The sequence below is a fragment of the Tursiops truncatus genome, chromosome 17 (genome assembly GCF_011762595.2).
Source record: "Tursiops truncatus isolate mTurTru1 chromosome 17, mTurTru1.mat.Y, whole genome shotgun sequence".
Taxonomy (NCBI): domain Eukaryota; kingdom Metazoa; phylum Chordata; class Mammalia; order Artiodactyla; family Delphinidae; genus Tursiops; species Tursiops truncatus.
This window is the reverse complement of record NC_047050.1, coordinates 34,396,564-34,518,459: the sequence shown is the minus strand read 5'-3', so window position 1 is coordinate 34,518,459 and position 121,896 is coordinate 34,396,564. Positions and strand designations below refer to the sequence as shown.

Here is a 121,896-nt window from a genome sequence, read left to right as displayed (position 1 = left end):
TCCTTTGCTGTGCAGAAGCTTATACGATTAGGTCCCATGTGTTTATTTTTGCTTTTATTTCCTTTGCTTTAGGAGACAGATGCAAAAAAATATTGCTATAATTTACATCAGAGAACCAAAAATTTTTGGTTCTCTGACATAAATTGTCTAGAACCAAAAATATCTCCAAGGTATGCCTATATGTATACCAGTTGAAGAGAAATTAAACTAAGTTAAATATGAAAATGAATTTCAGATTCACAGCAAAATTAAATCCATTCTTTTCATTGTCCCAGTCTTCTATATCTGCCATCTAATCTATTTGGAATAAGCAGATGTTTCTGAAAACTCAGATTTAGAATATCATCCTTAAGGGTGTTGGAGAAGAAAAGAGATAAAGGACAGAGTAAAGGAGGGTCACAGGGCTAAAAGGCAATAACTGCACTTAAGTGTTTAAAGAACAGCATTTGTGTAGCAGCAAGGAAATTAAAGAGATATGTTGTAGAAATTCTGGTTTTCTGGAAGACTCTATGGGCAAGTTACAGGCATAGTTGAAATAAAACACATTGAACTAAGCTAAGAGTTTAGGCTTTTCCACTGACACACTGTATGATTTTGAACAAGTTACTTTACCTTTTCAGGCTTCAGAAACATATTTGTTTGAAAAGCAAGATGTCAGGTTATATGCCCCTCTCCCATGTTTTCTGAGGGGAAAGCTGCCTACTGTTTTTCCACACTGTCTCTTCAGTGATCAACTTCTTTATTCCTTTTTCTCTTCACATTTCCTCTTCTTTCCTTCTGGGGCTCACTCTGCTTTACGGTGCTTCACAGTCCTCTTAATGAAAGGGTCAATCTGATGAGTCTTAACTAGGCTAAAATAAATTATTCTTTGTTTCAGGTTTGCTTCTTCATCAGGCTCTCAAAAGCATACTAAAAAAGCAAAATTTAAATACAATCAGTCATGAAAGCATCTTGCAAATCCAGGGTATTCTCCAGCAACTTGGGAATATTCCCAATATACTTCAGCTCTCCCAATGAGCACTGAGCAGCATTCTTGGCTAGAGTTTTCACACCTTAATTTGTCAGTAATCACCAGGTTTAGAAATACATAGCCCTTCTTGGAACCACAGGACCAAAAATAATTTCAGGAGATCGCCTCGTTCAATCATCTGTATTGTCTAAACGTTTTTCCCACTAGACAAATCAACATTTTGTATACATTGAAGCTACACAGAGTTGTATCATAAGCCTGCTAGGCATAGGCTGTGCCTGATATTTTATATAATACTTAGAGTCCTGTGAGTGTTAATTCAACAAGCACTAGCACCACAAAATAAACAAATTTAGCATGCCTGGCAACATCTTCACTACTTTCCCCCCTCCTTGTCACCTACTCAAGCATTCTGGCACTATGGTTTCCCCATGCCAAGCCACTGTGATTTCCTTAGATGCTTCTGAAATTCAGCAAGACATGCTCAACTAGAACTGATCATGGGACATACACCCTGGAAAATATATCAGTACTAAGCAAATAGGAATCCCCTTAGCATTGTAAGAAAAATAGTACAGTGGAAAAATATTTTTCTAACAAATAATTCCTTTCATGAAATGAGAAGTTTGGAATTAGTGGTAAGATAACTGGTATCTGTTACATGAAAGATTCTCTCACTTTCTCTAAATACCTCTCTAAAAATATAATGTATCAGAATTCTAGTTCATAACACAGATCCTCATATGAACAAAAATACAAATAACATATTACGAACAGATTCACTTGGTTAGATAACCTCTGAAAGTGCTTAAATTGAAAGAATTTAATTCCATGAATATTTCTATCAGGTAGGTACTCACATATACTTTTAAAATACATCCAGGACAGTTAAGATGGTGGAGTAGGAGGATGTGGAATTCATCTCTTTCCATGGATGCATCAGGAATACACCTATAGATGCAACAATACCCACAGAACACTGGCTGAACACTAGCAGAAGACCTTGGACATGGGAAAGGACTATAAATATCCCTGCATAACTGGGCAGGACAAGAAAAAGAAAGGAGAAGGAGGAGGAGAGGAATCGGGATGGGACCTGCACCCTGGCACAGGGGAACTGAAGCAGAGGAGAGATTCCCGAATTTGAGGAAACCTCTTTCTGATAGGGAAATCGATTGAGAGAGAAGGGAGGCATTTGAGGCTGCTGGAAGAGGGTGAAGCAGCCAATCTGTGGCAGACGTGACAGAGTGAGAACTACACAGATGGTCTGTACCACAGCCCTATGTACCCTGGACTGGGATGTGTGTTCACAGGTGTGCAAGGGGGCTGGGAGCTGGAGAGTTGGGATTGGAGAACAGGCCCACGGTGAGAACTGCTGTTGGCTGTGGGGAGACAGACTGAGGGGATGGGAGGGAGGAAATCCATAGCAAGAAATGCCTATGGAGGCAGACTGGACTGCCATGGAAGCAGGCGCTACTGCCGAGTCCCACGCAGGGAGAGGAACCACTATTGTAGCCTCTCTCTCCCCACATGCCAGAGCCTGCATGGACAATAAAAGCAGCCCTCTCAGGGCTGGCCCTCACACGCCGGCTTCAGGGCAATAAAAACAGCCCCCTCAGGGCTGGTCCTCATGCACTTATGCCAGGAGCTAGAAAAGACCCTCACTAGGGCCATATCTCTTGTGCCTGTGGCCACCAGCTTCCCTGAATATTTGGTGCATCCCAGGGCTTCTGTGATCCAAGCAGTCATACCACCTCTGCACCCTGTTCTCACTGGGGTAGACCCAAGATCTCCAAGGCAGCCTCAGGACCAGACTCCTCTGGGTGGACCACACACTGAGGCGGGGATAAAACCAAAGCTGAACCCCAGGGATGGGGCGACTAAAGAAGGGGATCAAAAATCTTTCCATGAGCTTCACAAGCTGCAGATTAAATCCCCACAATCAACTAGGTAGACCCTGTGTCTACGTAATATCTGAGTAGACAGTGAGTGTTCCCACAAAAGAAAACAGTCTAGCTCTGGCAGCTGAGGACTTTGGAGGCAAGTACACGCAGGAATTGGGCCGGATCAGAGTCTGAATGGTCCCCACAGGGCCCACAGCAGGTCCAGAGACGAGCCTGGAGGCAGAGGAGGGCCTCTTGGGGAGGCAGAAGTGGGCTGTGGCTCACAGTGTATGCAAGGACACTTACAGCTGAGACTCAGGGAAACATAATTATTACTATTCTTTTTAATATGTGTTGACTCATTCTGCTGTTGGTTATGGCTTTTTTTGTTTGTTGTTTTACTTTTTTTATTTAGTCTTTTGGGATCTTTGTGTTTTGTAACATCGTTTTTATTTTTTTAATACATATTTCTATTTTTACTTTGCTTTTCTGTTCTGTGTTCTTTTCCCTTATTTTTTTCTTCTTCTTTTTCTTTAACTTATTTTTTATACTTCCATTTCTACTTTGCTTTTGTGTTGTTCTGCGTTTCTTCCCTTTTTTAAAATTTTAATCATTTTTATCAGTTTCTTCTGTTTCTGTGTTTTATTCTTCAGTGGGCACACTGCTTTGGTTCTGTTTTTAGGTTTTGTGTTTTTGATATTTTTTATTGCAATTGTTTGATTTCACTCTTGGGTTCTTCTGCTTGTCTGGTTGTTCTCTTGCTTTTTGTTTTATTTGGTCCTGTTTTTGTTTCTTTTGTATGTGTGTGTGTTTCCTTGTTTCTGTTTTTGTTTATTTGATTTTGTTTTTACCATTTGTCTGGGGATTGGTTTGTCATTTTTTTTTCTTTAATATTATACTTTTTAAATTTCTATTTCTACATTGCTTTTCTGTTGTTCGGTCTTCTTTCCCCTTTTTCTTTTTCTTTCTTTTCTTTAATCATTTTTCTCAGTTTGTTTTGTTTCTTTGCTTCATTCTTTAGTTGGCACTCTGCTTTGGTTTTGTTTTGTGGTTTTGTGTTTTCGTTAGTTTTCTTTTTAATTGTTTGATTTCATTCTTGGGTTCTTTTGTTTGTCTGTTGTTCTCTTGCTTTTTGTTTTATTTGATTCTCTTTTATTTCTTTTTTGTGTGTGCGTGTTTCCTCGTTTCTGTTTTTGTTTGTTCGATTTTACTTTTTACCATTTTTCTGGAGTTCTGTTAGTCTTTAAAAAAAAATTTTCTTTAATCCCCTTTATTGCCAGGACAAGCAAAATGTGAGGTCTTGGTTCCCCAACCAGAAGTCGGGCCCGAGGCTCTGGGGTGGGAGAACCAAGTCCAGGACATTGGACCACTAGAGAATTCCCAGCCCCAGGGAAAGAGCTCACATGGAGGCCACTATCTGACCCCAAGACCCAGCTCCACTGAACTGCCTGCAGCTCCCAGTGCTGGGCGCCTCACACCAAACAGCAAACAGGACAGGAACACAAACCCACCCATCAGCACACAGACGACCTAAAGTCACACTAAGCTCACAGACATCCCAAAACACAACCTGACAGGGCCCTGCTTATCAGAGGTAAAAGACTCAGTTCTACCCACCAGAATACAGGCACCAGTCCCTCCCATCGGGTAGCTTACACAAGCCACTGGACCAACCTCACCACCAGGGGCAGAGAACAGAAGCAAGAGGAATTACAACCCTGCAGCCTAGGGAAAGGAGACCTCAAATACTATAAGTTAGACAAAATGAGAAGAGAGAGAAATATCTTGCAGGCAAAGAAAAAAGATAAAAACCCATAACACCAAATAAATGAAGAGGAAGTAGGCAAACTACCTGAAAAAGAATTCAGAGTAATGATAGTAAACATGATCTAATCTTGAAAATAGAATAGAGAAAATACAAGAAACATTTAAGAAGGACGTAAAGAAACTAAAGAGCAAACAAACAGTAATGAACAACACAATAACTTAAATTAAAAATAGTCTAGAAGGAATCAATAGCAGAATAACTGAGGAAAAAGACCGAATAAGTGAACTGGAAGACAGTATGGTGGAAATAACTGCCGCAGAGCGGAATAAAGAACAAAGAATGAAAAGAATGCAGCACAGACTCAGAAACCTCTGGGACATTAAGCACACCAGCATTCAAATTATAGGTGTCCCAGAAGAAGAAGATAAAAAGAAAGCGTCTGAGAAAATATTTGAAGAGATTATAGTCAAAAACTTCCCCAACATGGGAAAGGAAATAGTCAAGTCCAGAAAGTGCAGAGTCCCGTAAAGGATAAACCCAAGAGAAACATGCAGAGACACCCATTAATCAAACTAACAAACATTAAACACAGAAAAAATACTAAAAGCAGTAAGGGAAAAGCAACAAATAACATATAAGGGAATCCCTCTAAGGTTAACAGCTGATCTTTCAGCAGAAACTCTGTAGGCCAGAAGAGGGTGACAGGATATATTTAAAGTGATGAAAGGGAAAAACCTATAACCAAGATTACCCAGCAAGAATCTCATTCATATTTGATGAAAAAATCAAAAGCTTTATAGACAAGCAAAAGTTAAGAGAATTCAACACCACCAAACCAGCATTACAACAAATGCTACAGGAACTTCTCTAGGAAGGAAACACAAGAGAAGGAAAACACCTACAAAAACAAACCCAAGACAATTAAGAAAATGATAATACAAAAATACATATCAATAATGACCTTAAATGTAAAAGGACTAAATGCTCCAACCAAAAGATACAGACTGGCTGAATGGACAAAAAAAGATCCATATACATGCTGTCTACAAGAGACCCACATTGGACCTAGGGACATATACAGCCTGAAAGTGAGGGGATGGAAAAAGATATTCCAGGCAAATAGAAATCAAAAGAAAGCTGGAGCAGTAATTCTCATATCAGACAAAATACACTTTAAAATAAAGACTATTACAAGAGACAAGGAAGGACACTACCTAATGATCAAGGGATCAATCCAAGAAGAAGACATAACAATTGTAAATATTTATGCACCCAACATAGGAGAACCTCAATACATAAGGCAAATGATGACAGCCATAAAAAGGGAAATTGACTCTAACACAATAATAGTAGGGGACTTTAACACCCCTCTTACCCCAATGGACAGATCATCCAAAATGAAAATAACTAAGTAAACACAAGCTTTAAATGACACATTAGACCATATGGACTTAACAGATATTTATAGGACATACATCCAAAAACAATAGAATATACATTCTTCTCAAGTGCACATGAACATTCTCCACGATAGATTACATCTTGGGTCACAAATCAACCCTCGTTAAATTTTTAAAAATTGAAATCATATCAAACATCTTTTCTGACCACAATGCTATGAGCCTAGATATCAGTTACAGGAAAAAAGAAACTGTAAAAAGTACAAACACACAAAGGCCAAACAATACTAAAATAACCAAGAGATCAATGAAGAAATCAAAGAAGAAATCAAAAAATACCAAGAAACAAATGATAATGAAAATGTAATGACACAAAACCTATGGGATGCAGCAAAAGCTAAGAGGGAAGTTTATAGCAATACAATACTACCTCAAGAAAAAAGAAAAATCTCAAATAAACAATCTAACCTTACACCTAAAGCAATTAGAGAAACAAGAACAAAAAAACCTTGAAGTTAGCAGAAGGAAAGAAATCATAAATATCAGATCAGAAATGAATGAAAAAGAAATGGATAAGATCAGAAATAAATGAAGGAAACAATAGCAAAGATCAATAAAACTAAAAGCTGGTTCTTTGAGAAGATAAACAAAATTGATAAACCATTAGCCAGACTCATCAGGAAAAAAAGGGAAAAGACTCAAATCAACAGAATTAGAAATGAAAAAGGAGAAGTAAAAACTGACACCACAGAAATACAAAGGATCATGAGAGACTACTACAAGGAACTATATGTCAATAAAATGGACAACTTGGAAGAAATGGACAAATTCTTAGAAAAGTACAACCTTCCAAGACTGAACCAGGAGAATTAGAAAATATGAACAGGGCAATCACAAGCACTGAAACTGAAACTGTGATTTAAAATCTTCCAACAAAGAAAAGCCCAGGACGAGATGGCTTCACATGTGAATTACATCAAACATTTAAAGAAGAGCTAACACCTATCCTCTCAATATCTTCCAAAACATAGCAGAGGGAGGAACACTCCAAATGCATTCTGAGGCCACCATCGCCCTGATAACAAAACCAGATACAGATGTCACAAAAAAAAGAAAACTACAGACCAATATCACTGATGAACATAGATGCAAAAATCCCCAACAAAATACTAGCAAACAGAATCCAGCAGCACATTAAAACTATCATACACCATGATCAAGTGAGGATTATTCCAGGAATGCATGGATTCTTCAATACATGCAAATCAATCAATGTGATACACCAAATTAACAAATTGAAGGATAAAACCATATGATAATTTCAATAGATGCAGAAAAAGCTTTCAACAAAATTCAACACCAATTTATGATAAAAACTCTCCAGAAAGTGGGCAAAGAGGGAATGTACTTCAACATAATAAAGGCCATATATGAAAAACCCACAGCAAATATCATTCTCAATGGTGAAAAACTAAAAGCATTTCCTCTAAGATCAGGAACAAGTCAAGGGTGCCCACTCTTGCCACTTTTATTGAACAGAGTTTTGGAAGTCCTGGCCACAGCAATCAGAGAAGAAAAAGAAATAAAAGGAATCCAAACTGGAAAAGAAGTAAAGCTGTATTGTTTGCAAATGACATGACACTATACATAGAAAATCCAAAAGATACCACCAGAAAACTACTAGAGCTAATCAATGAATTTGATAAGGTAGCAGGATACAAAATTACTGCACAGAAATCTCATGCATTCCTATACACTAACAATGAAAAATCAGAAAGAAATTAAGGAAACACTCCCATTTACCATTGCAACAAAAAGAATGAAATACCTAGGAATAAAGTTACATAAGGAGGAAAAGAACTGTATGCAGAAAACTGTAAGACACTGATGAAAGAAATCAAAGGCAATACAAACAGATGGAGAGACATACCATATTCTTGGATTGGAAGAATCAATATTGTGAAAATGACTATACTACCCAAAGCAATCTACAGATTCAATGCAAGCCCTATAAAATTACCAATGGCACTTTTCACAGAACTAGAACAAAAAATTTCGCAATTTGTATGGAAACACAAAAGACCCCAAATAGCCAAAGCAATCCTGAGAAAAAAAACAGAGCTGGAGGAATCAGGCTCCCTGACTTCAGACTATACTACAAATTACAGTAATCAAGACAGTATGGTGCTGGCACAAAAACAGACATATATATCAATGGAAAAGGATGGAACTCCCAGAGATGAACCCACACACATATGGTCACCTTATCTTTGATAAAGGAGACAAGAATATAGAATGGAAAAAAGCCTCTTCAATAGTGGTGCTGGGAAAACTGGACAGCTATATGTAAAAGAATGAAATTAGAACACTTCCTAACACCATACACAAAAATAAACTCAAAATGGATTAAAGACCTAAATCTAAGGCCAGACCTTATAAAATATAAAACTTTTAGAGGAAAACATAGGCAGAACACTCTATGACATAAATCACAGCAAGATCCTTTCTGACCCACTTCCTAGAGTAATGGAAATTTTAAAAAATGTAAACAAATGGGACTTAATGAAACTTAAAATCTTTTGTGCAGCTTAGGAAACCATAAACAAGATGAAAAGACAACCCTCAGAATGAGAGAAAATATTTGCAAAGGAATCAATGGACAAATGATTAATTGTTCAAATATACAAACAGCTCATGCAGCTCAATATCAAAAAAAACAAATAACCCAATCCAAAAATTGGCAGAAGACCTAAATAGACATTTCTCTAAAGAAGATACAGATTGCCAGCAAACACATGAAAAGATGCTTGGCATCACTAATCATTAGAGAAACACAAATCAAAACCACAATGAGGTATCACCTCACACCAGTCAGAATGGCCATCATCAAAAAATGATGAGGGTGTGGAGAAAATCGAACCCTCTTGCATTGTTGGTGGGAATGTAAATTGATACAGCCACTATGGAGAACAGTATGGATGTTCCTTAAAAAACTAAAATTAGAACTATCATATGACCCAGCAATCCCACTACTGAGCATATACCCTGAGATACCATAATTCAAAAAATATACATGTACCACAATGTTCATTGTAGCACTATTTACAATAGCCAGGACATGGAAGCACCTAAATGTCCATCGACAGATGAATGGATAAAGAAGATGTGGCACATTTATACAACAGAATATTACTCAGCCATAAAAAGGAATGAAATTGAGTTATTTGTAGTGAGGTGGATGGGTCTAGAGACTGGCATACAGAGTGAAGTGTCAGAAAGAGAAAAACAAATACCGTATGCTAACACATATATATGTAATCTAAAAAAATGGTACTGTTGAACCTAGTGGCAAGGCATGAATAAAGACACAGAATCTAAAATCCTGCTTTCTGAAGCAGCTTTGCTCTTTTAGCTTTTGTAGCTCACTGATCCACCACCAACCCCCATGTTTACTTATAGTGTTGCCATCTTCACTCACTCCAATGCTGTACCTAGAAACCGGGCACATGTCCTGGACTCCCTTCCACCATAGGGGACTTCTCTGGACCCTCAGGACACCCACTGAGTGGGATGAGAATTATTTAAAAGTCTCCTCGTTAATCCTGGTGTGCCAGGTCTGGTCTAGGTCTCAAGGGCCCTCTTGAACTCCAATAGCTTCAATAACCTTCATGAGATATGGAGCCCTGTGGCCTACAGAAGGCTCCCAAAGTTCCAGCAGCAAGTGTGCAGAAAATCTGTACAAGGACTTTCTCTGTGCCAAGAAGCAAAACAATTCTTTAGCAAGTGCAGGAGACTTCCAGCCATTTATTATCTCACAGCTGCAGTCTAGAAAATAACCTACACAACAAGGATCATGCAAAGAGCTATTTTATGAAAAAATGCCAATGAAGGTTCCAAGTGTTTATTTTAGAGATTTTAGAAGACTTATTCAGCAAAAAAATTAAATCTACCTTCATTTAAAACTTTCTCAATAATCTCCATTAACAAATATGATAGTATAAAAGAAAACAATGTTTTTCAACATAAATTTCAAAAAGAGCAAATATCCTTAATGGCTTATTGCTTTGATTATAGAAAAACAATTATCAGTGCTTTAGCTAGATCTATTGATTTTTTTAAATTAATTAATTAATTAATTTAATTTTGGCTGCATTGGGTCTTCATTGCTGCATGGGCTTTCTCTAGTTGTGGTGAGCAGGCACCACTCTTCATTTTGGTGCACATGCTTCTCATTGCAGTGGCATCTCTTGCTGTGGAGCATGGGCTCTAGGCTCCCCAGCTCTAGATTGCAGGCTCAGTAGTTGTGGCTCAGAGGCTTAGTTGCTCCATGGCATGTGGGATCTTCCTGGACCAGGGATCAAATCCATGTGCCCTGCACTGGCAGGTGGATTCTTAACCACTGTGCCACCAGGGAAGTCCCAAGATCTACTGATTCTTTACCCACTGGATTCAACTAACATCATTCTGAAAACTTGTTAGAGCTCTTCAGTAATTACATAGAGAAAATCTATCTTGGATTATGTAAACAAAGGAAACACAGAAATGTTAATAATCAGAAATTATTCTTGAATTACTACTAATCCTAATTTTTTTTTCTCTTTGAAACTACTTCCTCACAACACAGATAATAACAATGTATAACAGTAAAAGAGACTTGAGTTTCTCTTTTTTACTTTTTTTTTTAACAACTGATTATCAATTTATTTAAAATGTTGATTTAAGCATCTGCAGTGGTGACTTCAACCTCGACTCCTGGCTCAATACTGATGGACGTGATCTGCTTGAAGATCTCAGAAGGGCTGTGCAGGTCAATGAGTCACTCGTGGATCCTCAACTGCAAACGATCTCAAGTCTTAGAACCTTCACCACAAGGAGTTTTCCTTGTAGTTATTCTCAGAGTCTTGGTAGGCATCCGAACGATTCTTCTCCTTAGCGTCTCTGATCAGTTCAGCACATACCTTCTCCAAAGACTTCAACGTTGCGGTTAGTGAGGGTGATTCTAATCCAGTGTATCGCCACCTCTGGCTCCACGGCAGTCCGGTATCTGTAAAGCCATGGCTGTGGCATGGCTTCCTGACCAACTTGTTCCTCAGCGAGGGCAAACAGCGGTGAGTCAGGAGCATGAGTGGGTGGCCTGAGGCTCTGCTGCAGCAACGACCGCATCTTCCTCCAAGAGCTCTCCTGTGTCTTTATGAGGCAAATGTGAGTGAACCAAAAAACTTCCAGAGAAGAGAAAAAATGAAAAATATTAAATCCAAAAAATTCACGAAAAGTTAATGCTCCAATTGCTTCAATTTTACTTGAATAAATAAAGCTTGGTTGTAATTGTTAGAAAATAAAAATACTTTGCAGTGTTTCAGATTCCAACATTTTGGAAGGATTATAGATTGGCAAGAAGAGACCACAAACTCACATGCATACAGACACCCACATTTATGCAGAGTAAGATTAATTTCTGATTTAATTAAATAATGATTCAGAACACAGGGTTGTCCCACAGGGCAGAAGCAGATGCATCCTCCCCAGTCTAGTTCTCATGGTGACACTTGATGCATGACCATGCATCCAGCAACACTAAATCTCTTGATCTCAGAGTCATGCTTTCTCTTTAGCACACATTCAGTTATTTGATGCTTTCCAGCATCATCCTGAACTTTATGCCTTTCAAACACTCAATTGATTCCTATTCATTATACCCACAGGACTCATTCCCTCACTTGTTTCTGATTATTTATCAAATATTACTTTATCAGACACAGACTACTCTGTATAAAAAGTATTCTCATAATTTCTCTATCTCTCGAATCTTATTTTACTTCTCTTCAAAGTACATATCACCATATTATTTTCCTGGTTTTATGGTTTGCCTCCCCCACCCCATCAGAACATAAGCTTTCTGAAATCAGAGACCCTGTCAGTTTTGTTCATTGCTATGTCTTTAGAACAGAAAACAGTGCCTGGTAGACAGTAACCCCTCAATAAATATTTGCCTAATACATGAATAAATAATTTGTGAAGAAGAGAATCAACTCTATTTTGGATATGTTGAAATTGAAGAGCTTGGAAACATGGGTTAAAAATGAAGAAAGATTTAGCAGCTACCCACCTAGGTGTGATAAATGAAGCTAAATGAAACTGATAAGAGTAGGTGAGTTCCTTCAGGTAAAGAAAAAGTACTAAGAGAGAATAAAATGGGACTAAGTAGAGAAATCTCATAGAACCCTTGTTTTTGAATGAAGGTATAGAAGAGAATTCAGTTAAAAGTATGGGGAAAAGGCCATCAGAGAAATAAAGAACGATCCTAAGGCATACAGTTCCAAGAGGCAGAAGATGGTCAATCAAGCCCAAACCTACAGAGAAGAACAGCCAGATAAGGAGCAGCTGGATTGGTAGGAAGTCACTGATGACCTCTGAAAGACCAGTTTTGGAATAGGGCAGAAACTAAGTCTCAGTGCCTTGAGATATGAAGAGGATGGGGTGAAAATGTGGAGGCAGAGAGTCAAGAGTCTCTTCATCTCCCCTGAGCTTCAAGAGTACCTGATATATTTGTTGAATAAATGAGTACATAGATAAATGAATACAGTTTTCTCCCCAGAATGAAGACAGCACATAAATTGCCGCTGAAGTCATGAGATTAAAATGGTAAACAAAACACTCTTTTCAACAACATAGGTTGTATAAAAATATTTCCCTAATCAAAATCAATTTTCTCAGTAGTTTTCCCTCAATAAACATACAGTTTATTCCTGTAACTCATTTTTAAGTGAGCTCCTATGACTTTCATTTGTACCTTGTTTTTTATTTTTGTTTAAAATGTATTCTTGGTTAATGGAGCCTTTAGAAATTTACCTCGAGGTCCCGACTCTGTCTCAGTGGGGACTGACCCTTGCTTTCTTTGGAATTGATAGCCTCTCAGCTGTGCTCCATTGATTTAGCTTCCCAGGTATGCCAGAGGCCACCCTGATGCATGAAGGAGTATGTCCTGAAGTGAACTAATAAAGGGCCTAGTTAGGAAGGTAACATGGTAATAAAATACATGTAAGAAGAGAAATCACTCAGCTTTCCACAAGAAGAACCACCAAATAGGTACATGAAGAAACATATTTCTAGTGGGGTTTAAACATAAATTATAATTAAATTTCTTGCTTTTCTGAACCCACAGCAAACTTATCTTAATCTGTCCCTGGGGTTGTCAAATAAGAGTGTGCATCAAAATCACCTGGAGGAGCTGTTCAACCACAGACTGTTGGGCCATACTCCCCCAGTTTCTGATTCAGTGGTCTGGGGTGGGGACAAATAATCTGCACTTCTAACAAGTTCTCAAGTGATGTGGATTATGCTGGACAGAACCACACTTCCAAAAACTACTGGTCTATGCAAACTGTATATATATTTTCATAAGAATTTTTCCCCTACTTTCCTGTTGTCCTTCAGAGAAAAAGAGTCTAATTCTCACCCCAGCACTACTTCCCTGGTTTCTGTCAGTTTCTCTTGTGGAAAAAAAATTTTAAAGCTTTAAAAGCAAGAACAAAGTGATGTTAGGAGTAACCAAGCCTGGGTTTTCAGCTTCTACTCATTTTTAAGTGGAATGAAGGTTTTATCTTAGTCAATAAGACGTTAGTGTCCCTTAGGAAAAAGAAGTGGTGGTATGACACTCCTGATTTCATATTACACTACAAAGCAAAAATAATTAAAACCTCATGGTATTGACAGAAAAACATACACAGAGATCAGTGGAACAGAATTGAGAGTTCAGAAATAAACTCACACATAAATGGACAGTTAATTTACAACAAAGGAGCAAAGAACATACAATGGAGAAAGGATAGTTTTTCAATAAATGGTGTTGGGAAAATTGGACAGCCATATACAAAAAATGAAACTAGACCACTATCTTGCATCATACACAAAAATAAACATCAAGACTTGAATGTGAAACCTGAAACCATGAAACTCCTAGAAGAACACATAGGCAGCACACTCTTTGACACTGGTCTTAGCAACATCTTTCTGGATATGTCTCATCAGGCAAAGGAAAAAAAAGCAAAAATAAAAAGGACTACATCACACTCAAAACTTTTGCACAGCAAAGGAAACCATCAACACAATGAAAAGACAACCTCCAAATGGGAGAAGATATTTGCAAATCATATATCAAATAAGGCGTTAATATCCAAAATATATAAAGAACTCATAAAACAACAAAAACCCTGATTTAAAAATGGACAGAGGATCTGAATAGACATTTGTCCAAAGAAGACGTACAGATGACCAACAGGCACATGAAAAGATGTTCAATGTCACTAATTATTAGGGAAATGAAAATCAAAACCACAATGAGATACCACCTCCCACCCATTAGAATGGATATTATCAAAAAGGCAAGAAACAAGTGTTGGCAAGGGTGTGGACAAAAGGGAACCTCCATGCACCGTTGGTGAGAATGTAAATTGGTGCATCTGCTATGGAAAACAGTATGGAGGTTCCTCAACAAATTAAAAATATGTATGTGTCACACCCAATCTTCCAATTTATCCCTCCCCATGCCTCTTACTCCCCAGTAACCATAAGTTTATTTTCTACATCTGTAACTCTACTTTGGTTTTGTAGATAAGTTCATTTGTAGCCTTTTTTGAGATTCCACATATAAGTAATATCATATGATATTCGTCTTTCACTGTCTGACTTACTTCACTCAGTATGAGAATCTCTAGGTCCATCCATGTTGCTGCAAATGGCATATATATACAGTAGATAACTAATAAGGACCTGCTGTATAGCACAGGGAACTCTACTCAGTACTCTGTAATGGCTTATGGGGAAAAGAATCTAAAAAAGAGTGGATATATGTCTATGTATAACAAATTCACTTTTCTGTATACCTGAAAATAACAGAACATTGTAAATCAATTATACCCCAATAAATTTTTTTTAAAAAATTACAAATAGAACTATTACATGATCCAGCTCTTCTACTTCTGGGTATTCACCTGAAGAATATAAAAACACTGGTTTGAAAAGATATATACCCCCTATGCTCACTGCAGAATTATTTACAATAGCATATATATATATATATATATATATATATATATATATATATATATATACTACTCAGTCATAAAATATAAGATGCAATCTTTCCATTTGCTACAACAATGATAGACCTTGAGCATATTATGCTAAGTGAAATAAGTCAGAGAAAGACAAATACCATATGATTTCACTCACATGTGGAATATAAAACAAGCAATAATAAAATAAAACAAGCAAAACAAAAACAAACACACAGATACAGAGAACATATTAGTGATTACCAGAAGGGAAGTGGGGTGGAAGAGGGTGAAATGGGTAAAGCGGGTTAACTGTATGGCAATGGATGGAAACTAAACTTTTGGTGGTGAGCACACAGCAGTGTATACAGAAGCTGAAATATAATGTTGTATACATGAAACTTAATGTTACAAACTGTTACCTTAATAAAAGAAAGAAAAAAAAGATGTTAGTGACACTTAGAAAATAAGAACTCAAATGAAATCATACAAATATAGTTGAACTATCTAGCACTAAAAAGTGATTCCTTTTCATTTGCAAAACATGCATAAAATAAACACTTGTCCCCATCAAAGTCCTTAATACTATTTAGAAATGGAGGGCGGTATTCATAAAATGACAGAAGAAAATAATACTCATTTTCCACATTGATCTTTATTTTTCCTTTTTTATTTTGTTTTTAAGTCAAAGAAGAAACAGCACACTTAGAGTCTAAACAATCTAAAGGTAGACTGTAATGCTTAAATTGGGACCTTCACAATTAAATTATTTTTCTTCCTTTACTCAAGGTACTGACAAAGAGAAGAGCATGGTATCCTAAGTAGGGCATAATCTGACTGTGCAGAGCTGATGCGGCAAGTCATGTGAGGCTCTAAATGAGCTTCTTACCTGCTCTACACTTGAGCAATTCCAAAGACATTAGGGTCACGTTGATTAAAACATTTGTAAGAACAAATTAATATTTGAAGTGGTACCAGCTGTAGATTTCTGCTTATTTTCCAGTTCTAAAAAGTAAAGATTAAAAATAAAATTAAGGCAGTACTCAATAAATATTTTTGAATAAAATAAATATTAACTATCTCAGAGATTTCAGAACATTGGTTTCTAAAGAACACACTAAAGTATTTATGCTTGATTTGCTCTTTTCCCACACACAAATAAACTTAACTAGCTAAGAAGGGCATACACAACACTAAACAAAATTCAATGATAAAAGATTATCTATGCTTTCATCCAAAGATATTATTACATTGCCTAGCTGTAAAGTGTTTGGGATGAAGGTGAAAAAATATACAGAATCCACACAAACCTGATTCTGATCTACAGGGATGTTAAGTTGATCAATCAGCAGAGACTAATTGAACACTCAGTAGACATCTCAGTTTTACCTGTCTAGCATCCATTTCTCATGGAAATTAATCTTGCTAATACTCTGTTCATTGTCTGCAATGTTCATTAAGATCTTCACTGGCTGGGTTTCAGGCAAGTTGACCAATATATGACTTAAGTTTTTGTACTTAAAATATCTCTGATCTTAACTTCTCAATGTACAAAAAAAAGACAGTCAAAAACCCTGTCAGCCAACTTAGTATACATGTCCTGACCACTATTTTGAAATAATGGCAACCTCAAAGCTTACTATTTATATGTTTTATAAACAACTTTTGAAGTTGTTTATAAACAACATAGCTCTCAGAGAGAGAATCCAAAACAGAGTCACAGTTTAATTTGTTGATAATGCTACTTAGTTTTATCATAACCCACTGAGCTATCATCATCACAATCCACAGTGAGAGATTTCATTATTGTTCTGTTCACTCTTCCATAAAAGAACTTTGAGGGCCTATTCAAAGGTTCAAGCACCTAAGCATAGTTATTAATCCATCCTTGAGAGAGTAATAACCTTTCAGCTCTGGTGATAAATCAATGGGGAGCCAAAGTCATACATCATATCACATTTACGCCCACCTCCAAAAGTGACTAGGAAGGGCTCAGAGAATACACGGCACTATTCTAACAAGTATTTTGGATGAAGGTGAAAAAATGGAATCTCTACAAATCTGACTTCTTTCCTAGAAGTTTATGTGATCAACCAGGAAACATTTACTGAAATTCCCAATGGGCATCTTGTTTTTGCCTGTCAGCATCCATTTCCCATCTGTCAGCACAAAAGCCCACCTTTTCCTTTAAGGAACTACCCATTCTCCAATTTCAGTGCAAATGTCATGAAAGAGAGAGGGCAACTGATCCCACCCCCCATCTCAAGACATAACCATGTAACTCAGGCCGAGCACATGACCCCAAACCAATAATCATCAGCCCCAAAGCTTTCCCTGAATCTACTGAGAGAAGGAAGCTCTTCCTCTACTACTAGAAGGCATACTTTAGGGAGCTCTCACCTGAGAGCAAAGCCAAGACAAAGGAAAGCAGGAGGACAAATTCTTGATGAAAAATTTGGATACCTGATCCAGCATGACTAAATATTTAGCCAGACCCATCCCTGGACCTTCTTCATTACTTGAATTAGTCTTCCATTTCTTTAACTTGCAACCAAGAGTTCTGAAAAATTACAAGCAACCAAAAACCTGCACCCTGTTAGACAAAGTGGCAAAGATACAAAGATATATAACAAACAATTCCTGCCTCTTAGAATCTTTCAGCATCTAGTTGGAAAGATAAGACATAAACACAAAAAATAACTAGAGGGCTTCCTTGGTAGCACAGTGGTTGAGAGTCTGCCTGCCGATGCAGGGGACACGGGTTCGTGCCCCAGTCCAGGAAGATCCCACATGCCACGGAGTGGCTGTTCCCGTGAGCCATGGCCGCTGGGCCTGCACGTCCGGAGCCTGTGCTCCTCAACAGGAGAGGCCACAACAGTGAGAGGCCCACATACCACAAAAAACAAACAAACAAAACAAACAAAAAAATAACTAGAAACATAAGGCTCAATACAATGATAGGTTCTATATGAGTACAGAGAAAGGAGACACCACCACAAGCTGCATATTAAGCAAGACTTTACAGTATAACAAAATGGTGAACTAGATGTTGAGGGATGTCCAGGATGTGGCTACCTGGAAAAGGTACGAAAGGACATTTAGAAAAGGTGAACTATGAGAGCAGTAATTCAAGAATGTGCTTTGGTAACTGGGGAAAAAATACAGTATAAACAATAAATGGATCATAAAATGTTGAGTCATGGGATATCAACAATAAACATATTAGTCCAGGGACAAAAAGAATTCATAAGTAGTTGTTCAATGATAGACACATTATGTATAATATTTCAGATCTACTTTATATGAGATCATATTGATTAATTAGATTATAATGGCTTAATGTTAAAATTGTGCTTGAAGAACTAGTGACAAAAGCCAAAACCTAAATGTGGCCTTTTCCTTTTCTGTATACATAGTAGATAACCCTCTCATCCAACAAGCTATTCTTGTCCACTACTGTAACCCATCTCATCTAGAACTAAAGGGCTATTAAAATAAACCATGCTACATGAACTTCACTCAACTTCTGTTTAAGAAACTAGGACAGAGGAGGTAAAAGACAAACATATACCAAGGAATTAAACGTGGCCATACAACTATCAGATTTGCTTTGTCCAGTTTCTCCATGAGGTGAAAAGTTTATAATAGAAATTACTAAAGGCATTTTCTATTTCCACTGTGGTTTTAGCTATTTTCCCTTGGGTCATTAAGAAATTGTATGGGCAGTTTCCTTTGGCTCTTGTTGCAAGCAGAAACACAAAATGTCTGTGTCCCTCATTCTCCTACTTGAGGGTATTATTGTTTAGTTAATTAGAATACAATGTTTTATTAAACTTTTTTTAAATTTGTGGTACCAATCTGTATTTATAGTTGTCACATTCATGGTAATCTTTGTATAGGTTCAAACATTTTGACTGCTTCAAGCAGTCATTCACCAGTTACATTAATATTTTTTGAAACATCTTTATTGGAGTATAATTGCTTTACAACGTTGTGTTTCTGCTGTACAACAAATGAATCAGCTACATGTATACATATATCCCCATATCTCCTCCCTCTTGCATCTCCCTCCCACCTTCCCTATCCCACCCCTCTAGGTGGTCACAAAGTACCGAGCTGAATTCCCTGTGCTATGTGGTTGCTTCCCACCAGCTATCTATTTTACATTTGGTAGTGTATATATGTCAATGCTACTCTCTCACTTCGTCCCAGCTTACCCTTCCCCTTCTCTGTGTCCTCAAGTCCATTCTCTACAACTGTGTCTTTATTCTTGTCCTGTCACTAGTTCTTCAGAACCATTTTTTTTTTAAGATTCCATATATATGTGTTAGCATACGGTACTTGTTTTTCTCTTTCTGACTTACTTCACTCTGTAGGACAGACTCTAGGTCCATCCACCTCACTACAAATAACTCAATTTCGTTTCTTTTTATGGCTGAGTATTACTCCATTGTATATATGTGCTCAATTTCTTTATCCATTCATCTGTCGATAGACACTTAGGTTGCTTCCATATCCTGGCGATTGTAAATAGTGCTGCAATGAACATTGTGGTACATGACTCTTTGAATTATGGTTTTCTCAGGGTATATGTCAAGTAGTGGGAGTGCTGGGTCATATAGTAGTTCTATTTTTAGTTTTTTAAGGAACCTTCATACTGTTTGCCTTAGTGGCTTTATCAATTTACATTCTCACCAACAGTGCAAGAGGGTTCCCTTTTCTCCACACCCTCTACAGCATTTATTGTTTGTAGAGTTTTTTCATGATGGCCATTCTGACAGGTGTGAGATGATACCTCACTGTACTTTTGATTTGCATTTCTCTAATGATTAGTGATGCTGAGCATCCTTTCATGTGTTTGTTGGCAATCTGTATATCTTCTTTGGAGAAATGTCTATTTAGGTCTTCTGCCCATTTTTGGATTGGGTTGTTTGTTTTTCTGATATTGAGCTACATGGGCTGCTTGTAAATTTTAGAGATCAATCCTTTGTCAGTTGCTTCATTTGCAAATATTTTCTCCCATTCTGAGGGTTGTCTTTTCGTCTTGTTTAAGGTTTCCTTTGCTGTGCAAAAGCTTTTAAGTTTCATTAGGTCCCATTTATTTATTTTTGTTTTTATTTCCATTTCTCTACGAGGTGGGTCAAAAAGGTTCCTGCTGTGATTTATGTCATAGAGTGTTCTTCCTATGTTTTCCTCTATGAGTTTTGTAGTGTCTGGCCTTACATTTAGGTCTTTAATCCATTTTGAGTTTATTTTTGTGTATGGTGTTAGGGAATGTTCTAATTTCATTCTTTCACATGTAGCAGTCCAGTTTTCCCAGCATCACTTATTGAAGAGGCTGTCTTCTCTCCATTGAATATTCTTGTTTCCTTTATCAAAGATAAGGTGACCATATGTGTGTGGGTTATCTCTGGGCTTTCTATCCTGTTCCATTGATCTATATTTCTGTTTTTGTGCCAATACCATACTGTCTTGATTACTGTAGCTTTGCAGTATAGTCTTAAGTCCATGAGCCTGTTCCTCCAGCTTTGTTTTTCTTTCTCAAGATTGCTTTGGCTATTCAGGGTCATTTTTTTTTTTAAGAAGATGTTGGGAATAGGAATATATTTATTTATTTATTTATGCTGTGCTGGGTCTTCATTTCTGTGCGAGGGCTTTCTCTAGTTGTGGCAAGAGGGGGCCACTCTTCATCATGGTGCACGGGCCTCTCACTATTGCGGCCTTTCTTGTTGCAGAGCACAGGCTCCAGACGCACAGGCTCAGTAGTTGTATCTCACGGGCCTAGTTGTTGTGTGGCATGTGGGATCCTCCCAGACCAGGGCTCAAACCTGTGTCCCCTGCATTAGCAGGCAGATTCTCAACCACTGTGCCACCAGGGAAGTCCTCAGGGTCTTTTGTGTTTCCATAAAAATTGTGAAATTTTTTGATCTAGTTCTATGAGAAATGCCATTGGTAGTTTGATAGGGATTGCACTAAATCTGTAGAATGCTTTGGGTAGTGTAGTCATTTTCACAATGTCGATTCTTCCAATCCAAGAACATGGTATATCTCTCCATCTGTTTGTGTAATCTTTAATTTCTTTCATCAGTGTCTTATAGTTTTCTGCACACAGGTCTTTTGCCTCCTTAGGTAGGTTTATTCCCAGATATTTTATTCTTTTTGTTGCAATGGTAAATGGGAGTGTTTCCTTAATTTCTCTTTCATATTTTTCGTCATTAGTGCATAGGAATGCATGAAATTTCTCTGCAGTGATTTTGTATTCTGCTTCTTTATCAAATTCATTGATCAGTCCTAGTAGTTTATGGTAGCATCTTTAGGAATCTCTGCATATAGTATCATGTCATCTGCAAACAGTGACAGTTTTACTTCTTTTTTTCTGATTTGGATTCCTTTTATTTCTTTTTCTTCTCTTATTGCCATAACTAAAACTTCCAAAGCTATGTTGAATAATAGTGGTGAGAGTGGGCAACCTTGTCTTGCTCCTGATCTTAGAGGAGATGGTTACCGTTTTTCACCATGGAGAATGATGTTGGCTGGGAACATATTTTACCAAAGGCCATTATCAGCTTTGTATTGAATAGGAAACTTTGCATGTGATTATTCTCTAACTTAATAATTACTATTTCTGTATAATATCTCTCATGGCTAGTAATTGTTTCCTGGAAATTTTACTGAGAAAAATGGACTCATCATAATTCCTTGGTAACATAGTTTTCCATCTAGAGTCATCGAACTCAATAATGTTATATGAGAAAATAACGTCTCTAATACCTTGTCTCTTGATACCCATTTAAGTTTCTATTTTCATTTGTGGCATCATCTCCAGTATGACATATATTTCTACCAGTATAAAATATGTCCATTTGAAATAAGCTTTTACAAAGGAATTACAACACACATTCTTATAGTAGACATGTCTTCACAAACCTCAATTAACAAAACCTCACAACTCTGTCAAAGATAATTACTGCTTTGGTCATTGTTTACAGTTATAAACTGAAACACTAAAAGATCCTTTCTGTCAAGCGGAAGTCAGAGAAGAGGCAAAGGAGTTGGTCTATGATTAGACATACTTTTATATCTTTTTACCCAAAGCTTTAAAATGTGAAATGCTATATAAAGTCTAATTTTCATTCTTTACTCTTTACAGTGAAATGCATTATTTCCTGAAACAAATAAACATATGATTATAATCTTCTTGCTATTTTATGGAAAAGTAGTCTTGTGCTTTAAGTTTGAATATGCATGTTTACTAAGTTTTATATTTGTTGAATGGTGGAATTGAGAGATGTTTTTAAAATATGCCTAAGTGATAATCATTACCATATTTTAAACTTTGAGAAATCAAAAATTAACTACATATATATTTATATCATACAGTATATCATTTATATCATACAGTATAAAGTAAATCTTTGGATAAAGTTTCAATATTACATGAAGCACAAGGACTAGGAAAGAAGAGATAGATGGTTTCCTATTTTCTCAATAAAAGTTATAATGGTAGGCAGGATAAAGGCTCCCCAAAGATGTCTAGGTCCTGTGACTACATATGTTACCTTACATGGATAAAGTTAATCACACTTTGCAGGTGTGATTGACATAACTTAAGTATCTTGAGAGCAGGGGGTTATCCTGAATTATCCAGCTGGACCCAATTTCATCACAAGGATCATTAAAAATGGAAGAGGGAGGCAGAAGAGAAGGTCCAAGGGATGGGGTCTGAGAAGAACTAGATCTGCCAATGTTGGCTTTGATAATGCAGGAAGGAGACCATGAGCCATAATGTGGGTAGCCTCTAAAAGCTGGAAAGAGTAAGAAAATGGATTCTCCCCTGGAGTCTCCAGAAAAGAATGCAGCCCTTTGATTTTAGCTTTGATTTTAGCTCAGTAAGACTCATATTGGACTTCTGACCTACTAAACTATAAGATAATAAATTTTGTTTTTAAGACTCCAAGATTATAGAAATTTGTTACAGCAGCAATAGAAAACTAATACTAGCATCATGTTCCAAATTAATACTAGCATCATGTTCCAAATTAACAGGACCAAGAAAGGCATGACTATGAGAGCCCCTCTTCCCATTACGGAATCAAGGCACTCTGGAGCTAGAAGAGACTTTGGTCTAATCACTTCATTGTCCAGATGAGGAAACTGGTCCAGATATAATGACAAGGTGACTTACCTTAGACCTCATAGTTCGAGGCAGAAACATGACTAGAATATAATTTCACTAAATTCTAGATTATTTTTAGTCATAGTATGCTTCCCAGCTTCTTTCACCAATGTAGTGTTTTGATTATAGTTTAATAATAATTTGCAGAACTGTTTGCAAGAATGAACAGTTATTGGAAAGTGCACATATTTTCAAATAAAGCATAGAAGAAGCATATTGCTTTGCTGTTCTGGTCTATCTCCAACTGATGGCTAAACATATTCACTTGAATTATCCACCCATCAATTGAAACTCAACAAGTCTAAAATGAAACTTGAGTTCCTGCCTCCCAAATCAGCTCCATGTGGAATCTTCTGGTTTTCTCCCTCACACCCTCTGAGGTTTCCCACATTCAATCAATCGCCAAGTTCTGCCATCCTTCCTCCCTCATGGTGCTTCCTTTCCTTGCATTTCTACTGCTACCCCTTATACCCCACTAGGCAAGCACTCTAACAGGTCTCTGTTCCTCAGTTTCTCTTCTCTTCAAACTACAAGTAACCCAGCACAGTACGGCCAAATGATTCCTTCTAAAGTACATCTTTTTTTTTGTATCATTGACTTGTCCCCACACATTCAGGAGGACTCCGTTTCCAAACAGGATCAAGTTCAAACTCTTTATTCTATCCTTTGACAGGTTCATAGAATTTGACCCTAATTTTTTTTTTGTCTTTCTCCCACTCCCAGGCAAAAACAAACTTAATTGATTTACTTCCTTATGAACATGACTCATTCTCCAAATTGTTCTCTTCTCCTAAAATATTTTCTCAGCTTCCTTCTCCATGTATCTGAATTCTATCTATGTCAAGGCCCTGCACAAATTCCAGCACCTGCCTGGGCACTTCCTAGGCCTGACAACCTACAGCGATCTCACCTCACACTTTGAAGCCCTAAAGCAATTGGTCTCATTTTACATTTTGTTTTTATAACTAGTGTCTTTTACATCTTTACAGAGTTTAAACTCTTGGATTTTAGCCATGGGGACAAACTAGGTTCCCTATTTATTTGCATTGTACTTAGCACCCAGAGTTCCCTGCTTTAAACAGGTTCTCAAATATTTATGGAATGACTGAAAGTAATTTAAAAATACAAGATGAACATTCAGAATGACAATTCCTCTATTCCATCAGTGATAAGCGCCAGCAATGAGCACTCCTCTAAAGTTAACTGTTCCATTTAGGAAGTGTAGCCATACATTCAGGATTGCCTAGGACAGTCCTGGCTTCCTGATGATTTTCCAATTATTAATAATGTTGCCCACCTTCACTCTCAAACACCTCTTGACTTAGATGATACATTATATATGGTAATTCCACCCTTAGGGTAGTTTGGACTGTAGTAAGGGCAGAAACCAGAAAGAAAATCCTGCTCATGTTCCAGCCACCCATCCAGCTATGCAGCATTCACTCTACTACAAAGTGATCCTGCTCTTCATCACCATCTTGGCATAATCAGTGTCCTCTGAATTTCACGTGGGAGGTTCAAACATTTTGGTTATGCACAGCTTCAGATAAATGCGCTGCAGTGAATACATCTTAAGATTCTTTAGCAGAAAAAAAAATCATATATACTGAATACAACTGTTAACTCTACCTAGCAGTTTAAGAACAAAAGGGAGAGTTCCCTAAAGGGAAAGGGGAATTCAGTGAATTCCCATAGAAGTAGAAGCAATCAAGAGACAGTGTGCGAGATCATTTATACTCTAATTGTTTTGCTGTTTTCTGAATAAAATGATAAGAATCATTCATGTCATCTCAATTTTTCTGAACAATAAATACACATTATTTTCAAGATTGTTTAGAATTAGAAATGTGATGCCTTCTGATCCTCTAGGTGTTCAATTTACATTAAATTAACTAACCATTGCATGTTTTAAGACCTACATTTATTTTCACAGTTGACTGGTTGAAATGATCAGTTTCATAAATGAATGTCAGTGGTATATAAACAGTAATAACTTTTTATTGCAAAGTAAGATTTTGCTCTGTAAGTAGTGAGTAAAATTATTAAATGTAATCTTATGTTTCATTACTGACAGCTTGTCATAAAAAAGGAATTAAGGCTGCAATTTTTCATTTATTTTCATAAAGTAGATCAGCTTTTTCACTCATTTATAGTGAAACCTACTCAGCCTAATCTCTTTTGAATGAAGTTTTAATTACATTACATCATTCAATACAGGGCTGAGAGTTCATGTTCCATACTGTTCCCTCCCTAAACAACTTTAAAGGAATCTAGGGAAATGTTACATTCAACTAGAGTAACTACGTGAAATGAAAATATCAAATTCATATATTGGGCACTGGATCACTCAAGTATTTGGAAAGAATTTTATGAGACTATTTAGTAACCTCTAAGTCACTGGTTCAATTATGACCCAAGTTGGTAGTAACTAAAAAGGATTAATTTTTGTTGCTGTTTTGAAGCATTATATCATTAGTAGTTAATACTTAAATATCAATTATATTGAAATTATTCACAATTCTGTAATTGCTAAGGACTAACTGAATGGCAAGGGCTATAACATTTGAAAAAGACAAAAGCATCTGAATGAATTATGGTAAAAGTTAATATTTGAGATTGTGTAAAATGTTTCATCAACTATTTCCAATCCTCTTCTCACTAATTCATAAGATAAGCATGGCATAATTTCACATTCACCTGAATAGAAGCAATTACAATTGGATATTTTGTTGTGTCTAGCCTTTTATATCGAGAACAAAGTCCCATTTGTCATCGTGTCTCCCTTCTTCAACTGTGCCCTCAGATAACAAACCCATCAGAGACAGAACATTCTGTAAAGCACAACAGGGTAACTAGATGTTGGCCTTATCAAATTGGGTTCTTCCTTCATGCTAAACTCTAAAGCTTAGCATCCTGAAAAGATAATAAAAAGCTGAATTTTTTTTAACAGAAAGGGAGGCTTCTAGACAAACTAGTCTTTGTATACTCTCCCTTTACTTAAATAGAAAAATAGCATAAAATCCTAAATGTATGTAAAAGCAACTTTTTAATAACATGGTTAATCTGATTATCATCTCTATGTATTTTCTGTATGTTCTCACTCTAGAAACAGGGAACTAAACAACTCCATTAAAATAATGTTTCACAGAAACAGACTCACAGACATGGAGAACAGACTTGTTGTTGCCAAGGGGGGTGGGGGCGAAGGATAGACTGGCAGTTTGGGATTAGCAGATGCAAACTATTATATATAGAATGGATAAACAACAAGATCCTACTGTATAGCATAGGGCACTGTATTAAATATCCTCTGATAAACCATAATGGAAAAGAATATGAAAAATAAAAAAGAAATATACACATATATATATATATATGTATATAACTGACTCACTTCACTGTACAGAAGAAATTAACACAGTATTGCAAATCAACTATACTTCAATAAAATAAGTTAATTAATTAAAAATAATAAAAATAATATTTTGATTGCCAAGCATCTAGTAATATATATTCCAACCTAAATTTTTATCCAATTGTTAGCCATTTTTAAATATTCTTACATTTATTTAGCATAATTTATAAATTCATACTATACACTTATTCTAATTGTAATTCCATTGTCATGGAATTACATGACACATTTTTTCACTACATATACTTACTGTTACTTGTTTAACTTTTTCGATTATTTTAAAGGTTAGAATCAGTGATTGTTTCACAGCAATTTTCCTTTAGAAAATTTTCTTCTCCCCAATTTTCCAACACTTCCATGTACTCTGCCTGTCAACTTATCTAGGAATATAACTTTATATTTTGAACTATTTTCTCTTTCTACACTGAAGATATTATGCTATCTTTTTTCTGGAATCTGCTTTCAGTTCATTGTCATTTCTTTGTAGGTGATCTATTTTCTTAAAATTTTACCTTTTGCTCTAAATAGCTTCCCTTTGGTAGTGTACATTTTTACCAAAATGTGTCTAGGTATGGATTTATTCTTATTCTACCTGGCACTCAGTGTGCTTTTTCAATGTGAGGGATCAAGTCTTTCTTCAATATTTTAATATTTTATTCCATTAATAAGAATTCACACCCAGGTCTCTGTTTCTTTCTTTTTTTAATTGAAGTGTAGTTGATTTACAATGTTGTGTTAGTTTCAGGTATACAGCAAAGTGATTCAGTTATACAAACATAAATGTCCATCTTTTCAGATTCTTTTCCCTTATAGGTTATTACAAAATATTGAGTAAAGGTCCCTGTGCTATATAGTAGGTCCTTGTTGGTTATCTATTTTATATAGAGTAGTGTGCATATGTTAATCCCGAACTCCTGATTTATCACTCCCCTCACCGCCTATCCCCTTTGGAAATGATAAGTTTGTTTTCTGTGTCTGTGGGTCTGTTTCTGTTTTGTATATAAGTTCATTTGTATAATTGTCTTTTAGATCCCACATATAAGCAATATCACATGATATTTGTCTTTCTCTGGCTTACTTCACTTAGTATGATAATCTCTAGGTCCATCCATGTTGCTGCAAATGGCATTATTTCATTCTTTATTATGGCTGAGTAATATTCCATTGTATGAACATACCACATCTTCTTTATCCATTCATCTGTCGATGGATATTTAGGTTGCTTCCATGTCTTGGCTATTGTTAATAGTGCTGCAATCGATGCAAAAATACTCAGCAAAATACCAGCAAACCGAATCCAACAATACATTAAAATGATCCTACACCATGATCAAATGGGATTTAGCCCCAGGATGCAAGGATTTTTCAACATCTGCAAATCAGTCAGTGTGATATATCACATTAACAAATTGAAGAATAAAAAACATTTGATCATCTCAATAGATGCCAAAAAAGCTTTTGATAGAATTCAACATCCATTTATGATAAAAAAATACTCTCAAGAAAGTGAGCATAGAGAGAACATAATAAAGTCCATATATGACAAACCCACAGCTAGCATCATACTCAACAGTGAAAAGCTGAAAGCATGTCATCTAAGATCAAGAACAAGACAAGGATGTCCACTCTCACCACTTTTATTCGACATAGTTTTGGAAGATCTAGCCATGGCAATCAGAGAAGAAAAAGAAATAAAAGGAATCCAAATTGGCAAACAAAAAGTAAAACCATCACTATTTGCAGATGACATGGTACTATACACAGAAAATCCTAAAGATGCTACCAGAAAACTACTAGAGCTCATTAATGAATTCGGTAAAGTTGCAGGATACAAAATTAATACACAGAAATCTCCTGAATTCCTATACACTAACAACAAAAGATCAGAAATAAAATTCAAGGAAAAAATCCCATTTACCATCATATCAAATAGAATAAAATACCTAGGCATAAACCTACCTAAGGAAACAAAAGATCTGAACTCCAGAAACTATAACACACTGATGAAAGAAATCGAAGATGACACAAACAGATGGAAAGATATACCATGTTCTTGGACAGGAAGAATCAATATTGTCAAAATGACCATTGTATCCAAGGCAATGTACAGATTCAATGCAATCCCGATCAAATCGCCAATGGCATTTTTTATGGAACTAGAACAAAATTTTTTTTTAATTTGTATGGAAACATAAAAGACCCTGAATAGCCAAAGCAATCTTGAGAAAGAAAAATGGAACTGGAGGATTCAGGTTTCCTGACTTCAGACTATACTACAAAGCTACAGTAATCAAAACAGTATGGTACTGGCACAAAAACAGAAATATAGATCAATGGAACAGGACAGAAAGCCCAGAGATAAACCCACACACCTATGGTTAATTAATCTATGACAAAGGAGGTAAGAATAGACAATGGAGAAAAGACAGCCTCTTCAATAAGTGGTTCTAGGAAAACTGGACAGCTACATGTAAAAGAATGAAATTAGAACATTCCCTAATACCACACACAAAAATAAACTCAAGGGCTTCCCTGGCGGCGCAGTGGTTGAGAGTCCGCCTGCCGATGCAGGGGACACGGGTTCGTGCTCCGGTCTGGGAAGATCCCACATGCCACGGAGTGGCTTGGCCCGTGAGCCATGGCCGCTGAGCCTGCATGTCTGGAGCCTGTGCTCCGCAACAGGAGAGGCCACAACAGTGAGAGGGCCACGTACTGCAAAAAAAAAAAAAAAAAAAAAACCTCAAAATGTATTAAAGACCTAAATGTAAGACCAGATGATATAAAACTCCTAGATGAAAACACAGGAAAAACACTCTTTGACATAAATCACAGCAATATCATTTTGGATACTTCTCCTAGAGTAACTGAAATAAAAACAAAAAATGGGATCTAATTAAACTTAAAAGCTTTTGCACAACAAAGGAAACCATAAACAAAATGAAAAGACAACCTACAGAATCTTTTGGGATTTTTTAACCATTATGTTTTTATCTCATGCTATATTCTTATGCCACTGTGTTGCAGTTTTTATAATGCACTCAGACATATTTAATTGATTAAAATGTATTCTTACTTTTAATTTTTAAAATGAAATTATGTAGATACAAAATCTCTTTATTCTCCTATTCTTTCTTCCATCCTTATTGTTTCTTCAGTGATGACTAATGTTAAGCTGTGCACACACTTGTGTGTGTGTGTGTGTGTGTGAGTGTGTGTGGGTGAAATCCTGAAGGAAAATTCTTCCATTTGTGTGGTCTGAATACCAGTCAGTCTATGTTCCACTCCACAAGTCAAGAGAAGAAAAGCCTCATATCTCTTTCACATGATAGTCTTTTAAACATAAGAAGGCAGCTGTTTGAATAATTGTATTGATATCACCATCAATCAATGAATTTATTTACACTTTCTCTTATGGTTCAAAATAAAAACGTGCATGCAATCTACAGTGCAGCAAAAGTGATCTGAAGGTGGTATCAGGAGGTGTAAACTTAAGTTCTAATTCTGTTATTTCATAGATATTAAATTTGTGAAGAAACTATTTAACTAACTTAGTTGCCTCACCTGCGAACGGAGACAATGAAAAATAAGTCACAAAGTTAATAAAGAGGACCGGGACTCACATTACTCAAATGTCACCTTCTCAGGGAAGTTTCCCTTAAGCCTTCTGCTATAGGCTGAAGGTTTGTGTCCCCCACAAAATTCCTATATTGATATCGTCATGACTAATGTATTAGGAGGTGGGGCCTTTGGATCCAGCAGAAGAAAAAGTAAAAATAATCTTATTTCTTGCACATCTGTCTTTGATAGCTTTAAAATTTGTGGGCGCTCTACCTGGTTTTGCCCCTCCCCCACTGATTGCATTTTCCTATTCTCCTTTGCTGACTCCTGCTTCTGCCCACCCTTTAAATACTGTTGTTTTCAAGGGTTCTGTCCTTCTGGCCTTCTCACTTCACTGTGTAAATTTCCTCAGGCATGGCTTCAAGTGTCACACTTACATAAACAATCTTTTAATCCAAATCACCAGCTCCAACCATTCTTTGTCAAAAAACAAACAAAGCCTCATCTTGCTACTCCACTGCTTCGACAACTATAAGTAGCTGAATTGTATCCTCCCCAAAATTCATATGTTGTAGTCCTAACCCCCAGTACTTCGAAATGTGACTGCGCTTGGAGATCGTCTTTAAAATGGCAATTAAGTTAAGATGATGTCATTAGGGTGGGCCCTAATTCAATATGACTGCTGTACTTACAAGAAGAGGAAACTTGGACACACATTTGTAGAGAAGGGAGATAATATGAAGACAGAGGGAGAAGACAGCCATCAACAGGCCAAGGAGAGAGACCACAGAAGAAACCAAGCCTTCTGGCACATTGGTCTTGAACTTCTAGCTTTCAGAATTGTAAGAAAATAAATTTCTATTGTTTAAGCTACTCAGTCTATGGTACTTTGTTATGAGAACTGTAACAAACTAATATAGTAGCTTTTGAAATTAAGTTCAAACTTTACATACAAGAGCCATCCTGATTTCATACCTTTCTCTAACCTCATCTCCCATACTTCACACTCAGTGAGTTCCCTGTATTCACTGTACAATTTATTTGTACAATATTACCTTTGAACAGGCAGTTCCTGCACCTAAAATGCCTGTCCACTGGTTCTTTATCTATTCTTATGCCTCCCTGTCATTCAAAGCACATTTACAAGCAATGCCTATTAAAATAATTTTAATGTGTATTAGGTATTCTCCAAGTACCAAGCACAATCACTGTGCTAGGACTCAGGGATACACCAGAGAATGTTCCCATTTAATTGAGATTCCTTCTTCTCATGCACCCTGTGCACACCTCTATCACGATACCTATCACAAGAATATAATCATTCTATCTTGTCTAAAGGTATTGATTTTTAAGAATACCCTTATTAAGTAGCTACTATGTACTACCTTTATTAAGCACCTGCTGTACTAAGCACTGTCTACCTCATGTCTCACTCATAACAGCTCCGTGAGAGAGGTACTATTTTTATACCAATTTTAGAGATGAAAACTTAGCTTCAAAGAGGAAATTAAGGTGACACAGGTGGTAAATGGTAGGGGTGGTCATCAAGCCCAATTTGTCAGATTTCAATTACCTTACTATATCACTTCTCCTAGGAATATGTAAGTTCCTGGAGGGCCAGAGCTATTATAACATTGCAATTACCCTACTTGAAATGAGACTAGCAGCTCATCAGATGATTTTGACTTGGAATCTATCAGAGCAAGAACATCTTTCCCAAGAAAGATATTCATTGGGAAAAAATGAACATGGCAAGTTGTTGAAGGTGTTCATGTCATAGCCAGTGAAAAGTAGAGTGTTTTGGAAACTTTTGCCAAATAATATGACATGTTATACTCATTAGTGTAATAATTTACTCCAGAATATAGATTGGAATATAACAATCTATTCCAGAAGGTGATGTGAATAATTCACAGATAGGTTACATAAGCAATCAAGATTACAGATGTATTCCCATCTTGAGAACCAACATACATTTCAATTTTCATTTTCCACTGATGGTCTCTCTTATCTCGGTGTTTAATGTCCAACTGGTTTAACTTTTAAATTTCTCCTCAACCATTATCTCACTTTGACATTATCCCTCATTGGCAACAGCTCTGCCAGATTTTTCTCTACAATACATTTGATGTAACATATTAATAACCTAATAGAACACAGGAGCTGGTATTAAAATCCAGTTCTTGGGCTTCCCTGGTAGTGCAGTGGATAAGAATCTGCCTGCCAATGCAGGGGACATGGGTTTCATCCCTGGTCTGGAAAGATCCAACATGTCACAGAGCAACTAGGCCCATGTGCCACAACTACTGAGCCTGTGCTCTAGAGCCCATGAGCCACAACTACTGAGCCTGCACATCACAACTACTGAAGCCTCTGTGCCAGCCCACACTCTGCAACAAGAGAAGCCACCACAATTAGAATACTGTGCACTGCAATGAAGACTAGCCCCCACTCGTCACAACTAGTAAAAGCCCATGTGCATCAATGAAAACCCAACACAGCCAAAAATAAATAAATAAAAGAAAAAGTTAAAAAACAATTTTTTAAAATCCAGTTCTTGTGATTCATCAGTCATTCTTAGAAATAAAATATGTACCAAGCACTCTGCTAAGCTCTCTCTATATAATGGATGCCCATTCTAACCACTCCTATTCAACATACTACTTGAAATCCTAACCAGAACAGTCAGGCTAAAAAATAAAATAAAAGGCACCCAAACAGAAAAGAAAGAAGTAAAACTATCTTTGTTTGCAGATGATATGATCTTATATATACAAAGTCCTAAAGACTCCTCCAAAAAACTGTTAGAACTAATCAACAAATTCAGTAAAGTTGCAGAATACAAAATCAACATACAGAAAGTAGTTGCATTTCCATACACTAACAACAAAATATATGAAAAATAAATAAAGAAAACAATCCCATTCACAATAGCATTAAAAACAATAAAGTTCTTGGAATAAATCTGAGGAGTAAAAAAATCTGTACATGGAAAACTACAAGACTTTGGAGAAAGAAATTGAAGATGACACAAACAAATGGAAAGATATCCCATGTTCATGGATCAGAAGAATTAATATTGTCAAAATGTCCATATTATCAAAAGCTGTCTATAGATTCAATGCAATCTGTATCAAAATTCCAATGACATTTTTCAAAATTTCCAATGATATTTTCAAACATAGCAAATATAATCCTAAAATTTATATGGAGCCACAAAAGACCCCAAATAGCCAAAGCAATCCTGAGAAAGAAGAACAAAGCTGGACATATCATACTTCCTGGCTTCAAACTATACTACAAAGCTACAGTAATCAAAACAGCACAGTACTGGCATAAAAATAGACACATAGACCCATGGAAAAAAAATGAGAGTCCAGAAATAAACCCCTACATATAAGGTCAACTAATATTTGACAAGGAAGCCAAGAATACACAATGAAGAAAGGATACTCTCTTCAATAAATGGGTTGGGAAAATTGGATAACTACATGCAGAAGAATGAAATCAGAGCCCTATCTTACACCATTCACAAAAAAAGAATTTGAAATGAATTATAGGCTCAAATTTAAGGACTGAAACCATAAAAGTTCTAGATGAAAACATAGGGGAAAAAACTCCTTGACATTGGTCTCAGCAGTGATTTCCTGGATATGACAGCAAAAGTACGAGCAAAGAAGCAAACATAAATAAGTAGGATTAAGCCAAACTACAAAGTTTCTGCACAGCAAAAGAAACTCAACAAAATTAAAAGGTAACCAATGGAATGGGAGAAAGTATTTGCAAATTATATACTTAACAAGGTGTTAATATCAAAATATAATAAGAACTCACACAACTCAATAGCAACAAATCTAACAACCCAATTTAAAAATAGGCAGAGGAACTGAATAGACATTTCTCCATAGAAGACATACAAATGGACAACAGGTATGTGAAAAAGTATGCAATATCACTAATCATCAGGGAAACGCAAATCCAAACCGTGATGAGGTATCACTTCACGCCAGCTAGAATGGCTATCATCAAAAAGACAGGAGATAACAAGTGTTAACAAGGATGGAGAAAAGGGAACCCTAGTGCACTGTTGGTGGAAATGCAAATTTGTACAGCTACTATGGAAAACAGTATGCAGGTCCCACAAAAAATTAAAAATAGAACTACCATATGATCCAGCAATCCCACTTCTTATTATATATCCAAAGAAACTGAAATTGGGATTTAGTAGACATATCTTCACTCTCATGTTCACTGCAGTATTACTCACAATAGCCAAGATATAGAAACAACCTAAGTGTCTGTTAACAGATGAATGGATAAAGAATATGTGGTATATATATATATATATATATATATATATAACAATTGAATATTATTCAGCCAAGGAACATAAGGAAATCTTGCCATTTATGCCAACTTGGATGGACATTGAGGGAATTATACTAAGTGAAATAAATCAGACAGAGAAAGATAAACACTGCACAATAACACATATATGGAATCTAAAAAAGACAAACTTAGAGAAATAGTAAAGTGGTAGTTACCAGGGGTTGGGGGCTGGGGGAAATGGAGATACTGGTCAAACTGTAAAAACTTCCAGTTATAAGATAACAAGTTAGAGGATCTAATGTACAGCATGGTGATTATGGCTAATAATACTGTATCACATATTTGAACATTGCTAAGAAAGTAGATCTTAAATGTCCTCACCACAAAAAAGAAATGATATCTATGTGACAGGATGGAGATAGTAGCTGATTCTATGATGGTAATCGTTTTGCATTTATAAATGTATCAAATCAACACATTGTACACCTTAAACTTACACAATATTATCTGTCAATTATATCTCAATAAAGCTGGGGAAAAAACCCATTATATCATCATAGAGGTCAATTCTTAGATACAAATGAAGTTAGTACTGGTCGACTTAGATAAGGACAAAGAATAAGAGGAGGTCTTATGCTCATATTCACACAAAAAACACCATTTACCTTTGATGGAGGAAAAAACTCAACACATTCCAGCCATGTGGTTAAAAAGGACTTTCCACATATTGCACATTTTCTTCCCTGCGAGATTATGTTCCTGACCTGTGGGTACCATTCTATGGCTTGCATTAGGAAAGGATCCTTTTCTGCTAGCTGATTCATTATAAATCTTGATGTTATTTCCTAGATTAAAAAAGAATATGGTTCCTCAGATTATTCTCAAAATAACTGGTTTATATTACATTGATTCCCATTTCACTAATTTATATTTTTGGCTTATTCCTCAGTTTCTGTTAAATTAGTTTTCAGTAGTATATATAATGAATTATATTGTCAATGACTGGCATTGTAAGTTTAGTGTTCAACATTATATGAAAAGGAAGTTACTTCCATTGTAATATCTCTATGTCTCTGACATACAGGAATTCAAGTTACAATAAATTTACATTATTAGATAAAGTTTAGGTTCAAATTTTGTACCTCTCATTATAATAGGCAAGGACAATACAAATATTCAGACTGGACCCAAAAACTGAGTCTGTCATATTTACTAAGTTCTAAACCCTTACTACTTAAACTGTAGATCATGGATCAGTAGAATCTGAATCACCTAGAAACTTATTAGAAATTCAGACTTTGCTGCACTTTCAGACCTACTGAACCAGAATCTGCAGTTTAGCAAGGTTCCCCGGGTATTCTGTATGTATTCTGTATGTATGTTAAAGTTTGAGAAGCACTGGACTAAGTTATCTACTGCATTGTCTGAATTGAGACAGACTGGTAAAGAGTACAGATTTCTATTACCCAAATCTCTGAATTCGGTATGTATTAAACCTACCCACATAAATATTTCCAGATACTTCACTTTAGATAATAATAATATTATAATATTAAATAATAAAAGGGGTGGTGAGGATGGTCACGATGACCATCAACATCATCAGCTTAAAGTAAAAATATATATATATATATATATAATACATAACTATATCTTCACTGACCAAGCAAACAAAATAAACATTTGATTTACTCCATTAAATGCCCCTCATTGTTTGTGCCAATAGCATGAAGTTCTGTGTAAATGTTACAAAAACACTGCATGAATTTTAATAGTGTATAAGACTTTTTTCCTGGCCAAAGTGAAAGATTTCCCAGTGGTATTAAGGTAGTCCACATCAGGTTCTGATAGGAATCTTTGGAAATACATACCTACATACATACATATTGGGTTGGCCAGACCACTCATTTGTTTTTTTCTGTAAGATGGCTCTAGTAGTGCTTAGTTGTCTTTAACTTCATTCAAAACAGTTTTGTTAGATAGTATTGTGACAGCTGTCATATCAGCGTGCATTTAAAATAAAACTTACCAAAATTGGTGAGTTTTTGTGTAGCCATTTTAATACTGAAGATGGAAGAAAAAAAGCAACATTTTCAGCATCTAATGCTTTATTATTTCAAGAAAGGTAAAAATGCAACTGAAATGCAAAAAAAGATTTGTGCAGTGTATGGTGAAGGTGCTGTGATTGATCGAACATGTCAAAAGTGGTTTGCGAAGTTTCGTGCTGGAGATTTCTCGCTGGACGATGTTCCACGGTCAGGTAGACCAACTGAAGTTGATAGCGATCAAATCGAGACATTAATTGAGAACAATCAACGTTAAACCACATGGGAGATAGCTGACATACTCAAAATATCCAAATCAAGCATTGAAAATCATTTGCACCAGCTTGGTGTTGTTAATCGCTTTGATGTTTGGGTTCCACATCAGCTAAGTGAAAAAAACCTTCTTGACCATATTTCCGCATGTGATTCTCTACTTAAATGTAGCAAAACATTCCATTTTTAAAACAAATTTTGACAGGCAGTGAAAAATGGATACTGTACAATAATGTGGAATGGAAGAGATCACGGGGCAAGTGAAATGAACCACCACCAACCACACCAAAAACCAGTCTTCATCCAAAGAAGGTGATGTTTTGTATATGGTGGGATTGGAAGGGAGCTTCAAGAAAACCAAAGTATTAATACTAACAAGTACTCCTCCCAATTAGACGAACTGAAAGCTGCACTCAATGAAAAGGTCTGGAATTAGTCAACAGAAAACACATAATCTTCCATCAGGATAATGCAAGACTGCATGTTTCTTTGAAGACCAGGAAAAGACTGTTACAGCTTGGCTGGGAAGTTCTGATTCATCTGCTATAGTCACCAGACATTACACCTTCAGATTTCCATTTATTTCAGTCTTTACAAAATAGTCTTAATGGAAAAAATTTTAATTCCCTGGAAGACTGTAAAAGGCACCTGGAACAGTTCTTTGCTCAAAAAGATAAAAAGTTTTGGGAAGATGGAATTATGAAGTTGCCTAAAAAATGGCAGAAAGTAGTGGAACAAAACGGCGAATACATTGTTCAATAAAATTCTTGGGTAAAATGAAAAATGTGTCTTTAATTTTTACTTGAAAACCAAAGGAACTTTTTGGCCAACACAATACATACAGACATAATTTTTCACTCATCTATCCCAATTAAAATCTGTTAAATAATAACAAAATCCTATAAATTCCTGTGTCTCTTTCCCTTATTTCTCTATCCATTCCACTTAACAAACATCTGGGAAAGATGCCATTATACAAAAACAGCCCTGAGCATTGGTTCCTAACTGCCTGATCCTTCAACAGCATAACCTCCTACACACTTCAGCTTATTCTCGGGGATGGTTACATAATGAGGTCATCCTTTCTGAAAGAATTACCCTTTCACACTAATATTACAGGACTCCTAAATTAGATGTTTGTTATCACTCCTCTCTCTACTTACACAAAGCATAGGTTGTGATTCTGAATGAAACACTGATTTTAGAGGTAAGTTTTATCTACCAGAATTCAACGGCTAGTCTCACTATAAAGCCTCAGAAAACTAATAGACAAGAATTCAAACCCCAAAATAGCAGGTGGTAGAATTTGCTGAAGTACATGGAATGAATAAATAGGTCACAATTCATACAGTTCACTTTTTCCATTTATGATTTCTGGAACCAAACATGTTTGTCGCACTCAGTATGTCTCTTGACAACTCTTACATTACCCATTATTTATATCCTTCTCCTACTTGCTGCCAATGTGTTGCTGTGGAAGAATGACATATATCACTGAAATATAAAGTTATTACTTGAAAATACAAGTGTATATAAAATAAGATAGTTTTGGCATGAGCAATAGTAAATTTCAGGAAAACTCGTAAAGATACATGCAATGCAGTTTTTGAGGATACACAACTTAATGATGGCCTAATCTCGGCATTATTTAAAAGTCAAGAAATCTTCTATGATAAATAAATTGTTCCTTTTAAATAGTTTATATGCTATTCTGTTAGAGTATTTGTTAGATAACTATATGTAGGTCAGAGATTATTTCTATGTTTAAACCATCATAGATTAAAATTAGTTTCGGGTGTTTCTTTTATTTTTCCTTACATATGATGATTTCATTTGAATTATAAAATTATCCATATACAAATTATATTTATATAAATATAAAAAATTATAAAATGTAAAAACAAATGTGAATCCGTAGAAGGAATATTGAACTTTGGAACTATTATATGATCAATTGTTACTGTATGATAGGCACTAAAATGTAGCATGAAGAGCAAAGATACTGAGTCAGAGTCAGATAGATAAATAGGTACAAATCCTGGCTCTGTGACCTATTAGTGTGACCCTATTTGGACAAGTCCTTAACTTCTCTGATCTTGGATACCTCACCTGTAAAATAGGGATTTTTTTTTCCAATACTATCACATAGAGTTCAGAGAATTAAATTACATAACACAGGTAAAACTCAGTCTGGTATCTGCTGATGCAGTATATTCTAGCTAATATTTTGTTATAATGTAGTTATCAATATTAAATTTTAGTTCACAAATCTCTGAGGTGAGGAAAAGTCTTTAAAAATCCTTAACTAATGCAGAGCCTGAAACAATCCCTATAGTTTTTTGACAGCCCAAGTAATTTAATCAGTAACGTTAACCAAATATCCAGTAGAAATGGCTTTTACTTTAAGTACAAATATAAAATGTATAATAAATTTATCGCCTTTCTAAGAAAAATTCTTAGAGATACTTTCAAAAATACCCAAGTCATTTATACACTGTAAGTAAAAATCATTACTTCTACTAAATAAACAAAACAAAAACCCAAAACTGTTGTGTTCCTGGGTTCTTAGTTTTGAAATGAGAAGGAAGAAATATTACTCTCTCACCCTGCTCCTGGGTCCCAGGCACAAGGTAACATTCTTGCTCTCAAGTGCTCCCTGTAAGACACCTGCCACATTGGGTTAACCGCTCATCCAGTCCCCTCCACAAACCAGAACCTCTTCCAACCAGAGACTACCCCTGTTTCCCTTTCCCTCAGTTTCTGGCAGCCCCTTTCTGAGGCAATACTGCAGCATGGAGTCTGGAGCACAACTGCTTAGAATGGCATCAGCATTCCAAAACTTACTAGCTCTGTGAACTTGGACAAGTTATTTAACCTCTCCAAGTCTCAGTTTATCTATAAAAGGTGACAATAACAGTACCTACCTTTCAAGCGTTAATGGAGGACTAAATTAGTTCATTCCTGTTACGTGCTTAGAACAATGCCTTGCCCATGGTAAGCATAATAAATGTTAGCTGTCTATTATTATTGTTATTATTTTACTACTACTATTCTGAAATACTTGATTCAAGGAGATAATTAGGTTACAAGTAATTAAACAAATTAAATACTTCAGTTTTTTAAATTATTTACAATTAAAAGTCAAGTAAGTTTTTTTTGACTTGAGAGTGGGAAATAATACTGTTTGTGGAAATATAGATTGATTATCTGGAAAAGAATTTGGAAAGAGCTAATCAGACTTTAAAAGATGAAAGTTCTTTGGCCCAGGAATTTCACTCACAGGGATAATATAGACATAAGAAGAGGACAGTCATCGTAGCCTTGTTTATAAAGACCCAAAAGTTATAAAATTATTAATAATCTAAACAGCCAACAGTAGGAAAGTAGTTTAAAATATTATGGTGTAATCATATACCAGAATATTATTATGTATTCATCAAAAAAGATGTCATAAGTATATTTCTTATTGATTGGAAAGATATTCACAATATTTTGAGTAAAAAAAGCGAGTCTCTAAATAGTATGTGGAGTTTGAAATCATCTTTGATAACAGAAATTTCAGGATTTATGGAAAGTTCTAGCAGAATAAGTGTCAGAGAGAACAGTGATTGTAACTCTGCATATTAGATTTCTGAGTATTTTTTTTATCAATTTCTATTGCCTTTTTTCTAATTTCTCTAAATAAGTTTGTATTACTTTTATAATAAATTTTTAAATAAGTATGGCATTATAACTAATATTTTCTTCCTCACTCATCTGTATTTTCTACTTTTCTGTATTAAACATATATTACTTGTGCAATAAGGGGGAAATGTTATTTTTTTAAACTAAATTGTCAAACAAGGTTGGTTGTTTCCTGTAACCAGGAAACTTGAATCCTATGCAATTCTTGAAAGTTTTAAGACAATTCTGCATGTTCAGCTACAGACCTAAAAGGACCTGAGGAGTCCAAATTCACGATGGAGACTCATACTCAAATGTGGAAAGATCTGAAATCTTTAACTCATCTATCACTAAAATACTCACAAAGAAAGTCTCGTAATGTATTTCCCTATTCCTTCCTTTAATATCATCAACTTGTTGACTAAAGGGAACACAGTTTCTGGATCATATTCATTTATCCACTAGGAGTGGGGACAAGTGAAAAGGGGATGGAAGAGACAAAACACCCCAGTAAGAACTAATCAAATATATCCTTAGATAATACTGAAAAAATACTTGGAGGTTAAAGTGAAAACAAATTCCTTTGTTTTCAACAAAATGTTTTCATCCAATAAAATGTTTAAATGTCTCTGAATTTGGTCACTCTGGAAATCAGATAGGATTACAATGGATTCTGCAAGCAAGTCAAAAAGATTATGACTAGGGTCCACAATGCCAATGGATTATGGTTGTATGGATCGTTCGCTGGCTTGGCAAGAATGCTTTAGAAGAAAACTCTTTAAAACTTAAATCATGGCTTTAGTTTGAAGACCTGTGTGAATGCTATAAGGCTTCACCTGTAGACTCCAGATGTCCTCGTGTTTTACAGCATTAACTGGCTGCTTCAGGAACAGTGGGTTTCCCTCACAGTAGAACTCCCTCAGCTTCAGGTATTGAAACTTTCAAAACAAAATAAAAACTTCACTACACAACAAAATAAACTTCATTTCTGAGCCTACATCGTCAATAAAATTAGACTAAAATTACTTTATTTATGACATATTCCACATTAGTATTTTAACAGCAGGGTGTACTCTAGTTATAAGAAGCATAAGAATCTTTATGTTGGCATGGATGGCAATGACCTTAGAGGTCACTGGTGACATCCCCCATACTAGACAGCTGAGAAAAGTTGTTCAGGATCAGAGAATTGTTAGTAATAGAAGAGAGGTTAATTAATAAGATGCTGGGAACAGTTTGCAAATAATACGTTTTTTAGGAACCAAGTATGATGAAAAATAACACTCTAATATACACCAAAAATTTAGGTCTCAAATACTGTCTTATGATCCATTCATTTATGATCAGTGAGGAAGGTAAGGGAAACAGAGGAACATCAAAAAATTATCATTATATTGAAGTACAGTTGATTTCTCTGTTGTGTACAATGAAAAGAAAAAAGAAAAATATATAATTCACAAGGATATTGAATCTTCTATGAAGAAAACCTAAATTCAGCTGGATTCTACCCCTTGAGTAGAAAAAAAGTAATTCTCTTATGTTCATATTATATCTTTTTGAATTATGGTTTTCTCAGGGTATATGCCCAGCAGTGGGATTGCTGAGAAAACCATAATTCAAAAAGACATACGTACCTCAATGTTCATTGCAACACTATTTACAATAGCCAGGACATGGAAACAACTTAAATGTCCATAGACAGATGAATGGATAAAGAAGGTGTGGTACATATATAGAATGGAATATTACTGAGCCATAAAATGGAATGAAATTGGGTCATTTGTAGAGATGTGGATGGACCTAGAGACTGTCATACAGAGTCAAGTAAGTCAGAAAAAGAAAAACAAATATTGTATATTAATGCATGTATGTGGAATCTAGAAAAATGGTACAGATGAACCTATCTTCTGGGTAGGAATAGAGATGCAGATGTAGAGAACGGACATGTGGATATGGGGGAGGGAAGAGGAGGGTGGGACAAACTGGGAGATTAGGATTGACATATATACACTACCATGTGTAAAATAGATAGCTAGTGGGAACCTACTGTATAGCACGGGGAGCTCAGCTCGGTGCTCTGTGATGACCTAGATGAGTGGGATTGGGCAGGGGGAGTGGAAGGTCCAAGAGGGAGGGGATATATGTATACATATAGCTGATTCACTTCGTTGTACAGAAGAAACTAACACAACGTTGTAAAGCAACTATATGTCAAAAAAAAAAAAAAAAAGAACAGGATAAAAAAAAAAAAAACTGTGCCAGCAGAAAAAAAAAAAAAAATTACACCTTGACTCCCTTGAGTTCACATGACTTTGAGCTCATGTGGTTTTCAAAGTTAAACTCATTTAGGGAGTTACTTTTCTGGACTTAGTTTCAGCTGTGAAATGGGGACAATAAGACCTATCTTCAGTGGTGTGCAGATAAAACAGTTCTCTGGAAAGAAAAAAAAAAAAAAGTCCTGATTTGTGGCATGCTTTGATTCTATGGTGTAAATACTCCTACCATAGCTGATTCCAGTCACTGAACACAGAGTTGGGAAGAGATGTTGAAAATTGGTTCTTGTGAGCCAGGATGAGGTAGCGGCATTACACCACTGCACCTCACAGTTATGGAAGAGTTAGAGATTTCCTTGATTTCAGCCCATGGTTTGAAACACAGCACTCAACAAATTAAAAATAATTGATTTAAAACATCTTTCCAGGGCATCATGTCATCAGGTCTAAATGTCTCACGAAATTTCTACAACATAGACAAGGTTTAAAAATAAAATAAAGAGTTTAAGGCTACATTGGAATCACCTACAGACATTCTGACTTTCTTAATTCAGTTTCCTATGTTATCCACCAACAAGGAGCAACCTAGAGAGTTGAACCTAATGGTAGCCACAAGTCAGTGCTGGTGTGCTGAAATGAAAAGAGCACTTCTTCTGCTTAATGGAAACATCATTTTTTCCTTCTGGCTCTAAAGAATAACATTCTATAATTTATACCTTAACTCACATTCCTTTTATAAAAATATGATACAAACTTGACTAACTTGGTATCTGCAAAAGCATTAACATATGTGAAACTCATTTCAAAGTTGACCACAGTTCAAAGGGCATACATTTTTCTTTAGGGGTCATGTTTCTCTTCCTTCAAATCCTATCACTATTCTTCCATCAAACATGGTAGTGAGTTACCCAGCTTGCTAACTTACTACACATAATATACCAGAAAGAAATTATCTTAATGAAAAGAAATTAATAAAGAAATTCATTAGCATGTGTTTTGCAGCAGGTAAGTTTCAATAACCTGAAGTCACACAATCTCTCAAAGTCCACTCTGAATATTCCCCAGAGCAACATTTTTTAATACCTTCTCTATATGCACTACTAGGTTTCCTGCCAGCCTAGCTTCTTAATAGAACAATATTCTTTGCTAGTCTCATCACTCCAGTAGCATAATCTCTTCTGCTAATAAAACGTTGTTACGGGGCTTCCCTGGTGGCACAGTGGTTGAGAGTCCGCCTGCTCATGCAGGCGACACGGGTTCGTGCCCTGGTCTGGGAAGATCCCACATGCCGCGGAGCAGCTGGGCCCGTGAGCCATGGCAGCTGAGCCTGCGCGTCCGGAGCCTGTGCTCCGCAACGGGAGAGGCCACAACAGTAAGAGGCCCGCGTACCGCAAATAAAAAAAAAAAAATGTTGTTACAGCTTTTCAGAGTCTCTTTGCACAGGCTTACTCAAACTACCAGTGTTATGGGTTTAATATCAACAGGAACAATTTTGTCCCTCCCGCCCTCTCAGGGGTCTATGGATATTTTTCATTGTTACAACTGGGGGAGGGGGCAGTATTACTGGCATCTACTTAGTAAATACCAGGGATGCTGCTAACCATCCTAAAATGCACAGGATAGCTCCCACAGCAAAGAATTATCAGTCCCAAAAGAGGGTTGAAGTTGGGAAAACTCTGGTTTAGAGGTATAAGGTCATAAACATTCACTGACCATTTATCTGGAAAGGGGACTTGCAGCTGAAGAGAAATGACGGTTCAAATGAGGGTTTTTATTTTTTTTAACGTGAAGACTTGATCATGTAGAAGGTAAGTACCAACATAGAGAAATTAATTTAGAGGAGAAAGGAATAATTGAAAGAGTAACGATCAGGTGAAGAACACAGAAAGACTTTTGAAAATTAACATCTTTGAATTATCCTCTCCTCCGCAGCCAGAAGATGCAGGCATGAATGAGTTTGAAGGTGTGGAATTGGATGTGAAGGAATCAGACATGATCCCTTCAATTTTGTCTTTGAAATAGAGAATAAGACCATTTGCTAATTGAGTTGTGAAGCAAGGTGTCGATATGGAAGGAGGCATGAAGAAGGTGGTGAAAGTATCGAATAGGTTTTGGAAAATGAACCTGGCATGCAACAAGCAAAAATATTATACAGGGGTGCTGAGGGAACACACATTTGTGGCAATCCCTGTCCATAGATTGTGTGCTCTCCTTTAACACCCAGCAGTCTAGATACAACATTAAGAATCTGCAGAAGTATATGTCAGAAAGCAAGGGCATCAGCTCATACATATTAAAAAGTAACTGAATTGGACTGGGTCCTTTATGGTTTAGACCAGATAGAAAAAGAAATAGTACGAAGTTTCGATGGACTATGAATAAAAGAAGATGTAGAGCGACATGAAGTCTGTGATCTAAAAGGAAAGATATGGCTATAAAGCAATAAGAGAGCTGGAACATAGGAGGAACCAGGGGTCAAACTGCCATGCTGGACTTTAATTCTTCATATTTAGAGCATCTGAAGATGATGTTGTGATCTAGACATGACTGTGATGGTGGTTTGCTGAACTGAAGACCTGAAAAGCTCATTAAAATCAAGGAACTTTGAGCCTAAGTTGTTTATATTGACCACCTTTACAAAACAACTTCTTGAGTAATGTTCTCAAATATTTGGCTGCCTACTGCACAACTCCAGATGGGAGTCCCACAATCACCATAAATTCTAACATTCAAAAGTTGAACACTAATTTCCCCCAGTTTTCCTTGCTCCTTTCCCCACATCAAATCTCCTGCCATGTCCTGTCAATTCTACCTTCTTAAAACTTATAGAATTTATCCTTTCTTTCCATCCTCCTATCCACCCACCTCCTCGCCACATCTGCACAATCTCTTCTGTTACTCCCTGACCCAGCCACTAACCCCTCTGGCTTGATTGAGGCCCTCATCTTACAGGAATTATTGCAATAGTACTTATATTGGTCTCAGTGCAAACTTTTGCTGCCAAAGTGGTCTTTTAAAATGAGAAGCTGGTCAAAATACAACCTTGCTTAAAACTTTTCAAGGCTCCCTTTAGTCCATAGGATAAATTCAAAAGCCCTAGTATATCATACTTGGTTCTTCTTGGCCTGTTTTTCCAACCATATATCCTAGTAAGCTCTACTTTCACCCTTATACACCAGCCATCCTGTAGTACTTAGGGGTCTCATAAGAGGCCTGTGTCTTAACTTACAATTATTACTCATGCTGTGCCCATTACTCAGTCCACTCCTGGATCATCTCTTCATGACTAAAATATCACCCCTGTAAGCTTCTGCAACTTCTATCAAATGTTTCTATATCTCCTTAGGCCTAATTAATCATACCACCTGTAAATACTATGAGACAATCATTGTTGAAAAGTTTGTCTTCATCTCTCAGGTTTAGTCTCTTTAAGAGCTATATCTTAAGTGACTATTTAATGCTAGCTCTAAATTCAGTACCTAGTACATAGCTGAGGCCCAATAAATAATCAATCACACACAACTCTCCCTGGGCACTCAAGATTTGCAAAGACCTTCTTCTCCAGACTTGGTCAATTGTTATAAGTGTTCCTGCAAAGCCCCAGGACTCAGGAACAATATATAAGTTCAGCAAGCCCTTCTATTGCTTCAGGCCAGCCTTAAGTAATGAGGGAGATCAGAAGGGGGCTAATTTAGGAAGAAATTTGTTAATGTAAACAAGGAGAAGGGAGGCTGAGATTTCACATGAGCTCAAAAACAGAACTGATAAATAGGTGATGGCAAATAACCATGGACCCTTCAGACCATCTCAAAGCTCACAGGGTTACACTTTAGCAAGAATTGGAATTTATAAATATGCTAACAGTTGACTTGTGAGGAGAGTAAGGTTTTAAGTGTTGGGACTATGTCATCCAAAAACATATAATTAGCAATTCTAAAAAAAGGACATGAATAAGATCTGTGACCAATGAGAAATTCAAGAAAATGTATGATACACTTGATATCTAATCAGAACTGTGGAGTGATTCAGCTGATGATATCATTTGAACATAAGGAAGCCAAAAATTCTGTTGTGGGAACTCCTCTCTCACACACTGTGCATGAGTGGGAGGGAAAATAGGCAGAAAGTGACCTAAAATAAGAATCCTTCAGTATCTGCTGGATAGTTGACCCAAGAGAAGACCCCCGGGGAGTTGAAGAGAAGCTGCCAAGAGAAATCTGGAGGGAAGGAGATAACTTGAACCCCCAGGATCTAAACACACACACACACACACACACACACACACACACACACACACACACACCCCTTCCTCATTCTGGTGGCTAGGGAGAAGCAGCTGAAGGCCCTTAAGCTCATGCTTCTCCCTGCCTTCAATATCCTGGGCCTTATAGCTGATGGGACAGTAGCTCCAGCATCCTCTTCAGCCTCTTGATTTAAACATTGTAAAAAGGAAAATTGATCTGGGAGGACTTATTTGTTATTGCCTCACAATCCTCATCCATACCTGCTTAAGACCCCACTTCTATCCTTGAACCACCTGAGAACCGGTAACTGAAGAGGCCTCTGCTTCCACTCTGCCCTGTATGTTCCACCTCCAACAGTGTGATCTTACAATGTAAATCAGATCACAGTAGTACCTAGCTCAAAACCATCCAGCACTACCTTGCTCAAAACCATCTCATTTCTCATTCAGAATGAAATGCAAAGCCCCGAAGCTGGCCTACAGGACTCTGTTATGATTGGACCCTGTACAATCTCTTTGACCTTATATCCTACCATTCTGCCTATCCCTCTTCCTTCCCCTCCCCTTCCCCCTCCTCCCTCCTCCCTCCTCCTCTCCCTCCCTCTCTCTCTCCCTCTCTCTTTATTTCTCTCTCCCCTCTGGCAACATTGGCTTTCTTTCCAAGCGTTTTTTGCCTTGGGACCTTTGCACTTCCCTCTTCTTGGAACACTTTTGTCTCAGATTTGTCCATACCATTAACACTCAGAATAAAATGAAATCATATGTTTAGCAGTTTGAGAGGGGAAATATTTATGACCCAAGGATTTGATAACCAGACAAGTTTTCATTAATGTGCAGAGGCAATGGAAAGACATTCTCACATGCATGAGCTATGTACCTTAACCAAAGAAAATTACTCAAGACACAGTAACTGAAAGAGAGTAACAAAAACCAAGAATTTGGGTAATACATTCATTTTGCCTGTCAAAATGCAAAGAATAAAAAGTCGAACGCACACTGCCCCAATACAAACAAGATTGGGGCAATCTGTTTTTTGCAAAAAAAGAAAATTTGCAGTGTCATTAAAAAGTGTGAAAATTGTTTTTACTCTTTGTTAATTCTACTGATAGGAATTCATCCAAAAAAATATTTGAAATGGGAGCAAATATGTATACACGATATATGTTTCTCAGAATTATTTAAAATTTTAAAATCCTTTCCTATATTAAAAAAATGTATGATAAGTTATATTACACATGTAATATTCAGGTATTCTGCCTTTTCATTCTCTATGTCTAGCAAAACCTAAGCCTGGGTCATCCATGCCATCAGCTTTCCCTGTCTCTGTACACAAGCAAATAAGTGCTGTTTGCAGTTACACCTTAGGGCAGGCTAGAATCACAATAAATTCATCTTCATCAACTTCCAATATGCCCTCAGTGATTGCTGGAAATTCTCCTCTAGTCAACACAACTCCATGTTTTCTTTGTTGGCTCATCTTTCTTTGCCCAACCATGAAATAGTTCTCCCCTGAGCCTAGCACATTCTCTTTTCACTTTATTTTTTTTCCCTTGGCAATCTTAACCATTTCCATGACTCAATGAAATCTCTATGCCAATGACTCTGGTTCCACACCCTACAGCCAACTGTTTACTCAAAATCTTCACTTGGATGTCTTAAATATATGTTAAATTCACTGTGTCCAAGATTGAACTCATGATCTGCCCTCCTAGAGTTGGTCTTTTTCCAGTGTTTTCTATCTTAGACTATAGAAAGTTCACAAGCCCATCACTGTTTCTAAATTTACCTCGTAAATGTCTCTTGAATCTGTTCAGGTCCTTCCATTCCTAATCATATACTCTTTGTGGAATTTGAACCAAGAAACATGGAAATTTGCCATTTAGCTCTGGAAACTGGAACAGAACAACTATTATGGCAAGGAGCTGGAGAGTCCACAGTGGGCTATGTATAGATTGATGTTAAAGGGGAACAGAAACAAGGTATAAGTAGAGCAAGCATTTGGAATATGGCTACATTATTCCAACAGTATAATAAGTGTGATGAACTAACAGTTCATGCTGCTAAGAATCCCAGAAGATTGTTGACCTGAGAACCACACACTTGCTTCAGTATCTCTGAGCTCTGCCCAGCTTTACCATATTCCCTGCTTGAATCCCCATGAGATCCTCCTTACTCTTCCTTCTGAAACTTTAATTAAACTCCATTTAAAATGCAGCCAAAGAACCAAAAGAAAACATGCACATTAATTTCAACATCATAGAATTCTCTTGCTCTACCATCAGCAGATAGACAATTCTAATGTCTCTGAATTGCTCAAAGTAACCTTCTTATGTGCTTTTCTGTGAATCCTCCTTTGCAAAACACAAAAATCTACCTCTTCCTTCTCTAAATCTAGATAAGACTTCCAAACTTTAGTCACTCACTCTTTAGAAGCAATCTTCTTTTCAGGTTTTGAAAGCAAAATATATAATTAGTACCTCTCCACTGGATAGGGGAGCCATATATCTAGAGACGCTTTTTCACCCATATTTCTAAACCTCACAGACCTGGTTACAGAGAAAAAGCAGAAAGTAGTAGTAAGCAAACTATAAAAGGCAGTAACAAAGAAATCAAAGTTCCCAACCCCTGCCCTGGGATAGTCTATGATTTAAACTGAAAAATTCCACTTTAAAATTTAGTCAGACCAGGCAACAATTCAGACCACTGAACTAGAAGAAAGATATTCAGAGTTTGTGAAAGCTGTTTATGGTCTGAAAACCAATTGTGAGATCTTTGATCTTCTATTTTTTTATTCTGACAGGAAATTAAAGTTTGAGTGACCAGATTCATAATGGGAACCTCAGAAAGAACGTCAGTTTGTAGCTTCTCCCTTGGTTTCCAAATGAGCTCCAATGTTGTTTTAAATAAAGCCTCTCAAAGGCATAACACCTTTAATTCCTCCTGATATATCTTTGTTCTTCTTCATTCATATTAAATATCACTGTTTCAAGGGATTCTTGACTGTTTTTATTTACCTTCTCTTAAGTGACTGCTGTTTTAACCAAACATTCTTTTCTTTTAAGCTTTTCATATAACTTCATCTATACTTAATAGTAGAATAGAGAAAACACTGGGCTCCAATGCTGGGGACTGGTTTCAAATCCATTTCATCCACACAACCCCTCCATACAAGTCATTCAAATATCTGAGCCTGTTCTCCATGTATAAATAGATATGATAATATCCATCTCACTGGATTTTAAAGATCAAATAAGGAATGTATTAAGTACTTGGTAAACTATGAGACATCCTAGAAAAATGAGGTACTATGCCAGCATGTAGTCCATTGTCTAAAGTAGGCAAGTCATATTTATTACTTTTCTCTCAACAGAAGAGTCTTGTTAGGGTCAGCCAATATTTTGTCTTCCATTTTTCTCATTACTTTGCTTCATTTAAGCTCTACCAGACAAGGATAAAGGCAATTTCATATGCTGCAAATCTGATTAGCAAACTGATACGTGTACTTCTAGTTTCAAGATGGCAAAACTAAGCACATTTAACACTCTTCCTCTCCCAAGCCAAATCCTAGAAATGATAAGAAGATAACTTTCAAGAAAATAAATAACCACTTAAAAACAGGATGATAAATTCTCACAGGAAGAGAAACTATGTGTAGACAGTATCAAGTGAAGGAGGAAGCATCAACCCAGGATGAACATGGAAGCCAAAGGAAGAATTCCTACAAAGAAATGGAATTGAGGTAACTCAATACACAGAGGTAGTAGAGGCCTCCAGAGAAGTATGGGATAGTAGAACAACAAACAGCAATATTACTGTACTCTTTCAGAAGCAGGAAGACACTGTGAACTCACCTACCCACTCTCATCCTCATGGCCACACTCTACCTCCCACTCCTATAGCTCCTTTCCCTGAATCCCACACACCTATAGCCTGGTGAGAACAGTGCTTTGAATAGAGAAAGGTGGAGGAGCTTCAAGACGGCAGAGGAGTAAGACATGGAGATCACTTTCCTCCCCACAAATACATCAAAAATACATCTACATGTGTAACAACTCCTTCAGAACACCTACTGAATGCTGGCAGAAACCTCAGACTTCCAAAAAGGCAAGAAATTCTCCACATAACTGGGTAGGGCAAAAGAAGAAAAAGAGACAAAGGACCTGCACCTCTGGGAGGGAGCTGTGAGGGAGGAAAAGTTTCCACATGCTAGGAAGTCCCCTCACTGGAGGAGATGGGAGGGAGGGGAGCCCTAGAGGTGAGGGCAGCAACAGGGGTGTGGAGGGAAAGTGGAGAGAATCCTGCACAGAGGATCAGTGCCAACCAGGTCTCACCAGAGTGAGACGCTTATTGGTTCACCTGCCGGGGCGGGTGGGGGATGGGTGCTGAAGCTCTGGCTTTGGAGGTCAGACCTCAGGGAGAGGACTCGGGTTGGTGGCATGAAGACAGCCTGAGGGGTCTAGTGCACCACAGCTAGCTGGGAGGGAGTCCGGGAAAAAAACCAGGCCTGCCGGAGAATCAGGAATCTATCGTTGTGGTCTGCATGAGGAGAGGGGTGGGCCCGCCATAGGAGCTTCCTGCTCCGTGTGCTCACAGACAGCTGGGCACCACCTACGTGACCTCCAGAGGTGGGCACAAACCATGGCTGTTATCTCTGACATGAGAGGGGGGCAATGGCTGCCACCGCTGCCACCAAGTGTCCTGTGTGTAAGCACAAGTCACTGCCCACACCTTCCCGGAAGCCTGTGCAGCCCACCACTGCTGAGGGTCCCAAAATCCGGGGCTAACTTCCCTGGGAGAACGCAAGGCACACCTCAGGCTGTAGCAACTTCACACCAGCCTCTGTCGCCACAGACACTCCCTGCATATCCCAATTGTGACTGCCGTATCCCTCCCTCCCCTCCCCTGGCCTGAGAGAGCAAGTGAGCCCTAATCAGCCACTGCTTACACAGCCTCTTGCCTGGGCAGGGAACAGACACCTGAGGGTGGCCAACAGACAGAGGCAGGGCGAAAACCAAAGCTGAACTCCAGGGGCTGTGGGACCAAAGGGAAATCTCTCCATGCAGCCACAGGAGCAGCAGATTAAACCCCTGCAACTGGCTTGGTAAAGCCTGCATCTGTGAAATATATGAATAGACAATGAGTGTTCCCACAATCGAGGCTGTGGACTTGGGGAGCAACTGTGGACTTTGGAAGCAATTACATGGGGGAGGTAAGGCCAGATCAGAGTCTGAGCTGGTCCCACAGTGCCCACAGCAGGGCCAGAGACCTACTTAGAAGTATTGGAGGATTTCCTGGGTAGGCAGGGAATAACAGTGGCTCACTGTGGGGGCAAGGACACTGACAACCAAGGCCACAGGAAAATATAACTACTATTACTATTATATATACTTTCTCTTTTTTTTCATTTTGTTCTATTATTGTTCTTTTTTTTATTATTCTTTTAATTTTTCAATTTACTTTTTCTTTTCTCTTTTATGCTTTTTTTAATTTTTTTTTATTTTTTGCAGTACGTGGGCCTCTCACTGTTGTGGCCTCTCCCGTTGCAGAGCACAGGCTCCAGACGTGCAGGCTCAGTGGCCATGGCTCATGGGCCCAGCTGTTCCGAGGCATGTGGGATCCTCCCAGACCGGGGCATGAACCCGTGTCCACTGCATCGGCAGGCAGACTCTCAACCACTGTGCCACCAGGGACGCCCCCCTCTTTTATGTTTTTATTTTTTAATATGTTTTTTATCTTATTGTTTTCCTATTCTACTGTACTTTTTCATTATATTGTGTTTTTTCCTTGTTTTTCTTTTTTCCTTTGTTTTGCTTTGTTTTTGTCTTATTTTTAACTAAATTTTACATTTTTCTATTTTTACTTTACTTCTTTGTTGTTTTCTATTTATCTTTTTATTTTCCTCTTTCTTCTGTTTTTACTTTTTTTTTTTATCATTTTTGTGTTTCTTTTATGCTTCCTTTCCTTTTTTTAGTTTGCTCTGCATTTGATTTGTTTTAGATTTTTTGTTTTTGTTAGTTTAGTTTTTAGTGTTTGTTTTCATTATTGGCTTTGTTTATTGGTTTGGTTGCTTTCTTCTTTTTTGTTTTCTCTTTTTCTTTTTCTTTATTTCTTTTTCTCAGTGTGGGTGTGTGTTTCTTTACGTGTTTTTGTCTGTTCAGTTTAGCTTTTACCACTTGTCTTGGGGTTTTGTTTGTCTGTTAATTTTCTTTTCTTTTTTTTCTCTCCTTTTCTTTTCCCTTTTCTTCCATGCCATGCAGCTTGTGGGGTTTGGTGCTCTGGGCCAGGGATAGGGCCTGAGCCTCCAAGGTGGGAGAGCCGAGTCCAGTACATTGGACCACCAGAGAACTCCCAGCCCCATGGAATATTAATCGTTGAGAACTCTCCCAGAGGTCTCCATCACAACACTAAGACCCGGCTCCATGCAATGGCCAGCAAGTTCCAGAGCTGGACGTCACATGCCAAACAACTAGCAAGACAAGAACACAACCCCACCCATTAGCAGACATGCTGCCTAAAGTCATACTAAGCTCACAGACACCCCAAAACACACTACCAGATGCGGCCCTGCCCATCAGAGGGACAAAATCCAGCTTCACCCACCAGAACACAGGCACCAGTCCCTCCCACCAGGAAGACTACACAAGCCACTGAATGAAACTCACCCACTGGGAGCAGACACCAGAAGTAAGAAGAACTAGGAACCTGCAGCATGTGGAAAGGAAACCCCAAAAACAGTAAGTTAAAATGAGAAGACAGAGAAATATGCAGCAGATGAAGGAGCAAGGTAAAAACCCACAAGACCAAACAAATGAAGAGGAAAAAGGCAGTCTACCTGAAAAGAATTCAAAGTAATGACAGTAAAGATGATCCAAAAATCTTAGAAATAGAATGGAGAAAATGCAAGAAACATTTAACAAGCACCTAGAAGAACTAAAGGGTAAAATACAGTAATTAACAACACAATAACTGAAATTAAAAGTACTCTAGAAGAAATCAATAGCAGAATAACTGAGTCAGAAGAACAGATAAGTGAGCTGGAAGATAGATTGGTGGAAACATAAAAAGAATAAAGAAAAAAGAATGAAAGGAATGGAGGGCTCTCTCACAGACCTCTGGAACATTAAGCTCACTAACATTTGAATTATAGGGGTCACAGAAGAAGAAGAGAAAGAGAAAGGGTATGATAAAATATCTGAAGAAATTATAGTCAAAACTTCCCCTAACATGGGAAAGGAAATAGTCAGTCAAGTCCAGGAAGTGCAGAGAGTCCCACACAGGATAGGAGAAACACGTCGAGACACATATTAATCAAACTATCAAAAACTAAATACAAAGAAAAAATATTAAAAGCAGCAAGGGAAAAGCAACAAATAACATACAAGGGAATCCCCATAAGGTTATCAGCTGATTTTTCAGCAGAAACTCTGCAGAGCAGAAGGGAATGGCAGGACATATTTAAAGTGATGAAAGGGAAAAAAACTACAACGAATATTACATAGCCCAGCAAGTATCTCATTCAGATTCAATGGAGAAATCAAAAGCTTTACAGATAACCAAAAGCTAAGAGAATTCAGCACCACCAAACCAGATCTACAACAAATGCTAAAGAAACTATTCTAAGTGGGAAACACAAGAGAAGAAAAGGACCTACAAAAACAAACTCAAAACAGTTAAGAAAATGGTAATAGAAACATACATATCGATAATTACCTTAAATGTGAATGGATTAAAAGCTCCAACCAAAAGTCAACTGGCTGAATGGATACAAAAACAAGACCCATATATACACTGTCTACAAGAGATGCACTTCAGACCTAGGGACACATACAGACTGAAAGTGAGGGGATGGAAAAAGATATTACATGCAAACGGAAATCAAAAGAAAGCTGGAGTAGCAGAGCTCATATCAGATTAAATAGACTTTAAAATAAAGAGTGTGACAAGAGACAAGGAAGAACACTACATAATGATCAAGGGATTAATCCAAGAAGAAGATGTAACAATTATAAATATATATGCACCCAACATAGGAGCACCTCAATACATAAGGCAAATGCTAACAGTTAGGAAAGGGGAAATCGACAGTAACACAGTAATAGTGGGGGCCTTTTTTTAGGGTGCATTTGATCTTCATTGCTGCATGCGGGCTTTCTCTAGTTGTGATGAGCAGGGGCTACTCTACATTGCAGTGCAAAAGCTTCTCATTGTGGTGGTTTCTCTTGTTGCAGAGCATGGCTCTAGGCACATGGGCTCAGTAGTTGTGGCTCATGGGCTCTACAGTGCAGGATCAGTAGTTATGGCGCACGGGCTTAGTTGCTCCTTTGCATGTGGAATCTTCCTGGACAAGGGCTCGAACTTGTGTCCCCTGCATTGGCAGGTGGATTCTTAACCAGTGCACCACCAGGGAAGTCCAAAGTTTTTATTTATTTATTTACTGGCACCAGGTCTAAGTTGTGGCTTGGAGGCTCCTTAGTTGTGGCATGTGAACTCTTCATTGCAGCATGCATGTGGGACCTAGTTCCCTCACCAGGGATTGAACCCCAGCTCCCTGAATTGGGACTGTGGAATCTTAATCACTGTACCACCCCATTTACACCAATGGACAGATCATCCAGAAAGAAAATTAATAAGGAAACACAAGCTTTAAATGATACAATAGACCAGATTGATTTAATCAATATTTATAGGACATTCCATCCAAAAAAAGCACATTGCACTCTCTTCTCAACTGCACATGGAACATTCTCCAGGATAGATCACACATTGGGTCTCATATCAAGCCTCAGTAAATTTAAGAAAATTGAAGTCATATCAAGTATCTTTTCTGACCACAGTGCTATGAGATTACAAATCAATTACAGGAAAAAAAAACTGTAAAAAACAAAAACACATGGAGGCTAAACAATATGCTAGTAAATAACCAAGAGATCAATGAAGAAATCAAAGAGGAAATCAAAAAATACCTAGAGACAAATGACAAAAACACAACAACCCAAAACCTATGGGACACAGCAAAAGTAGTTCTAAGAGGGAAGTTTAGAGCAGTACAATTCTACCTCAAGAAACAAGAAAAATCTCAAATAAACAACCTAACCTTACACCTAAAGGAACTAGAGAAAAAAGAACAAACAAAACCCCAAGTTAGTAGAAGGAAAGAAATCATAAAGATCAGATCAGAAATAAATGAAATACACACAAAGAAAACAATAGCAAAGATCAATAAAACTAAAAGCTGGTTCTTCGAGAAGGTAAAAAAAAAATTGATAAACCTTTAGCCAGATTCATCTAGAAAAAGAGGGAGAGCACTCAAATCAATAAAATTAGAAATGAAAAAGTTACAACACACACCACAGAAATAGGAAGCATCATGAGAGTACTAAAAGCAACTGTATGCCAATAAAATGGACAACCTGGAAGACATGGACAAATTCTCAGAAAGGTATAATCTTCCAAAACTGAACCAGCGAGAAATAGAAAATATGAAAAAAAAAAAATCACAAGTACTAAAATTGAAACTGTGATTAAAAATCTTCCAACAAACAAATGTCCAGGACCAGATGGCTTCACACGCGAATTCTATCAAACATTTAGAGAAGAGCTAACACCCATCCTCCTCAAACTCTTCGAAAAATTTGCAGAGGAAGGAAGACTCCCAAACTCATTTTACGAGGTCACCATTTCCCTGATATCAAAACCAAACAAAGATATCACACAAAAAAGAAAATTATAGACCAATATCACTGAACATTGATGCAAAAATCTTCAACAAAATACTCCCAAACAGAATCCAACAGCACATTAAAAGGATCATACACCATGATCAGGTGGGGTTTATCCCAGGAATGCAAGGATTCCTCAGTATATGCAAATCAATCAATGTGATACACCATATTAACAAATTGTAGGAGAAAAATCATATGATCATCTCAATAGATGCAGAAAAAGCTTTTGACAAAATTCAACACTGATTTATGTTAAAAACACTCCACAAAGTAGGCATAGAGGGAACTTACCTCAACATAATAAACACCATATATGACAAACCCACAGCCAACATTGTCCTCAATGGTGAAAAACTGTAACCATATCCACTAAGATCAGGAACAAGACAAGGTTGCCCACTCTCACCACTATTATTCAACATAGTTTCGGAAGTTTTAGCCACAGCAATCAGAGTAGAAAAAGAAATAAGAGGAATCCAAATGGGAAAAACAGAAGTAAAACTATCACTGTTTGCAGATGACATGACACTATACATAGAGAATCCTAAAGATGCTACCAGAAAACTACTAGGACTATTCAAGGAGTCTGGTAAAGTAGCAGGACATAAAATTAATGCACAGAAATCTCTTGCATGCCTATACACTAATGATGAAAAATCTGAAAGAGAAAGTAAGGAAACACTCCCATTTACTATTGCAACAAAAAGAATAAAATACCTAGGAAGAAACCTACCAAACGAGATAAAAGACCTGTATGCAGAAAACTATGAGACACTGATGAAAGAAATTAAAGATGATACAAACAGATGGAGAGATATACCATGTTCTTGGACTGGAAGAATCAACATTGTGAAAAATGACTATACTACCCAAAACAATCTACAGATTCAATGCAATCCCTATCAAACTACCAATGGCATTTTTCACAGAGGTAGAAAAAATATTTCATAATTTGTATGGACACACAAAAGACCCTGAATAGCCAAAGCAATCTTGAGAAAGAAAAACGGAGCTGGAGGAATCAGGCTCCCAGACTTCAGACTATACTACAAAGCCACAGTAATCAAGACAGTATGGTACTGGCACAGAAACAGAAATATAGATCAATGGAACAGGATAGAAAGCCCAGAGATAAACCCACACACATATGGCAGAGATAAACCCATGCACATATGGTCACCTTACCTTTGACAAAGGAGGCAAGAATATACAGTGCAAAAAAGAGAGCCTCTTAAATAAGTGGTGTTGGGAAAACTGGACAGCTACATGTTAAATAATGAAATTAGAACACTCCCTAACACCATACACAAAAATAAACTCATAATGGATTAAAGACCTAAATATAAGGCCAGACACCATCAAACTCTTAGAGGAAAACATAGGCAGAACACTCTTTGACATAAACACAGCAAGATCCTTTTGACCCACCTCCTAGAGAAATGGAAATAAAAACAAAAATAAACAAATGGACCTAATGAAACTTAAAAGCTTTTGCACAGCAAAGGAAACTGTAAACAAGATGAAAAGACAACCCTCAGAATGGGAGAAAATATTTGCAAATGAAGCAACTGACAAAGGATTGATCTCCAAAATATACAAGCAGCTCACACAGCTCAATATCAAAAAATACAAACAACCCAATCCAAAAATGGGCAAAGACTTAAATCGACATTTCTCCAAAGAATACCTACAGATTGCCAACAAACACATGAAAGGATGTTCAACATCATTAATCATTAGAGAAATGCAAATCAAAACTACAATGAGGTATCACTTCCCACTGGTCAGAATGGCCATCATAAAAATATCTACAAACAATAAATGCTCTAGAGGATGTGGAGAAAAGGGAACCCTCTTGCACTGTTGGTGGGAATGTAAATTGATACAGCCACTATGGAGAACAGTATGGAGGTTCCTTCAAAAACTAAAAATAGAACTACCATATGATCCAGCAATCCCACTACTGGGCATATACCCTGAGAAAACCATAATTCAAAAAGAGTCATGTACCACAATGTTCATCGCAGCTGTATTTACAATAGCCAGTTCATGGAAGCAACCTAAGTGTCCACTGACGGTTGAATGGATAAAGAAGATGTAGCACATATATACAATGGAATATTACTCAGCCATAAAAAGAAACAAAATTGAGCTATTTGTAGTTAGGTGGATGGAGTTAGAGAATGTCATACAGAGTGAAGTAAGTCAGAAAGAGAAAAACAAATTCTGTATGCTAACACATATATATGGAATCTAAAAAAAAAAAATGGTTCTGATGAACCTAGGGGAAGGACAGGAATAAAGTCGCAGACCTAGAGAATGGACTTGAGGACATGGGGAGGGGGACTGGTAGGCTGGGACGAAGTGAGAGAGTAGCATTGACATATATACACTACCAAACGTAAAATAGATAGCTAGTGGGAAGTCACTGCATAGCACAGGGAGATCAGCTCAGTGCTCTGTGTCCCGCTAGAGAGGTGGAATAGGGAGGGTGGGTGGGAGACACAAGAGGGAGGGGATAAGAGGATATATGTATACGTATAGCTGATTCACTCTGTTATACAGCAGAAACTACCACACCATTGTAAAGTAATTATACTCCAATAGAGATGTTAAAAAAAAAAACAACACACATGCACCCCAGTGTTCATTGCAGCACTGTTTACAATAGCCAGGTCAGGGAAGCAACCTAAATGTCCATCGACAGATGAATGGATAAAGTAGATGTGGTACACATATACAGTGGAATATTACTCAGCCATAGAAAGGAATGAAATTGGGTCATTTTAGAGATGTGGATGGACCTAGAGACCATCATACAGAGGGAAGTAAGTCAGAAAGAGAAAAACAAATATTGTATATTAACGCATATATGTGGAATCTAGAAAAATGGTACAGATGAACTGGTTTGCAAGGCAGAAATAGAGACACAGATGTAGAGAACAAACTTATGCACCCCAAGGGGGGAAAAGGGGGTTGGGGTGAATGGCGAGATTGGGACTATCATATATACACTAATATGTATAAAATTGATAACTAATGAGAGCCTGCTGTGTAGCACAGGGTACTCTGCTTCACTTTGCTGTACAGTAGAAACTAACACAAGATTGTAAAACAATTATACCCCAATTAAAAAAAAAGAGGGACTTCCCTGTTGGCTTAGTGGTTGGGAATCTGCCTGCCAATGCAGGGCACACGGTTCGAGCCCTGGTCTGGGAAGATCCCACATGCCGTGGAGCAATTAAGCCCGTGCGCCACAACTACTGAGCCTGCGCTCTAAAGCCTGCGAGTCACAACTACTGAGCCCACGTGCCACAACTACTGAAGCCCGTGTGCCTAGAGCCCGTGCTCTGCAGCAAGAGAAGCCACCGCAATGAGAAGTCCGCACGCGGCAGTGAAGAGTAGCTCCCGCTCGCCACAAATAGAGAGAAAGCCCGCGTGCATCAACGAATATCCAACGCAGCCAAATAAATAAATTTATTATAGAAAGACTAGAGGAAAGGTGAGATTGGGCCCTGCGGGGCTAGCAACACCAGGGAAGACTGAGGACCTATCAGAATGCAGTATACCTGCTGGAATATCCAACCATTTTTGCACTCTCAATACACTGACCAATGCAAGCTCCTGTAAGAACTTTTTCTTCTCCCATAACTTGAACTGAAAAGACAGCTGGCAGTCTTTCAGGTAATCTCTAGTGTCTCAAATTAAATAAGCTGAAAATTGAAAAATGAAATTACCTGATAATCAGTGTGCCAATATCATTAGAGATAACAGATGCAAGAATTTATACCAGGAAATAAAACTAATAGGACAGGACTGTAAAATAGTATAATTAATATCTTCAAACTAGATATGTGAAACGTTGCTTGCTCAAAGGAAGAATAAGAACCAATTTTAAAACTTGGAAATGCTGAATTATATAAGCTTTCTGAATCAAAATTTGGCAATATTTATCAAGTCAGTAAAAGCATGCACAAGTTTTGATCCAGCGACAACACTTCAAGAAATCTTTCCTAAGGAAGTAATCAATGCCCTGTACAAAGGTTAGCTACAATGGCATTCATTGAAGCTTTTTTTTTTTTTTTAACATCTTTATTGGGGTATAATTGCTTTACATTGGTGTGTTAGTTTCTGCTTTATAACAAAGTGAATCAGTCATACATAAACATATGTTCCCATATGTCTTCCCTGTTGTGTCTCCCTCCCTCCCACCCTCCCCATCCCACCCCCCCAGGCTGTCACAAAGCACCGAGCCAATATCCCTGTGCCATGCGGCTGCTTCCCACTAGCTATCTACCTTACTGCGTTTGTCACTGTGTATATGCTTTTTTTTATTGTGGCAAGAAGTTTGAAATAGCCTACCTGTCAAAAAATAGAGGACTGCTTAAATATATACAATATCAATGCTATGCAGCCATTAGAAATAATGATATAGGAAAATACTTTAAACCATGGGGAAATGTTTACAATAAAAACTGAAAAGGCATGTTATGAAACACCTACGTGAATAATACACTAATACAATAATATTAATAATACTAACACATTAACATGTGTGAATACTCCATTTTGGGGAAAAAAACTATATGTGCATGTGTACACATGCATTCACAGACTTTAAAAAAAAAACCTGGAAGAACAGGAAGAAATAAACCACAGTGAAAAGAAATTTTTAAATGTTTTTCCAGGAATGATATAACTTACATTATCCTAATTCTGATTACCAATCTGCAAACCTTCAGAAGATAAATTTGGGAATGGCAGCAACAGACACAGACTCATCCTATACTGGGTTAAAAGACTGGAAATACAACTACCCCGAAGTGAATAAAATTTTCCCAGGGCTAAAACTATTTCAAGGATTTCAAGAAAGCTATCTCAACATCTGTGGTGATTCTAAGATTTTCTCAGAAGTTTGAAAACTCTCCCACGTATCTTGCCCATGAAGTATAAAAGTAGGAATGTAAGAAATACTTTGTAAAGTCCTGTGCTGGTTCAGCTCATACATTTCAACAGTAAGGGTCGGAGCTGACAGCACCCCCCAAGGAGGTGAAAATTGGTTTGGGGGGAGGAGATAAAAATATTACATATTACAATGGGTTGTGGCCCTCAAAGCTCAATACTGCCTGACAGTATAAACACAAATACAGTATATATCTGGTACTAAAATTTAATGGGGTTGGGGAAGGGCTATTAGGGGGAAAAATGTCTAAAATGCTCCTGGAGGTGAGGAGGACAATGAAAAAAAGGCTGAGAAACACTGGTTCAGCTTTAGAACATAAAACTCAAATTCTTTTTTTTTTCTTATAACCTCTCTCTTGGTTAGAACTTAGAATAAAAGTATTCACTACTTTTATTTTTTAATTATACATGTGCACACACATACATGTACACATGTTTCTTTGTGTTAGAAAGCTCTATCATTTGCTCTTCAATAGCTCGCTTCTATATTGAACTTTCTAGACCAAAAAGAATATTTTATAAAGTGCTAGATTTTTTTCTAAGCATTGTATTGCTTTTTGTTTGCAAATATGTGTTTAAAGCTTTGAAGAAGTGTACACTTATAGCTATTAACATTACCCCAAGATCTTAAAGTTTTTTAAAGTTGACTCTGGAATCATTCACATTATTATGACTCCTGTAATAAAGCACAAATTAGGGGTTAAAAATATTTAACCATTTTTTATCACTTATTGAGTCCTTTATAATATGAAGAATATGAATTAATTAAGATATATTAATAAATTATAATATTGAGTATGCATTATAATATTATCTTCATGTTTGTCACTTTATAGTCTCATAATAGCTGATAATTCTCAATCAAGTCCAAGCAACTTAGAGAAGGAAAGATCTAAGTTGGCGAGAGGTAAGAGAGATTAGTGCGAACCAGATAAGTCTGTCCAATTTTACTGGGAAAATAAAAGTTTTCCTAGAAGTCTCACCCAAAAGATTTCTACTTATTTTTCTCTGGCCAGAGCTATGACACATGGCCACTCCCCCTGTAAGTAGTTCAAGAGAAGAAGGTTGGAGATGGGGGCTTCAACCAGCTACCCAAAAGCACTTAAGTCTCTTTGATTACATATCAGCCCCTCAAAGTGCCTTTCTTGACAGTACCACTTAGAGTAGCAGACCCCTCCTTTATGTCCTGATTTGTTCTTGCACTGTTGTAAGCACTCAGAATAAAGAGGTGCACAAAACACACAAAATGTCCTCTCCTGGGCTTACAGTGCCCTATGTGTTTTCTTTATAAACTACCTAAAATTATAATATTTTTGTTTACTTGCTTATTATCTGTCTTCCCTCCTAGAATGTAAGCTCTAATAGGGTAAGGAGTTTGTTTTATTCAACTCTGTCTTCAGATTGTCTAGAGCAGTTCCTGGCATACAAAAACATGCAAATGCATACTGAATAAATGAAATACTGAAAGAGGAAATTAGGCTTGGGGAATTTAAGGGTTTCTACCCAAGATTAGACAGCTAATAAGTGGCAAAGCTAATATTTTAAGAAACTCTGACACAAAAGACATTATCTTTTAAAATTCATACCAGATCCTCCTTAACTCAATCAGCAGTGCCAAGGCTACTACTATTGATGTGCTGACTGGTATTGGCTCAGGAGAGCTAATTATGAGCATCAATTTGCAACCTAGCTTTAAGTGATATCATGTTGGTAACTTGAAACAGTCTATGTTGGAAATATTTACTCCCAGCAACTGGCAGATTCCACAAATCAGGGCTCCCTTCCCTGACCAGAGAGCTGGTTACTAAATATTTGCCAGCAAACCACTGGATATTTCCTTCCCACCCCGCTTCCTTGTCTCTATTAATGCTAAAAGCACATACGTGAGCTATCCACATTTCTCTCCCTATGAGCAGTCTTTATTTGGCTGCTTCTGTGGAACTCACTGAGTTTTCAGCATGATGCCCTTCTTTTGCTTTCCCAAATTTCCAAATCTCTAAATCTTTGAACAAGAATCACAGCTCAACCAGGGTGGAGCAAATAAAAACTAAAAATTGTGACTATTCAACAAGCAAAGCGGGCGAGGTCACTGGGATATAGGTGGGGAAAGAGAGCAACAGAATTTATAACCAGCTCTGTGTCTATGAAAATGGGCCGGAGCAGAACCTTTGAAAGACAGCTCATGGTTGGCAGTCCTGGGCTTACTCCAAGGAGGAGTTAGGGCTGGACTGACTCTATTTGTTATTCCCCAAAAGACATTCAATGGAACTTGTATTCTAAAACAGTGAATACCTGAATAAAAATTATATGGGAGTGCTGTAAAAGAATTTCATTAAGTGGCTGCTTCCACTCTAATATTAAACACTAGATATATGTTTGTTTTATTTTATCTTATTCTTGCTTTACAGAGTATGTCTTTGATCCAGGAACATAGATTATAATTCATCTTCCTGCCATACAGTTTTTTTTAAACTTCTAATATTAAATTAGATTTTCAACAATATTCATCCGGTGTTCAATTTTTTCCCAACCCTTTTTCCCATTCATTCGTTCACAGTCTGGGTCAGATTGACCCAGGTATATGTAAGGAATATGTAAGGAATCCTAACCCTAGGAGAAAAAGTAGGGGAGGAAGCAATAATTACACTTTCTAGCACAACTTATCTTAAGACCTCAACATCATGGTGGCAGTCGCATATCACTGTAATAGTGTGTATGGGGTGGGAGAACATTCTTGTGCTTTGATGGTGATAGGCAAAGATAGGAATTAGGACTAAAATAACACATAAAGCACTAGTTATGTTTCTGGTGATTTATATTTGCTAGCACAGTCATTTATCATAGCAGCCAGTATCATCTGTATTAATATCCCATTTTTTTTGGATAAGGGAACTAAAGTTCAGGGCTTTAGAAAACTTGCCTATAGTCACACAACTAGGAAGTTCCAAAACTGGAATTCACATACAGCCCATGAAAGTTCATGTGTCTTCTACTACACAATGCTGCCTCCAGTGAAGACAGCACACTAGCTGCTCTTCATTCTGTTATGACCTAAAAAAGAAGTCACTACCAAAACCTTGACTCACCACATTTCCCTTGGAAAGCTAACTTGTAAATCCACCAAGAAAAACCTATCTTCTTCTATGGCCAACTCAGGTATCTCTTGCAGTGGCCTGTTATCTGTGGGAATCATAGGAAATCAAACATAAGTGTCAGAGCCAGAATTCAAAGCCAGGCTTGTCTGGTTCCAGATTCTGTCTGTCTGCTGTTTTTACCCATCATGCTTTTCCACTAATGTAAAAAAGAAAGATCAAAATATATCCAATAGGGCTTCCCTGGTGGCGCAGTGGTTGAGAGTCCGCCTGCCGATACAGGGGACACGGGTTCGTGCCCCGGTCCGGGAAGATCCCACATGCCGCGGAGCGGCTGGGCCCGTGAGCCATGGCCTCTGAGCCTGCGCATCCGGAGCCTGTGCTCCGCAACGGGAGAGGCCACAACAGTGAGAGGCCCGCATACCACAAAAAAAAAATATATATATATATATATATATGTATATATCCAATATTACATGGAAATGGAATACTTATTAACTGCATGTGTTTATTAGAGTTGTGCATGTGACTTGATGCAGCTGTAATTCTTGGGACAGAGATACACATGGAAGAAAGTCTCAAGAACAGATAACCACTCAAACACTTGGAAGAATCTAGCCACCAAGCGATTTTAAGAGATTAGCACCAACACCCTACTTAAAACATAAGAAAGGGAAAGTAAGCAAAACTTTTATATTTTGAAACAAAAAACTACAATATCAAAAGCCTCACAGTCTTCCCACAGTGACACATTCAACTTTCCTCAGTGTCACCTACTGTCTTCACACCTTTGAGTCAGTTCCGTGACTTCCACTGCACAGCTTAATTGTCTAAGTCTTCTACTAACACAGTGTCTTCTGTTTGTAATTATTTCCTTGACTTATAGCTCTGCTTTCTTGTTAAGTGTATCCTCCTAGAAAGACACACCTGCAATCTCTTTGAAGTTCCCCTTTATGCCAGGAATGCCAGCAACAGACTCTCAGATATGGTGTCTGAAAATACTGTCCAGCTCCAATATCCTTTCTTCCTCTCAACAGTTAAATTTAGAGGTTCTTTTTGCAGGGGGGACTCCGGATGCTACCAACTGTTCCTCCTAATTACCAGGCACAAAAAGTCTATTTCAGCAAGAGCTTTCAGAGTCAACTGCTAATCTCAACTCCTCACCTCAAATGAACCTATGTTTTTAGTTCTCCTAAAGAACACATTTCCAGGAGTCTTGACTTCAGTTTTCTAAAGTAAGCTAGAGACTATAGGAGTATAGGGGGCTAGGCAGCAGGGGAAAGAGGGTTCAGAGATCAGTCCTTTCTCTGGCTAGTTCAGCTCAGCCATGCCTTCCAAAATAATTAAAAGAACATACAATCTTAACAAACAGGAACAATATACGATAATCTGGCATGGTATGTTTCTAAAAGTACTACTAGTAATTAAGTATATTTTGGCTTTGAAGCAATCTAGGTTTTAATTTCAGTTCTGCTATATAATGTTGGGAAAAGTACATTAATCTTTTCCAAAGCTCAATTTTCTCATCTGTAAAATGTCAATAGTAATAGTACTTAGTTTATAGAACTATAATGAGGATTAAATAAGATGATGGTCCTAAAGTAATTAGCACAAAACCAACCACATACTTTTCAAAGAATATTATTTATTATTGTTTGTTTTTATACAGTAACTTTTACATATCTCCCTTGGCATATTACTGTTTCTAGCAAGCATCTGTGACCTAGGTAGATGAAACTCTCACTAACAATCCCGAGTATATCCCTCCTGTGATGGCCTTTGCCTATCCCTGATGGTTTTTCCCTAATTATCCATGGAATTTTCTTGCCAGAATTTCCTAAAGGAAAACTGCACTAGTTCTAACAAAAGAATGAACTATGTGCCTTCTGGGCCTAGTTCTCTGACACTTCTGGGTAGTTGTCTTCCTGATAGAGAAGTGACTTTTTCCCTTTTTTATGTTCTAGAACCTTCTGTCTTTACTGTCACTAATCACTATACCTGTTTCACCATTATGCCTTCTCTGCACACTACAGTGTGTTTTTCTGCTTAATGGCACTTAGAGGGAAAAGCAAGAGAAAGCTAAATTTTTGGAGTAGCAGGCAGTTTTCCATAAATTTATTTGATCCTCACTTCACAAAAATCCTGGGAATAATGAGAAAATTGATGCTCCTCCCTCCTACCCTGATTGCTGATTACAAATAAAATGTTCTGAAACGCCATGCAATTTTATACAGAGAGCTTTGAAATTCTTTTTTTCTTAAACATCTTCATTGGAGTATAATTGCTTTACAATGGTGTGTTAGTTTCTGCTTTAAAACAAAGTGAATTAGCTATACATATGCATACATATATCCCCATATCTCCTTCCTCTTGCGTCTCCCTCCCACCTTCCCTATCCCACCCCTCTAGGTGGTCACAAAGCACCGAGCTGATCTCCCTGTGCTATGTGGCTGCTTCCCACTAGCTATTTTACATTTGGTTGTATATATAAGTCCATGCCACTCTCTCACTTCGTCCCAGCTTACCCTTCCCCCTCCACATGTCCTCAAGTCCATTCTCTACGTCTGTGTCTTTATTCCTGTCCTGCCCCTAGGTTCTTAGGGATACCTTCTCAGTCAGAACTTGAGTTTTTATTTTTGTTTGTCTTTTAATATATTCTCAATTATCTTCCAAGAACTTTAGATGGTTTATTATATAAAGAAGACCTATACATTAATGTCAATAAAATTAGAGTTCAAAAATATAGGAAAAGATGATTCTAAAACTGTAATCTCTAAATTTTGTTCTGAACTTCTTGGCATCCAAGTCAAAAAGATTATTAAAGGGCTTCTATAATTTTTAGTATCTTTTAAAATTAAAAAGGAAATAGAACTTTAATAGAAATGTAATGCAGCTATTAAACAGAGATTTACCTTAAGTAAGTCTGGAAGACAGGAACACAGAGTCCTCTGGAGGATAAATGGAGCAGGAAAGCAGTATCTGACCAAGCAAATAAAGTAGAAGTTTAGGGACAAAATGCAGATAAGTGTTCTCACACCAAACAGAAGATTTATTGAGACCTTCTCAATGCTTGTGACTTATGGGCATTATAAGAAGAGTAGGAAAATCAAACAATGGCTAAGATCATGCCATTCAGTCACTTACTCATTCAACAAATATATATTGCATGCTTACTATTTGCCAAGCACTATTCTAGGCAATAAGGATATAACAATGAATAAACAGGAAAGTGTCCTGTTCTCATGGGAACTACATTCCATTGGGAATAAAAGAATGGAGCATGAAGACAAACAATAAACATGTAAACAAATAAATAAATAAACATATTTATAACAATAGTAAGTGCCATAAAGAAAATTCATAAACTGTTTTAACAGAATGATGAGATAGATGGCTACTTTGTTGGGTGGTCAGGGAAGATTTTTCCGAAGAGTTAATATTTGACCTGAGACCTGTTGTGATACAAAAGAGCCAGCAATAGGAAAATCAGAGAGAAGATTATTATTTCTCAGAGAGGCAGGAGAGAAGGAGACAATAATGCTACCAGATCTAGACCTAGTACCTATGCGTCCAGAACCAGACCTAGTACCTATGCCACCAGAACCAGACCTAGTACCTATGCGTCACCAAGAGAATGGTTTGAGCCAGAGTAAGAGTGTTTTGCAACTTCAAATTTTGATACCTGTAGAACAGTCCTAGAAATGAGCAGAGGTTAGTGCTCATTAAAGAAAAGGAAATGTATAGGTTATTGAGGAAGGTAAGTAAGTTTTTCAGAATGAAGTTACTCAAGTTTTCTCAGTGTCTTAATGAAATCTATCAAAAATGCCCAATTCTCAGTAACGGAAAACAAGGTAACTCAGACAAAACCTCCCAGTACATTTTACATAAGTAAAAATATATTAAAAATCTTCTTAAGGGCATCAAAGAGCTAATAAGACCATCAGGAATAACCAAGACAAAATCTAGGAACTGACAGATATCTAGAGAAATGAGTCCTACATTTAAAACCACTTTACCACACTGAGACCAGAAATAGATTTTCACATAAGAATAAAAGTAAATCAGCCCCCCACAGATAGAAGTCCAGCTTTGAATTTTCTAGGTGACTCTTAAGCATTGAAACTAGACTAAAGTAGTACCAAATTATTGTCTCCATCTTACTAAAGAGGTATCATATTGCTTCCACACGGCAAAAGCAAATGAAAATTTCTCTAGGAAGTTACATCTGAGGTCTCAAGTTATTTTCAAAAATAATGTTTCAAATACAATGTCCAGGACGCAATCAAATCTAAACAAGCATATGAGAAGAAAATATGGTGCACTGTGTTGAATACTGTCTCTCTGGAGAACTCTGATATGGATAAATGAAACTTCACAAATAACAGAGAACAGAAATCAACCCAAAAATACTCTCTGATATTGGATCTACCAGACTCAGATATTAAAACAAATGAAGCAACTGACAAAGGATTAATCTCCAAAATTTACAAGCAGCTCATGCAGCTTAATAACAAAAAAACAAACAACCCAATCCAAAAATGGGCAGAAGACCTAAATAGACATTTCTCCAAAGAAGATATACAGAGTGCCAACAAACACATGAAAGAATGCTCAACATCACTAATCATTAGAGAAATGCAAATCAAAACGACAATGAGATATCATCTCACACCAGTCAGAATGGCCATCATCAAAAAATCTAGAAACAACAAATGCTGGAGAGGGTGTGGAGAAAAGGGAACCCTCTTACACTGTTGGTGGGAATGTAAATTGATACAGCCACTGTGGAGAACAGTATGGAGGTTCCTTAAAAAGCTACAAATAGAACTACCATATGACCCAGTAATCCCACTACTGGGCATATACCCTGAGAAAACCATAATTCAAAGAGTCATGTACCAAAATGTTCATTGCAGCTCTATTTACAATAGCCCAGAGATGGAAACAACCTAAGTGTCCATCATCGGATGAATGGATAAAGAAGATGTGGCACATATATACAATGGAATATTACTCAGCCATAAAAAGAGATGAAATTGAGCTATTTGTAATGAGGTGGATAGACCTAGAGTCTCTCATACAGAGTGAAGTAAGTCAGAAAGAGAGAGACAAATACCGTATGCTAACACATATATATGGAATTTAAGAAAAAAAAAATGTCATGAAAAACCTAGGGGTGAAACAGGAATAAAGACACAGACTTACTAGAGAATGGACTTGAGGCTATGGGGAGGGGGAAGGGTAAACGGTGACAAAGCGATAAAGAGGCATGGACATATATACACTACTAAACGTAAGGTAGATAGCTAGTGGGAAGCAGCCGCATAGCACAGGGAGATCAGCTCGGTGCTTTGTGACCGCCTGGAGGGGTGGGATAGGGAGGGTGGGAGGGAGGGAGACGCAAGCGGGAAGAGAAAAAAAAAAAAAAAAAAAAACAACTACACTTAACATGTTCCAGGAAATAAAAGCCAGGCTTAACAATTTCAGTAGATAACTGAAAAATATAAAAAGTAACATAGTAGGGATTTCCCTGGTGGTCCAGTGGTAAAGAATCTGCCTTACAATGCAGGGGATGCGGGTTCAATCACTGGGCGGGGAACTAAGATCCCACAAACCACGGGGCAACTAAGTTCACGTGCCACAACTACTGAGCTCACATGCCTCAACTAGAGAGCCTGTGTGCCACAAGCTACAGAGCCCACGCACTCTGGAACCTGCTCATCACAACTGGAGAGAGAAAACCCTCACGCCACAACTAGAGGGAAGCCCACACGCCACAACGAAAGATTCTGCATGCCTCAACAAAGATCCCGCATGCTGCAACTAAGACCCGATGCAGCCAAAAATAAATTAAATAAATAATTAATAAATAAATCTTAAAAAAAAAGTAATGTAGTAGATTTGAAAAAGAACCAACCAGAAATTGTAACACTGAATAAAACTGAAATCAATAAAATTTAAATAGCACATTAGACACAGGTGAAGAGTAAATTATTAAACTGTGAAATATATCAGGAGGAACTATCTAGAATGAAGCACAGAGAGACAAAATGATCAAAAACAGAGAAGGGAAAGATAAGACAAAAAAAGATAAAGTGAGAAGTAATAACATATAGGGAATTAGAATTACCAAAGAAGGAGAGAGGAAGGCAGAGCAATACTGGAAAAGACAATGACTAAGGCTTTTTCAAAAATAATGAAATATATCAATCTACATATTTAAGAAATCAAATAAATTCCAGGCAGGATAAGTAAAATGAAATTTACACCTACACACATCATAATTGAAGTGCAGAATATAAAGATAATGAGAAAAATTGTAAAGCTGCCAGGAAAAGAAAAACAGATTAAGGAGGAAAAACAGTAGTGTTTGCAGCAGACCTATCAACATCAAAGATGGAAGCTAGAAGATAGTGAAATGAAATTTTGGAATTAGTGAAATATAATATTGTCAATTCAGAATTGTATACCATGTAAGAATTATTCTTCAAGAATAGGCTAAAATAAAAATAGTTTAACCCAAACCAAAACTGGAATAATAAACCATCAGTAGACTCATTCTAAAGGAAAGGCTAAAAAATGTAATTTGAGCTGAAGGTAAATATAGGATCCCTAAAGGAAGATTGGAGATACAGGAAAAAATGAATAACAACAAAAATGTTAAACCTGCAGATAAATCTAACTGAATATTATTTGTGTAAAATAATAATAAAATCTTTGGAAATACAAAAAGAATTATAATACACACCAAATATCAAAGAATGGAGGTGAGTAAATAGATTAAAACTGTCATAAAGTTCTTGCATTGTCTAAAATGAAGAGTATAAGTATCAATTAATAATTAACTTTCATAAAGCAAGTAATTTTTTTTTAAATTTTAAGGTAGTCAATTAAAAAAATAGTTTGTACAAAATTCCCTTAGACATATTTTAAAATGGATTTGTAACAATATCCAATCATTTCAAAAGGAAAGAAGAAAAATTAGAAAAAGGAATACAGAACAAGTGGAACAAATTAAATATATATAGGAATAAATTGATTTAGTCCCAAATAAATCAGCAATTACATTAAACTCATATGAACTAAATGCTGCAATTTAAATACAAATATTATCATGCTGGATTTTAAAAAATGAAGAGTCATATACTATTTATAGGGAATATATCTAAAACCTAAGGATATAAAAAGGTTGAAAGTAAGGAATTAAAATAGATGTATCCTGCAAATATGAATCAAAATAGAGCTGATATAGCAAATTAATATAAGAAAACTAAACTTTAAAGCAAAAAGCATTAGCCATATTCAGAATATATGGGCATGGGCCAAGGCATCAAAATTTTAATAAGCACCACTGATTCTTATGTACTCTAAAATCTATTTGATAATGATATATTTTATAAGAATTATAGCCTGGAAAACCATAGAAGAATAAATAGTAAATCCCTAAAACCAGGGTTTCATAGAGCTTACATTTACATTGTTGATGGGGGTATGCGGAGGAGGGGTCAACAGAAAGGACTCAACATCTAAATGAAAACCAATGCCTAAATAGGCTTCATAAGAGCTGCATTACTGGATTTCAATCAAAGCCTTTCTTTACAATTTTTCTCATTTTTTATTAGGTTTACTCCTTGAAAAATATTGGCACTCATTTTGAAGTCATTTAAACTCCACTTTTATCACAAAGCATAAAAGATAGCAGCTCTGACTCTCTTTATGAGAAAATAACCTTAACCTCCCTTTCTCCCAACAAGTGAAGTGGGTGTAGCTTAAATTTTGGAATCCCCATTTTGAAGATAAGCAGCGTCACTTTTACTTCTTGAACCATTTTCTTTATATACTTGACTAGAAGAAAAAAATTTCCAAGAATAACTAAATGATAGCTAAACACTGTTCACCAACCACCATAAATGTGGAATAGGGTCCTTTGAAGCACTTACAGGCATCCAGGACCAGCCTGTCTTTAATTCCATAGCACATATAGAAGTTGAAAGGCAGAACCCAGATTATTTAATTTAGCTAAACAGGGAAAAACATTTATAGCCCCTAACTTAGATTTGTTTTAAGCCCTCAATTTTTGAATCAGAGTTTTAACAAAACCCTCATGGCATCCAGGGTAATATTTTATGGATTTTCTCTATGTTTTTCATTTCGAAACATCTATCTCATGAAATTTTAAAATTAGAATGGCAAAAGAAGCAATCACATATAATCCAACACCCTTCTCCTTGCCCACCGCACCCCCCCCCCCCATATAAGAAAGCAGAAAACATGATCTCATTCTCGTAAAAGTAGTGACAGGCGAAGCATGTATTCAAGTTTTGGAACTCACTAATTCTATATTAGCTAAGCTTACATCACTTACATAAAACGATAGAGTCCACAAGCAGTTTTCATTAGTCAAGCATTGACTTGTGTCCCATTTTTTAAAGGTAATTGAATGTTGTTTTAAATGTGTATCTCCTAATAAACTGAGTCACTGAAGGCAGCACTGACAAGGAAAAATATACTATTTTCAAATTAAAGTCAAATTTTAGAGAGGATGTAATAAGCTTCAAGGATAAGGTATAGTCTTCCTTAATATTCAACTGAGACAGAAAATAAACTATAGACATGGAACAAGAAAAAAGTTGATCTCTAATGTTGCTATTCAAAAGAGGCAGAAAAGCAAAGGGGATGGAGGTAGACAACTGGAATATCTCATGGCTATTTGAGCAGAGTGAATACTTCAAACCAAATCACTAGAATGTGGAGATATTTGGAGACGTTCTTGTCCACAGCTTTATGAATGTTTCCCTGAATATCACTTTTTTTTTTTTTTTTTGCGGTACACGGGCCTCTCACTGTTGTGGTCTCTCCCATTGCGGAGCACAGGCTCCAGACGCGCAGGCTCAGCGGCCATGGCTCACGGGCTCAGCCGCTCCGCGGCATGTGGGATCTTCCCAGACCAGGGCACGAACCCATGTCCCCTGCATCGGCAGGCGGACTCTCAACCACTGCACCACCAGGGAAGCCCTCCTGAATATCATTTTTATACTTGCAAAAGAGTTTCAAAAGTCTTGATAGAAATTTTGGTACAAGTCAAACATCACAATTTCATTTTCCCAAGTGCCTTTCCCACAACTGTCTTGGGCTTTTGACCACTCAAGGACATTTTTGGTTATAGACATGTTGAAACTGTATATAACAATTCTCAAAGTGTCCAGTCTATTTCACAAAAATATTTATCTTAATCCAAAGCTAAATGACCTCCCTGTGTGTATGTGAACATATTTTTGTGTAACTGCTCATACTTGGAAATAATTCTACTGAAGCCAGTTGAGATCATTTGGAAACGATGAGAATCATACAAAAATAAAATGGCTTTCATCACTTGACTTTGGATTAAGCACAAAAAAGTAAAGAAGCAAAAGGCACTAGAACATTTGTGAAATATTTAGGCTTTAGAAATTAGACAAATATGAAGCCAAGAGCAACACTAAACCAGGTTCTATAGGGTGCAGTGGTTAAGAATCCACCTGCCAACCTGCAGGGGATGCAGGTTCGAGCCCTGGTCAGGGAACTAAGATCCCACAAGCCATGGAGCAACTGAGCCCATGTGCCACGACTACTGAGCCTAAGCTCTAAAGCCTGTGAGCCACAACTACAGAGCCCAAGTGCCACAACTACTGAGGCCTGTGTGCCTAGAGCCCATGCTCCACAACAAGAGAAGTCACCACAATGAGAAACCCATGCACTGCAATGTAGAGTAGCCCCCACTAACCACAACTAGAGAAAGCCCACACGCAACAACGAAGATCCAGTGCAGCAAAAAAAACAAATTTATTTTTTAAAAAAAGTCTACAAATAACAAATGCTGGAGAGGGTGTGGAGAAAAGGGAACCCTCCTACACTGTTGGTGGGAACACAAGTTGTTACAGCCACTATGGAAAACAGGGGAGGTTCCTCAGAAAAGTAAAAATAGAATTACCATGTGATCCAGCAATCCCACTCCTGGGGCATACACCCTGACAAAACTATAATTCAAAAACATGCATGCAGGCTTCCCTGGTGGCGCAGTGGTTGAGAGTCCGCCTGCCGATGCAGGGGACACGGGTTCGTGCCCCGGCCCCAGAAGATCTCACATGCCGCGGAGCGGCTAGGCTCGTAAGCCATGGCCACTGAGCCTGAGCGTCCAGAGCCTGTGCTCCGCAATGGGAGAGGCCACAACAGTGAGAGGCCCGCATACTGCAAAAAAGACAAAAAACAAAAAACAAAAAAACATGCATGCACCCCTATGTCCATAGCAGTACTATTCATACAATAGCCAAAACATGGAAGCAACCTAAATGTCCATTGACAGATGAATGGATAAAGAAGATGTGGTACAAATATACAATGGAATATGGCTCAACCATAAAAAAGAATGAAATAATGCCATTTGCAGCAACATGGATACAACTAGAGATTATCATACTAAGTGAAGTAAGTCAGAAAGAGAAAGACAAATACCATATGATATCACTTATATGTGGAATCTAAAATATGGCACAAATGAACCTATCTACAAAACAGAAACAGACATAAAGAACAGACTTGTGGTTGCCAAGGGGAAGGGGGGTAAGGGAGGGAAGGACTAGGAGTGTGGGATTAGCGGATGTAAACTATTATATATTGGATGGATAAACAACAAAGTCCTACTGTATAGCACAGGGAACTATATTCAATATCCTGTGATAAACCATAACGGAAAAGAATATATAAAAAAAGGAAAGTCTATGTGTATAACTGAGTCACTTTGCTACACAGCAGAGGTTGGCACAACTTTGTAAATCAGCTATACTTCAATAAAAAAAATCAATCAGCATTGCTTATGAACAGAGAAACCATTTTGTTTATTTTTTTTACTTTTAATTTTTATTTTCATTTTGAAACAACATTAGAATAACAGAACATTGCAAAAGAAGTACCAAGAAGTCCCATAAACCATTCACTAAAATTCCACAAATGTCACTATCTTACATAGCACTGTACATGGCCCAAGCCAGGGAATTATCAGATACAATACTATAGGTTGTACTAATACACAGGCCTTATGCAAATTTCACCAATATTCCCACTAATTTCCTTTTCCTAGTCCAAGGTTGAGTCTGGGGATCACACAATGCATGTAGTTGTCATGTCTCCATAGTCTCTCCAACCTGTGACCATTCCTCAGTCTTCCCTTCTCTTTTATGATCTCCACATAATTGATCACATATGATCTTCAATAATAATTGTCTATTTTTTAACGTCTTTATTGGAGTATAATTGCTTTACAATGGTATGTTAGTTTCTGCTTTATAACAAAGTGAATCAGCTATACATACACATATATCCCCATATCTCCTCCCTCTTGCATCTCCCTCCCATCCTCCCTATCCCACCCCTCTAGGTGGTCACAAAGCATGGAGCTGATCTCCCTGTGTTATGTGGCTGCTTCCCACTAGCTATCTATTTTACATCTGGTAGGGTATGTATGTCCATGCCACTCTCTCACTTCATCCCATCTTACCCTTCCCCCTTCCCATGTCCTCAAGTCCATTCTCTATGTCAGAGAAACCATTTTAAATTAAAAGTATTCAAGGAAGGAAAGGACATAGAGATAAGTAGTAGGTGACAAGTTGTGTAAAGGGTCTAAGAAAAGGAGAATTCAGTTAACAAGGGGTCCTGTTTTCAGCGGGATCTCGTTTGACAATCAGAAACCAAGTCAGCCAGGAGGAAGGGGGAAAGGATGAGACAGAAATAAACAGAGAATCAAAGGTTAAGATCCAGGGAAAGAGGGACCTCTTTCAGAGAGATAGTTTATTAGTACTACTTTGTTGATTAAAGTAGGCCAGAAGAATGTATTGGACTGTAGAGGAAAATAACCCAAAATAGTGTGCTGCTAACAGAGACTGCACTCCCCCCCTCCCCCTATACCCTTGCATACAGAACAGTTTTTACCCTGCAAATTGCAAGTTAGAACCTTGCAGGTGCTCTCGTGGCTTTGAAAGACATCCCTGCATTTAGGATGGATTCAGCAGCAGGTAGCTCTGACCAAACTTTAAAATTAAAAGAAAATAACATTTAATATCTATCATGGGCCAAGCATTAGTAAAGGATTTATATATGTTATCTCATTTAATCATTTGTTTGTTCTATATTTGCTAAGCACCAACTGTTGTGTCATATACTTTCCCAGCAATGTTATGATACAATTGTTTATTACTATCCTCAAGTTACAGAGCGAAAAGGGGGGGGGGGCAAAGAGTAATTGAGTTATGTGCTCAGGGTCACACAACTGGTAAATTGATAATCTAGGCATATTTAATTTTTGTTTGGGAACAGTATATTCAAATCTTCTCTTCATCCAAACGATTTGTGCTTCTAGGAAAGTTGCTTACATTTTTTTTTCTCTCCTGTGTTTCTCAAACTGTAAAAGGGAAAGTGCTCACACTATTCTCAAATTTGATTTATGATAACTCTGGTGTTTCCTGAAGGAAAAAAAGGAGCACTGATGAAATGGGCTAAGTACTATAACCATTAACCCCCTTAAATAATCCCAACATAATTTTTCTCATAAAAACACTATGTTCCCACACAACTTTAGGATATACAAATACTTTAGATTCTTAACTCTGACACAGCATCTGTTTATGGAGAGCACAGATTCAAATGAATATTGTTAATATGAATTTGAAATTGAAAGAGCAGCAACTTTAGAAAATGTAGCATTGGCTGTGATTTATATCTTTTAAGAACATTTCTTCAATGTCTATTCACCACAAAGTGCTTCTCACAAGTTGTCATATTTATACATGTCCTTGTAAATGTTTTAGCTAAACCTGAGTTTCACTTCTAGATCCAATGTAAATAGGAAACTTTATGAAGACAAAACTCAGAAACAACTAAAAGTTACATGGTAAAGATTTGGCCTTGCCAAACTTTCTCCAAAATAAAACTTAGTGTTTAAAGTCACATGCTAGAAACCTCTCCAATTTTTAGATTGATGAATACATATTTAAGAGGTTATGTAATGGCATATATGCACCAACTACATCCAGAGTGGCTGAAGAGGATTCAGCTTCCAACTTTATAGGCATTCCTTGTGCTCACATACCAAAATCCTAGTTTCTATGTAAAGTACTTTCCAGAGTACACAAGAATTCTATAGTTCCTTGAGTATCATTTTAGTCAAGGACACAGGGAAATCTTCAGAACCCAAATACTCACTGAGATGAAAGAAATGTCTTATTTATTTGTGTAACATAACAGGGATTGCCCCTGCCTGTCACTCCTGAGACAAAAAATAGATTCCTCAACATTTATTTTCTCTCAGAGGCAGGCTTCTAATATGGGCTTGCAGCAAAAATCTTGAGTGCAAGTCCAAGCACTACCACAGCTCTATACGTCAGACCAGTGGCTCTCCAAGTGTGGTCCACAGGCTTAAAGCAATAGGATCACCTAAGAAATTAATGGAAATGAAAATTCCTGGACTCTCCAAACTACTGAATCAGAAACTCTAGGGGTAGGGCCCAGAAGTCTCGGTTTTAACAAGCACTCCAGAGATTTTTTTTGGGGGGGGTATAGTTGTTTTACAATGTTGTGTTAGTTCCTACTGCAAAGCGAAGTGAAGTAGAATTCCCTGTGCTATACAGCAGGTTTTCATTAGCTATCTATTTTATACATATTAGTGCACATATGTTAGTCCCAATCTCCCAGTTCATCCCACCCTCCCCCTTCCCCCCTTGGTGTCCATACATTTGTTCTCTACATCTGTGTCTCTATTTCTGCCTTGCAAACCAGTTCATCTGTACCATTTTTCTAGATCCCACATATTTGCGTTAATATACGATATTTGTTTTTCTCTTTTTGACTTACTTCACTCCGTATGACAGACTCTAGGTCCATCCACATCACTACACATAACTCAATTTCATTTCTTTTTATGGCTGAGTAATATTCCATTGTATGTATGTGCCACATCTTCTTTATCCATTCATCTGTCGATGGGCACTTAGCCTGCTTCCATGTCCTAGCTATTGTAAATAGTGCTGCAATGAACACTATGATACATGACTCTTTTTGAATTATGGTTTTCTCAGGATATATACCCAGTAGTGGGATTGCTGGGTCATATGGTAGTTCTATTTTTTAGTTTTTTAAGGAACCTCCATACTGTTCTCCATAGTGGCTGTATCAATTGACATTCCCACCAACCGTGCAAGAGGGTTCCCTTTTCTCTACACCCTCTACAGCATTTATTGTTTGTAGATTTTTTTCATGATGGCCATTCGGACCAGTGGGAAGTGATATCTCATTGTAGTTTTGATTTGCATTTCTCTAATGATTAGTGATGTTGAGCATCCTTTCATGTGTTTGATGGCAATCTGTATATCTTCTTTGGAGAAATGTCAATTTAGGTCTTCTGCCCATTTTTGGATTGGGTTGTTTGTTTTTTTGATATTAAGGTGCATGTGCTGCTTGTATATTATGGAGATTAATCCTTTGTCAGTTGCTTCATTTGCAAATATTTTCTCCCATTCGAGGGTTGCCTTTTTCTCTTCTCTATGGCATCCTTTACTGTGCAAAAGCTTTGAAGATTCATTAAGTCTCATTTGTTTATTTTTGTTTTTATTTCCATTTCTCTAGGAGGTGGGTCAAAAAGGATCTTGCTGTGATTTATGTTATACAGTTTTCTGCCTATATTTTTCTCTAAGAGTTTTATGGTGTCTGGCCTTACATTTAGGTCTTTAATCCATTTTGAGTTTATTTTTTGTGTATGGTGTTAGGAAGTGTTCTAATTTCATTCTTTTACATGTAGTTGTCCAGTTTTCCCAGAACCACTTATTGAAAAGGCTATCTTTTCTCTATTGTATATTCTTGTCTCCTTTATCAAAGATAAGGTGACCATATGTGTGTGGGTTTATCTCTGGGCTTTCTATCCTGTTCCATTGATCTATATTTCTGTTTTTGTGCCAGCACTATACTGTCTTGATTACTGTAGCTTTGTAGTATAGTCTGAAGTCCGGGAGCCTTATTCTTCCAGCTCTGTTTTTCTTTCTCAAGATTGCTTTGGCTATTCAGGGTCTTTTGTGTTTCCATACAAATTGTGAAACTTTTTGTTCTAGTTCTGTGAAAAATGTCATTGGTAGTTTGAGAGGGATTGCATTGAATCTGTAGATTGCTTTGGGTATTATAGTCACTTTCATAATTTTGATTCTTCCAATCCAAGAACATGGTATATCTCTCCATCTGTTTGTATCACCTTTGATTTCTTTCATCAGTGTCTTATAGTTTTCTGCATACAGGTCTTTTGTCTCCTTAGGTCAGTTTATTCCTCGTTATTTTATTCTTTTTGTTGCAATGGTACAAGTGAGTGCTTCCTTAATTTCTCTTTCATATTTTTCGTCATTAGTGTATAGGAATGCAAGAGATTTCTTTGCATTAGTTTTGTATCCTACTACCTTACCAAATTCATTGATTAGCTTTGGTAGTTTTTTTGCTAGCATCTTTAGGATTCTCTCTATATAGTATCATGTCATCTGCAAACAGTGACAGTTTTACTTCTCTTTTCCGATTTGGATTCCTTTAATTTCTTTTTCATCTCTGGTTGCTGTGGCTAAAACTTCCGAAACTATGTTGAATAATAGTGGTGAGAGTGGGCAACCTTATCTTGTTCCTGATCTTAGTGGAAATGGTTTCAGTTTTTCACCATTGAGAATGATGTTGGCTGTGGGTTTGTCATATATGGCCTTTATAATGTTGAAGTAAGTTCCCTCTATGCCTACTTTCTGGAGATTTTTTTTTATCATAAATTGGTGTTGAATTTTGTCAAAAGCTTTTTCTGCATCTACTGAAATTATCATATGGTTTTTATCCTTCAATTTTTTAATATAGTTTATCACACTGATTGATTTGCATATATTGAAGAATCCTTGCATTCCTGGGATAAACCCCACTTGATCATGGTGTATGATAGTTTTAATGTGCTGCTGGATTCTGTTTGCTAGTATTTTGTTGAGGATTTTTGCATCTATATTCATCAGTGATATGGGCCTGTAGTGTTCTTTTTTTGTGACATCTTTGGTTTTGGTATCAGGGTGATGGTGGCCTCATAGAATGAGTTTGGATGTGTTCCTCCCTCTGCTATATTTTGGAAGAGTTTGAGAAGAATAGGTGTTAACTCTTCTCTAAATGTTTGATAGAATTCACCTGTGAAGCCATCTGGTCCTGGGCTTTTGTTTGCTGAAAGATTTTTAATCACAGTTTCAATATCAGTGCTTGTGATTGGTCTGTTTATATTTTCTATTTCTTCCTGATTCAGTCTTGGGAGGTTGTGCTTTTCTAAGAATTTGTCCATTTGTTCCAGGTTGTCCATTTTATTGGCATAGAGTTGCTTGCAGTAATCTCTCATGATCCTTTGTATTTCTACCGTGTCAGTTGTTACTTCTCCTTTTGTGTTTCTAATCCTATTGATTTTAGTCTTCTCTCTTTATTTCTTGATGAGGCTAGCTAATGGTTTATCAATTTTGTTTGTCTTCTCAAAGAACCAGCTTTTAGTTTTATTGATTGTTGCTATCACTTCCTTCATTTCTTTTTCATTTATATCTGATCTGATCATAATGATTTCTTTCCTTCTCTTAACTTTGGGGGGTTTTTGTTCTTCTTTCTCTAACTGCTATAGGTGTGAGGTTAGGTTGTTTATCTCAGATGTTTCATGTTTCTTGAAGTAGGATTGTATTGTTATAAAATTCTCCCTTAGAACTGCTTTTGCTCCATCCCATGGGTTTTGGGTTGTTGTATTTTCATTGTCATTTGTTTTTAGGTATTTTTTGATTTCTTCTTTGATTTCTTCAGTGAGCTCTTGCTTATTTAGTAATGTATTGTTTAGACCACATGTGCTTGTATTTTTTACAGTTTTTTCCTGTAATTGATATGTAGTCTCATAGCCTTGTGGTCAGAAAAGATAGTTGATAATGATTTCAACTTTCTTAAATTTACCAATGCTTGATTTGTGACCCAAGATATGATCTATCCTGGAGAATGTTCCATGAGCAATTGAGAAGAAAGTGTATTCTGTTGTTTTTGTATGGAATGTCCTATAAATATCGAGTAAGTGCATCTTGTTTAATGTGTCATTTAAAGCTTGTGCTTTCTTATTTATTTTCATTTTGGATGATCTGTCCACTGGTGAAAGTGGGGTGTTAAACTCCCCTACTATGATTGTGTTGCTGTTGATTTCCCATTTTATGGCTGTTAGTATTTGCCTTATATATTGAGATGCTCCTATATTGGGTGCATAAATATTTACAATTGTTATATCTTCTTCTTGGATTGATCCCTTGATCATTATGTAGTGTCCTTCTTTGTCTCTTGTAATAGTCTTTATTTTAAAGTCTGTTTTGTCTGTTATAATATTTTGTTCTATACTTCACATCAAAAATAAACATCATATACCACCTGATGATGACCATTAAAACTTTTTCTCACTTTTGTCAGGTCAACTTTTTTTCAAATGACTGCAGTTTGAGAAATAACCAGTCTCCTGAGGGAAACAGGAGCCAGAGAAAAATCTTTCTTAAAGATAAATATATATATATATATAAAATTGCTTCAAGGTAACTAAAAAACTCAGTGACTTACTTTTCTCCCTGTTGAAATGGCTGAATCATAACTACTTCAGACTGAGTTTTCTATTCTTTCTTTTAGAATCTAGAAAGAGGTTGGTAACCCTTTCCTCCTAGAAATCCCTCTATAATATCTTAATCCAAAGCCCTTCTGCAGCAAATCACAGTGTGGGTTTTTTTTTCTCCATCATTAAAAGTTAAAAAAAAAAAGTTATTAAGGCAGCTGGTTGCTGTCTCCCTTCATATAATGAACTCAACAATGAAATTAGCACTTACCTACCTCCCTTCTCTTTCCAAGATAATTAATGCCACGTTCTTTAATTTTTCTACTTTTAAATTTCTGTCTTTATATTTTTCTTATGATCTCTCTAAGGCCCACTTCAAACATGAAATCCAAAGTTCTTACAGGACAACATTCATATTTGTTTACTTGTCTCCCCAGAAATTCCTGAGGATAGAAATTCTTCAAATCTTCATGACCAAATCACAGAAGAGAGTTTAGCTTGGTTGAACTGAATTGTCATATAAGCCTCACTTAGGAGAGTTATATCTCTCACACATACAGGTGCTAGATAGAATACTAAAACTCATTGTTTTACCCAGATATAATGAGTTGTTCTACCCAAATATAATGAGACATACCCCCAAAATGTATGTCCACCTAGAACTTCAGAATGTGACCTTATTTAGAAAGAGGTTTTACAGATGTAATTTGTTAAAATGAGAGTATACTAGATTAGGGTGGGCCCTAATCCTAGGGCTGGTGTTCTTATAAGAAAACAAAGACATGTTATTTTAATGCCCAGTTTGTGGTACTTCATCACAGCAGAACTAGGAAACTCGTAAACCAAGCATCACTATTTCCCCCTATCTGAGCAACTGGCAATGTTTCCTTATGGTTCACTATCCATCACAGGCCATGTCTCAAAATTGTTACTCCCCCCAAAAGAGATACAAATAAAAGACATTTTGTTTCAGATCATCCTTTTCCTCAAAGGCTTGTTCATTCAAAATCCACATCCAATTCCATCAATATAATAAAAAATGCAAGAAAAAGTGAACATATGATTAGAAAAGGTAAAAGGGCACCCAGTCATTAAAAGTCACATATTTTAAGAACTTTCATTTAAGGAAAGTGCTCAATATATAATGTTAAAAGAAAAAACAAGATACATATTTCTTATGAAATATGCTTTCAATTTTTTAAGTGCACATATAAAAATAAGATACTTGAGGGAAAAAAACCAGCAATAAATACTCTTTGGGAGACAAATCTAAAGCTACCTTATATTTGGCTCTTTCTATCCTTGTTTATTTTCTGGATTTTCTACAATGAATTAATTACTTCTATGATCAGAAAAATGTTATTTACACAGGTTATTTGAAGACAAGAGAACTAAATGGGAGAAAAAAAAATTTATTTAAAAAAAAATCTTAACAATCCCTATTCATCCAAGAAGCACAGGACACTTTGCAAACTATTAAAATGAATAAGTTTGACATGTCTTAGATAGGAATTGGATATCAAATAATTTTATCTGAGGCACTGAAAATTTCCTCAAATTGTGCAATGGCATATCAAATCAAGAAATCAGCCCCAGAGTTTTGTTTTCTCTCTATTGATCTTTCTACTACCAATGACACCTTTTACATACTTGGATGGTACTTCTTTAAAAAGAAAATTCAGGGACTTCCTTGGTGGTCCAGTGGTTCAGAATCTGCCATCCAATACAGGGGACACGGGTTCAGTTCCTGGTCGGGGAACTAAGACTGAGTGCCACAACTACTGAGTCTGCATGCTACAGCTAGAGAGCCCACGTGCTGCTACTACAGGGCCCATGTGCTCTGGTGCCTGCACACTACAACTAGAGAGCCTGCACACTATAACTAGAGAGAAGCCCACATTCCACAACTGGAGAGAAGCCCACGCACCACAACTAGAGAGGAGCCTGTGTGCTGCAATGAAAGATCCCATGTGTCACAACGAAAGATCCCGTGTGCCACAACTAAGACCCAACACAGCCATAAATAAATAAATAAATAAGAAAATTTATACTGGGAAATTAAGTATCATGAAACCAATCCAGACATACCATAACGTGAAAAACGTATTATTCATTATTAACCACCTTCTTCAGTGCCCACATCCACACACTTTCTTTTTTCCATATATCTAATTCCAAAAATGGCACATCTAATCTCATTCAAATACCTATGCCCAACTGAAAATGTATCATCCTCTTCTCAAAGAAAGACACCAAAATCATGTCCAGTTTCTGAATTGTGCTCTGAGTTTAAGATCTCCATGGGCTGTGAATTCCTCTTGGTGGGTTTCAAATGTGGCTCCTCATGGTCCAGCAAATGGTAAATGGTCCAGCTAAATGATGAATGTGATCATCCCAACAAGCTCACAATACACAGGAAAGGATAAACAATATCATTATCACCAAAAGATCTTCCATGTGAAAGATAGAGAAGGAGAAGGGCCATGGAGAGGTGAAGTGACTTCCTGCTCTGTATTAGAATGAAGTCCTTAGGGGACAGCCTGATTTTGAGGACCTTCCTGCCACACCTCAAGGAAGCAGGAGGAAGACTCCCTTTCTGGAACTACATTGCTTTGGCACCTCTCTGCCTGTTGGCATATTTTGAAAGGATGGTGATTACCTTTGCTTAGGAGCATTTATGGTTCTCTTTTCAGATGCTGGCACTTTCTGGCAATAAACTCCCTTAAAATTCTTTAAAATATATATATATGCTTTAACAGACTTTTCTAAAGAACACACATGTAGACATCCTGGAATGGATACTTTTATTATTATTCTGTATTTCTTTGTTGTTTGAAACTTTAAGAATAATGTATAATTTGTACAACTTTCAAAAAAAGTTTTAAGTTTAAATCAAGAAGAGAAAAAAAGAGATAAGGAAAGAAATTAAAGTCTCAATGTACTAGATCTGACTACATGGTAATAAAAGGACCAATGCATTTCTAATACAGCTAACTCACTATCTGATCATGATGGCATTTTTCTTAATAATCTAGAAATTCTTTTTATTCAACACATATGAACAAATAATTATAACAGTCCCATTGTCTTACTGCAGATCTCCATCTAATGTATACTCTTATACAAAAATCCTGGTGAAAATTCAGTTTCAAATATTTAAAAGCCATATGAATAAAAACTAAATTTCTGTGAAACAACTGCATTTTCCAAATAGCACACCAAGTTTCAGGTCATAAAATAGCAACAGACTTAAATAAAGCCCTATTTAAAAAAAGAAAAAGAAAAAGAAAAAGCAATAGCTGTAAACAATAAGCCACTTAAAGAAACTTCTACAGAGCACATTTTCAAATCTCTGGGTTAATACTACACTTCAGGGCAATAGGTATATGGAATTGCCTTTTGCTTTTCTCTCTGTTTTTATGTATGTTTGAAAATTTTATAATAAAAATAAGTTTTTAGAACATGCACCTCACAAGGTTAATTCTTCCTATTAATGCTAGTAGACAGTGGATGATCACTATAATTATACATATTAGTAGTATTTCACTATTGGTATATATTGTACATACAACATATAATCATTAGAGCTTCCATTCCTTGAATGCCGACTGTGTACAAAATGCTTTAAATCATTATGTAACTTAACAACCTTCCTAAGGTTAGTGGTATTAATATACCCATTTGACAAATAAAACAGCAACTCAGAGAAGTTAAGCCACTTGTTAGAGATTACAAAGTTAGTAAATAGAAAATTAGAACTTTAAACTCATGTGTATATGACCCCAAAGTCCATGTTCTTCATTTCTATACTATGTTGCTTCCTGAAAAGGATGGTCTAATTGTTTTTAAAGTGCACTACCATTATTTTGAAACTTACTCTCTTTCACTGATAATCATGGCATAACCTAGAGTCAGTCATTTATCCTCTGTGTTCATCATTTCCCCATTAGTTGTCCCATCTAATAAAATGTGGAAATTTTATTAACTTGAACCAGTTGGACCAAAGCTCAGATGAATTCACAGAATATCTTACTTCAGAGTTTTCAGAAAATTCTGAAATAGATGTTACAAAGGTGATACTAATTCAGATTCTGCCAAAATTACTCTAAATTAATGGGATCTAAATAATGGTGTTTTATCAAAATTGTAAGTACAGAATCACTGTAGAAGAAACTGTGAATTCACGATACTACGAAGGCAAATACTGAATGTAGTTTAAGAACATTATTTTTATTTATTTGTTTAACATTTATTCAATTGAAATTTAAGACACTGCAGGTATAAAGGTTAAAAAGAGTACTCCTTTCCTCTGTAAGATTACAGTCTAATGGGAAGACAGACTTAAAAAGAATTACTCTACTTTGTGGTATGTACAAATTATAATGGTACCAGAGAAGAATTAGTATCAGAAGGCTGCTTTGGCAATCAGAGAAGGCATCATAGGGCAGAAAAAGAGAACTAAGACATGAATAATATCTTGTAGCAGGATGAAAAAAATCTTGCATCATTTACCAGGTCAACATTAACAACATCCAGTGCTTATTAAACATTCAAAACTGTACTTTTGGAAAACAGTTTGGCAATTCCTTAAAAAAAACTAAAACATGGAATTACCATATGACTCAGCAATTCCACTGCTGGGTATATACCCAAAAGAAGTGAAAGTAGGGACTTGAACAGATATTTGTACCCCATGTTCACAGCAGCATTATTCTCAATAGCCAAAAGGAAGAAGCAACGCAATTGTCCATGGGCAGATGAATGAATATACAAAATGTGGCATATACATACAATGGAATATTATTCAGCCATAAAAAGAGGGAAATCTGACACAGGCTATAACATATACAGATTTTGAAGGCATTATACTATGTGAAATATGCCAGTCACAAAAGGACAAATATTGTATGATCCTATTCATATGAGATTCCTAGAGTGCTCAAATTCTTAGAGACAAGAAGTAGAATGGTGGTTGCCAGGTGTTAGAAGGAGGGAGGCATGGGAAGTTATAGTGTTTAATAGGTCCAGTTTCAGTTGAAAAGATAGAAAACTTCTGGAGACAGGTGGTGATGATGGTTATGCAACAACATGAATATACATAGTGCCACAGATCTGTACACTTAAAAATGGTTAAAATGGTAAACTTTATGTTATGTATAATTTACCACAAAAAAAACTCTACATTTTTTCTAAAACACAGAAATTACACTCATTTTTCCTATTTGAGTCATCTTCAGTGTAAAATATTGCTCAGTGGGTAAAAAGGACTGAAATCTCAATTTTGTGTTGATCAATCAGAAAAAGTAATTAATGGACTGACAACTATTTATTGAATACCTTGTGGATTGATGGGCTTCTAATTATTACCTTGCAGTGGAAACATGCTCATGCCAACATGAAAAACTGCCTTTTCTTTCCCAGAAGTTAAAAGTTGCTAAGACCAACTGCTTCTCAGTTATTTGAAATAAAGCAAAGTCAAAATTCATCTCCAAATGAAAAAAAGTTCATTTTTCACTGTTTATGGCTTAAAAACAACTAATAGTGGTGTCTCTTTTGGATTAATTGCAAGGGATAAAAATACGCTCTGGAACGTAATATTTTCAAAAAGTCTGAGGTGACCAAAAACAGTATATGATTAAAAAAAACACTTAACCATAGCTAGTATATTAAAATATTTATGATAACAATCAGAGTTCACTCAGTTCAAACAAGTTCAGCAGGCACAAAGGAAGAACACAAGCAGAACACAAAGGAAGGAATGGGAAAGAACAGGTCTTGAAATTCCAGAACAAAGCAAATCTTTGAGTTATCTGTATAATTCAAGGTTCCAATTAATATAGGTTTTACTGGCTGCCTATTTTTCCTATTCCCAATAGCATAAACAAAATTATTTTTCAATTATATTTCAAGTTGACTCTACTTACTCCTGGTGGAAATATCTGAATAACATTTCCAGCTATGTCTAGGATTCTTAGGTTGAAAAGATCACAAAGTTCCTGTGTCAGGAAACAAAAGAGGGAGAGAGCTTTTTAAAAGTCTAATATGTAGAATCACAAACATTTCTTGTAAGTTTAAACTTGATGAAGTTGACCACCTTTCCTAATTACCTGGTCAATTCTTCAGTATATCTCCCCAGGGAGATCACTAGGTCTGGATCACCAGATTCTTTCAATTCTCCATTTCCTCTGACCACTCCAGGGCAACATACATGGTGACCAAGAACTAGACTATTTGTAGTAAATATCTGTAGGTTCAAATTCACCTCCAACACTTACTATATATCTATAGGCAAATTTCTTAATCTTTGTACTTTAGTTTCTCCATTTGTAACATGGAAATGTTAATGGAAGCCACTATCTTCAATATGGATGCTGAATGCATTAAATAAATTACTAATCAAAAGTGCTTACTAAAGGGCTTAATACAAAGTGAGCACTTAGTAGACATTTCTATCATTAAAACAGAAAGAACCTTTGGGAGACAGAACACAGACGTAATCTTAGAGAGCTATATCTATCAACAATTCCACTGGTATTTATTTCACATCTACCTTTTGTGTGGCATTGTGCTAACACAACCTTTTCCTTATAAGGGAAATCTGTTAGTCTAGCCACATGCCCGATGTGACTGGATGGGCATATACCTTCATATGCATGTGTGCAGACATACACATAATTTATAATGTACCAGAAAATGATTCATAATATGTTTAGTAACAAAACAAATGAGTATTTTCTGTAATGTCTTATCATTTATAATTCAGACCAAAAAGAACAATGATAGACTGAAACGTATTAAATGTACAAGGACATAAATGATTATAGGCATTCTTTACATGATAATTCAGGACAGGACTTACTAGCATTCAAATTTTTTAAAGTCTAAATGCCTTGGGTTTATAAAATTGTGGTAAGACTATTGATTTGAAATACAGACTTTTAAGTTAGACAGACATGGATCTGAGCTCTTTTTCTGACTTTTGCAAACTATGTTCAAGTCACATAACCTCTTTGATCTTTATTCTAAAATGGGCATAATAAGAGATACATTATAAAGTTGCTATGAACACTAAGTAATGTAATGCTTCATGATGATCCTATTGCTGCTGTTATTGCTTTTCCCTCAAATGAGGGAGACATGCTTTTAATAGGTTTAATCTGTAATTCCAAGACATTTTCTTACTTGTTTATAGTAAGTCAAATTTTTAAGGAATATAAAAATAAAAATTTTGAAATATACTTATTTATAGCCTATACCTTGGTATATTTTTACATATCACATTACAGGGTGCACAGAACTTTTAAAGGGAATATATTCTTTTTTAAAAAAATTATTCATTTATTATTTATTTGGCTGCATCGGGTCTTAGTTGCAGCGCAGGCTCTTCATTGCAGCACACGGGCTTCTCTCTAGTTGTGGCGCACAGTCTCCAGAGCACACGGGCTCAGTAGTTGCAGTAGGCGGGCTCTCTAGTTGTGACGCGTGGGCTCAGTAGTTGCAGCACACAGGCTTAATTGCCCCACAACATGTGGGATCTTAGTTCCCCGACCAGGGATCAAACCCACATCCCCTGCATTGTAAGGTGAATTCTTAACCACTGGACCACCAGAGAAGTCCCAAGGGAATATCTTCTTGAGAGAAAAGTGAAACAGTAGGAATTAATCTGCTTTTTTTATTCCTCAAGTTACTGTATGACATGCATTTCCTCCTATCAAATTAATTCTAATTTGCATAAGTAAGGAAGGTAAACCCATTGACAGGTTCTTAACAGGAACCGGTACTCTTAAACTGGGAAATTTGAGGAGAGTTTAATAAAGCCACTATTTATAAAAGTTTGACAGGGTTCAGGGAAATCAACGAGGTTCCCTAAACCAAGAAAGGTAGTTCCCTAAAACCACAAGGTTCCCAAAAGCTAGCAACAGCAGGGAGTTCTTTAATACCACAAGCCTAAAGAGTCAAGGGAATGTAATAATGTCCATTGAGATTCACCTGACATTTGCTATGACCCTCCAGAAAAGCATGCAGGCAACTCACAGCACCCTATTAGAGAGAACACCAGGGGAAAACTATATGGTACTCAATATCCCCCTGCCCTTTCACCTCCTGCTACTGCCCCTCATTGGCCATATCCTAGAGGAAGCCTGAGGACAAAGGAGCTCATTGATGCCCATACGGGTCAGTCTCCCAGGCACAGAGCAGGTTGGAAAAGGATGGAGAGTGGATGTAAAGAAAAAATGGAAGATATCTAGCACATACTTGAAAACCTAAAAGTACTAATATTTTGTGCTGTATATAGAGTTGCCAGATAAAATACAGGACACTCACTTAAATTTAAATTTCAGACAAAAAAATAAGATTTTTAACACATATAAGTATGTCCCATGCAATATTTGGAACATACTTATACTAAAAAATTCTTCATCGGTAATCTGAAATTCAGATTTAAGCATTCTGTATTTTTATTTACTAAATCTGGCATCCCTAGCTTTGTGAAAAAATCCAAGTTATAACCTTCCTTTGTCATAGGGATTTGGGAACTGATTATACCTAATCAGAGGGAAAGCAAATGACCTCTTGTACTCAGATGCCCAAATCTATTCTACAACTGCTCCTTATCATGGTGTAATGAGTTCTTCACCAACAAAAGAAAATTTGGTTCCATCTTTTGCTTACCTCTGGCAAAGATTCAATGTTGTTCCTGACCAGAAGAAGCTTCTGGAGCTTCTTCAAGAAATTAATCTCTTTGGGTATACAAATGAGCTGATTGTAGTTAAGTTGAAGTTCAGAAAGATTCTTAAGGAAACAAAGTTCTCTAGGAATGCTGGCTAGCTGGTTATGATTTATACTCAGATATGTAAGGCTTTTTAATCTAAAAAATAAACAAAGTGTATGAATGAAATTCACAAGAATAAGAAAGTCCATTGTACAGACCCCACTAATCAGAGCCACGTATCAATTCATATTTTTTGTAGCTCACCTGAGCTTTTCTTCAGTCAAGTGTTCACAACTACTATGAATAATTTGAGCATAAAAAAACTTTGTTGTAATTTAACTTTTAAAGATTTTTATAATCAGATGGTTTATGTTAAAAGTTAAAATTTTATCTAATCAAAACTTATATTTAAGAAAAAAAATTCTATCTTTATTCTTTGTACATATACAGTAGCTATACTGAAGAGGAAGCCAGAGGACAAAGGAGAACATATACACACACATGGATATAGACAGGTATAGATTTAGATATAGATTATACATCCTGTACCACTTAGTTGCTGCGGAAGATGCAAAGACAGATCAGCCACAAATTCTGCCTTTATGTATATCATTGTCTAGAAGGAGATATTAGATAGAGCCATAAAATGAGGATAGAAAATGCCAACAAACAAGGAGAAAAGGGTTAAGATTTGAGTCTGTAATTGCAGATATAGTACCTGAGGTCCCTCAGAAGCATTTTGGAAGAAACAACATTTTGAACTTGGCCTTGAATAATAGAACCTGTAAAATTAGGGCAACAGGAAGGCATAACAAACTGAGAAAATATTAGTGTTTTGAATAAAGAAGCAGGAACAAATTAGCACTATTGAGCACCAACTATGTACTTGTGCATTAAATTTAATCTACAGCACAACCCTAAGGCTGGAGTTATCACCCTTAATCCAGAAATGAGGAAAATAAAGGATCAGAGGCAGTGAATAACTTGCCCAACTTAAACATCAGAAAACCATGTCAAGATTCAAATGCAGCTGTGTCGTCTTGCAAAGCTAAGAATGAAGATTTATAATGCTCTTAAGCTGTTGAAGTTAAATTAGTAACATAATGAGGTGACATTTCTAGACAGTTTAAAATGGGGGACTGTTGCTTACAACAATAGTCAGTGCTAGTAAAAGAGATTTGGGGGAAGATTCTATGAATTCTATCGTGGAAGCGATGTGAATACATGAGACTGACAGAAAGAATAACAACTACAAAAGAGCAGAAGGAGATAGAGAGGAAGCAGATGGAAAGATTCTTGAGAAATATGAACATCTGACAAACAAATGAAAACCAAAGGCACCCAGAGAAGGCATGAGCAGAAAAGTAGATGAACCTGGTTAACAAGGAATTTCTAAAGGTATGAGAGGAGAGTATTTCAAAATTAAAAAGATAGTCAAAATGTTAAAGAGAGGTACTGCAAAAACAAACAAACAAACAAACCTACTAGAACTAAAAGAAGGGTCACAGACTACAAAGTCACTATTAAAAAAATCTACTTTATGTCTATATTGTAGCCACAAACAACTGAAAATAAAAGTTTTCAAAATTCTATTTACAATAACATAAAAAAGCACTTAAAATAGTTAAGGATACATTTAACAAAAGACAATATTGTACTTTGTTCTCCAAACAGAGCTAAGCTTACTAAATTGTGAAATCATAACATGTTATAGCTCCAAGAATTTCAAAGTTCATTTCCTCACAATTCTTCCTTTAGAGATGAGAAAACCAAGGTCCAAGACAGTTAAATTACTTGGCCAAGGTCATGAGGCTAGTTGCACAAAGTTATGACCTGAACCTAGTTCACCAGATCTTCCAAGGTGTCCTTTTTTCATTACATGACCAACACATAAATCAGTTGATAAGCTGAATGAGTGAAAAAGTAAGCAGACAACTATTGGCATTTTCATTACCATAAATATTCCTCTTCTTCATAAATTAGATAGCTTCAAATTTTTTTCTAGTTGCTCTGATTTAAAACATTACTTTTTCTGTAAAAATCTATCTGGGGAAAAATACATTAGCTAGAGGTATAGACAAGTAAATTGGAATAGACTTTAGGTGTTGCAGAAAGCCCTTTGTTGAGAACTATTAATAGTTTTGTATCCTTTAAAAATCTGGATGTTCTTATGTTGTAATACATCTGTTTCTGTTTGACAGGCAATAAAGAGAGTCTCCAAAGTAAACCTGAGTAGGGTTCTGTCTCCATCTGTCAGAAGAAAAGCCCAAGAGGGTGTTTTGCCTGCAGAAGGACAAGGCCCTCAGCTGGCTCCAGAAAGTCACTGTAACAGCAGCCCATCTGTGCAAATGTGCAGGATAAGGAAAAATAGCATTTTGTTTTTGTTAATGATAATAAAATGTGTTTTTTTATGAAAATGACATGTTGGTTTTAAAGTCTTTGCTTTCGTATTACCTTTTCCATCAAGCTGAAAATGTTTTACAGTAAAGTTTAATGTCCCCAATTCTGTAACAGAGCAAGCTCCAAGAACCCCCCAGTTAGGAAATCAATAACACAATCAACTTTAGAACTTTGTTTCAAACCCTTACTTTTATACTTAGACTACCAAGTCATGCTGTTTCTCATTTCTCTGAAGTGTTTAAAGAATCGTCTGCTTAAAATCAGTAGCTTGCCTCAGTCCTTCAGGTGCCTCTTTCCTATGTATAAATCCCACAAGGACTAGAGGCTAAGCATACCATGTTAAAATGACCAGGATGGGGAGAAATGGCAGTTTGGGGGTGGGGGCATGGTGGGGAGTAGTGGTAACCAGCTCTCACTAGAAACAAAATTACCTGCTGATTTCTTGAGGAATCCATGTAAGCTGATTGTTGTTCAGATTAAGCAGGATCAAATTTTGTAAGCCATCTGTTAGAAAACAATTTTAGTCACTTTAGATATCCGTTAGAAAATAATTTTTAGTCACTTTTCTGTACACCTTTGTTTTCCTTCTGGTTTCTTGCCTTGGCCAAGGCTCTTTGGGTTGCTGGTAACTGATACCCTCTCAGATTAGCTTAATCAAAAAGGCATAATTTATCCCAGTTAGAAAGCTAAGTCTTGGCACCTGAGGATAGAGGGCCAAACTCACCACAAACTGGAACCAGAAACTATTATAAAAGGCACTGGAACCCAGGGTTTTAGTTTTGTTTTTGAAACTCAGAACCGTAGTCCCACAAATGTTTGTGAAATGCATGAATGACGACCAAAGGGTCTTCCTGACAAGCCGAACTCATCCACCAAACAGGAAAACCGCATGGGAAACCAGCCCAATGCACCACGGCCCACAACTCCCTGGTGAAGAGGGTGAAGTGGACGTAGAGTGTGTTCAACTCTATTCCAGAGCCAGAGTCTCCTTGAAGTGGAAGAAGTAGATGGGCGCTGGTGCGTGAAACAGCTACTTGCTGATCTTCACCGGAGACTGGAAGGAGCTGGGGAATTCTCTTGCTGTATTTAGTGGGGAGCAGGTCCTCTTGGGTCACCAGCTTCTGCAGGGAGCTCAAGACAAAGTCGACGTACTAGGGGACTATGCACTTGAGTTTCATTTTTTGTGGAAAAATATTTCTGCAAGATACATGAGCTAATATTTTAAAGTACTTTAAAGAGATAGTACCAGAATCTACCTGTGCTCTTTCCTATATACCTCTAACCGAGGGCCCATGAAATAATACCCTTACTAAATGCTGCTCAATGATAACAATGATAATATATAGCACCCATGCCTCAAAAGTTCACAGAACTTTATAAATTCTATTATATAGTTCTAATTTTACTATTGGGGACACAAAGTAGTAAAATGCCTTACATGAGTTAATGAACCTATAAAAATTATCTGGATCTCTGTCATGTGTTCTGTCCTTAAGCATACTCTACCCATATTAAATAGGAAAAATGTCATATTAAATGGAGAAATTATTAGTTTAAGGGAAACACAAAGAAAAAAATAAAAAATGCCATTTATTGAATCTCATATCTTTTCTTTAAAATTCTCCCCAAGTTGATTTATGCTTAACATCCTGAGCAAAGATTGTGACTTAGTGTTTGAGACAGTGTAAAAAGTGTAAAGAACAAGGAGAGCTGTGCAGAGCTTTACTTGATTTGATTTTCAACTAGTTTTCTCTCTGGGCCAGAGAAAGGGTGCCCAGATTTGAGAGTCTAAATGTACACTGATTCTGAAAAGGGGAAAATTTACTAACACTAATGCTTATTTATTTTCTTAGATCTATATGTAAAGAAATATATAATATGGTAGTCGGGAAAAAAGTTGTTCCCCAAATTCCCTAATTTCAAGTGTAAATATCTCCAACCAAAAAAGATTAAAACATGAAATTCCTTTTTCCCTTTACTTTCAAATTGTTCAATATAAGGAAATTAAGTTTGACACTATAATTATGCTCGTCTTTGACTCACCACATACTCCAGATGCAAATCTATGAATCTTATTTCCAAATAAATGGAGCTTCTTCAAGGATGTAAGGTATTTCATCTCTTCTGGAACTTCTTCCAAAAGGTTGTTTCCCAGATTTAGTGCTGTCAACTGCAAACATATAGAGATTTAATGAACTCGTACATTATCCACTTTACCTGAGAAAAAAGAAATAATTAAGCCCCTTCGTTGAGATACATACAACCTAAAAAAATCAAATAATCTTAATTATTTCACATGTACCTAAGATTATCTATATAAATAAAGGTCATTTGAGTTCATGTTCAAACAGTTTATGTTAATTTAAGCACAATTTAATTCTCAATTAAAGTACTTAACTTCATTAAAATTGTATTACAAACCATTTCACGGGTTCTCAAAAACACAATTAATGATCCATTCATAAGTCACTTGAGCAACTCAGGAGTATCCTAACATTAAAAATTCAGCAAAGGGGCTAATTTCCTGAAATCAGAAATTAGCTGAAGATCTGAGGTCTTTCTGTCATACTAATCCCAAATGAGCTTTTTCACTTAGGCCAATAAGATTTCTATAATACATGGATGGGGTGGGGTGGGAGGGTGGCCTTTAACATCACTCTGTGATCACAAAGCTCATAAGAGAAACTATTGACATGATATGGTAGGGTAGGGAAGATCTGCCCTATGTACCTACTAACATCAGATTGGTCAGACATAGGAAGGATACATGAAAGGAGTTAGAAAGATCCTCTAGATCCTCTAATCCAGGGGTTCCCAACACACTCCTATTTTAAGGAGGAAGATTCGAGTCAAATCCCAAAGGAAGGTTAAGTAAAATAAAAGCATACAAGTAACCACTGGACTTAGCAACATGAAAGTTATTGGTGACCTTGATAACAGGGGTGAAGTGCTGAGGAGGAAACTGAAGTATGCTGTGGAGAAAATGTGAGAAAGTGAAGACAATGACTAAAATACAATTCTTAAAGAACTTTCGTTATGAAGGGACACTAGAAAATTAGGAGGGAGCTGGAGGGTTTGTATTTTGTTTAAAATAAAATATAGTACAGCTTATTTATATGCTGATGAAAATAATCTTATAGATAGTGAGAAACTAATGATATAAGGACAGGGATAATTGCAGAATCAAAATCCTTTAGTAGACGAGCAAGGATAGGATCCAAAATACAAATGGGTGATAGCCTTGGATAAGAGCAGGGACTTCCCCCTGAATTTGTTCGATTCTTCCTTAACCATTTCCCTCGGGACATAATTTCCAGACCCTTTACCATCCTGGTTACACTCTAATTTTTCTAAGTACTCCTTTCTAGAAACATGGTACCTAGAGTGAGACAGGAAATGTGATCTCATAGCATAGATCTGTTGGGACCATGGAATCTGCCTCAGGCAGATGACTACACTTCTGTTGCAGCCTAACATGGCTACAACATGCACTCTTTCAGAAATGGGGCACATGGTTGGTGCATAATTAATTTTGTCTGTGGCCAAGAAAAAACTACTCTCAAGGAGATAACTCGCATCCTGAACTTGTGCAATTGAATGCTTTTCTTAACTTAAATGTAGGAATTTACAGTTATCCCTGTAAAAATGTCATCTTGTTGGTTTTGGCTCAAGAGACATAAGTGGATGTGATGCTGTCACTCTAAATTCAGAATCTGAACTAGACAATGTCAGTGGACAAATGAGATCTGTTTTTCCCCTCCCCACTTTGGTTAATGCACTCATCTTTCTCATAATCATATGGTAGCCAAACTTTGGAATCACCTAGAACTTCTCTCTCGCCACCTAAATTCAATCAGTAACCAAGTCCTATTCTCAAAATGCCTCTTAGATGCAACTTTTTCAACTCTCATTGCAATTACCCTAACACTAATCCTCATTACTGCCTGCCTATGGCATTACCTAACTTAAGAATGTAAAGAACGGGCTATTTTATCATTTAAACTCCTTTTACCTGTCCTACTGGATTATATATAAAGAGTTGCCCAAATAATCAGTCCATGAGGAATTTCCCTACTTAGTATGTCCTAAATGTTTCTTGTCTCCCTGTGGCCTTTTCCACATCTTTGTATGCTTGTCCCAAATAGTGTCTGTGTATCCCAACTCGTCCTAAATTTGATTTGATTTATTTAATTGCATTGGCCTACTCATACCTCTAAGTTATAACCTGTCTGTAGCCTGCCTTGAAATGGACGTGTGTGTTTCCTCTTACATTTTGGATATGAGGTAAGCATGTCAGTGTCCATTGATGCCTTTGGGTTATAGACTCTAGATTTAATGTGTAGCAATCTTTGGATAAAGAGAGAAGAGGATAAGAAGTTTGAGAAGAAAAAGTACTGATTAACTTATTAATACTAATGACTAACATTTAAATAGAATTTAATATATGCCAAATACTGTGCCATGCAACCTTGTACATTGCCTCAGGTGGACTTCAAGTTACCCTTAATTTACAGAAGAGGGATCTGAGGTACAGGCTGTGATTTATGGTGAAATAACATAGCTTCACTCAATGGCCTATACTCTTAATTTCTACATTACACTATTTACTTTAAACTGTTTTTAAAAAGAATTTATTGTTGCTCAGAATGATCATATATATGGACATAATATATACATTCATTCATACATACATACACCCATTACACACACACAATAGAATTGTATGCAATATATGGATTTCTCATTTTAAATATTCTTGTTCTGTGGGTTACACCATTTAGTCAGTATTTTGCAGTAGGCAAAAGCACAGGCTTTGGAGACCATCTGCTATGCAATATACTCACTATGGGATCCCAAGAAAGTCATTCAAATTCCTGTCTCCCTTTCTTTTCTTTAAAATGGAGATACTAGCATCAACTTCTCAGGGCTGCCTTAAGGATTAGAGACAATATAATGAAGTACCTGGCAAATAGTGGATATTATGAAACACTAACTATAATCTTTTAGACTCAGGAGAAGACCATGGAACAAGATGTTAGACATACATGATGCTAGGAATGCTTCATATAGTATATATGTTGACACTTTGACTCAGTCTTCAATTTTTAAACCTGTTTTCTTAATGATTTCTAACTCCTTTTTTCAAAGATTTCTAAATTCACAGCCACTTATGAATGATATTTTCAGGAAAGAGAAAATTATCTCTGTTATTCTGTTGGCCACAGGAATAATGACTTTCTGTTAATCAGTTAATTTTGCTGGAATTTTTTTTTATTATTTCTACAGTGATAATGTGGTCAGGATTCTCTTTCCATTAAACTATCACTATACCTTGGTTCTCCAAATATTATAATGGATTTCTGTGTTTAATGCTCCCCCTTGGAATATATCACCTTCTCCAGGAAGCCATCTTCCTTTTGTAGTTGCATAACACTGTGTACTTTCTATGGCCAATTATTATCTTCTGCTGTGTATTACAGTGACTCATGTATATATCTTACCTTTACTATAAAGTTGGAAATTTTGCAATGATAGGGTATCTGTAATTCATCCAGCATTCAAAAAACAGTGTCTGGAATACAATAGCTGTTCAATAAATGTTAGTTGAATGCTGTCTGCTTAGATCATTTCTTTAATAAGCTAATGGTTCAAACTGTGAAGATACTCATTATGGCTCCACACCATTTGTCTTTTTTCAAAATCAAGTATCTATTGAGCTCAGTCAGTGCCAATCTACCCAGCTGGATTCACTTCCTTCTAATGGGCTGCATGCCTTCTTTATTCTAACCATCTGCTCATTCTCAATAACCCCTATAATCAATTCAATGTGATACCTATCATATGTATGCCTAGAACTTGGACCAGGTAACCTAACATTTAATTATGCTGTGCTTGTAGCTATTAATTATCACTAGAAAACTCTATGCTATTTATTATATCTTTCAATTACTTTTTTGACTTTTAAAATGATTTCCATGACTAACTTGGATAAATTTTTTTTTTTATGTAAAAAAATACCAGCTCAAATGTCCATTTTTATCGGGAAGTCTTTCTAAACTAAACTATGGCTTGGTGATACCATTTTGGAACAAACTGTTAAATCATTCACCTGTAACATGTACAAATATGTTTGAGCTGGTATTTGAAATATTAATCCTTAAATTCCTTAAAAGACAGGGAATATTTCCATTCACTGTACCTAAATAGTACATAACATAGTGTCACATGCTGTAAACTACTTAATAAAATAATTGAATCAAATTAATAAAAGAAAAATAAGACATTTACATTTTTTAATTAGTTATGTATATGGCCAAGGTATGTGGGACAGGGCAGCATTAAGGCTCATTCTACTAATTCTTTTTTTTTTAATGGACAATTTTTTAAAAATTTTTATTGGAGTTTAGTTGATTTACAGTGTTGTGTTAGTTGCATGTGTACAGCAAAGTGAATGTTATACATATACATACATACACTCTTCTTTAGATTCTTTTCCCATATAGGCCATTACAGAGTATTGAGTAGAGTTCCCTGTGCTATACAGCAGGTCCTTATTAGTTATCTATTTTATATATAGTAGCGTGTATATGTCAATCCTAATCTCCCAATTTATCCCTCCCCCCCTCCACCCTAGCAATCATAGTTTGTTTTCTACATGCTTATTCTCGGGTAATTTCAAAACTATTATTATTTAATTTTTCAGAAACTTTGTGTGTGTGTGTGCAGTACGCGGGCCTCTCACTGTTGTGGCCCCTCCCGTTGTGGAGCACAGGCTCCGGACGCGCAGGCTCAGCGGCCATGGCTCACGGGCCTAGCCGCTCCGCAGCATGTGGGATCTTCCCGGACCGGGGCACGAACCCGTGTCCCCTGCATCGGCAGGGGGACTCTCAACCACTGCACCACCAAGGAAGACCCTCTGCCCATTTTTTGATAGGGTTATTTGTTTCTTTAATATTGAGCTGCATGAGCTGTTTATATATTTTGGAGATTAATCTTTTGTCCGTTGATTCGTTTGCAAATATTTTCTCCCATTCTGAGGGTAAAAAATCACCAATTTTGATAAGTTTTTTTTTTTTTAATGCACGCTGATATTACAGCTGTCACAATACAGTCTAACAAAGTTGTCTTGAATGAAGTTAAAGACAACTAAGTGCTACTAGAGTCATCTTACAGAAATAAAAATGAAAGAGCTGTTTGGCCAACCCAATACATCAAGTCAGATTTCTCAAAACAATTATAGTTTCATTGGAAATAGTTTCAAGGTCCATCTAATCTCTAGAGAATCCCTGTGACCCCTAAGACCTGTTCCCTTAGAACCCAAAATTAATCCCAGTGTCATGAAATTGGCACGTCCTACTCAACAGTATTACAAGGAATCTCTGGCATTCACAGCAGAAGCATTAACAAGGCATTACCTTTTAGCATCCTGTCAGAAGCTTCTAAAGGAAAGACTAAAGAAGCAAGGATAAGAGTTTCAAATCTTGGAAAAGGGGAATTGCAACACAAAACTCATTCAAGTAAAATGTAAAACTTTCAAGTGTTTGGAAAAACTAAGCATTTGGATGTTTGAGTTGGGGTAGAGGCTAAAATTTTCTGAGTAACCAACATGGTTAAGACACTATACATGAGATAAATCAAGGGAGGCACAGAGAGATTATGTGCTCAGTTGGCAAGTCAGAGAAGAGGGTTGGGGCTCTTCTAGACATCTGACAGCTAGAGGAAGAAGCAGAAGTTCCAGTAGGGGTTCAAGAGGCTTAATGCAGGCTTGGGCATAAAAGCAGAGGCAAAGGAGGAATGAAAGTAGTGTAGAGAGAAGGAATTCACTAGGTGTCTGTGTGCCAGGACAGGATACAATAAACAAGTATAAGAAGGCCCTGTTTTTATAGCAAAGCCAGGCTTAGAAAACAGGAGGCGTTACCTACTTGATGGAGGAAGAGCGTATTTCCAGTGGATGGGACAGGGAAAGGACAGGCTTGATGCTGACAAACAGTACAAACAATGTCAGATCCTTTCTCTCTGCCAGACTTAGTGAGACCCAGAATGCCCAAGGAGGAAGAGATTGGGAAAGTTGTTGCATATGCTTTTCCTCTTGTGTTCCTCTGCATAACTCCCATCCTTCAGATCTTATCTCAATTGCACTTCTCAGGTCTACCTTCCCTGATTTCTCTGACTACAACTCCTCATAACACAATATAATTCTTCTTCATGACACTTTTCACAATTATAATTTTACATGTATTTGTATATTTGATTACCTTTTTCCACTAAACCTGAGAGTTGGGACACATGATGTTTTCATTCCTTTTTGTATTATCAGCATCTAGCAGAGTGCTAGTCTACTACTAGCAGGTACAATAACTATTTGTTAAACATAGAAAAGAAGGAAGGCATGAAGGGAGGGAGGGAAGGAGGAAGGGAGGGGCGTGATTGGGTTAGGGGGTCATCCAAAAGGACAGTAAAAGTATGAAAAGGAGAGACTAGGGATGCAATAACAATTTACAGACTACCCAACTCTGCTTAGAGTTGCCTTTATTTACTGTCAATTGTTTATGGTCAAATAAAAAGCTATGGCAGACCACATCTTTGTCCTGGGCAGCTACACGTGTGAACCACTTAAGGTGAACATTGCTGTACTACCATTGGACTTTATGATGCATGTCAACAATGCTGTACACAATTAGAGATAATGGCTATTTGTTTCTTTGGAGATTTTAAACCTATCATGATAGCTCTGTGTTTGACTAAGTTGGACTTTGAAAATGGCTTACATCCCATTTCACTCAAACTGACATTCGATGGTTTACTAAGTGCCAGGCACTAGGAACAAGACAAAGGTCTCCACCCTCAAGAGTTATAATAAAGTGCATCTTTGAAAATTGTTGATATACCAGCACTTCATTAGTCCTAGGCCAAATGCATTCACCATAAATTATAGGACATTAATCCATTTTTATCATGTCATTAGAAGTGAGTGAAAATTTCCAGTTTCATTAGTCAAATTAGCAAAGAAAAAAAGAATAGAATCCGTATTCTCTAAAGAATCTCCTTCCATTTTATCATTGTTGCTAGTTAGACCACCATAGCAACTCTAATTTATTTCAAAGTTTCATGTTGCTAGTTAGACCACAATAGCAACTCTAATTTATTTCAAAGTTTCAGTGTCAGGCATTGAGCTTACATATATTAACATTTAATTTAATTCCCAAATGAAGACAAAGACCTTACTTTTTTTTCACATCTGTGTCCTCAGGACCACCATAGACACAAGAAGATGAATGGTAAATATTTGTCAAAAGAATGGATATCTAAACAAATGAAGAGTGGGAACAATTCATGTATTGTTCAAACCTGCCACCTTTAGGCAATCCAATTTTTGTTTTTAGGAACTATAAATTGAACAACACACCCTGGTGAATTTCACACTAAGTGTATAGAATAATAAGACAATACAGCTGAAAACAACCTCAAAAGAGACCTCAGGGCTTCCCTGGTGGTGCAGTGGTTAAGAGTCCGCCTGCCGATGCAGGGGACACGGGTTCGTGCCCCAGTCCGGGAAGATCCCACATGCCGCGGAGCGGCTAGGCCCGTGAGCCACCGCCGCTGAGCCTGCGCGTCCGGAGCCTGTGCTCCGCAACGAGAGGGGCCACAACAGTGAGAGGCCCGCGTACCGCAAAAAAAAAAAAAAAAAAAAAAAAAAAGAGAGAGACCTCATTTTATACATGTATTCACCGGTTGACCTTGGCAAATGACTTAACCTTTCTGAATCATAAATTTTATTAACCATATGAGAGTGATAATTATAACTTCCTTGAAAATGAACAAAGAGTTTCCTAGCATTGTGCCTGGCTCTCAGTGTATGGTGGATGCCGTTATTCCATTTGATACCATTTTGTGAGTGCAAAAATTTTCTAAGTATTACTTTTGTTTTAGGAAGTTAAATATCAAGACTATTTTAATGCTGTGCATTCTGTGGCAAATATAACCCAAAAAATCAGTATATTGGGGCAAACTGGACTTCCTATAATGATAAAAGAAAGACTAACCCAAAAGTCAAGCAGAGTATAGACCCAAAAGAAAAAAAAAAAAAAAGATAGGGGGAGTTTCAATCATTATTGAAAGCACAACCTGTAGCACCACAAGAAAGAATTCAAACTAACTTTTAAAAAACACATTCGGGGATTTTATAGAAAATTGTTAGAGTAAGAATCATGATCATCTTTGAACTATGACATAAGTATCATCAAGATATGAAGACCACAAGGATACTTGGCAGCATTTCAGCTGAATGCCGCAATGCACCCTGCCTGCTTTATCTGCTATATTTTTCTCCTTAGCACTAATACTACCTCCCACCTGTTTTGCATGTTTCTTTCTTGCATCTCTTCTGACTAGAACATAGCTCCATGAAGGCAGGTATTTTCATCTGGTTTTTTTTTAATTGCCAAATTACCTGAGACATAGATGGTGCTCAATACTTAAGTGTGGCTTTGAATAAATGAAGGCAGAAATTGAGACCCAGTGAGATTAAATATCTTATGTTTAGTTGGTGAGTGGCTGAAAAGGTTGAAGTATCAGGACTTGCAGACACTCTTCCAGGGCTCTTTGCAGCTCTCTAAGCTCTCTCTTTTCTGAGAGTTTTGTCTTCCCTTTCTATTAGCAGCTGGGAGAATGAGCAGTATTTCTGAACTGTGTAAATAATCTCTATCCATCTTTTGAGGGTTTCTAGCACATTTTATTCAAGCTGCTTCTAGAACTCCCATTATAAAGGGAAAACAGATTTTCTTCAAAACTCCACAACATTGGAAACTCTACATGAAAAAAATAGCTAGTTCATAGCAGTGAAACAATAATGCCATTAGCCTGAGTCTGACTTGTAAAGCACTTTAAAGATAGACCACAAGAAGCCTAGTTTCTAATCAGTTGAATTCTTCTTTAAAAGTAAAATGTGACTTCTTCTTTCAAAGTAAGGGCTGAGCTGAGCCAACACCCTGTTTAAGGAAATTGAATTGGGAAGTCAAAATTTAGGATCTCTCCTAAATAGTCAAAGGATGAGGAGGAGAGTAATGCGGGAGCCACAAGAAGACAAAGTGATAATGATCAGACTCTTCGGCTTTTTTTCCTGAGGGAGTATAATTTACAATCTGTAACTTTTTTACTAAACAACTATTAAACAGGAGAGAAGGATGCACATGTTTTCAGATATGCAAGAGTTCAAAAAATTTAATTACCACATACCTAGACTAGGGTGCTATCTGGAGAGTTATTTCTACAAAATAAGTGAGTAAACCAAAAAAGAGGGAAAACATGGTTCTAGGTAACAATGGGTCCAAGTCAGGAGCCGCAAAGGGATATCCGGGCTGACAGTATTCAGCAAACCTAGATAGTAAGCAGCTTAAATTGGGGCAGGAGGACAGAGGCTCCTGGAAGGAAGTTACTCAAGGAAAAAGCACATTTGATAGGGTATGTAATATGATCACATTTAAAATAAAATGAGGCCATGATAAAGGCAAAGGCACAAGAATAAGTGAAAGACAATTAGAAACCCCAAGGAAACAAAAATGGTATATGAGGAAGAAAATATAATCATAGTATATTAATTGGTTCCATATAAATGAGATTTACTTATTAACAGTATATGTTTTAGAATTTTATAATTCTCCATGAGACAAAGATTTAATCATGGTGATAACTGAATAGATTATAAATACTATACATCTCATAAAAGTAAGAAGTTTATAATTTGTGAAAAGGAGGAGGGAAGGAGAGCTGAAACTGGATCACAGATGCCAACATTGCCATCTTACCAAGTGGGGAATAAAAAGAGATTGTAGTTGATGAAGAAAGAAACAAAGGTTGGGAGATTGGGATTGACACATACACACTACTATATGTAAAACAGATAACTAATAAAAACCTACAGTATAGCACAGGGAACTCTACTTGATACTCTGTAATTACCTAGATGGGAAAAGAATATAAAATAGAGTGGGTATATGTATATGTATAATTGATTAACTTTGCTGTCAGCAGAAAATAATACAACATTGCAAATCAACTATACTCCAGTAAAAATTAACTTAAAAAAAGAAACAAAGGTGTAATAATATTAAATATAAAAGATAACTATGGAGAAACTAAACATATTAATATAAATATATTTGGAAGATGAAGGAGTGTGATATCTAAAATGGACAAATCAAGAAAACAAAAAAATTAAAAGTGGTTATAAATAGAGGTCAAAATTGTGGGTGAGAGGGAGTGGAACAGAAGAGAGTTACTTTTTATTATAAACCTTTTATATTATTTGATTTTCTTAAAACAATGCACTGTTACTTTAATGGAAAAAAATTCAAGCAGAGGTGGAGAATTGGCTCTTGGTTCAGTCAAATTTTAAATTCCTTTGCAAAGAAACTCCTCTGTCTCATTAGAAAAGTCCATATCCCAAGGATATCCACTCTCACCACTATTATTCAACATAGTTTTGGAAGTCCTAGCCATGGAAATCAGAAAAGAAATAGAAATAAAAGGAATACAAATTGGAAAAGAAGAAGTAAAACTGTCACTGTTTGCAGATGGCATGATACTATACACAGCGAATCCTAAAGATGTCATCAGAAAACTACTAGAGTTAATCAATGAATTTGGTAAAGTTTCAGGATACAAAATTAATGCACAGAAATCTCTGGCATTCCTATACACTGAAAAAGAAAGATCAGAAAAAGAAATTAAGGAAAAAATCCCATTCACCACTGCAGCAAAAAGAATAAAATACCTAGGAATAAACCTACCTAAGGAGGTAAAAAATCTGTACTCAGAAAACTATAAGACACTGATGAAAGAAATCAAAGATGACACAAACAGATGGAGAGATATACCATGTTCTTAGATTGGAAGAATCAATATTGTGAAAATGACTATTCTACCCAAAGCAATCTACAGTTTCAGTGCAATCCCTATCAAATTACCAATGGCATTTTTTACAGAACTAGAACAAAAAATCTTAAAATTTGTATGGAGACACAAAAGACTCCAAATAGCTAAAGCAATCTTGAGGGAACAAAATGGAGCTGGAAGAATCAGGCTCCCTGACTTCAGACTATACTGCAAAGCTACAGTAATCAAGACAATATGGTACCAGTACACAAACAGAAATATAGATCAATGGAACAGGATAGAAAGTCCAGAGATAAACCCATGCACCTATGGTCAACTAATCTATGACAAAGCAGGCAAGCATATACAATGGAGAAAGGACAGTCTCTTCAATAAGTGGTTCTGGGAAAACTGGACAGCTACATGTGAAAGAATGAAATTAGAACACTCCCTAACACCATACACAAAAATAAACTCAAAATGAATTAAAGACCTAAATGTAAGACCGGACACTATAAAATTCTTAGAAGAAAACATAGGAAGAACAGTCTTTGACATAAATCATGCAAGATCTTTTTTGACCCACCTCCTAGGGTAATGGAAATAAAAACAAAAATAAACAAATGGGGCTTAATAAAACTTAAAAGCTTTTGCACAGCAAAGAAAACCATAAGCAAGATGAAAATACAACCTTCAGAATGGGAGAAAATATTTGCAAATGAATCAACAAAGGATTAATCTCCAAAATATATAAACAGCTCATGCTGCTCAATATTAAAAAAACAAACAACCCAATCAAAAAATGGGCAGAAGACCTAAATAGACATTTCTCCAAAGAAGACATATAGATGGCCAAGAGGCATATGAAAAGCTGCTCAACATCACTAATATTTAGAGAAATGCAAATCAAAACTACAATGAGGTACCACCTCGCACAGGTCAGAATGGCCATCACCAAAAAATCTAGAAACAATAATTGCTGGAGATGGTGTGGAGAAAAGGGAACCCTCTTGCACTGTTAGTGGGAATGTAAACCAATACAGCCACTGTGTAGAACAATATGGAAGTTCCTTTAAAAACTAAAAATAGAACTACCATATGACCCAGCAATCCCACCCCTGAGCATATACCCTGAGAAAAACATAATTCAAAAAGACACATGCACCCCAATATTCATTGCGGCACTATTTACAGTAGCCAGGTCATGGAAGCAACCTAAATGCCCATCAACAGATGAATGGATAAAGATGTGGTACATATATGCAATGGAATATTACTCAGCCATTAAAAAGAAATGAAATTGGGTCATTTGTAGAGACGTGGATGGATGTATAGACTGTCATACAGAGTGAAGTAAGTCAGAAAGAGAAAAACAAATATCATATATTAATGCGTATATGTGGAATCTAGAAAAATGGTACAGATGACCGGGTTTGCAAGGCAGAAATAGAGACACAGATGTAGAGAACAAACTTATGGACACCAAAGGGGGAAAGCAGTGTGGGGGGGTGGGAGATTGGGATTGACATATATACACTAATATGTATAAAATAGATAACTAATAAGAATCTGCTGTATAAAAATAAATAAATAAAATTCAGGGGAAAAAAAGTCCAAATCTGTTCTACAAATGCACTTTTGGAAGTTATTATTAAAGGGGGAGTTTTTGAGTATTACCATATTTCTTGGAAAGATATGGCCACAGACTACAAACTCAAATAATTTTGGAAACCTAAGAGGAAATGAGGTAGGTGAAGGTAAGAAACTAGAGTTTTGTTTTGTTTTGTTTTTGTAACTCTGAACTCAAAAGTAATGAACTATAATGAACTACAATGACTTGGCTGGTTATAAGGTTGTTTCAGTGCTGATGACAGTTTAGAAGTGAAGAAAAAGAAAACTGCAAAGTTAATATCCCTTGCCTTCTCCCAACCTCAAGATTTTAGCAGCTGGAGTTTCACATTGTTCAGCAGAAATGTTTAACACAAGCATCTGGGATTCATCCTGTTGCTCTTTAAGGATATTCTTTATTTAAAATACTAACCTTCTTTTAAAGACTACTTCAGAAAAAATGAATGTTCCCTCCTTCCCATTTCCTGCCAACACTCCATTTCAATGTTCAGCCTGCTCCAGGAAATTGAAAAGAACTCCTTTCTTACATCAGAAATATCTCTTCATTCCATATGCAAAAGCTTCAGGATGGTCCCCAGGGTGAACAGCATCTCCAGGATCCTCAAACCCACTTCCAGATGGAACCCCCAAGGTAGACAAGTAGATCCAGGCTCCCCACCCCTTTCCAGATGGCAGCCTCCAGAAAGATGAGTATAGCAGAGACCTAACCCTCTGATTCCAAATGTGGGTCATAGAACACATGGATAAGTTGAAACATCTTCTCTCCCTACCATATGTAATTCACTAAGGGAGAAAGCCTTCTGATCCCTTTCCAGCAACCATCCACATTAGTCTCCAGGGAGCTAAGTCTCCAGAGACTGAAGGCTTCTTGTTTTCTCAACTCTTTTCTCTCCTCCTATTTTCCATCCTCAATTGAAAAAGATAATGCTGTTCCTCACCTGGGTCAAGGTGCTTATCTCTGGGCACACTTTGGGGATTCGGTTATTCTGAAGGTGTAGAGTCTTCAAGCCAGGCAGTTTTTCTAACATTGAGGGCATCTTTGTCATGTTCTTTCCATTTAAGGTAACAATTTTAGTGCTTTTACCACCCTTCAGTGCTCTTATTAACAACTTTTCAGCCATGGGCTTGGAAGAGAAATAGCTTCCTTATTACACATCTTTAGAACCTCTAATTGTAGAATTGGTGTGTCATGGAAACAAAAACATTCTGAGATCTACCATGTTAAAGGTGGGAGGCATTAGATAGTTTCCTGTGTAAAAGGTACGGAGGGAAAATAACTGATTCTGGGTTTGGGGCAGGAAATGTACAAGATGAGCCTAGAATATCTTGTGCCAGAGACAAAAGTTACCAAGGACTAATGAGATCACATCAAAGGACACAGAAGCCACTTCTAAGGGCTCCCACTAGTCTAAAATGGGAATATTTGAGTATCAGAAAGAATGATGAGTGGACCGAAACATCAAAATAATTAAAATCTAAGAACTCATAATGGTATTATAAAAATAAAAGAAACCCATTGACTACCTTGGGACTTGCTAGGGAACCAACTCATAAGACTGAAAAATGATAAAGGAAAAAAAATGAAGTATTTATTCTGCTTTTCCAGTACAAACTGCATTTTGGTGTAACCTAATAAAGTTCTTACTCATAGAAAAATAGAAGCCAATAAATGAGGAAGAAAAAAAATGATTTAGAAAAAAATCACCATTTTGGTAAATCTAATGAAATAATGGATATACGTAAAGATCATAATTGGGTGCTAAAAGCATTAGGTGAAAGGTTGATGAGGAAATTTGCAAGTAAGAAATCAGGCTAATAACTTAACCTACTAATCAATTTTAGCACCACTAAAATTGAGACAATCATATATTGTTTTTAAGTCTCATGATGTCATACAGTAAAAATTACACAGTGCCACCTATAAAATATTCTTGCCTAAAAACTGAATCTGAGTTTAATCATGCTTCTATATCGAAATACCATTTACAGAAAATATGAGGACTAGAAAACAAGCTAAATTAATCTCAGACAAGCAGTCAGCCAAATCTAGAACACGGGAAATTCTGCAAGGCAAATGACACAATGTTTAACCAACAAATCAATGTCATTAATAAAAAGAAGGGGAAACTGTTATGAAATGAGACTTAAGAAAAGTAACAGCCAAATGCAATTTGTGAATCTTGTTTGGATCCTTATTTGAATAAAAATATTTCTAAGTCGACTGAGGAAATTTGATCATGGACTGGGTATCAGGTGATAGGAACTGCTACTTCTGTTATGTGTAATAATTACATGGTGGTAGTATTTTTTTTAATGTACCTAACATTTAGAAATGCATCTGAATTTTCAAGTGAAAAGCCATGATGTCTTGAATTTTTTTTTTAAATAAGCAGGGCAGAAACGTGGGTGGAAGAAACAGATCAAATAAGATTGACCAAACATTGGTAATTATTGATGCTCAGTAATGGGTACATAGGGGTTGATTATACTATTCTTATTATATTTTGTATAATATTGGAAAATTTCCAAGTGAAAGATTCGGACAAAGACAAAAGAGTTAAGGGAGAGGAGATGAAGCCAATGATATTTGATTAGAACCCCATTTGGGCCAGTTATGAGGCTTGGAGGCATTTGGGCTACATATGTATATCACATTTAGACTGCTGATTTTCAAAAACATGAATACTGTAAAATGTATTCCACATTGAAAGTAGTCAGAACACAATTCCATCTTCCATTGTAATTCACAAATCCCTTTATTCATTCATTCAACAAACATTTAGGAGTAGCTACTATGTGCGACACTGTTCCAGACACTGGGGATAGAGGAGTGAATTAAAATGACAAAAACCCCTCTCTCAATGAAATTACATTCTAGAAAGGGGAGAAAAGAAAGCAAGATAAATAAGTAAACTTAGTACATTAGATGGCGTTGGGTGCTTAGGAAAAAATAATAAAAACAGGTAAAAAAAAACTAGGAAGTGTGGGAGTGAGGAGTTTGCAAGTTTAGGATGACCTGAGAAGGCTTTACTGCGAGGGTACTATTAGAGACAGGAGCTTTTCCAATAAGAGGGCAAAGCAAGTGCCAAAGTCCTAAAGAAGAATCATTAAATTTATAACAGGCTATTATAATGAACATCAATATTATAACAGTAAAAAAAGAGGTGCTGATTAATAGATTTCCAATTGCTAAAATGATAAAATCATTTTTCAGATACTTAATCACTGCTCTTTTTATCTCTTCCAAACCTATCTTCCAATGTCTTTGTTTTGATATTCTTTTAGTTTCCTAAGAACAATCATGCTATTACTATCTAAACAAAGTGATCATAAAGCTTTGGTTCTTTTTTTTTTTAAAAATGTCTCATGGACACTCATCTCCTCTAAAGTAACACTGTATGGCCTGTACCGCAGCTGACACTATCTAAACACTGGTGATTTCTTCATGCTTTAAATGGGTAAAGAGGCCACCACAATCGAATACTGCTTTTTTATTAATTTGCTTAACACAGAAAATCTGGTAAACATTCTTAATTCCTCCTCCTGTCTTACTTCCAATATGCAGTCAATCCTATTAATACTGCCTGTTCCAGTTATTTATTGCTAAATAACAAACTGCTGTGACACTTAATGGCTTAAAACATTTATTTTAATGTTCAATGGGGACAGCTTGTCAATGTTCCTCTTGGTGACAGCTGGGGTCTGGGGCAGAAATTAAAGGCTCATTCACCCATATCTGGTGGTAGGTGCTGGTTGTTGGCTGGAACTTTAGGGCAGTTAGCCAGAACACCTACTGTAGCCTCTCCTATGTGGCCTAAGCTTCCTCCCAACACAGTGGCTTGGTTCTAATGGAGAGCATCCCAAGAGAGAAAATGGAGCAGAAGTTATATTGCCCTAGCTTCAGAAGTCATGCAGCATCACTTCTGCCACATTCTACTCATTAGAAACAAGTCACTGAGGCCAGCCCATATTCAAAGGAAGAAGAATTAGACCCAGACTCTTGATGGTAAGTAGACATGTCTTAAAACCCAAAACAGTCTATCCCCGGCCATGAGTTACATACATTCCTCCGACACACAAAATAGAGTTGCCTTCTACCAAGAGCCCACCTCCCCAAAAGTTTCAGTTATTTAGAGCATCAAATCCCAAAATCTTGTCATCTAAATCAGGTACAAAGTGAATGTGGCTTCTCAGGGGCAGTTCCTTAAGTCCAGCTCAAGTACAGTTCATCTTGATCTGAAGACCTATGAGCTAAAGAGCCAAGATATCTGTCCCCACATAACCAGAATTTAACAACTGGTGAAACATGGAACAGGCAATAGACAGTTCCACTCAAAAAAGGAGAAAATTAGAGGCACAAAGCAGCCACTGGATCATAGCAATTCTGGAACCCAGCTAGATATATGTTGTCAGTTCCTTGATTAGGGCTCTTGAATTGTTTTTCTCTTTCCATAAAACACAGCCCATGTTTGCTGAATTTCCTCAGACTGCTTCCTGTCCATAGAGGGGTCCAAAGGCCTCTCCTCATTTTCTTATTTTTTTGTAACAACTTTGAATTATAATTCACATATCATACAATTCAGCCATTTAAATGTATAATTCACTGGTTTAAGTATATTCAACAAGTTGTTCAACCATCACCACAATCAGTTTTACAATATTCTTATTACTCCAAAAAGAAACCCTGGATCCTTTAGCAATCACTTCCCCATTCTTCCTGTCCACCTAGCCCTAGTAACCACTACTCTCCTTTCTGTCTCTATAGATTTGCCTGTTCTGGGCATTTTATATAGATGAATCATATAATATGTCTTTTATTCAACATAATGTTGTCAAGGCTCATCCATGTTATAGCATGTACCAGTACTTCAGTCCTTTTTATTGACTAAAAATATTCAATCATATGGCTATACTATATTTATCCACTTATCAGTTGACTTACATTTAGATTGTTTCTACTTTTTGGCTATTACAAATAATGCTATGAACATTTGTGTACAATTCTCTTGGGCATATATATAGGAGAGGTCATATGGTACCCTTTGAGGAACTGTCAGACTGTTTCCCAAAGTGGCTGCATCAGTTTATATTGCTACCAGCAATGTATGAGGGTTCATCTTTTCACTTTATACTGTCACTTTTGACCCAAACTGATACAATCCCTTTAAAAACTTTGTATATTTGCCTTGAAACAGTTCATAATTCACTCCATCAGACAAAAGCAACACCCCCAAATCTCTTTGCAATAGCCCTTCTCTATTTTGGGTTCCCATGTGAAACTACTGTTGGACAATAGCCTTAAGAATTTTAGAAGCTCTCTCACCTGTTGTTTAGAAAATGTCTTTAATCTTCCTGAGGTCTTAACAAAGCGTTTTACAGTCATGCCTTTGGCTTCATCTTTGGAGTTCATTTTCGTGACAGTTCCCTATCTGGAATTCATTCCTTAATTTTAGCATCATTTACTGTCTGGAGAGGCTAGGAATGAGAAAGTTTTGTTTTGTTTTTCAAACCTCAAAATTCGTGGCTCATTTATATTTAATAATTTGTCATCTTGCTTGTCTTTTCTGTCATTTACTATAGGCAGCTAGAAGAATCCAGATAGTTCCTTAGGTAGATCATCCAGTTGATGAGATATACTTCTTATTTTCCATGTTAATGCTGCTGGCATCACTGCTAAACTTTCTTCTACTATGTAAGAGAAGTCACCTTTCTTCCAGGTTCCAATAACATTTTCCTCATATTCCTTTAAACCCTCACCAACAGCCTCCTGGACTGACAACAGGCCCCTGCTAACAATCTCTTCAAGGCCTTTCTTACTTACACCTGAGGCCCAGTCCCAAAGCCCATTACGTGGTTTAGATAATTTGTTATAGCAGCAAATTCTGTATCAGGGTTCAATCAGAGAAAAAGACCAACTAGGAATCATATAGACTTTGACCTTAGGTAAGTATAGAAGCTGGTTAAACCATCTGTGTAGGTCTGTTGCTTTTGTGTCTGGTGCTATGCCTGCCCCAGAACTGAGATGCTTAAGGAAATATCCAACAGAAGTGGGAGAAGCTACAGGCTCAACTGTTAGTTCACACTAGTGAAGTGAGCCAGTAGACTAGAAACAGGATGCGTGATATTAACACTAGATGCCTCCAGTTTTTCCAGTTAACATTGTAAGCTTTCCAGTTAACATTGTAAGTTTTCCAGTTAACATTGTAAGTACATAAGTTTAAGGTGTACAACATAATGCTTTGGTATATGTATATGTTGCAAATATTACAATAATCACATATTTATCAAGTGCCCATTACATGCCTAGGCAGCATTACAGCACTGTGGCATGGGGGACATAGTAAGGAACAAGATAGGTCATTTCTTTCATGAAGCCAACATTTCAATATAATAAATGCTAATTTAAATAAATACACAAAGTGGCAAAGAATCTGATTTGTTGGTTCAAGGAAGATTTCCTGCTGTTGACTGCTGAGTCCAGTCATAATGTGTTTAAAAGGACTAACTAGTTGATGAAATAAATGTGAGGGGGGAAAGAATTTAAACAAAAGGAGCATGAAAAAATGTTCATGGCATGAAATACACAGGGCCATGGGGAATATAAATAATTCTAGTGCATAAGTCTAAAGAAAGGAGTGATGGAAGTTGATGCTAGAGAGGTATGTAGGACCAGTCGTGAAGGACCTCCTTTAAATGCCACAATAAGGAATGTGGACTTCATCCCATAGGAATGGGGAGCCACTGGAAAGTTTAGGTAGGGAAAACAGTAGCCAGATTTGCATTTCTGGCAGTTCACAGCAGCATGAAGGGAGAGTTTATGAGAGTTAAGACTGGAGGAGGGACAGCAATTATGAGGCTTCTGTACTATTCTAGGTGAAAGAGAAAAAGGGATAGAGAGGAAATGATAAAGCATAATGTGGGTAAGATTGTGACTAGAACCTGATCTCATAGGTACATTAGATGGGGTGAACCATAATTTAGGATGTGAGTGGGGAAATAAGAGTTGGGCAGGGTCAGGCTGTGGCACAGGTCCAGCTTTATGAAGACATAGGAAAAGTAAAAAAGATGGGGTTTACCATTTCAACGTTTTGAGTTTTGACCTGCATCTTAAACGCATTCCCTATGGAAGCCCAGCTGAAAGGGTTGCTAATTTCTTTGCTGTATGTGTTAGCTTTGTGGAATGTCAGCATCCAGAGCTTTCCTAGCAACCAGAAATCAATCTATTTGGCAGGATAATCTGATGAAAAATCACCAGGTTTTGAGACAGCATCATCCTGTGAATTCAGCACAGGACAAGGAACCTTAAATTGAATGTTAATCTAAACGGCGCAATTGACTTATTATGGAAACTTAAATAAGTCAGTCAAACTAAGCTATATCTGTCTTTTCATCAGTAAAACAACAAGAAAGAATACCAAACTATTCCACCGAGATGTGTGAGAAATATCTAACTAATGACTGTAAACTACTGTGGAAGGATAAAGTGCTATAAGAATGCTAAACTATACAGCATTCTAGAATCTCAAGGACCTTAAAGTTAAAAAATTCACTAATTTTATTAACACAGAGAGGGCTTGTTCCATTTATTTATACTCTATAATACAGAGAACCTGGGTAATTCCTACTCTTATAGGGGTCCCTATGACAAATTAAAAAGGCTTTGAATGCTACCAAAATGCATGGAAAACTGGAGTTCATAAATACAGGTTATGGCAGAAACCAATACACTTATTTGATTTGTTTTGGCAAGCTTATTTTGTGATGAAAATGTGGTCTGAGACTTGGGGCACAGGTAGAAGTTTCCAAACATAAGCAGATGCTTCATGCACTAGAAATCTACTGTAGAAATTCTCTCTTCTGTAATAAACAAGGGTATTGTATTTCTCTTGGTTTTCTGTTTAAATATGGAAATGGAAGTTTTGATTTAAAGGGTTTTGGATTCTCAAAGGCCTGCCTTCTATGGTCAGCCTTGCCATTTACTAGCAGTATGGTTTAGCAAGTTATCCATTCTTAACCTCTTCAAGTCTCATCCCCATTATCTATGAAAACAGGGTATTGGGCAAACCAACCCCTGCTGGACCTTAGCTCCACTATCCTCTTCCTTATCCACCACTACTTAAACCTAACACACAGCAGGGAGACAAGTCCTTGGTGCAAGAGGCATATGTTAGCACCTTCTATCAGTCCCAAGAGTAGTACTTGCACACTTTAGATTTAACAAAAGGTGAAGATCTTGATTTAAATGTCTATGTGAAGCTGTACAAAAGAAAACATAACTACCTTTACTGAGAATTTACTGTGTCAGGCAGTGTACTAAGTTCTTTATATAAGTGGACTTATTTAATCCTTACAGAAGGCAGGGGTTGGTATTTTAAGCAAAATCAGGAGAAAGATTATAAGTCATTCCTGTTCAGAAAAATAATAAATTCAGCAGGCTTGTACAAAGGCAGTAATTTGTTTCAGTAAGGTATACTAGTCATCCTGATTACAATGAAATAAGACAACTGTAATCTTCTTCCTGGTCAGTATATTAACCAAGGTTTTCTTTTTGGTCTGTATACTTATTTTAGAGGACCATTATATTTTTTAGATTCGTTAAAATCAAATTGTCATAATTGACACATGAAGGTAAATTAACTGTAACACACTATCAGAAGTTAAGAAAAAAGAAAGCTCTCTTGGGTTCCATTCTTCCTTTCTTGGGTTCCATTCTTCCTTTCAACTAACTAGAAGACTTAAGAATTCATCCAAGGGTAATATAAATTAGAAAGCAGCCCTTCTGTGAGCAAGCAGAATTCTAAGTCACTATCTTGTCCTATTCCTAACAGCCCATTAGCCTAATGAAACTCCTCAGAGTCATATCCTATCCTCTCAGCTGATCTTACAACAATCAACAAACATTAAGCACTTAATATATAGGCCAAGCAATGTGCTACATATTTTAATAGTAATCAGCAAGTCCTTGTTTCTAAGCACTTAAAGACTAAGGGGAAATAATAACAACAATAATAATAATAAACAACTAAATGTAAATAACTAATTATAAGTGTATAGTTACTAGAAAGCATCATGCATCAAGTGGGGTACCTAACCTAGCCCAGGTAGGAGAACTCTGGGGAGCTTACCTAGGTCGGTGCTATTTAAGCTGAGACCGGGACAGTAAGCTAGGTGAAGCAGGTTGCACCCAACTCCGAATGTCAGTTCAAAGGTCTTACAGGAGGGAACAAGATGGGGTAAAGAACAAGAACTGATGTTTCTAAAACTTACTTTAAGAAATGAATTAGAAACCCTGTGAGTTCTACTTTTTCCATAGATAGAGAAAGATATATTTCAAACAAGACTTAGAAGAATCAACGTATGTAAAAACACACGGACATGAAGAAACATCCCTCTCTCATTTGTTCAGTGAAAGTAAAAACAGTATGAAATTACAAACTAAATTTTCAGAAAAAAACTGTCCTTCAGCTAGTTCATGACCATCTATACCAAGACAATGTATTAACAAATATGTGGCAGCACTAATTTGCACAGATTTCCTTCTTACTGCTTCATATTCTTACACACAGATGTTTATTCATTTTTCTTTTCTTCTTTAACACCCAATAGTTTTAGATATTTTTCTAATTAATTTGCCTTTCATAATTTTAAAATAATAAAATAATATAAATGTTATAAATATTAGAATCTGTGACTATTATTTTCAATTATATATGAGGACAAAATAAAAGCTGAATAAAATTCTAAAACAAAAGTTTTCTCTACTTCTAAAATTATAAAAGAATAACAATTTGAACAAACGTTGATTTAATTCACTCATCTTTTATTTTAGCAAACATCAGATAATATGAACAAAATTTTATTGCTCACTATAGTTACACACATTCTCTTTTGCTTTATATAAGTTAAAAAACATATTTAAGTGGATAAAATTCTTGGCTAAAGACATATTCCAGAACGCTAACATATACTTTTCTGAGTTAGGACAAAAGAAAGCTTATCAAACTTCCCTAAGAGACCAGCATCATACAGCAAATTAAATTAGTATATGCTGCTATTAAGTTAACATCTGCCATTTTTTAAAGACTTTAATTTTAGTGTTTAGGTTACAGCTAAAATAATTTTTATCTCAAGTTTTAAGAAAGAAGAGAAGCTGACCATACAAACCCTGTTCATTACCATATTGGCCATTTAAAAAATAATAAAAATTAAAAAATATATCTACAATCAAGACAATTCTACTCATCCTGCTAGAAAAAAAATAGCTACCAATAAGTTATTTTAGAATACTTTAAATATAGATGGAATTTATAATAACTAGATATCTTTGTATCTTGTTTTATTACTTCTTAATGCTTCTCTTTTAAAGTAACAGATTACTTCAAAATAAAGCCAAGCTGCTTAGTATTTTACAATATCATTATTTTATAAATTTCAGACCCCCAAAAAAATTCAGATCAAGGATTACAAAGCAAGCAGCCTTCAGAATATATTTTGTTTGGCAAGCAGAATGGTTTTAATCTTTGGCAGTTGAATACCTTCATGTAGTACTTATTTGCTCTAGATGACCAGAACAGCTCCTGCCAGGTTCCCACACAGTCACCTGCTGGGCATGTGATACTGATACCCTGTTTTTAATATTATAAAACCCAATATTTACTTATAAAAATTAGTCGCATTCATGGAGAAAAAATTCAAATTTTATAAACTTGATGCAAAATCTTACTAGTTATTTTCTTATTTGAGAAAAACAGATCAAACCAGAAAGGTTTCATTTTTATAATACCCCCTTACATAAAAAATTATCAGACACATTTGTACATATGGGTACTATCTTCTTAGAATACTGTTACAAGTAACCTAAAATCTGAGCTAGACAAATCATTCAACTGAAAAGTATTGTACTGATTTTATTATACAGTCTTGGCTCAACAGTGGCTTTCAGCCACATAAAAAATGCCCAAATACTTGAGACAAATATTTGAGGAAAGGTGACATTAATAAGGCTAACAAAATAAGTTAACGAAGGCATTCTGTAATCCTAGAGAATGAAGCAAAGGGAGAGATCTTGTAAGACAAATTGTAAAAGAGGAAGAATTTGAAGTAAATTTGGCCTTGGACCCTTTTATATTGCTACTCCTTCAATTTTCACAAGTTAAAGAATAAGGGAAACTAAAAACTATTTCTTAGTGTAAAAGACTGCAAGGCAAGCAAAGTAGCTGAGTAGTGATGGAGAAAATACAACAAAGATATAAACGTTTATAGTTAAGAAGATAATCAAGAAATGATGGTACAACCATTCTGAAGTTAAGAAACAGAAAGGAATAACAAATGAGTTAGAAAAGCAATAATCTGCTGAGTCTTTTTAAGTTATATACAAATAAAAGACATCTGTACTTCTTTAGAGGTTTAAATCTGATTGGAAACATATTTACCTATGAATTTGTCTCATTTCTTAAAATATAACAACTGATTCCCATCTGAATAAATATTTTTTAATTCTTTATTAAAGCAAGCTTCTTAGCTGCACTTTGATGGGGCTATATAAAAAGCGTCAGAGCATTAATCCCATCAACACCAAAGTTACTGCAATCACGTTCATTTATAAGCACTCATTAAATTTGCTATCACCATCACCACATTATTGCAATGTCAAAGAGACTGAGTCATTTCACTTCTTCAAGAAAAATTACACTGACACGGTTACTGAAAGCTTTCAGTAATAGGGAGAAAAAAATTTTTTAACTATTTCAACACAGAACAGAATGTTCAGGATCCTATATTTAATAAAAATATCAGCAAACAGGGTACCATCTTGGTCTATAAATTATGTTCTCCACAAGGGACTTACAACTGTTTTTTAAAACACCACTAAGGGGACATTGGTGAAAGTTTATCTTTGACACATTTTTAAAAAACCTGTTAGTAGCTTTGCCATAAAACTGGTTTAAGGTAGTTGTTTTTTTTCCAGAAACATTTAGAACAATCCAACACTTGGTATTAATACTCAGATCAGCACGCTGTACTAAAACATAACAGCAACATTTTATAGACTAGCTGCAATTTTCACTAGCTGTGTTCACCAACCGTTTAACAGAATTGTAGTGTTCTCCTAAGCCATATGCATGTCTCATATAACTGAAATAAAAAAAGGAGAAATAAGTAATTTAGATAAAAGTAATTCAATTCACTGTATATAAATGTTTATTATGTATATAAAACCAAGTAATTTGAATTAATCACTTCACAGGGTATCATTCAATAGACTTCATTACTTAAAAGTTCAACACTATTTGAAAAGCATCAGCAGTCAGTAAGATCTGGTTCAATAACTCTGTCTGCTGAGTTTGTCAGGTAAAACACAATCATTGGAGTGAAAAAGGAAAAACTGAGATGCTGAGTGCTCAACAAGCTTAAATTATTACCTAAACCCAAGCCATTAATGACTACCTTAGTAGGCTTAGCTTATGAACACTAAAGCCAATGGCAAACTCTCCATGCTGTTTCAGAGAACTCTCAATTATGTAACATGTTTTTACAATATGAAGAAAAAAATCTCTAAGGAATAAACCATCAGGCAACATGAATGTATTTCAGCTTTTACACCTGTTGAAACTTTTAGCATTACTGTCAAACCAGAACAACATGAGAGCTAATCCTAAAATTTTGTAACCTTTAGAAATGACTTTATTCTTAACTCATATACAAGATTAAATCATTAGAGGTTTAAACAATTATCTAAATCACATGTTTTGACAATGCTTTCTAATTCTGTAATTGCCTTTTACATAAAATAAGCATAATTAATGCTGCTGAAGATGGACTTGTTTCAATTAATCAACATATATAACCTAAAATTTTTTCATAATCCTTTTTGTCTTAATCATGAAAAATATTAATAATAGGAATTTCTAGGTACTTACACAAGTATTAATGGGTTTTTTGGATATTCTTCACCAACTACAAGAGGAGGAGAATCTGCCTGTATTATCTCTATTGGTGTTCGTAAAATGTGAGACAGGGCTCTTAGCTATAAAAGAGAAAATGTAAAACCAAAAAATAAACAAACAATATATATATTAGTAAGGGAAATAAAGAGGTAAATCTTATTCAAATCATAAACTACTGAATTTATGCATGAATAGGGCAACCAGTCAGAGCAGGGATCTACTCTTTTTCCTTAATGTACACCAAGAGCCCAGCACATAGTGGGCACTTAACACGTATTTGTTAAAAATCAAATAAATATAATGTTTACTAAATCAAATGCATAAGTTTCAAGCCCTGGATGTACAACAGCTTTTTGGAAATATCTATGCCATAGTTAATGAAGCATGGGGATGAGTAAATTGAATTCATTATACTAGTCTCTCTACTTTTGAATATGCCTTGAAAATTTCCATAATAAAGGATTTTTAAAAATACTGTTACTCAGGCACCAGATCAAATCAATTACAATTGAGAGGGGGTAGGGGAAGGACAGAGGAAGCAGGAAAGAATAGGAGGTTTATTTTTTTAAAAGCTTTTCAGATGACTCTATTGTACTAATGCTGAGAACAACTGCTCTATGATTTTCAAGGCATGAGTAGAATGAGCTTAGGAACTGCACTATCCTTTCATGGAATTTCCAACTGATTAACATATAATTTTAAGTTCATGACACATGATATAAAATTAGAGCTTAAAGTTGGATGAATAATAGTTAATAATGAATATTGGTAGTAACATTTTTTTAGACTTACTTTGACCAAGCATTCTAAGTGCTTTATGTGTATTAATTCATTCAGTCTTCACAATAACCTTACGGGATAGTTACTACTGTTA

The 121,896-nt window shown here is 36.5% G+C and overlaps 2 protein-coding genes and 1 pseudogene across 4 annotated transcripts in view; all 3 read right to left on the bottom strand.

The window, feature by feature from the left end:
* Window positions 1–10,089: 10,089 nt before the first annotated feature.
* Window positions 10,090–11,294, bottom strand: LOC101328690 (small ribosomal subunit protein uS10-like; annotated as a pseudogene).
* Window positions 11,295–15,734: 4,440 nt separating this feature from the next.
* LRRC69 (leucine rich repeat containing 69) lies at window positions 15,735–109,334 on the bottom strand. Its single transcript, XM_019925154.2, has 8 exons — window positions 109,014–109,334; window positions 95,617–95,743; window positions 94,005–94,077; window positions 91,134–91,329; window positions 88,385–88,456; window positions 41,370–41,471; window positions 35,218–35,397; window positions 15,735–16,079 (listed from the first exon to the last, which is right to left on the bottom strand). Exons 1-8 carry the CDS (start codon window positions 109,194–109,196, stop codon window positions 15,969–15,971), a joined length of 1,044 nt encoding a protein of 347 aa, XP_019780713.1. The 5' UTR covers window positions 109,197–109,334; the 3' UTR covers window positions 15,735–15,968.
* An 8,540-nt stretch (window positions 109,335–117,874) lies between these two features.
* OTUD6B (OTU deubiquitinase 6B) overlaps window positions 117,875–121,896 on the bottom strand; it is a 16,382-nt gene continuing 12,360 nt past the window's right edge. For all 3 annotated transcript variants that reach the window (XM_019925155.3, XM_033842680.2, XM_073794585.1), the window contains 2 exons: window positions 120,996–121,102; window positions 117,875–120,210 (listed from right to left, as the gene is read on the bottom strand). In XM_019925155.3, the coding sequence (XP_019780714.2) occupies window positions 120,126–120,210; window positions 120,996–121,102 (192 nt within the window). In that variant the 3' untranslated portion in view covers window positions 117,875–120,125. The remainder of the gene's footprint in view (window positions 120,211–120,995; window positions 121,103–121,896) is intronic.

Excerpts from the sequence above, each read along its gene's own strand:
- LRRC69 (XM_019925154.2), bottom strand. The coding sequence starts at position 109,196 with ATGGCTGAAAAGTTGTTAATAAGAGCACTGAAGGGTGGTAAAAGCACT. Across the intron at positions 95,744-109,013 it reads AGATAAGCACCTTGACCCAG|TTGACAGCACTAAATCTGGG; the intron begins GTGAGGAACAGC and ends ATATGTTTGCAG. Across the intron at positions 91,330-94,004 it reads ATTCCTCAAGAAATCAGCAG|ATTAAAAAGCCTTACATATC; the intron begins GTAATTTTGTTT and ends TTTATTTTTTAG.